The sequence below is a fragment of the Dromiciops gliroides genome, chromosome 3 (genome assembly GCF_019393635.1).
Source record: "Dromiciops gliroides isolate mDroGli1 chromosome 3, mDroGli1.pri, whole genome shotgun sequence".
Taxonomy (NCBI): domain Eukaryota; kingdom Metazoa; phylum Chordata; class Mammalia; order Microbiotheria; family Microbiotheriidae; genus Dromiciops; species Dromiciops gliroides.
The window spans coordinates 655,156,591-655,268,791 of NC_057863.1; the positions used below are offsets into that span (position 1 = coordinate 655,156,591).

The 112,201-nt window shown below is 39.4% G+C and overlaps 2 protein-coding genes across 7 annotated transcripts; both read right to left on the reverse strand.

Moving 5' to 3' along the window:
• Window positions 1–36,949: 36,949 nt before the first annotated feature.
• On the reverse strand, window positions 36,950–38,753 carry LOC122748329 (cytochrome c oxidase subunit 7C, mitochondrial-like). The gene is made up of 2 exons (XM_043993988.1): window positions 38,721–38,753; window positions 36,950–37,483 (listed from the first exon to the last, which is right to left on the reverse strand). Exons 1-2 carry the CDS (start codon window positions 38,751–38,753, stop codon window positions 37,163–37,165), a joined length of 354 nt encoding a protein of 117 aa, XP_043849923.1. The 3' UTR covers window positions 36,950–37,162.
• A 572-nt stretch (window positions 38,754–39,325) lies between these two features.
• LOC122746500 (probable small intestine urate exporter) lies at window positions 39,326–110,513 on the reverse strand. 6 transcript variants are annotated; one of them, XM_043992143.1, is made up of 13 exons: window positions 110,425–110,513; window positions 106,878–107,040; window positions 94,416–94,591; window positions 74,494–74,727; window positions 74,317–74,404; window positions 73,734–73,820; window positions 68,492–68,610; window positions 63,811–63,888; window positions 60,246–60,407; window positions 56,262–56,394; window positions 55,915–55,999; window positions 42,207–42,297; window positions 39,326–40,752 (listed from the first exon to the last, which is right to left on the reverse strand). In XM_043992143.1, exons 2-13 carry the CDS (start codon window positions 106,969–106,971, stop codon window positions 40,618–40,620), a joined length of 1,482 nt encoding a protein of 493 aa, XP_043848078.1. In that variant the 5' UTR covers window positions 106,972–107,040; window positions 110,425–110,513; the 3' UTR covers window positions 39,326–40,617. The 6 variants fall into 6 exon arrangements, with proteins under 6 accessions (XP_043848078.1, XP_043848080.1, XP_043848077.1 ...); XM_043992145.1 differs by having other exon boundaries at window positions 42,207–42,247; window positions 55,915–56,056; XM_043992142.1 differs by having other exon boundaries at window positions 55,915–56,056.
• Between the last annotated feature and the right edge of the window lie 1,688 nt (window positions 110,514–112,201).

Below are 112,201 nucleotides of genomic sequence, written 5' to 3' on the forward strand. Positions count from 1 at the left end.
TGTCTCTCTGTCTCTCTGTCTGTCTGTCTGTCTGTTTCTCTCAGTCTCTGTCTCTCGCTTCCTCCCTCCGCCGCTCTCTCTTCTGCTCCCTCTCTCTGACCCTCCAAATGCCTGAAAGTGACAAGAGCTTTCACTCTTACCAAAGGCCAGGGATGACGTTCAAATGACGGGAGCCTGAACTTCGAGGGTTCCTCGACGACCGGGCTTGCAGAATCAGCTTGCTTCCCGAGCGCTCTTTGTGGCAGAGGGAACTGCTTTCACCTCCATCTCTCTCCTTTTATAGGCAACCCTGTTTCCCCGCCCACTTGGCCAAACCCAATCCGATTAACTGGCTTCCTCTAAACTCCTCCTCCAGCCCCTGCTAATGACCATCCATACCCCCTCCTTGGCCCCAGCCAACACCCAACTGCCTAGCCATTATGCCCATATATGGGCACGCTTGTATCCCTGAATGAATCAATGGATGGCGAAATACTCTTTCTGTGTGTGTGTGTGTGTGTGTGTGTGTGTGTGTGTGTGTGTGCGTGTGTGTGTCTTTTCCGCTAGGAGTATGGATAGATACAAGGAAATGGGCTAATGGTTGCCCATAATGGTTATATACCAAATTACAGTAGGCACCTACGTTGCATGCCTGCTTGAAGTGTGTCTCTATTCCAGGCCTATTCCATTCCCACTCACAGATCCACAGCTTTCTACTAACCCCGATAATTCGACGTCCATAACTCTACTACTTCTAACTGCCAGGATCTGGCAGATGGCCAATTGTTATGGTGACCTCGTGAAGAAGGTCTACGACCAAGGGAGAAGTCAAATCAAGTGAGCTAGCTTTTGCGCTGCTCAAATAGGAACCCAGGACAAAGTCCCAGGCGGATGGCAGTGTCGCCACCAATTTTTGCAATGGGGGCTCCGTGAAACCTGGGCAACTGGAACATGGAGCTATGGGCAGTTCAGGACGCTGCTGGGAAATTGACTTGCTAGGTTCCCGGGAATCATTTGAAAGACACGTGAGATTTGCACCACGTGTCGCGGGGAAACAAACTCCTTTGGTGGTCTTCTTTCCCGTGGCATACATTCTCTGACTCTGGTCACTGTGCTCCATCCGTACTCGACGCAAATCTCATCGGCTATTTAGCATTCCATCAAAGTGAGGGACAAAACTTCGATCTGGGAGATGCCCGGACAGGTCCAGTCTCACGAATGTCTGACCTTTCTGACCTGGAACTATTGACTTGACCTCTTTTTGCCTTTGTATCCTGACCTGTAAAGGCAATCATCATTTTTAACAGATAACTCTATCTCTAGCACTATCTGTCTATCTGTCTACCTATCTATGTCTATCCTGTTCTGGCCAACTCTCTAATTATCGAGCTGTCTCTATCTGCTAAAAGTATAGGCTTTGGTTTAAATTTCATCTTTTCCTTCCTTAAAAACGTTTCACTGACTGGATTACCAGACAGGGTATATTTCAGCTCTTTATCCCTGCAGAACGTCCGATTGGCGAACCGCATCATTGGAATGAATTCCAGTTCATGGACCTGATCCAATTCTCTCCGGAGGATAAACAGAGACAGAGAAGGCTCTCATCCCCTCTCCAAAGCACAGGTCACAGCATATTTGCATGCGATGAGGACCTAGGATACACAAACGAATGTCGCTCAAAGTCACTAAGCTCACTTATAAATGTAGCTAGATTTAGGGTGACACTGAAGGAATCAGGACAGTGCCTATCACATTAGCTGGTTACGTGAGAAAAGAATCCTGAATCAGGAGTTTCGAGGAGAAACCCAGAAGTCTTAGTGGTGGCTACTCCCTCGACCTCCCTGGAAAGCGACGTGGGATGAGCCTTCTGCTTAAACAAAGGAATTCGGATTGACCTTTCTAAATAGCTGGGGGAAGAAGCACACCTGGATGATTGGAACTTGTTCTCTAAACCACCCCCAAGTCCTCTCGATTCATGGAGCCAAATGATGGTAACCAGTTATCTTAGATCAAAGTGTGCTGACCTGCCTCTACCAAAACTAGGACAGAAATCGCTGGGGAAAGGAGGAAGGCTCTCGCTCTCTCATTCTGTCCAGGGGACTCCCGGAGCCACTTTCTTTCTTTCTTATTTTTTTTTTTTTTAGTGAGGCAATTGGGGTTAAGTGACTTGCCCCGGGTCAAACAGCTAGTAAGTGTTAAGTGTCTGAGGTCGGATTTGAACCCAGGTACTCCTGACTCCAGGACCGGTGCTCTATCCACTGCGCCACCTAGCTGCCCCTCGGAGCCACTTTCTAATGCCAGCAGGCAACCTCAAGCAGCCAATGTGGACTCAGTTGCTAGAGCCAACCAGGGACACCAACATGCCTCTTGAGTGTCAAGTGTCTCAGGCCAGTTGTGAACTCAGGTCCTCCTGAAGGCAGGCCCATGCTTGATCCCCTGCGCCACCTAGCTGCCTGTCCCCTGCCCTCTCCCTCCTGGAGGCAGCTTGGAAAGCCAGGAGACCTTCTGGTCAAAGACAAGAAGCCCAGGGGCAGCTAGATGGCACGGTGGATAGAGCACTGACCCTGGAGTCAGGAGTACCTGAGTTCAAATTCGGCCTCAGACACTTAACACTTACTAGCTGTGTGACCCTGGGCAAGTCACTTAATCCCAATTGCCTCACCAAAAAAAAAAAAAAAAAACCAAAAAGGGGGGGGGCGATAGGTGGCCCAGTGGATAAAGCACCAGCCTTGGATTCAGGAGTACATGAGTTCAAACCCGGCCTCAGATACTTGACACTTATTAGCTGTGTGACCCTGGCAAGTCACTTAACCCCCATTGCCCTGCAAAAAAACAAAAACCAAAAAACAAACAAGCAAACAAAAACAAAGACAAGGAGCCCACCACGACTTGGGGAAAAAAAAAGCCTCCATCCCTCCCTCACACTACTGGACATTTCCCGCGTCCAGCCTCGCTGCTCCCGGCCTCGCCTCGAGTTCCCATCCCTCAGCAGGCCTCTCCCTGGCTGCCAGGCGATCTGGCCCGGCCCCTCGTCGCCCTGCCCACGTGGCCCGCTGGCTCTCTGAGCCTCTTGCAGGTGGACGGTCGCCCATCGCAAGGCCTGGGGCTTCTGAGTCCCAGGGGACTCTGCTGGGCTCCCAGCCAGCCCCTTTCCCTAGCCCACGTACGCCCAGGCCCAGGCACAGGCACAGCCCCTGGGCCTCGGCTCTCTGCTCCTCAGGGCAGAGCAGGGCCAAGGCCAGGAGCCCTCGTGCTCTTGCCGGGGGGGCCTCTAGCTTGAGGCCCTCGCGCGTCGCCCTGCCCCAAGCCGCGAGTCGCGAGCAGCCATGCGGATCCTGGAAGCCTTATGCGAGGAGCTGCTGGAAGCGCTGACGTCGCTCTTCGACGCAGGCTTCCTCAAGCTCTGTAGTCAGCTGGCCGAGCTCCAGCAGCAGTTGCCCGCCATGGCCACTCAGCTGCTGCACGACGCCTGGGTCTGGGAGGCCTGGCTGCGAGTGGGGGACGGCCCCCGCGCCCAGCAACTTCTGGTCAACCTCTGGGCCTCTGTCCTCGAGCTGGACTTTGAGCTGATGCACAGCTCTCTGGTCAGCCTGGGCGACAGCCTGACCCACGAGCTGCCAGTGGCCAGCGCCGACTCGGCGCTCTGCCTGCTGGACCAGGCTCGCAGCTGGCTGGCCCAGGCCCAGCCTGGGGCTCCTCTTCCGCCGGCTGCGGGAGCTCGACCACCAAAGGAACCTTGCTCCAGGCTCCCCCCTGCGAAGACGACGTCCTGGCCGCCCTGGATGCTGCGCCGCCGTCCTCGCCGACCAGCCACCTGGCCGCCTACCACAGCCTGGCCGACCTCTCCACCCTTGCCCAGCTCCTCCAGCTCATGGCCCAGCCAAACATCCACCAGCCTTTGTACTGCCGCAAGGCATTTTGGACGCGCTCCAGAACCCCCAGTGCTGGGCCATTGTACACAGCCAAGTGCTCCCCTCCCACTAGCCCCAGCAGGCCCCCAGGGCTCCCTCCATAGCCCCACAGGCAAACCCTCCAACACCTCTGCCTTGCTTTCCCCACCCTCATGACCTGCTTCAAGCCCAGGGGCTTCCTGACAAACGCCCTTCTGCCCAGCTCCCATTTCACTTCACCGCAGGCCTCAGCTCGCCACACACAACACAACTTCGGGGAAACGCAGCTGCCTCACACTGCCCTGCATAACCAGGGGCGCATCCTTCCAAACCCACGATTGCGCCTTTCCCAAACCCAGGCCCCCTCCCCCGCGCCAATCCCCACACCCGAGACCCCAAAGGAGTTTTCCTGGCACCACGACTGTGCGCGCACGCGCGCGCACACACACACGTATACGCATGAACGCACGCACACACGCAAACACGCAAACTCACTTGTACCCACGTACACAGGCACACAGGTACACAGGCACACACACACCACAGGCGACGCCTGTCGGCGCTCCCAAAGGCTCTCCCTCCCTTAGCTGCAGTGCCCTGATTTTGCTCATCCTCCACTAACTTGCCAAGGATTTCCGTAACCACGCAACACCCAAAGTCTTCTTCTCCAGCATCGCCCCTGCAGGACGGTTGACAAATTCCTCCCCCCAACGCTGACCACGACCCTTTTCAACACCTCCCAACCGCCATTCTTTTCCGTTCACCATCAACTTCTTGTCTATAGGGTCTTGAACTCTCTCTCTCTCTCTCTCTCTGTCTCTCTCTGTCTCTCTGTGTCTCTGTGTGTGTGTCCCTCTCTCTCTCTGATGTTGGTCCACGGGGACGAAGTCTACAAGGAGGTGGTAGTGGGCCATGGGGTCCATGCCCTGGATTTGGTAAGCCAGGAAGGGGAACATGGCACGGCCTTGCTTGGTGAGGATCATTTCGTTCTGCTGCCTATGAAAGGGCAGCCAGAAGGAATGGTTGGCGAGGACGACTTTCAGGTTTCCAGAGAAATCGGTGGCGTGGTGCTGGAGCAAGGGCATGGCGTGGCTCCTTGGCGAGGACAGGTTCGCCTCGCGGCTGGCCATGACTCGGGAATTCGCAACATCCGGCGCAGCCTCGGAGGCCGCAGCGCCCACACACCCGTTGCCCGGCTGGAAGCAGGCTGGCTGAGGGCACGCCCTGGGCCACCATGGCGATTCCCTACCAGGCCAAGCCCGCGGACCCGTCCAAGCTGCTGCTCCTCCCCTCCTGTCTCTCAGCTCCACCTGATTCCCTCTGGGGCTCCTCCAAATAGCCGCCTAGCACCTCCCTCCTCTGCCCTGCCATCTTCATCCTACCCACGCTGCCTAGCTACGGGCCTCTTCTCCACTCTCAAACTCCCAAACCCTGAGCCACTGGGACACACGCTGAACCCTACAAACTTCTCACGCACCTCACCTCACCTCTCGCAGCACTCTTGATCACCAGCGATTCATCACTTTGCTGAGGTCTCCACAGCCCAATTGCACTTCCGACCCTACCTTATTGGAAAATGTACCGCAGTCTGTCTGTCTGTCTGTCTGTCTGTCTGTCTGTCTGTCTGTCTCTGTGTCTCTCTCTGTCTCTCACTTCCTCCCTCCTCCGCTCTCTCTTCTACTCCCTCTCTCTGTCCTTCTAAATGCCTGAAAGTCCCAAGAGCTTTCACCCTTATCGAAGGCCAGGGATGACGCCCAAATGACTCAGAAGGAATCCCTCTGTATAGATCACTAGCGGCTATCTGTATAGGATTGCATGGCCTAGCACCCGAGACCTAAAGCGCCCCAAAGAAGACAATAGGGAAGATACTTCTGCTGTTTGGCCAGAAGAGCTCTGGGTGTAGGCCTCCATCAGTCGCCTATGACCATCGATCAGCGCCTTGAAGGGCCACAGGCCACAGTGTGGCTGTGCAGTCCGATAGGGGAGCCGCAGCTCCTGAGTGACTTCTAACCGATCACTGCCGCATCCCGTGTTGTATCGACCCCATGAGGAGTAGCTGGAGTGTCCTCTCCAGGGCACTGCCCTGGGCGGATCAACTGGAAAACAAGCTGTTGCCCATGCAGGAGGTTTTCCGTCTCTGCGACATTGATGGATCCAAAGGAGAGGCAGAGCCAATCCAGTTTGGCACCAGTGCCGCCGCAGGAGTTGCCGGAGGGACGTGATATCCAACATCCAACCGCCGAAGGGACTCCGACTCCGGATTTTTCCTCGGGGTTAACTCCCGAAGCCTTTTCCCATATATGGGTATAGCCTCAAGGCAGCGGAGGTTTCCAATCAGGGTTTCCTTCCCCTAGGCGGCTTGCCTGCCAAGGCTGACGAGCGCCACCTGCCCGAAGCGACTGGTTTGCAGGCGCCAGTCACTCGCCTTCGCCCCTTCTCCTGTTAGTGGAAACAGTTCCGCCACGAGAAGGCCAGGAGTTGGGCTTCGGTTGTCAGAGGCTATTTGAGACGCACGCTGCGGGAGCATTTGAGAGTGGGAGCTTATCCCCACTCCCACCCCGGCATGACAAACCTTTGGAACCGAAGAGGCCAGAAGAGCTCTATTTGGCCTTTATTGAAGTATCTGAATCAGTAGGCTCAGAAGCAAATGTATCTCCATCAGAGTCTCTACAGACATTTGGTGCCCAAAGGGCCCGTGAGTGAGTCCCAGCTGTTGGGACCTGATGCTCTAGGCACAATGCCTTGCGATTTCCAGGTCCTACTACAGCTCGAGGAACAGGTCCCTCTTGCCCAAGCAAGTGTATTAGTCAGCATACTCTCCCTACTGATGGACATGCCTCTTCACTGCCAAGCAAAATTATACAAATACTACTACGACTTCTATTTCCAACGACAATCATAATCATAAAAGTCACAAGACAACAAAACAAAAAGCAGAAAACCCAAATTAAAGAAAGAAAAAGACAAACCAAAAGAAAAAAGAAAAAGAAATGCAGTGCAGCATCGACACTGTGGAGGCATGAGCAGGCAGACGGCCAGCCAGCCTAGGCCTCGAGTCAGGTGTTGGGGATATGGGATGACTACATGATGAGCCTGCAGCCAGTGCCCACGGGCAGACTGGCATGGCGCCCTTCTCTTCAGCCCACTACTTGCTCAGATGATAGAAACATGCGATCCTAGGTCAAAGCCGGGAGGTGATCAGGCCAGCCTCCAGCTGGTTGCACCTGGCTCAGCACAGCAGCGTGAGAATTGGGCGTCGGGAGCTCGCTTTGCCATCAGGTAAGAGCCCCAGTTGACAAGGGAGCGTGCAGTTAGCATTGCATCTCAGAGGCAGCCTCGGGAATAGGCAGGTGGGACACATGCCCCTGGAAAGACCGGTCACTCGCTGGGGAGACTGGGCCGGCAGGATCTTACCCTGGGTGAGGCCAAGGTCGTCCTGTCGGCCTTTCTCCCAGATCGGGACGAGTCCAGCACCTGGAAGAGTTCAGGTATCACATCCCCTCTGAGCTTCTGCTCGTGGCATGTCTCTGCAATGCTGGATTCCTGCCTTAAGGATCCATCAGGCAACTCCCCCCGAATTCAACACTGCAAGCACTATCAGGTGCCGACCCGGAGCTTTGACCTCTAATGGCACGTCATTGCCAAGCAAAATTATACAAATAATACTAATAGTACTACTACTACTACTTCTAACAACGATAATAACAATAATAATAGTCATAAGACAACAAAACAAAAATCAGAAAACCCGAATTAAAGAAAGAACAAGAGAAAAAAAACCCCCAAAGAAATGCAGGGCAGCATCGAGACTGTGGAAGCATAGCCCATATTCCCATCCACTCCACAAACATTTCTTTTTTTTTTTTTTTTTTGAGATATTTTATTTTTTCCGTTACATGTAAAGATAGTTCTCAACTTTTGTTTATACATGCTTTACAATTTCAGATTTTTCTCCCTCCCTCCCCTCCCTCCCCCCCTCCCCTAGACAGCAGGTAATCTGATATAGGTTATATCTATATATATCTATACATATACATATAGATATATATATACACACATATATATATATACACATAATAACATTAATCCTATTTCTGCATTAATCCTGTTACAAGAGAAAGAATCAGAGCAGTGATGCAAAACCTCAAAATAGAAAAAAAAAACAACAGCACCCAAAACAAAAGAAATAATATGGTTCAATCAGCATCTATACTCCACAGTTCTTTCTTTCTTTTTTTTTCTTGGATTTGGAGATCCTCTTCTATCATGAGTTCCCTGGAACTCTTCTGTACCATTGCATTGGTGAGAAGAATACAGTCCATCACAGTAGGTCAACACTCAATGTTGATGATACTGTGTACAATGTTCTTCTGGTTCTGCTCATCTCACTCATCATCAGCTCACGTAAGACCCTCCAGGTTTCTCTGAACTCTTCCTGCTCATCATTTCTTACAGCACAATAGTATTCCATTGTATTCATATACCACAACTTGTCCATCCATTCCCCAATTGATGGGCACCCCCTCAACTTCCAATTCCTTGCTACCACGTAAAGAGCAGCTATAAATATTTTTGTACATGTGGGTCCCTTTCCCCCTTCCATGATTTCTTTGGGAAAAAGACCTAAAAGTGGGATTGCTGGGTCAAAGGGTATGCACAGCTTTATCGCCCTTTGGGCATAATTCCAAATTGCTCTCCAGAATGGTTGGATCAGCTCACAGCTCCACCAACAATGTATTAGTGTTCCAATTTTCCCACAGCCTCTCCAACATTTATTATCTTCCTTTATTGTCATTTTAGCCAATCTGATAGGTGTCAGGTGGTACCTCAGAATTGTTTTAATTTGCATCTCTCTAATCAATAGAGATTTAGAGCATTTTTTCATATGGGAATAGATAGCTTTGGTTTCTTCATCAGAAAACTGCCTGTTCATATCCTTTGACCATTTCTCAATTGGGGAATGACTTGGATTCTTATAAATTTGATTTAATTCCCTATATATTTTAGAGATGAGGCCTTTATCAGAAGCACTGGCCTCAAAAATTGTTTCCCAGCTTTCTGCCTCCCTTCTAATTTTGGATGCATTGCTTCTGTTCCCACAAACATTTCTAAAGCCCACCCTATGTTTCAGGTACTGTGCTTCAAGCAGAGAGAGAGATCAACGCAAAGAATGGAAGACTTTGTTTCTGTAGGAACCTGATTTCTCCCAGGAGGTAGGGCATGGACCCACCAAGTAGGGAACTACAAGCGTAAGCCAAATAAAGGCATGATCTGTAGCCAGGGGTGTGGGAGGGGGCTACCATGATTGACGGCAGGCATTCTTCTCCAGGCCGAATGTGTGCTTGAACGAGTCATTTCCCCTTTGTCCTTTAAAGTCTGTGCTGTCCACAACCCTGTTGGAAACACACCACGAGGCAGAGCCAAGGAAACCCAAAGGCGGAGGGGTGCTTCGGACCTGAGGAGGCTCAGCCTAGCAGCAAGTCTCAGAGACCTGGCCCTGGCCTGAATCTCTTTTGAACCTGATGCTGACTCATGGGCAAGTGAGGAGTAGGGGCAAAGGTAGGGGGAAGAGGCCTCCGCTGACCCCTCTGCTGCTGCTGCTGCTCCTGCTGCTGCTCCTGCTGCTGCTGATTCTCCAGTCTCTTCTTCTTCTTCTTCTTCTTCTTCTTCTTCTTCTTCTGCTGCTGCTGCTGCTGCTGCTGCTGCTGCTTGGATGCCTCCATTACTTTTCGGAATGTTGCCTTGTCCCACACGTGCACATGGGAGGCCATGGCCTTCACTCGAAGGGTCCGATCGTCAGTGAGCAGAACCATGCCTCGGGGAGGGAGCTGGCCTCGCTTCTTGTCCCAGGAAGGCACGCTCTTCTGGATCAGAGCTCTCTGGTAGTGGAGGCAGCAGGACAGGATGTGGTCATCGTTGTTTCCCTGCTGGTTGGGGACATAGTCCTCCTCCTGCTCCTCCTGGGCAATGGTGTCCAGCTCCTGTCCTTGTCTGCTCAGGGCTCTGAGGTGAGGGTTAGCAAGTGTAAACTGCTGCTCCAGGAAGTCGAGGGCCTTTTGGGCCCACTGCTGGGGCTCCCAGGAATGGGCCCCAGCCTTCAGCTCTCCCTGCTGCCCCTTGGCCAGGCCCTTGAGCTCCAAACCTCTGCTTACTATGATAGGCATAAAAGTAATGGATAAAATCCAGCATTCTGCCCAAGATATAACAACTTTATCCTGTGTAAATATGCTGTAATGAACACAACTGCACTGAGGAAGACACAACCCATTTCTTCACAAATATTTTATTTAAAATTAAAGATGTGGGCAGAGTCAAGATTGTGGAAGTAAGGCAGCGACTTGCCTGAACTTTCCCAAAGACCCTTCCAAATAATGCTGTAAAACAATTCCTGGAGCAACAGAACTCACAAAATAGGGTGAAATAATTTTTCAGCCAACGACATCTTACAAGATCACCAGGAAAGGTATTTCTCATTTGGATGAGAGTATAGTTCAGTTCAGCACAGGGCATGCCAGTTCAGATGCAGACCCAGCAAGCCAGGAGCAGGCCTTGGGAGCCACTGAATCATCATCAGCAGCAACTGTTCTGGAACTCAGCCCACAGAAGGTAGGGGGGGTCAAACAATTAGCCCAAAGGACATTATAGGAGTATATTTTCTAGCATTGAGGCAGGACTCTGTATTTTTGTCCAGATCACAGTCTTGGGTGATGGGCCCCAGACAGGGAGGAGCACTAGAAATCTGAGCCTTGCTTTGGGGGAAAGGTAGACCACCATACATCCTCAGAAAAAGAAGATAATAATAGGGTCAAAGCTCCAACATCCAAAGCTTCCAAGAAAAATATGAACTGGTCTCAGGCCATGGAAACTCTCAAAAGGGACTTTGAAGAGAAAGTAGGAGAGATAGAATGAAGATGTAGAGAAAGAGAGGAAGGAATGGAAAGAGAAATGAGAGCAATGCAGGAGAGTCATGAGAAAAAAGTCAACAGTTTGAAAAGCCAAATGGAAAAGGAGATTAAAAAACTGTCTGCTGAAAATAATTGCCTAAGAATTAGGATTGAACAAATGGAAGTTAGTGACCTTATGAGAAACCAAGACACAGTAAAGCAAATCCAATTGAATGAAAAAATAGAGGGCAATGTGAAATATCTCCTTGGAAAAACAGCTGACCTGGAAAATAAATCTAGGAGAGATAATTTGAAAATCATTGGACTACCTGAAAACCATGACCAAAACAAGAGCTTAGACACTGTGAGATTTAAAATTGGATATTAGATCATAAATCTCCCCTACTTAACCCTTCCCTTAATTTATCTCCCAGACTAGTAAATGGAAGAAGCTTCTGGTTTTCTAGATAGAGCCTTTATTGTATATAAGGTGTTGTTGATTAGAAGGATAGGAAAATAGAAATACAGTACAAATCGTCTTAAATCTAGGCTTAGTCTATATTCCTTATAAAAACTCACCAAACCGAAAAAGGCCACCTTTGGAGTGAGGGAGACCGTCTGTGCCACGCCGCCAGGAGTCCCGCCAAGCAGGCAAAAAGGCTCCTCTCCTTCTCTCCACCCCGGAAGTCAAAAAACCCGGCAGGCAGTCTGACATGCGCAGCAGGCGGACTGTTCATCTCCTCCCCAAAAGGGTGGTCCTTGAAAAACTGGCGTCTTTCAGTTATCCTAACCGACTGTTAAAAACTTTCATATTTTACCACAACACCATCCTCCAAGAGATTGTGAGGGAAAATTGCCCTGATATTCTAGAAGCAGAAGCTAAAATAGAAATTGAAAGAATCCACCGATCACCTCCTGAAAAAGATCCCAAAAGGAAAACCTCCAGGAATATTATAGCCAAATTCCAGAACTCCCAGGTCAAGGAGAAAATATTGCAAGCAGCTAGAAAAAAGGAATTTAAATACTGTGGAGCTCCAATAAGGATAAAGCAAGATCTAGCAGCTTCTACATTAAAGGACCGGAGGGCATGGAATATGATATTCCAGAGGACAAAGGAACTGGGACTACAGCCAAAAATCACGTACCCAGCAAAACTAAGCATCATCTTTCAGAGGCAAACATGGAACTTCAAGGAGAAAGAAGACTTTCAGGCATTTGTTATGAAAAGACCTGAACTGAATAGAAAATTTGACTTTCAAATACAAGACCCTGGAGAAGCATAAAAAGATAAACAGGAAAAAGGCTTCCTGAGGGATATTAAAAGATCAAACTATTTATATTCCTACATGGGAAGATAATACTTCAAACTCATAAGAACTATATCAGTAAGGATTTAATAGAGGACACAGGTCTGAACTGAATACAAAGGGATGTTATGTTTTGATCTTTGTGGGGTGTCTTATGCCTGGAGCCGGATTTGGGCTTGGGGCCTCCTGTGTCCAGGGCTGGTGCATTGTCCACTGTGCCACCTAAGTAACCCATAATGACATCTTTAAAATTGTGTTGAGGTGTAGGAGAAATAGACTGGGGGAAGGGGAAGGGGAGAGATGGTCTGGGGAGATGTTGTTCACATGAAGGAAACAAGAAAAAAGCTTATGGAGGGGAGGGGAAGAGGAGGAAGGAATTGGGGAGTGAGTGAACCTTAATATCAGAATTGACTCAAAGAAGAACTAACATACATACTCAAGTATGTATAGTAGGTATAGTAATATATTTTTGCCCTGAGGGAGGGGAGGGAGATGGGGGGGAGGAGGGAAGGGCAGATTTGGGGAGAGAGTAGTAAAAAGCAAAATACTTTCGAGGAAGGTAAAGATGGTCTGCATAACAGCACAAGTATGAAATATTGAATTGCTTGATTTCATAGGGAGGGTTGAGGAGAGAGGGAGGAAGAAAATTTGGAACATAGAATTAGCTCAAAGACCTTAAACTCATCAGAGTTGGCTCATGGAGAGAATAACATTCACACCCAGTTGGGAGGAGTAATCTATTTAACCCTAAAGGAAAGTATGAGGGGAAGAGGATAAAGAAGGAAAGGTGAAATCTGAGCCTTGTAGCCACAGTGGAGCAGGAAGCTCCTCATGGTTCCAGGGCAGAAAAATAGGCTTGTGATTGCTTGCAAACCAGAGCACATTCCAGGAGAGTAGTAAACATACCTCTTTTTAAATCAAACTACCTTGGAAGAACTGAAAACTTATAAATCCCTAGAAGTATCTCTGAAAATAGCCATACAAAACCCCTCAATCTTGGGACAAGCACCCTTCACCCTGGAAGTAGTTCCTCACTTTTTAAAAGAGTTAAAAGTCAAGAAAGAGGCTAGCAAAAAGAGAAAACAGAAAAATATTCTGACCATAGAAAGTTTCTATGGTGTGTGATGTTTAAAAATCTCACTGTGATATCTAAAAATCTAATGTGTGGTCACTGTAAATTGGATTCTTATAGCACCATTCTTTGGGCATTAATCATTTATTAAAATATATAGAATTTAACAAAAGAGAGAGGAAGAACATATGTAGTTCAGAAGGAAAGAGCCTAGCTCCCTGGACCTGCTGCTCCTACCATGACCTACAACCAAAAGAAAGATACCCTGTTCTCCTCGAGGAGAAGCCCCTTGTGGGACTTCCCTGGCATGGTCCCCACTCACAGCTCCAAGCTAATTGGCTGGTAGCATTGATTGACATGACTTACAGGTGGTTCAATGAATAGATGTAATGGTTCTATGAATAGATGTAACTTCCAGATGCTAGTCACATGCTTCTCCTCAGTGTGGCATTGTGCTGGTTCTCACAATGTCTTTTTTAGCAGGGGGGTGGCACTCTGATTCTCACAGGTGACAAGAAAGAAGATTCACCCTCCGAAGAAGATAACAAAATCAAAGCTCCTACATCTAAATCTTCCAAGAAAAATATGAATTGGTTTCAGGTCATAGAAGTACTCAAAAAGGACTTTGAAAATAAAGTAAGAGAGGTCAAGGAAAAATGGAGAAAGAAAGGAGAATGATGCAAGAAAATCATGAAGAAAAAGCCAACAACTTGGTAAAGGAGACACAAAAAATACTGAGGAAAATAACACCTTAAAAACAGATGAGGCTAAATGATAAAAGAGGTATAAAAAGCCAATAAGGAAAAGAATGCCTTGAAAAGCCAAACTGGCCAAATGGAAAAGGAGGTCGAAAAGCTCTCTGAAGAAAATAACTCCTTAAAATTAGGATTGAACAAAGCTAATGAGTTTATTAGAAATCAAGAAACAATAAAGAAAACCCAAAAGAAGGAGAAATAAAAGGTAACAGATATCTATTACTGCACCTATTTATTATGTTTTCTTTTGTATATTCCTGTAATTTCTTTTCTATTTGGGCTTTATTCCTGCTTCTGTCTTCCTTTCAGTTACTTTGCCACAAAAATATGAGACCATGGCCAAGATATAATTGAGACCTGAGGAATAACCTCTAGTTTTCTCTCTGATATCCATTTAATCAACTAACTTTCCAGTTCAGGAAACAAATAAACCAACCAAACCCAAATAGTCACTGCTTCCAGGGAACTCACAAAATAACAGGAGAGATGACAGTCTACATGCAAAGTATATATAGGAACAATTGGAGATAACAGAGGAAAAGCACTAGAATTAAGAGGTGTTAGGAAAGGCTTCCTATGGAAGGTGAGACTTTACTTGGGACTTGAGGAAAGTCAGGAAAGCCTTTAAACTGAGATAAGGAGGGAGAGCTCTACATACATGGAGAACAGCCAGGGCAAATACCTGAAGTTGGATGATAGAGTGCTGTGCTCAAGGAATAGCAAGGGGGCCATACCACTGCTGATATTTTTCTTATTGCCCTGTTATCTAGGAAATGTTTCCCCCCTGTTAGGATAATTAACCAAAAAGGAAGCTAGCAATTATGCTTTTAACATAAGATAAACAAGTTATTGGCACAGCTGTACATAAACATTAGTTATCATTAGCACAAATGTTATATCATGCCAGATTTGGGGTGTGAATTAAAAGAAATACAACAAGTAGCTGCCTTCCTCACTAACATTCAACTGTTGTCAATTTAAATCTCAATGTATTCATTGAAATTTAAATATATTTAGAAGGGCAGTACAGTAGAGTGGGAAAATGCATTGAATCTGGAGGGAGAAGACCTTGGCTTGGTTCTCTATCAGCTATGTGACCTTAGAGGAGTCATCTCTGTTCTCTCTTCTCACCTTCCTTTTCATAAAATGAAAGGGCTGAACCAGATTATCCCCCAACATTTCCAGAGCTGAAACCCAGGGCACCAGACAATCAACAGACAAATAGAATTCACTGCTGTTGAACCTGAGGGACTGCCTGCAGCCCAAAGAGTTTGGTCAGTTTTGCATCTAACATACTTGCAGGTACATTCCCTTCAGCTTTTGATTTCTCTTTTTCATGGCCTGCTTTGATAAGGCTTTTAGGTCATCAAGTTTTTGTTGTTCAGTTGTGTCTGACTCTTCATGACCCCATTTGGGGTTTTCTTGGCAAAGATACTTGTGTAGTTTGCCATTACCTTCTCCAGCTCATTTTTGAGATGAGGAAACCGAGGCAGATAGGGTGAAGTGACTTGCTCAGAGTCACACAGCTAGTAGGTGTCTGAGGCCAGATTTGAACTCAGGAAGATGAGTTTTCTTGACTTCAGGCCCAACACTCTATTTATTGTGCCACCTACCTACTCCAGGTAATGAAAAAGAGTCATTACCTGTTCGGATAGAATATCTCTGCTGTATTCCTCTTATTTTCTGTTATCAGGAGTATCTTCATTATGTAATGGCATGATGGCATTGGTTCTCAAGTCCCTTCGAGGCCATTGTTCCTCCTCTAATCTAAGTCATACATGTTCAAGTCCCCCTTCCAGCTAGTATGGTAGAATTTAAAAATAACTACCTGTGTTTTTGCTATTTTAAAAATAGTAAGATTTTTCCTATTAAACGCTTCATTGGTTTCCCTTGTGGAGACTCTAAGAGGTGGCTAGATCACAAGGTTATGCTTTATACTAATGGTTCCAGCAGACAAGTATATCAATATTTAACTTTTAAACAGAGAATAGTGACTTTTAAAACCAAGTACAGTATGGTTTCTAAACAATGATAGCAATCAGAACTTGCCAAGGTTGCTATGGGAAGGATTCCTTAGATAGATATTAGTAAATTATGCACCATCATTTCCGGTACAAAGTCATTCACTTTTCATCAGAGAAAAGAGACATAAAATAAGCTTTGAGCAGCTCTCCTGTCTCTCTTCTTTCTTATCCCATTGTGCAGGTGGGGGGTTTGGAGGAAGGGCTCCCTTTTCTCCTACCATAGATCCCAATTCCCTTTTTGTTATCCAGCTCCCCTCACCAGCCTCAGCTCATTTTAAGTGTTAGCAGTTCACCCTGGCCAGTGGAAGTCTGATCTAATCTCTGTTGAGGGTTGGTTCTTCTAATTTTTAAAGGATCCAGGAACCTAAATTTAATTTAATTGGATGCAGCTGATGGCACAATCGATACAGCACTAGACCTAGAGTTAGGAAGATCAGAGTTTAAATTTGGTATCAATCACTTACCAGCTGTGTGACCCTGGGCAAGTCACTCAACTCTGTTTGTCTCACTTACGTCCAAGTTTCCTCACTTAACCTCAGTAATCATCCTCATCACTGAAGTTTTCTCAAATGTAAAATGAGCTAGAGAAGGACATGGCAAACCACTCCATTATCTTTGCCAAGAAACCCCCAAATGGGGCCATAAAGAGTCAGATACAACTGAAAATGAACAGTAACAAAATGAGGAAAATAATAGCACCTATCTTGAAGGTTATTATAAGCATCAAGTGAGATAATAGTTATAAAAAGCATTTGGAACAGTAACTGACATATATAAATGCTTGTTCCCTTCTCTCACTCCCCCCTTCCTGTCTTGCCAATAGTCAGACAATTGATAAATATCTGGGCTCAAATGACATTATATTTGCAAAACTCTTTGAGACCTTAAAGTACCATGTAAATGCTAGATTATTTATTATTATTTAATTCAAAGCACATTCACTGTCCTCATTATGCACTTTGACTCTCTGGTATCCCACATGTCCACCAAGCTGTTTCTCCCAAATGTTGGCTGGCCATCAAAAAGACACTTCAGGGGCTTAGTTAGGTATCTACAAGATTAAAGTAATTCATTCCATGGGACTGGCATTTAGGAAGTAGAACTTACTTGTCAAAAGTAATCTTGAAGCTTTTAGGACATGTTCTGGAGATGTTTCTAAGCAAGAGGTCTGTGTGGTTTATAAACAACAGAGCTCCATGACAACAATCGTTCACTCCTCCTATTTTATTCCTTTATTTATTGTTTGAAGGGGTAAAATATGAGGAATCAGGGTTACAGCTACATAACACTTCTCTGTCACCTTTCAATAAAGGTCTTTACCAGAGAGGTTCAGTAAATTAGGTATTGCTTAGAGAAAGAGGATAGGGGAAAGTCTCATTAGTCCAAAATGGGCATTTTAATAATAAAATATTAAGGACAAACCTGAAGAACTGAATGCTCCTTCTTTCCTCACTGAGATGTTCTCACCATCCTACAGGATCTAGAAGACAAATAACTTTCATCATGTGACATCTTCAGTTTCATTAGATACTTTTGCTTTACTTTTTCAGATTAAAGTGTACTTTCTTTTCCAGTTTAATTTTTAACTGACCTTTTATTTTCTCAAGAAACAGCTTGATGGTTAACTGGATAGAGAAGATTATTGGGGTTAGGATGAGTGCTGTCAAAGAACTGCCTCTTTTTTACAGAGATAAATAGCTAAAGCATTTATCAGATGTTTTAATTGCTTACAGTATGTCAGATGCTCTACCTAATAGTGGGGCTACAAATGCAAGCAAGAGCTCTCTCTCTCTCTCTCTCTCTCTCTCTCTCTCTCTCTGTGAGTAACTGTTCTTTCTGCTTTAGATCACAGTGAGGTTCATGAGTCACCTATATGCACATAACTCCCCTCCCACTTTACATTTTTTTCCTCAGTCTATTTTGTGAGATAATATGTTCCATCTTCTCCCTCTCCTTTTCTTCCTCAGTATGTTCTTTTCCCTATTCTGTCTTCTAAGACCATTAAAACAGCACAAAATCACCCAGATCTTCTATCTCATTTAATTATTCTATAACACTTAAGTATATTAGGATCTTGAAAGAATATTTATTTCTTCTGCTCTAATAGGATATAAACACTTCATCACTGAATGTCCCCTTCCAAAGTTCAGATCTATTTACCTTTATAGTTTTGTCTTTCCTTATAATTTTATTTACATTTTAATAATTTCTAAATTATTAATAATTTAATTTTTTACATTTTATTTATCTTTTTTATTCATCAGTAATGCTTGAAAGTCAACTACTTTATTAAAGGGCCATTTTTACTCCAAAGAAAAATCATACTGTTTTACAGAGAAAGTTATTGGTCATAAGATTTTATCCATTCAATTTGGAATTTCATATTCCAAGATTTCCTCTCTGAAAGCTTTTATGACTTTTGTTATATTGAGTATGGTTTCTTACTAAGTAAGTATTGACTATTTACATAATTTTTTTCTTTGAACTAGAAGTTTGGGATTTTGACTATGGAATTCCTGGAAGTCTTTATTTTTTTCCTCAGGAGGTGGCCAATGGGTAATTTCTATTTGTCTTTTGCCCTCCATTTTAAATTGATCTAAATGGGTTTCATCTATCAAATCTTGAAATACGGTATCCATTATTTCAAAATTAATTTTTGGTATGATTTTCAGGTAGTCTGATGCTCCTGAGTCTTGTTTTTCAGGTAAGGTTTCTTTGTTTGCTGTTGTTATTTGCATTATATATTATTCTAAGATTAGGCCTCTTGGTTTTAAGAACACCATGACAAGTTTCCCCATAAGCAAGGCTGTAGTTTCTAGAATCTATTCATGCAAACAACTGTTTTAAGACTAGACTTGATCCAACCATACCAAAGCTTTAGCTCTACTGTAAAGTGGCAGTCATAAAAACCATTTGGTACTGGCTAAGAATTTGAGTGGTGGATCAGTGGAATAGGTTGGGCAGAGGAGACACAGTAGTAAATGACCATGGTTTCATAAACCCAAAGACTCTAGCTTCTAGGATAAGAACTCAATATTTGACAAAAATCTGCTGGGAAAACCAAAAGATTCTATGGCAGAAAATATGCATTGACCAACATCTTACACTATACCAAAATAAGTCCAAAATGGGTACAGGATTTAGACATAAAGGGTGATATTATAGGCAAATGAGGAGAAGACAGAATAGTTTACCTCTCAGATCTATGGAGAGGAGAATTTATGACCAAACAAGAGATAGAGACTATTATGAAATGCAATATGGATTATTTTAATTACATTAAATTTAAAAGGTTTTATATGAACAGAAGCAATGCAGCCAAAATTAGGAGGGAAGCAGAAAGCTGAGAAAAAATTTTTACAGCCAATGTTTCTGATAAAGGACTAATTTCTGACATATATAGGGGACTAAATCAAATTTATAAGAATGCAAATCATTCCCCAATTGAGTGATGGTCAAAGGATATGAATAGACAGTTTTCTGATGAAGAAATCAAAGCTCTCTATTGCCATATGAAAAAGTGCTCTAAATCACTATTGATTAGAGAAATGCAAATTAAAACAACTCTGAGGTACCACCTTACACCTCTCAGATTGACTAATATGACAAAAAAAGAAAATAATAAATGTTGGAGAAGCTGTGGAAACATTGGAACACTAATGCATTGTTAGTGGAGTTGCGAATTGATCCAGCCATTCTAAATAGCAATTTGGAACTATGACCAAAGAGCTATGGGGCTGTGCATACCCTTTTACCCACTAATACTACAACTCATTCTAAAAAACCTGAATCTCAAAATATTAAAAAAAATTTTTTTGTTATAAAAGTATTTTATTTTTTCCAGTTATATGTTGTGGTAAAATATGAAAGTTTTTAACAGTCGGTTAGGATAACTGAAAGACGCCAGTTTTTCAAGGACCACCCTTTTGGGGAGGAGATGAACAGTCCGCCTGCTGCGCATGTCAGACTGCCTGCCGGGTACAGTCCGCCTGCTGCGCATGTCAGACTGCCTGCCAGGTACAGTGCGCCTGCTGCGCATGTCAGACTGCCTGCCGGGTTTTTTGGACTTCCGGGGTGGAGGGAACGAGAGGAGCCCTTTTGCCTGCTTGGCGGGACTCCTGACGGCGCGGCACAGACTCTCTCTCCAAAGGTGGCCTTGTCGGTTTGGTGAGTTGTTATAAGGAATATAGACTAAGCTTAGACTTAAGACGATTTGTATTGTGTTTCTACTTTCCTATCCTTCTAACCAACATCACCTTGTGACTATCATAACTATAAATAAAAAGGTCTATCTAGAAAACCAAAACCTGCTTCCATTTACTAGTTTGGGAGATAAATTAAGGGAAAGGTTAAGTAGGGGAGATTTATGATCTAATATCCAATTTTAAATCTCACAATGTAAAGATAATTTTCAACATTTATTTTCATAAGATTTTTAGTTCCAAGTTTTTCTCCTTCCCTTCCTTCCATCTCCCCCAGAAAGGAATCTGATATAGGTTATATATGTACAATTCAACATTCAACATTTTTCTGAATTAATTATGTTATGAAAGAAGAATCAAACACAAGGGAAAAATGTTTGAAATGAAAAAAATAACCAACTAGAAACAATATGATTCAATCTACATTCAGAATCCACAGTTCTTTTTTTCTGGATGTTGAGAACATTTTCTATCATAAATTCTTTGAAAATGTTTTGGACCATTGTACTACTGAGAAAAGCCAAGTCTATGACAGTTGATCATCACACAATGTTGCTGTTACTGTGTACAATGTTCTCCTGGTTCTACTCACTTCAGTCAGCATCAGTTCACTTAAGTCTTTCCAAGTTTTTCTGAAATATGCCTGCTCATCTTTTCATTTTTTATAAAAGTATTTTATTATTTTCCAGTTACATGTGGTGATAGTTTTCAACATTTGTTTCCATAAGATTTCCAGTTTCAAACCTTTCTCCTTCCCTTCCCTCACTCTCCCTCCTCAAGATAGCAAGTAACCTGATATCGGTTATATATGTATAATCACATTAAACATATTTCTGCATTAGTCATGCTGTGAAAGAAGAATCAGAGCAAAAAGGAAAAGTCTCAAAATAGAAAAACAACAAAAAACAATAGAAATAGTATGGTTCAGCCTGAATCCAGATTCCACAGTTCTTTTTTTTCCCCTGGATTTGGAGATCATTTTCTATCATGAGTCCTTTGGAACTATCTTGGACCATTGTGTTGCTGAAAAAAGTCAAGTCTATCACAGTTGATCAACACATAATGTTGTTGATACTGTGTACAATGTTCTCCTGGTTCTGCTCCTCTCATTCAGCATCAGTTCACATAAGTCTTTCCAGGTTTCACTGAAATCCACCTGCTCATTGTTTGTTATTGCACAATGGTATGGCATTACATTAATATACCACAATTTGTTCAGCCATTCCTCAACTGATGGGCATCTCCTCAATGTCCAATTCCTTATCACCACAAAAAGAGCAGCTGTAAATATTTTTGTACATGTGGGTCCTTTTTCCCTTTCTATGTTCTCTTTGGGATACAGACCTAGCAGTGGTACCACTGGGTCAAAGGGTATGAACAATCCCATAACCCTTTGGGCATAGTTCCAAATTGCTCTCCAGAATAGTTGGATCAGTTCACAGCTCCACCAACAATGCATTAGTGTTCCATTTTTTTTTCTACAGCTTCTCCAAATTTATTATTTTCCCTTTTTATCATATTAGCCAATCTGGTAGGTGTCAGATGGCATCTCAGAGTTGTTTTAATTTGCATTTCTCTAATCAACAGTGATTTAGAGCATTTTTTCATATAGTAATAGATGGCTTTGATTTCTTCATCTGAAAACTGCCTTGCATATCCTTTGACCATTTCTCAATTGTGGAATGACTTGCATTCCTATAAATTGATTTAGTTCCCTATATATTTTATACATGAGGCCTTTATCAGAAACACTAGTGGTAAAAATTGAGAAACTCAAAATCTTATAAAAATAAATGTTGAAAACTATATTTACATGTAACCAGAAATAATAAAATACTATTAAGATTGAAAAATGTTTAAACATTTTAAAAAGACTAGGCCTGATGATCTTAAGACCACTATGACAGTGTCCCCTTGAGGGAGACTGTAAGCTTATAGAACTCCTTCATAGTAAAATACAATAACATTTTTAAAAATACAAACCTACAACAACAACAACAATAAAACAAAAATAAAGTTAATACAGCTATGTTCTTCAAATAATATTTTGTTTGCTATGAGCTTGCTTTTTATCCCTGATATGCAGCCCCCCAAAATAATATTTTGTCTTTCCCTCTGATATGCAATGTGGCCAAATCCAGGGAAGTCATCCAAAGTTACAGTGTAAGAACCCCACTTTCAGAAGGGTACTTTGGAGAACATCTTCCCCTCCAGCAGGAGTACACCTTCCTGCCACAATATCCCCTTTTTGCTGAATGGACTTGTGTCTGTGTTTCCTTGTTTCTCATTTATTTATTATTATTATTTTTTTTTTGGTGAGGCAATTGGGGTTAAGTGACTTGACCAGGGTCACACAGCTAGTAAGTGTCAAGTGTCTGAGGCTGGATTTGAACTCAGCTCCTCCTGAATCCAGGGCCGGTGCTCTATCCACTGTGCCACCTAGCTGCCCCATCTGTGGTTTCCTAACACAGTGGTGCCCTTATGTGACTTATACTCTATGTTAGTATGTATGCTTGAGTTGTACGTGTGGTTCCTTTTTCCTCTCTTCCCTTCTCTGTTTTCTCCCTTGCCTGCTATAAAGTTTTTCACTGAAATGGGTCTCATTGTTTTACATGTTATTCTGATCACCTGAACACATTAAGGGTTTTTCCCCTCTATGTCTATGGCTGGCCCAAGGGTCTTTCCTTAGACACAAACTGGGTAACTGGACAAAGGCAGTCACACCTACAGGGGGAGTATGATGCTGTGAACCCAGTTCTAGACAGCAAGGGTAAATAGGGGAACGCTACATCCTCCCTGGAAGAACTCTTTTATGTCAGACCCTATCTCAAAACAACTAGCACAGCCAGCAGGGTGCTAGAATAATATGGGCAAGGCAGGAAGTTCATTTGGACAAATAATTCTCAGTACTTTAAGTTATTAGGGTAAATTACATAGGAAGCCTCAAGAGAAATTTGAAAAAAAAAAATAGCAATCACCTGCACAGTATTATTTTGTTTGAAATGCATACTTTCTGCCTGGTTGTTTTTTTAGCCTGCATTTCAGCTTACAGTGTTCTAGCATAGACTCTAGGGTGCAGACTAGGGCAACAATTGAGAGTCACCTTCAAGGCCACACATTCTGGAGGACTTTTGTTTGTTTCAGGACCTCCAGAGCCTAGACATAACCTAGGGTGACATGTAAGAGTCATCTATGAGGACAAAAATTCTAGAGACCTGTGTGTTTTAGGACCATGGTTTCCCCATATGTTTAATGGATAGACTCTAGGATCCAGTGTCTCAGACCCCATGGATTGGGGATGCCTACTTCTTCTCAGAGAAACATTAATGACAAAATTCCTGTGTTTGGAGGAGTGTTTGAAGCAGTGGCTTCCCTTGACAAGGTTGCAACCTCAGTCACACCCACTGTAGGGGGACTGAGATAAAGTCCCTAACCTTACTTTCACTTTTCACCACAATGGCTAAAAGACAGAAAATAGACTCCATTTTTGCAAAGATGCAGGGGTAGAGTTTCAGTACTGAGAAGTTGATGTATTATAAAAATTTAAGGAGATTCCCATATTAAGCAGGACTAAAAAGAGCAAAAAACTATTAGTAGCCTGAAGCCAGAAGTATAATTTTTGTATGATATCCAGTAAGTCATTAGTATTGTCTGTATTTTGTGTCTTGGTAAATCCAACTGACTTTTTCATGTGTCCTGATCAACCAAAGGAAAAAGGGTATGAAGAATGAAAACTTTGGGGCAGCTAGATGGCACAGCAGATAGAGCACCAGCCCTGGAGTCAGGAGGACCTGAGTTCAAATTTGGCCTCAGACACTTAACACTTACTGGCTGTGTGACCCTGGGCAAGTCACTTAACCCCAATTGCCTCACAAAAAAAGAATGAAAACCTTGCTGTTGAATTTTTGAAAGCTTAAAAAAAAGATAGAGTCTCTCTTTGCCTTTATAACTCTGGCCAATTTAGGGAGGCAGACAAGACAGATAAGAAACAAAGTAATCTTTTCCCCCAGTATGCATAATCAACTCGATACAAAATTTGTGACTGAAATGTAATTTTTCTACTGTGAATTTCCAAATTGTGGTTTGACTATCTTAGTAGGTTTGGGGGTACCACTTTAGAATTGGTTTAAGCAAAAATAACAAGAAAACTTTGTGAAAGTTACACAACAATAGTATTTAGGCCATTTGTCTTTCATTTCATGGAGAGTGACAATTACTGTTTTAGTTCAAGATTGGAAGGCTATTTCCCTGACTAAAGAAAAAGAAAGGAACTGATATTACTTTCAAAGTATGCTGTGAGGTCCAAATGTGTTTTTAATGGGTTTTCAGTCTGCAGTTTAGATTTATTTGCTGCTTAAGAACCATCTCCTATTAACTCTTCTCTTGACTATGAAAAGAGAGAGGCTTGTTTATATCAAAGAGCAACTTGAAAGTTAGTAAAACTAATTTGGGAAAGTGTTTTACCTTGCCACTGTATTTTCTTCTCTGAATGATATAACAGAACTTAGCTGTTTAGGTAGACTAAAAGCAAAGTCAACTAAAGATTTTGGGACAGACAGTGCATTTGTAAGCTCCTAAGAACCCCAAGAGATTAGAGTATTGCACTTAATTGTTATTGTATAATAAAAACATGTTAAATTGAAAAGGAGAAATTCAGTGGAATGAAGATTAGTTTTATAGGTGGTCTGGGATATGAGTGGGAAATAGAGACTAGAGGAAATGAGAAAGTAGAAGAAAGGCAGTGAAATGTCTGATCTGAATATGAAAACAAGAAAGGGTCAGTTTCGTAAGGCTTCAATCTAAGTCAATTGGTGGAGATATAAAAAGAAAGGAAGAGATGAGAGAAGAATGGCTGGAAAATTAAAGAAAGCTGCAGTCTTTGCACTGGAATAATGTGAAAGGAGACTGGAAATAAAGGGTTTGGAATTTGGGAAAGAGAAGTTTGAGGGAGAGTTTAAGCTCATTGAGATAGGTGAGGGAATTAGAATAGCAAGTGGTAGTGGGAATTCAATTCTGGAGCTAGCTTAGTTCCATTTCTATTCAATTATGGATCTAGTCCAATTTCTGTCTTCTGAGAAAACTTTGTTCAGTTGCATTGCTCAAACCTATCCCTGTGTTGCTGGGAAGCTGGACCATCTCTACCTATTGCTTAGTTGCCATTAACTAAAGACCTAGGTTATCCTGACCAGAAACTCAATCAGATTCAAAGACTGATGCAAGAAGTTTTCCTCATAAGTATACATATCAAATAACCTATATGTATTATCTGAAAACTGGTCCCATACTGATCAACCAATTATTGATTCCATGTTCCTTTGATTGTTAATAAACACTTAGCAGAGGGAGTGGGACAACCCTTTCCGATTTTAGGGAATCACATGCATTTGCTCTCGTCTTCCCAAATTGGAAAGTCCCTAATCTTTCCTCCAATTAGAAATCAGATTACACAATTTTGTACCCTGGTTAGTTGTTTTCTTGTATTTAACTGGTCTTATTTAATTAAATGTTTTAATTCATACAAATCTGTCTTCCCCTGTATCTGGGGGCCACTGGCAAAGCTGAGAAACCTGATCCCAATTTGTTAGGCAATTTGGCATACATTGCTTCATAAATCAATATGCTTTGTAGCTAAAACCTTTGTTTCCTCAGTCATTTCATCTTTCACTCACCACATAAGACATGGAGAATCCTATTTGGTTATTCTTAATGATATTGAAAATGCTAAAATACATTTATGGCATGTAATTATTGGAGGATAGCATACCAAAAATCCACATCACAAAGTTAAATTTCCCAATGATACAATTGCATCATTTCCTTAAAAGCATTTCTTATACAATAGTTTCCCAAAATTCACAATAGGAGAAAATTTTAAAACACAATAGTAACATATACAACATTATGGATTTAAAACACAAAACAAATGCCAGTCAGACAACATCAATTCAGTTGAACGAATTTCCAAACTATCTTACAAAGAAAATCACTTCATTTGATAGCTTTTGGCATTCAATACTTATTCAATATAAGTATAGAGAAATTTTGATCCAATTATACTTTTAACAAAATTTATTTTTACAGTTCCTAAACAGATTGCCTTAATGTCAAAAATTAAGCATACTTTTTTTTCATTAAGACCTGAGAAAAGGTCAGAGATAAAAATTATCCTAACAGGAGAATAAAACTTACTGGAGGAGTATGACAATGTGAATCCACCTTACATTTTCTCCTGCTTTTTCAACTTTTAAATTTTGTTTTACTATTTCTTGTTGTCACACAGAGTAATTCCTTTCTGTTTGTTCCACTCTAATTTTCATAGTATTCATGTCTTGGATAAGGTTTATTACCTTCTATTCAAAACTATGAATTCTTCTTCCCATTCTTTTGCCCATTTTTTATTTTATTAAACCTTGCATTTTACAGTAGTTGCTTCATTTATTCTAGCTATTGTGGAAATTTATTTTGATTTGGGGACACTACCTTTAGGCTGAGATTGGAAAGCCTTAGGCCCTCAGGGTCTCCCCCCTCCTCCTCAGCTTCAGCTGAGTGAAAAAGCCCCGTGGGCTATACAAGATGCCAGGTCAGACAGCTGGGGGAAAAAAAGCCCCCAGCTCCCTCTGACCTGAGCGGATCCCGGATAGCCTGTGCTGAGGCACGTGAAACTTGGAGTGCACCCCCCCCCCCAAAACCAGCCGCAGCCCTGGCTGGCGGATTAGCTTGGTCTGTGGGGGCAAAGGAAGCCCCGAGATTTGAGTGGAGAGAAGAAAAGGTATATATAGACCTGGGAGTGAGACTAGGGGAGGAGATCGGCTGACTAGAACGGCTGATGAGAGCGAGGAAGGGGGACGGATGGAGGAGATGGACTAGAGGAAGGAGACTCGAGGAAGGAGACTCGAGGAAGGACTAGAAAAGGGCTGACTAGAGCAAGGAAGGAGACTAGAGGGAGACAGACTAGGAAAAGAAGACTCGAGGACGGACTAGAGGAGAGAGGCTGACTAGAGGGAAGTGCGGACAAGGACCGAGGAGAGTTCGGTTCGGAAAAGGAGAGACCGGGCTGACAAGGTTACAGGCCTTAATACAAACCAGGGAAAGTGTAACGTGCCCTGAGGCCGGAGGCGGCTAAGGCCCTTATTGTATTCAAGAAGTTTGAAGAGCAGCAGGTGAGAAAGAGAGATGAAAGAGACGCAAGAGAGGCAGTGGAAAGAGACCACAGGAAAGCAGTCAGGTTGTACACCTTATTTCCCTGTATTCCTAATTTTAAATAGTATCTCATAAATAAACTCTGCTTTGATTATTTGGTTAAGAGGCTTCTTAATCTTTAGTCTATCAGTTTGGGAGCAGTGTGGTGGAACTTTATAAATGACCCACATTAAATTAACGAAGTCAGATAGCCAGTTAGTCAAAAATCCCCAGACTAGTCCTCCAGTCAGATTAGCCCCCCAAAATTAGGCTAGTCAATTTAAAAATATTTCTACAGTATTCTTACACTCCTTGGGGTCATGTCACTCTTTTCTCCAGAGAGCTATTTGGACATGTGGTAAACTTAAAGTTTTCTTCCGGATTTATCTTTTGGACCTTCCTCAGTTCATAATATTTCTTCATTTTGATCAGCATTGTCTGTTCACTCGTAACTCTGGCCTCAGTTTCTGGATTCAGACTGTGTTTGGGTCAGATTCTGCTTCCTTTAGTACCCTTGGATGGTGTGGGAAAGTCTTCCTTTGTCCTGGATGTGGTGGCTAGTAACCTGCCTTCTGCAGGAAATTCCGAGATTTTGTCAGGAATGCTTAGTTTTGGAGTTTTGACTTAGCTTTTAATCTTACTTCTTCCTCTGTTTCCTTCTCCTTGCACAATTCCTTGTGTACTGTTGCTTCCATCTCTTGAAGTTATCCTGGTAATATTAGTTAGCATTTATCTGGCACTTTCAGGTTAGAAAAGCCCTTTACAAACATGATCTTGTTTTATCTTCATCACAACCCTGGGCAGTAGGTGCTTTTATTACCCCCATTGTACAGATGAAGAAATTGAGTCTGTGAGAGGTTAAGTGGTTTGTCCAGGGTCACACAGGTAGTAAGTATCTGAGGTAGGACTTCAGTTCAGGTTTTCCTCACTGCAATTCATCACCATCCATAGTATCACCTAATACAGTGAGAGCCCCTAACAAGATATTGTCAATTATACTGATATTAGACATCCTATGATACCCCAGCATTCAACTATGATCTATAATAACTCCACCCCTTTCTAACATGCCCTTCTCCTGGCCAAGGCAAATCCCTCTATATGCACAAGTGATCCTATTCATCCTATCTTCTCCAGCAGACTACCCCCTTCATCATCCCTACTTTCTCACTTTTATTTAATCTTTCCCTATCTACTGGTTGCTTCCTTAGTGCATAGAAACATTCCTACATCCCCTTCATCATCAAAACCCCCTCACTTGCTGTATCCATCCCCTCTTGCTATAATCCTGTGTTATGTAGTAAAAAGAAAGCTGGCACAAAAACACTTAACAGGGGCAGCTAGGTGGCACAGTGGATAGAGCACTGGCCCTGGATTCAGGAGTACTTGAGTTCAAATCTGGCCTCAGACACTTGACACTCACTAGCTGTGTGACCCTGGGCAAGTCACTTAACCCCCATTGCCAAACAAAACAAACAAACAAAAAACACTTAACAGAAGTTTGACAGTCTAGTGTCTTAGTCACTGAATATGTATGCAACCTCTCTTGCACTGGTATTTCAATAATTATGGAGTCGTATGAATTTAATGTAAACAAGCATTAAAATCTATTGAACCAGTCAGTGTAGGCTTTTATACTAAGTACAAAAATGTCCTTGATTAATAATACGACACGGGAAGTTGTGCTTTGATTGGCTGGGTAGACTCACCAATGCCCTCTGTGTTTGTTTTAAAGTAGCAGACCCATTTGGCATGCAGAGACCAGAAGGTATGGTAGCACCACAGAAAGGGTGGAGATCTCTTGATATCCACACAGATGGGGGGGGGGTGTAGAAGAAAAAGATGAAGAAAAAGTAGGACTGAGCTATGGCACGTAGCTGAATTACAATAGAGAGAGGCTGAGGAGAATCATTTAACTTAAGGGCATCTTGGAACAAAAGACTCAAATCATTGCCACCAATTATATCCCACTCCTCAAGGACTGAGGGGCATCACAATAAAAGTTTTGCTTTTTCTCCAACTTCCCACACTTGGTATCTGTCTATTAAAAGACACTAACATTCTTTGTTCACTTCTTTTCCTAAATATTTTTTGATAAACCTGAATTCTGCTTCAATCACCAAGAGGCAAGGATTTAGGCAATAATTTATCAAATACTTTCAATGTGCAAGACACTGGGCTTTACAATTTACAAATACTATCTCAGAACTGATTCTCTGTCATTTTTTTTGTCCTGGGCAATGAGGGTTAAGTGACTTGTCCATGGTCACACAGCTACTAACACCTGATTCTCACAACAACCCTTGAAAATAGGTGTTGCTATTATTCCCATAGTGCAGTTGAGCAAACTGAGGGAGACAGGAATTAGTGACTTGTTTAAGGTTGATGTTGTTTTTCAGTCATTTCAGTTGTATCTGATTTTTCATGACTCCATTTGGGGTTCTCTTGACAAAGATATGGGAGTGGTTTAGCATTTGCTTCTCTAGCTCATTTTACAGATAAATAAACTAGGGCTAACAAGGTTAAGTGACTTGCCCAGGGTCACACAGCTAGTAAGTGTCTGAGGCAAGATTTGGATTTGGGTATTTCTTACTCCAGACCTGCCACTCTATCCACTGAGCCAAATAGCTGCCCAAGGTAACATGTACAAGGTTACATAGCTACTAAGTATCTGAGGCAAGATTTTAACTCAGGTCTTCATAATTCCTGGGTTAGCACTCTATCCATTGTGCCACCTAGCTTGGTTGGATGGTTAGATATAGATAAATGTAAATGTAAACTAAGATTGAGAACTAAACCTCTGTCTGCATATGAGGAATTTTCCTAACTTGGAGGCCTGAGAAATGATAACTGGATTCTTCACTTTTCACTTAATATAAACTTCTTAAAGCAGCAGATGAGGGAACCACTTGGACCTGAGGGTTCATTTTTGCCTCTATGCTTAAAAGAAGCTAATTATTTCTGAAGGATATGATTTATAGCATCTACAAAATAAACGGAGATAGGGACCCTCTGCAGTGACATCAGAAGTTGGTAGTTTTGTTTTGTTTTGGTTTTTTAGTGAGGCAATTGGGGTTAAGTGACTTGCCCAAGGTCACACAGCTAGTAAGTGTTAAGTGTCTGAGGCCGGATTTGAACTCGGGTACTCCTGACTCCAGGGCCGGTGCTCTATCCACTGTGCCACCCAGCTGCCCCAGAAGTTGGTAGTTTTTACAAAGGCAAAGTAAAAGGTAAAGAAAATTACATGTAGATGTTGTAATTAGAGTCAGCTGGTTGTTCACATGTTCACAGTTGCTTAAACCATGTCACTCTGCTGACATGGTATTTCCATTTCTAATTGACATTGGCCCCTTTCAGACCTTCCAGATAATTCAAGAATTGAGTTTCATTTTTCAAAAGTATTTTCCTGTGCCTGACAGTGGAAAAATATGTCTCAGTATACTCATGGTCTTCCTTACCTTTGTCCCCACTTTCAGTTCAATGCCTTGTTTTTATATTTACTCATTTACTGAAATTGTTAAAGGTTTCACATAACCCCTAGTCACCTAATTCATGTTAGCCAATCATGATTTTACCTTCTTGAACCAATCAAAGAGGTTCTCCTCTCAGAATACCTTCTATCTACTCTGTATATATCTTGTATTTAACTAGTTATTTACATATCCCCTCTATTAGATTGTATGCTCCTTTAGGTCAGGAACTTTTTTTTCTTACCTTTTTTTTTTTCCTTTTGGCACATTGTAAGTAATCAATAAATGCTTGTTGAATGGTTGACAGTCTGACTGACTGACTGAATGAAGTAATTTCAAGGTATAGGACACTGAACCGAGAGTTAGGAAGACCTAAATTTGAATTTTGCCTTAGATACTTAACCACTATTTATTCTGGCTGATGCTTATTTTGTAAAATTCCCTTTATTTTTTTTCTGGAGGAACTGTATGAAAACCTAACCTAACAAATCAATGGCCCCTTATAGTAACAGACTGAAGCTGGCTGATATGCAAATAATCAGACATTCTAGAGAACAATAGATGGATAAATCAAGTAAGTTTCTCTTGAGTCTTCTGGAGACATTGTTTACTGTTTCAGTCCCCCCACAACTTTGAGTCAATTTGGGGTGGGGGGAGGACATGGATGTTATTTGTAAAAATCCCCAGAGACTTCCTGTTTCATATTCACATTGTTTGCTTTCAAGGAGTGAGGTATCAGACTGATTTGTATTGTACAAATGGAATTAAAAGAATTCTGTTGTAAACCCAGGAAGCAGGAAGTTCATCAATACTGACCTGGCTGATTCAGGGACTGTACTGGGAGGTTTCCCCTTCAGACTGCTTAAATATTCTTCTCTTCCATATCTCATTGGAATTTCTTGAGATTTCCCATGCAATTGCATGTAGCCCAGTTCCTGGGAATAAAAATGGGTGCCTGTTTTTATAACTGGGATTCACTCTGCTTGTATTTTTGTGGGGGACAGGTTTCTCTTTAACAAGGCCAAGCCATTTAACCATTTCTACATTTATAAAATGGAGATAACAACAGCACCTACTTCATAGTGTTGTGCGCATCAAATGTAAAATGCTTTGCAATCTTTAAAGTATTATATAAATGTTAGGTATTAGAAGTAATAGTAAATCCTTAATAAGTGACTTTTGATTGACCGACAGGAGAGCTACATATCCAGAAAAGGTAAAGAGGTACGACTTTTAGGATGTAGCCCACCAGTAGCAGAGACAAGGGCTTTGCCATTAACAATGTGTCATTTGGATATGAATTTCGTGAATACCCATGCCATGTAGAAACTATTTAATCTGAACCCATTCTCCCCAGAGCTAATACAGAAGACAGTGTACTCTTCTACTGTTGGGGTAGGGAGAGAATGTTTATACTCCTGTTCTTGCCATTGCTTTGAAGTAATTATCATTTTGTAAAAGCTATCTCCAATTGATGTTACTTGTTTAAATAGAATTGGAGTGTTCACTGGTGATTAATTACTGGTAGAATTATACCAGAATGGGGGCTTGAACCAATGGCATTACAATGGTATCCCAACCCCTCAATGGTGCCCTAAGAACCCTGGGGTAGGCACAGTGTAACTGGCCTCAGGCTGAGCTATATATTTATGTCTATCTATGTCAGCCCCAGGAAAGCTACATTGTCTCCTCAGGATTCAAAGGCTATATGCATCTATAACTATCACCTACAGGCCAGCTTCAGTATTATAATGCATATTCTCTCTTTCTCTCTCTCTCTCTGTCTGTCTCTCTGTCTCCCTCTCTATCTCTCTGTCTCACTCCCTGTCTCTGTCTCTCTCTGTCTCTCTTTCTCACTCACTTTCTCACTGTGTGTGTATATATACACACACATGTAGACACATATACATATGTTTCTATAACATATGTACTTTTCATTCTGTTAAGGCTAAAATTCTAGCTATACTGCCTAAAATATCTAATGAGTGGTTGCCAATAAAGTATAAGCTTTAGCAAGAGTTAGACTTTTAAGCATTTATTAAGGAGAATAAGAATTTGGTAAATAGAGAGAGAAAGGCCTATATTCATCTATCTATTAAAGGGAGAGTGCATTTCTAGCTCCCTTCTCCACTGGAGTACTCAGGAAAGAGAGCAAGTCAGAGCGCCAGCCTCCCCCTTCTTCCTTCCACAAGCAAATGTCATTTTCTGATGCCAAAGAAAAGGTGCATGGTCTTGCCCTCAGAGACCTTCACCTCATGGTGGAGCTTTTCTACAGTAAGTCTCCAGCAGGTGGCATCATTCCAATCGTTACATTTGTAAACATTATAGGGGGGCAGCTAGGTGGCACAGTGGATAAAGCACTGTCCCTGGATTCAGGAGGACCTGAGTTCAAATCCAGACTCCAACACTTGACACTTAGTAGCTGTGTGACCCTGGGCAAGTCACTTAACCCTCACTGCCTTGCAAACAAAAACAAACAAACAAAAAATTATACAACCTTATTAGTAGAATATTAGTTCATGGTATGGCTCATTTTCTTTCTTTTTTCTCTTTGAATACCCAAGGTGGTGGTTGTTGTTTTCTTACAAAAATAATAAAAATAAATTTTTATTAAGTTTAATAGAGAAGCATTGTATATCAAGAAAATTACTTCATTGTTGAGAACTACAAAGAATTATTAAAAAGAATCAATTTATCATTAAAATTTATTATTTCCTCACTAAGTGTACTCTGGGTATTATGCATAGTGCTATGGATAAAAAAATCACACAAAACAAACCAAAATAGAACACCAAAACAAAACAGAAATAAAATTGACTCTTGATCCCCACTTAGTCCCACCTGGTTTTGTTGACTTTATACTGAAAATATCTACATGTCATATTCCTTCACTCTTGGTTTTTGTCCCAGCTATGTTCTTATCTATCTTGCTGATCCAACACTTTGATACTCTTGCTTTCCTCTTCAGCTAGCTCTTTTTTTCAGAATACATCTTGTATTTATGGATTATGGAATCCTTATTACTATGAGTTTGACTGTCAGTGACAAGTCACTTCTGCCCTCAAGAGGTCCTGTGAGTTCAAAGTGATCTAGTGTACCCAAATTAAACTTTTAGACCTTTGGATAGGTAAAGTCAATTTATTACATTCTTTCTAGAACATATTGTTGGCTATGAGTTTCTAAAAATTTAGAGAAATAAGTAAAGTATAAGGAGGATTAAAAAAAAAGCCACAGAAACAAATAATGAAGAATTGGAAAAATACCTTTGAGAAAAGATGGAGAAGACTAGTAGATATGTGTTAATATTGGAAATGATTTTTATGAATATTATGGATTATTCAGATTATAAGTGGACTGTTTTGTGTGTCTGTGTGTGTCTGTGTGTTCACTGATAATCAAACAGATTTTAGTTTGCTCATATTGAAATTAGAGATGAGAATCTCAATCCCATGGAATAGAACCCCAGTGTGATGTGAATGACATGGAGGCAGAGTCAATAATCCTTGGTAACTAATTGGATGTGGGAACTGATGGAGACATATTGACATTTTGCCCCATTATCAGTATGTTGTAAGACTCCAGAACTATTCATCATTTTTCTATCTATTTCTTCCTATAACTCACTTAACTTCTCTGTTAAGGATTTGGATTCTATACCAGTTAATGCATATCTGTTTAGTACTGATATTGCTTTACTGTCTGTGGTCCCTCTTTATCATGATGTAGTTTTCTTCCTTACTTTTTAAAATTAGCTCTATTTCTGCCTTTGCTTTGTCTGAGATAAGGACTGTTACTCCTGCTTTTTTTTTTTTTTTACTTCAGCTGAAGCATAATATATTCTGCTCCAGCCTTTTACCTTTACTCTATGTGTTTCTCTGCTTCAAATGTGCTTCTTGTAAACAACACAATGTAGGATTCTGGATTTTAATCAACTCTGCTATTTTCTTCTGTATAGTTCATCTCATTCACATTCAGAATTATGATTCCTAACTGTGTATTTCCCTCCATCTTATTTCCCCCCTCTGTTTATACTTTTCTTTCTTCTTTAATCCCTTCCATCCTAGAGTTTTGTTTCTGATTACCCCCTCCCTCAATCTGTCCTCCCTTCTATTACCTTCCAAGAAGGCTTTTTGGGCTTGAGACCAATTCAATATTCCCCTTTGAGGCTTCACATGTAGTCATTTTGACATTGTACTCTTCTGAGTTTATACTTAGATCTTCCCTGTCACCATAGAAATTTTCTATGATCAGGATTTTTGTGGGGTTTTTTCCTGTTTTTTTCTTACTTTTTAAAAATCTATTTTGTGTGTATTAAAGTTGAGCTCTATTCTTGGTGTTCAGGGTGTACTATCCCAAGCTTCTTGCACTGGGGGCCAGGGGCCTGTTTACTGGTTTTCTATGCTGTGGCATCTGGGGTTCACAGCTTGCCCGCTTCATTATCAACCTGGCCTACTCACACTTGTGCCTGATTCCCAGGCTGGCAATTTGCCTTCTATGCTTGGGGCTGGAAGCCTCACAGCTGGCCTGCTGTGCCACTAGCCTTCTGAGGCAGGACCAAGGGACCTCAGTTGCTTATCTGTGCTGTGGCTTGACTCCCAATAGCTAGCCCAGACAACACCTGTGCTGGGCTGTGCTCCCCTTCCACCCAAGGGAAACAGACCTTTTCTGAAGTCCCTCTGAGTTATCTTGAATGGGGAAATTGTTTCACTCCATTTTTATGGGTCCTATCACTTGGGGATCTGTTTAGAGGCTTGATTTAACATTGTTTTTGAGGGAACCTGGGGAGAGCTCAGGCAACTTCCTAACTTCTCTCTGCCATCTTGGCTCCAACCCCTCACTGTTAATAATTTTAATTTCATCACTTTACATTATTAGCAAGGCTGGTAAGATCTTGGGACTCTACTTTTCAAAGATAAGGCCATCTTAAAAGATCTTTGGTAAATCAAATTTATGGAAAATTATTACCATTATCTATTATATTTCTGGGCAACTAGGTAGCACAGTGGATAGAGCACTAGGCCTGGATTCATAAAGATGAGTTAAAATCCAGCCTCAGACTTTTAGCTGTATGACCCTGGGCAAGTCATTTAACCCTGTTTGTCTCAGTTTCCTCATCTATAAAATGAACTGGAGAAGAAAATGGGAAACCACTCTGGTATCTTTGCCAAGCAAACCCCAAATGGGGTCACAAAGAATTGGACATGACTCAACCACCACCACCACCACCGCTGCACCTATTTCTTCTTTTTCTACTTTCTTTCTTTTCAGCTCTCATTTCTGGGTTTTTTTTTTATTTTTGTTTTTTTGGTGAGGCAGTTGGGGTTAAGTGACTTGCCCAGGGTCACACACCTAGTAAGTGTTAAGTGTCTGAGGCTGGATTTGAACTCAGGCCCTCCTGACTCCAGGGCCAGTGCTCTATCCACTGCACCACCTAGCTGCCCCATTTGCTTTTGTTGTTTTTGTTTTTGTTTTGCTTTTTTGGCGATTAGCTCTCATTTCTAACCCCACCACTGAACTGAAGGTACCTTCCAGATTTATGATTAATGAAAACACCTTCCCATTTCAAGCTTTTAAATGGCAAAATTTAGTTCTCATTAAAACTGCCCAGTTGGTACATTTTAGGAAGAACCTCAAGAGTCATACTTAGAACTTGATATTGTGTGTGAAGATGATCTTGGGGCTTAGGGGATTGCAAAATTCCATATGAGTAAACAGTGTTTTAGGGAATACCAAAAGGTAAATAGCACCCTGGGCCCCATTTCAAGAAGCATCACTTTGAGGAAAAATGAATAATAATAACAACAGTAACAAATAACTAGTATTTATTTAGTACTTCAAGGTTTTACTATTATTGGTCTTGTGGAGTCATTGGATTCTATTTGTTCCATGCAAATTTTTAGGAAGTTTGTCATTTGGGTAAAGTTTTGCACCTCTTGTGTCCCTTTACAATTCTTTCTTCCATAGCTTTCACTTCTTTTCCATGTTTCTCTAATATTCTCTTTTCATTGGCAAAAATATTTTCAGCTCTAAAAAACCCCCCAAAACCCCAAACCCCCAAACAAACAAAAAAAACACCTCTTGCTTCATCTCTTTCAGGAGTTCTAGTTGAATTTATGCCCAATATATCTTTTTTTTTCATTTAATAGGTTTATTTATAAAGACATCTACTATGGTAAATAGCTTGCTTACTCGATTCTTCTGAACTGCTTTTAAAGGTGGTTCTTTTTAAAAAAATTTATTTATTTATTTATTTATTTATTATTTTAGTGAGGCAATTGGGGTTAAGTGACTTGCCCAGGGTCACACAGCTAGTAAGTGTTAAGTGTCTGAGGCTGGATTTGAACTCAGGTACTCCTGACTCCAGGGCCGGTGCTCTATCCACTGCACCACCTAGCTGCCCCTAAAGGTGGTTCTTGTTCTTTAAGTCTGATTCCTGTATAGGAAAATCATATTTCTTAAGCATCTGATGTCTTAATATATGGAAAGGTGCAGCAAATCCTGATCCAAAGTACACAGTTACTGTTGCCAGCAACCGCCATTTGTTTTCTATTGAAAAGGGCAGGTTCTTCCCCAGGCTCTCATCATGGTGGCTCTTGTGAAGCAAAGAGGTGGAGAACCTGCAGAAGCTCTGCCCAAATATGATGCTGCTGAGGGCTCCGTGATGACCACAGAGGAGGCTGCGACAGAGGAGGAAGAAATGGCTGCCGAGTCGTTTTCCAAGCTATCTTTTTCACAGAGCCTTTGCTTGTAGATATTTTGGTGTCACTCTTTGTGTTTGTGTCTTTAGTATTCTTTCATTATAAAAGCTTTTCATGGTAGGATTCTGTTTTTGTTTGTTTGCTCATTATTCCAGCCTACTTCCTGACCAGGTTCTATAGAGAATGTCTGGGACTGTCCTGTTGCTGATTTTTTGAGGGTCTTATATTTTGTTGTTGTATAATATCAGGGACAGCTCAGGGTGGGAACTGACAAGCTTTCATTGCTCCCACATTGGTGTGATTCAGAGAAAAACCTTATTTCTATCCCTCTCATCTGAACTCAGCAAGTTTTTGGCCTCGGTTTGGGTCCAAACAATAGTAGACCGGTGCTGGACTCAGCAGTTCTTAGCCACCTGGGAAGCTCTGCAGTTTCAGAGTGGCAGAATTGCAGGCTTCTCTTTGATCTGGAATAGCCTGGTTATTCTTCTGTATTCTTTTTTTTTTCGTGAGGCAATTGGGGTTAAGTGACTTGCCCAGGGTCACACAGCTAGTAAGTGTTAAGTGTCTGAGGCCAGATTTGAACTCAGGTACTCCTGACTCCAGGGCCGGTGCTCTATCCACTGTGCCACCTAGCTGCCCCTTATTCTTCTGTATTCTTCAGCCTCAGCAGGATACTCTAAATAATAACCTGATTTGCTCTTGGTGTTTGAGGCACACTGCTTTTGCTTGCTTCTGAACTTGTTTCTTCTCGGTATGCTACCTAGGGCTTGAGACTGCTTGGGATGAGGTGAGCAGGAACTCTCCTTAGACTACCCCGAATGTGTGACTGGGAACTAGATAGTGGGCAACCAAGCTACCAGTTTATACCTGTCCCAAAATATTGGTGCTTTGGTATAGGTCTTGGGGTATCTTGTTTTGTTTTAGGCCCTCTTCTTGCCCCACTTCACAGTTTTCTAGGTGTACTGTCCAGGAAAGTGCTGGTCCTGATTTATCCTCCAGTGTCCACAGATCTCCTCATCTCCCTGTGATGAACTGGGCTGGAAAAGGATTTACTGTGACTTTTTTTTCTTGGATTTCCCCTTATGAATTATGCCTAATGTGTTTTCTAGGTCAGTTTGGGGATGGGGGAAAAGCTGCTCTTTACACTGTTTCCTGCTATTCTGCCAATACAGTTCCTTGAGTATTCCTTTTCATGAAAAGGTTGGACGAGATGGTCTCCAAGGTCCCTTTCAAATCTAATAGTTTATAATCCTGTGATACTTGTTTGTTCATCTCTTTGGGACATTTGGCCATAGTACAACATGTACAACATCATCAGAAAATATCCTTTGCTTAGGTTGACAACATCACTAAAGAATAGAGATGGAGCCAGAGCCAAGTCTTGTAGCTGAGGCACCAGCAGGTCAGGGAATAAAAAATTAAAACCAATCAACAAGCATGTATTAAGTTTCTACTCTGTGGGAGGCACTAGACTAAATGCTGGGGATATGAAGACAGAAGTAAAATACTTCCTACCCTCAAGGACCTCATATCCTAATGAATGAGATGACATGTACTCATGACTTTATACAGAATATGTACTGTCATGAGTCAATTTAATAAAGATCAACTGAGGAACAGGAAGTTAGGTGGTGCAATGGATAGAGTGCTGGGCCTGGAGTCAGGAAGACTTATCTCCCTGAGTTCAAATATCACTTCAGACATTTAATAGCTATGTGATCCTAGGCAGGTCACTTAACCCTGTTTGCCTTAATTTGCTCTTTATAAAATAAACTGATGAAGGAAATAGCAAATTACTTCACTATCATTGTCAAGAAAATCCCAAATATGGTCACAAAGAATCTGACATGACTGAAATAACTTAATTGAAAACTGACTTGCATACTCTGAGCAAAACCAATTTATTAACAGTGATAAGTGTAACTGTTAACAAAGTGAGTCAGGCTCACTACCTCAAGAAGGCCAGGTACCCCAAAGAGAAGGGGGAGACATTATTGACCCACAGGAAAAGAGGGGATCAGGTGAGTTGGGGGAGATTACATTTGGCTATAGTAAGAAAAGCATGTTAGCCTTAAGTCCTCTCTCTGACAATCATGGAATGTTGATTGCTTTATGGGACTTATTTGCCTCTTGTGATTTTTGCTAAGGGATCAGGTCTACTAGCTTTGCCATCTCATTGGAAGAGATCAAATCTCTAAATGCAGGTAGAGGTATAGACATATCTTTTTCGGAATGGTACTAGGTTAAGCTGGTTGGACCTTACTGACAACTAGCAGATGTTCTAGGGGTTAACAGTCCGAAGGATAACAATATTGCCTTTGAAATATACCTTTAAACCGACTCAGAGAGAAAACTGCATTCCTGAGCTTAACTCAGGCATGGAGAATTGTGGCTCGAGCATTTATTCAAAGTGAGTCAGCAATATAGGATAAGGTCAATTACAGAAAAAAATTCATTATTAAATGATACAGAATAACTTAAATTTCCTGAAAACAAAATTATTACTTTATTGGTATCTTTTGGAGGGGTGTCCCCCTAGTAGATAGGGAAGGAACCAGGAAAAGATTCATGGCACTTGAGCTGAATCTTGAAGAAAATCTGAGATTCCAAGAGGCAGAGGTGAAGAGAGAACACATTCCAGGTATGAAGGACAGTGAGTGCAGTCATGGATACTGGAGATGGAGAATGTCATATGTGCAACATAATGAGAAGGTAGACCAGGAGGTCTAGAATGCAATGCATGAAGAGGGGGATAATATGGATGAAGACCAAAAAATTAGGAATGCTAGGCTGAGAAAAGCTTTCCATTTCAAACAGAGGAGGCAACTGGGAGGTAGTGGAATTGGTTCATTAGAGGGGAGGAACTGTGCTTTGGCAAAATCATTTTGTAAGTTGTGTGGAGGATGCATTAGAGTGTAGAAGAGATGAGGCAAAAGATTATTACAATGGACTAAGCAAGAGGCAATAAGAACCTGAACTAGAGTGGTGCCTAAGTGAATGGAGAAGAGGAAACACATGCAAGACATGTTGTGCATGCTAAAAAGACAAGTTTGACATTGGAATAAGTTGGCTGAGAATTGAGAGGTCAAGGATGACACTCTAATTCCTTAAGGGTGTTTTTGGCAGAACCAATTTTCAACTTATTATTGAAGGGCACTCAGAAGCGGGTCAGTCTATGATCTTTGGCCCAGTCCTGGATGTCTGCCTGGCCAAAGATGAGGTAGAAAACCATTCCTAGCAGATTAATAGCAGATGAGAGAAAGAAAACATTCTTCCAGCCTGTTGCAGCATCCTGTGGGTGCAAAAATTGTCAGTTCAAGATTTAATATTGGTCCAAAAATGTTCTACGTTCCTCAATCTTCCCTTATGTTAGAAAACACTTGGAATTCTTCAAGTGAGAGAAAGTCTTCTATAGGATTATTATTTCTGGTCTTGATTAAAATGCCTTTCATTTTGTGAGTGGCAGTTAAATGAAGTTGCAACACATGATGAAGCAAAGGGTTTGAGAAGCACCGAGGTTTGCAGTGAGCAGAGTCTTGTACTTGGGTCAGGAAATGTTGTATTAAATGCAAACTCTGATATCTTGTGACCTATTTGGTCAGAATCTCCATTTCCTTATCTGTAAAGATATGGAGATAATGGCCTTGCACACCTTGCTTCACAGGCTGGTTGTGAGGAGAGTGATTTGTATACTTTAATCTCCATAGGAGAATCAGTGGTGAAGCACTGACTTCAGTGTCAATAAGTATTGGGTTCAAGACTCACTTCTGCCTCATACTAGGTCTGGTACTCTGGTCCAATCATTTGAGTTCTCAGTGACTCGGGCAACTCTAATACTTCAGGTCCCAGATCAGGGAGTGTCCTCACAGGGAGTTCTGTACATCAGTGATATTATGGGTTCACACACACACACACACACACACACACACACACACACATGTTTGCACAAAGATGGATTTGTTCTCCTTATTGAGGAATTTTAATGTGAACTTTGGGGATTCCTAGAAATAGACTGTAGTTCCCCATATTGCTGCAGCTGAGCATGTATGAGTGTGTGAGTGTGTCTGTCTTGGGTGGAGTGAGGAGGCCGGGAGAAGATAGTGGCTCTGGTTCCTCTTTTCTTCCCTGTTGTCTTTCCTGCCATTTCTCCACTTCCCTCAACCCCTACTCTCCATTTGGCCTTTTAGCACCTGGGTTTCCTTCCTACCAGCCTCCTAGTAGGGTGGTGCCAGACTATAGGATTTCTAAACCTTCTATCTTTAATATGAGGTAAGACTTAGGGGAGAAGGCACCCACAGAACTGAGCCTAATGAGAATTGTACCAAGGAGACATTGACTCTGACAGCAGAGGGTCATTTCTTAGGTACCCAGTAAAGAGGCCTATGGCTGTGTGGCCCCTCTTCTCCCTCCTTTCTGAAATAAAACCTGAAGCCCTATCTTTTCTCTTTCCTGTCTCTGGAAATCCACCTGAGGATTTTCCCTAAGCTGTGCCCTTTTCTCCTCAACCTTTGATCAAAGCCTGGTGGGTGGAAAGGATCTGGAGATTGGTTGTATAGGTCACAAACTCAGTCAGCCTCAGTTTCTTCCTTATAAAAGAGTTTGAATAGCTAATCTTTTAGGTCCCTTCCTGCTCTGCATTCTATAGTCCTTTGGATTCATTTTGTCTTCCTACTCTGTGTTTATTCTGTGTTCCATACAATGTTTGTTCTATATAGTTCAAATTATTTTTAAGCATAGATGCTTTACCTGTTTGATGAAGTATCCAGTTACAATGGGAGAAATCAGTGCTGAAATGGACATAAAAACAGTTTGTAGTCCCATGATAAAGCTAGCATATCTGTGGGAAGAAAGATTTTCTAGGTCAAACAGAATTTTCCTTTCTTCTTTTTTGTTCCCTATCTCCCTCTCTCCCTCCCTCCTTTCTTTCTTTCTTTCTTTCTTTCTTTCTTTCTTTCTTTCTTTCTTTCTTTCTTTCTTTCTTTCTTTCTTTCTTTCTTTCTTTCTCTCTCTCTCTCTCTCTCTCTCTCTCTCTCCTTCCTTCCTTCCTTCCTTCCTTCCTTCCTTCCTTCCTTCCTTCCTTCCTTCCTTCCTTCCTTCCTTCCTTCCTTCCTTCCTTCCTTCCTTCCTTCCTCCCTCCCTCCCTCCCTCCCTCCCTTCCTCCCTACCTACCAGAATTGGGAAGGACATTACAAGTACCAGTTCAAAAGAGTCTCCTGACTTTACCTGTAAGACCTTAAACAACCTTCCTGGGCCTAAGTTTCTTTATCTGTAAAATGAGGGGTTGAATGTAGTGAACTCTGAGGCCCCTTGCAGTTCTTGATAAAGGATTCTATTAATTTTCCCAACAAGTGGTTATTCAAGCTTATATGGAAGCCCACCTATGATGGAGAATGAGATCCTGAGTCAGGAGCTTTTGTCCACTTTTTGACAGCTCTAATTTCATACATCTTTCAGTGGATTGAAGCAAATCAATCTCTTGGCAACTCCTCTCCATCTTTTCTCCTCATTCCCCTCCTCCATTACTTTTAATTCTGATTTCTGTGGCCAAATAGAGCTACTCCTTATGACCATGACTGGAGAGAGATACTGCATAAATATTCAATCTATCTCTGGCAGAATTAAGAGGAATAACCATTATGCTAAACAATAGAGAATAAATGTATGACACATGTAAGAAAAAGCACTGGGAGGAAGGAGATCCTGTTACAAATTGGAGCTCCCAGAAGGCTTAATGGAGCAAGTGATATTTAACTTAGGTGTTAAAGGATGGGTAGGGATTCAACAAGTAACAAGGGGTTTGCAGGATAGTTTAGTCAAAGGGAACAGCTAAGCAAAGGAGGAAGGTTGGAAAGTACAGAGCCTGCAACATGGCAAAGAATAATCCAGTTTTCCTAGACCTGTTCTATGATTTAAAGCTGAACTACCTTGCTAAGAAGAAAAAGGGGGGCGGCGGAGCCAAGATGGCAGAGAGGAAGCAGCAAGCTGCCTGAGCTCTCCTTCTGTTCCCTCAAAACGAACATTAAATCAAGCCTCTGGACGGATTCTGAAACTACAGAACTTGCAAAGAGACAGAGAGACACAGTCCTCCAACCAGAGATAATTTAGAAGACTTCAGGAAAAGGTCGGTCTGACTCAGGCAAAAGGGAGGCCCAGCGCAGGGCAGCAACCCAGCGCCGAGGGGGTCGTGGCAAGTCAGCAAGAGCTGCGGGCCACAGCCGAACAACTGAGGCTCCCGGAACCTGGCTCAAAAATCTGGTGGCCAAGAAGGACAGTGGAAAAACCTACCTGCACCAGCCGAGAGGGCCACGAACGGCGGGATCAGACGCCGGGGTCTGGCGCCTGGCTGGCCGAGCACAATCAGACAGGAAGTGCAGGGCGGGGGATCTCCACACACCATAAAGGCCTCAGAGTAAAAGCCCGGTCACACAGCACCTATACACCTGCACAAGAAGCCCAAAACAGGGACCCTGGTGCCCCCAGAGCAGACCTCAACTTAAAGAATAAATAAATAAGCTGCAATAATGAGTAAGAAGCAAAAAAGAGCCCTCTCCATTGAGAGCTTCTGTATCAATAGGGAAGAAGCCAACACAAACTCAGATGAGGACAATAGCCTCACATTGTCTACATCTGAAGCCTCACAAGGGAAGGTGAATTGGTCGCAAGAACAATTGCAAGAGGTAGAAGAAAAAATGGGGAGAGAAATGAAAGCAAAACAAAAAAACTATGAAAAAAGAATCAGCTTGGAAAAGGAAGCTGAAGAAAACAAAGCCTTAAAAAATTCATTTGGCCAAATGGAAAAAAAGCTGCATAATCTCACTGAAGAAAACAGTACCTTAAAAAATTCACTTGGCCAAATGGAAAAAAAGGTGCATAATCTCACTGAAGAAAACAATGCCTTAAAAATTAAAGTGGGACAGTTGGAAGATAAGGAATCCATGAGACACCAAGAATCAGTCAAGCAGAATCGAAAGAATGAAAAAATAGAAGAAAATGTGAAATACCTCATTGGAAAGACAACTGATCTGGAAAACAGATCGAGGAGAGACAATTTGAGAATCATTGGACTGCCTGAAAGCCATGACCAGAAAAAGAATCTAGACACCATATTGCAGGAAATTATTAAGGAGAACTGCCCTGATATCATAGAATCAGAGGATAAAACCATCATTGAAAGAATCCACCGATCACCTCCTGAAAGAGACCCCAAAAGGAAAACTCCAAGGAATATTGTAGCCAAATTCCAGAATTATCAGGTGAAGGAGAAAATACTCCAAGCAGCCAGAAAGAAGCAATTTAAATATCATGGAGCCACAGTCAGGATTGCTCAGAACCTGGCAGCTTCAACATTAAAGGACCGCAAGGCCTGGAATATGATATTCCGGAAGGCAAAGGAGCTTGGATTGCAGCTGAGAATCTATTACCCAGCAAAAATGTGCATTTTCTTTCAGGGGAAAAGATGGACATTTAATGACATTGGGGACTTTCAATCTTTCCTGGTGAAAAGACCAGAACTGAATAGAAAATTCGATCTCAACATACAAGACTCAAGAGAAGTTTAAAAAGGTAAACAGAGGTAAACAGAGGGGGAAAAAAAGTTACCCTATTAGGTTAAACTGTTTATATCCCTACACAGGAAGATAATACTCATAACTCTTAAGAACGGTAAATGTATTTGGGCAGAGAGAAGGACTTTATATAGAGGGTATAAATATAAATTGTCTTTGATGTGATGATAGAAAAGAATTAAGGGGATAAAAAGGGAGTCTATGGGGAGGAGAGGAAAGGGGAGGTGGAATGGGATGAATTATATCATATGAAGAGATGGTTTCAACCCTATTCTCTAGATTTGACTCAAAGAGGGAATAACATATCCCTTCATTGGGATAAAGAAACTTAACTCATTCTTTAGGGAAACAAAAGGGGAAGGGAAAGGGGGGGACTGATAGAAGGGAGGACAAAAGCAAGGGAGAAAAGGGTAAAGAAAAGAGAGGGGGGTGATAAAAAGGGAGGGCAGATCGGGGGAGGCAGGGGTAAGAAGTAAAATGTCGGTGAGGAGGAATAGGGTGAAAGAAGGGGGGAAAAGTACAAAGGGGGTAAATAGAATGGAGGGGAATAGACAGTTAGTAATAATAACTGTGAACGTGAATGGGATGAACTCTGCTATAAAACGGAAGCGAATTGCAGAGTGGATTAAAAACCAGAACCCTACAATATGCTGTTTACAAGAAACACATCTGAAGCAGAGAGATACACACAGAGTAAAGGTAAAAGGCTGGAGCAGAATATATTATGCCTCAGCTAAAGTAAAAAAGGCAGGGGTAGCAATCCTTATCTCAGACAAAGTGCAGGCAAAAATAGATCTCATTAAAAGAGATAAGGAAGGAAATTACATCTTACTTAAAGGTACTATAGATAATGAAGTAATATCAATATTAAATATGTATGCACCAAGTGGTATAGCATCCAAATTCTTAGAGGAGAAGTTAAATGAGTTACAAGAGGAATTAGATAGTAATACTATACTAGTGGGGGATCTGAATCTCCCCCTCTCAGAATTAGATAAATCTAGCCAAAAAATAAATAAGAAAGAAGTGAAAGAGGTGAATAGATTACTAGAAAAGTTAGACATGATAGATGTCTGGAGAAAATTGAATGGGGATAGAAAGGAATATACCTTTTTCTCAGCAGTACATGGCACATTTTCAAAAATTGACCATGTATTAGGGCACAAAAACATCATAGTCAAATGTAGAAAGGCAGAAATAGTAAATGCATCCTTCTCAGATCATGATGCAATAAAAATTACATGTAAGAAAGAGCCAGGGAAAAGTAGAATGAAAATCAATTGGAAACTAAATAATTTCATTCTAAAGAATGAATGGGCCAAACAAGAAATCATAGAAACAATCAATAACTTTATCCAAGAGAATGACAATAAGGAGACAACATACCAAAATCTATGGGATGCAGCCAAAGCAGTGCTTAGGGGAAAATTTATAGCTCTAAATGCTTACATGAATAAAAAAGAGAAAGAGGAGATTAATGAATTGGGCATGCAACTTAAAAAGCTAGAAAAAGAACAAATTAGAAATCCCCAATTAGACACTAAATTAGAGATCCTGAAAATTAAAGGAGAAATTAATAAGATTGAAAGCAAAAAAACTATAGAATTAATGAATAAAACTAAGAGCTGGTTTTATGAAAAAACCAATAAAATAGATAAAATATTGGTTAATTTGATTAAAAAAAAGAAAGAAGAAAACCAAATTACCAGTATCAAAAATGAAAAGGGTGATGTTGCCACCAATGAAGTAGAAATTAAAGCAATAATTAGGAAATATTTTGCCCAACTGTATGCCAATAAATTTGACAATCTAAATGAAATGGATGAATATTTACAAAAATACAAACTGCCCAGGTTAACTGAAGAGGAAATAAAATCCTTAAATAAACCCATATTAGAAAAAGAAATTGAACAAGCTATTAATGAACTCCCTAAGAAAAAATCCCCAGGGGCAGATGGGTTTACGGGTGAATTTTACCAAACATTTAAAGAACAATTAATTCCAATATTATACAAATTATTTGGAAAAATAGGTGAAGAAGGAGTTCTACCAAATTCATTTTATGACACAAATATGGTGGTGATACCAAAACCAGGCAAAGCAAAAACAGAGAAAGAAAATTATAGACCAATTTCCCTAATGAATATTGATGCTAAAATCTTAAATAAGATATTAGCAAGGAGATTACAGCAAGTGATCACCAGGATAATACACTATGACCAGGTGTGATTTATACCAGGAATGCAGGGCTGGTTCAACATTAGAAAAACTATTAACATAATCAACCACATCAATAAGAAAACCAACCAAAATCATATGATTATCTCAATAGATGCAGAGAAAGCTTTTGACAAAGTACAGCACCCATTCCTAATGAAAACACTAGAGAGTTTAGGAATAGGGGGAGCTTTCCTTAGAATAATAAACAGTATCTACCTAAAGCCATCAGCAAGCATTATATGCAATGGAGATAAATTAGAGGCCTTCCCAATAAGATCAGGAGTGAAACAGGGATGTCCATTATCACCCCTATTATTTAATATTGTTCTAGAAATGTTAGCTTTAGCCATCAGAGAAGAGAAAGGAATTAAAGGAATTAGAATAGGCAAGGAGGAAACAAAACTATCACTCTTTGCAGATGATATGATGGTATACTTAAGGAATCCTCGAGAATCAAGTCAAAAATTACTTGAAACAATTAACAACTTTAGCAAAGTAGCAGGATATAAAATAAATCCACAGAAATCATCAGCATTTCTATACATGACCAACAAAGTCCAGCAGCAAGAGATAGAAAGAGAAATTCCATTTAAAGTAACGGTAGATAATATAAAATACTTGGGAGTCTACTTGCCAAGACAAACCCAGGAACTCTATGAACACAACTACCAAACACTCTTCACACAAATCAAATCAGATCTAAATAATTGGAAAGATATCAATTGCTCATGGATAAGCAGAGCTAATATAGTAAAAATGACAATACTGCCTAAATTAATTTACTTATTCAGTGCCATACCAATCAGACTACCTAAAAATTATTTTATACAACTAGAAAAAATAATAACAAAATTCATCTGGAAAAACAAAAAATCAAGAATATCCAGGGAAATAATGAAAAAAAATTCACAGGAAGGTGGGTTAGCGGTACCAAACCTGGAGCTTTACTATAAAGCGGCAGTCATCAAAACTATCTGGTACTGGCTAAAAAATAGAGTGGTAGATCAATGGAATAGGCTAGGCTCAGGAAATGCAGTAGTAAATGACACTAGTAATGTAGTGTTTGATAAACCCAAAGACTCCAGCTTCTGGGATAGGAACTCAGTATTTGACAAAAACTGCTGGGAAAACTGGAAGATAGTATGGCAGAAATTAGGCTTAGACCAACATCTTACACCTTATACTAAAATAAGGTCAAAATGGATACATGATTTAGACATAAGAGGTGATACCATAGGTAAATTAGGAGAGAAAGGAATAGTGTACCTATCAGATCTTTGGAAAGGAAAACAGTTTTTGACCAAACAAGAGATAGAGTATATTATAAAATGCAAAATGGATGATTTTGATTATATTAAATTAAAAAAATTTTGTACAAACAGAAGCAATGCATCCAAAATTGGAAGGGAGGCAGAAAGCTGGGAAACAATTTTTGAGGCCAGTGCTTCTGATAAAGGCCTCATCTCTAAAATATATAGGGAATTAAATCAAATTTATAAGAATCCAAGTCATTCCCCAATTGAGAAATGGTCAAAGGATATGAACAGGCAGTTTTCTGATGAAGAAACCAAAGCTATCTATTCCCATATGAAAAAATGCTCTAAATCTCTAATGATTAGAGAGATGCAAATTAAAACAACTCTGAGGTACCACCTGACACCTATCAGATTGGTTAAAATGACAAAAAAGGAAGATAATAAATGTTGGAGAGGCTGTGGGAAAATTGGAACACTAATGCATTGTTGGTGGAGCTGTGAGCTGATCCAACCATTCTGGAGAGCAATTTGGAATTATGCCCAAAGGGCGATAAAGCTGTGCATACCCTTTGACCCAGCAATCCCACTTTTAGGTCTTTTGCCCAAAGAAATCATGGAAGGGGGAAAGGGACCCACATGCACAAAAATATTTATAGCTGCTCTTTACGTGGTAGCAAGGAATTGGAAGTTGAGGGGGTGCGCATCCATTGGGGAATGGCTGGACAAGTTGTGGTATATGAATACAATGGAATACTATTGTGCTGTAAGAAATGATGAGCAGGAGGAATTCAGAGAAACCTGGAGGGTCTTACGTGAGCTGATGATGAGTGAGATGAGCAGAACCAGAAGAACATTGTACACAGTATCATCAACACTGAGTGTTGATCTACTGTGATGGACTATATTCTTCTCACCAATGCAATGGTACAGAAGAGTTCCAGGGAACTCATGATGGAAGAGAATCTCCAAATCCAAGAAAAAAAAAAAAGAACCATGGAGTATAGATGCTGATTGAACCATATTATTTCTTTTGTTTTGGGTGCTGTTGTTTTTTTTTTCTATTTTGAGGTTTTGCATCAATGCTCTGATTCTTTCTCTTGTAACAGGATTAATGCAGAAATAGGATTAATGTTATTATGTGTATATATATATATGTGTGTGTATATATCTATCTATATGTATATGGATATGATATATAGATATATAGATATAACCTATATCAGGTTACCTGCTGTCTAGGGGAGGGGGGAGGGAGGGGAGGGAGGGAGAAAAATCTGAAATTGTAAAGCATGTATAAACAAAAGTTGAGAACTATCTTTACATGTAACGGAAAAAATAAAATACCTCATACATTAAAAAATAAATAAATAAATGAGAAAAAAAAGAAGAAAAAGGGGGGATGTTGGATATGTGCTATTTCTCTTTTACCCTTGAATTTAATTTTTATTACTTTATATAAGTTTTAGCTTTCTTATTTGAGTTCATGTCATCTTCATCCAGTAGAATGAAAAAACCCAGATTGCAGGGATTTTCATGTTTGTCTCAGCACAGTACCTTAAATGCTTTGTTGGATCAAACTGAAATTTTCTTTGGTCAGCAATTGAGAGTCACTGAAGACTTTTTTGGTGGGGGAGAAGAAAAATAACCTGACCAGACCTATGCATAAGGAACGGTTATTTTGGGAACCATGCAAAGGGTGGATTAGAAGTGAGTCAGGAGGGGCAGCTAGGTGGCACAGTGGATAGAGCACTGGCCCTGGATTCAGGAGGACCTGAGTTCAAAGTCAGCCTCAGACACTTAACACTTAACTAGCTGTGTGACCCTGGGCAAGTCACTTAACCCCAATTGCCTCACCAAAAAAAAAAAAAAAGAAGTGAGTCAGGAGGGAAAAAAATCAATGTAGCTTATATTTAGGTAGCATTATTTTATTTTCAACATTATTTTTATTTCACTAAATTTCCCAATTACCAAAGAAAGTTATCTTTATACTAGAAAGGACAGGAAAGAATAGCCAATTGAGAGAGATACCAGGGTAAGTAAATAAATTATAAGAGAACCTAAAAATAATAATAGCTAGCATTTATATAATGTTTTAAGATTTGCAAAGCTCTTCTTTATATATATTAACTCACTAGAACTTCACAATAACCCTGTGAAGTAGATATTCTTATTCTAGTTTTACAGATGAAGGAAGTGAGGCACAGAAAGATTAAGTGACTTGCTTAGGACTACATCAAGTGAGTTTGAAAGGCAAGATTTGAAGTCATGTCTTCTGAACTCAAATTCCCATGCTGTTCCCTGAGTCACCTAGTCCTGAGGAGTTCAAATCATCTGTCCCAGATAAACTACGCCCTTGAGTGCAGAAAGAATAAGTACACGTTTGCTGAGCTACTGTGGTTGATCTTTGAAAGAACATTAAGAGGAGCCATAAATGTTTTGACAATTATTAAAAGGGAAGAGAATGCGGTCTGCAAACTATAGGTCAGCAAGTTTGATTGTAATTTCTGACCTAAATCTGGAATGCATTATTAAGGAGATTGCTGATGAGCATCAGAGAAGAAGAAGTAGTCATCACAAAGAGCCAGCATGGCCTCATCCAGAACAGGTCATACAAAACTGATTCATTTCCTTTTGGGACAGGATTATTAGACATGTAGATCAGGGAAATACTATAAATATAAAGCTTTGCCAATATTTTATAAAAGCACTTTGCAAAATCTTGCATACAATTCTTGTAGAGAAGATGGTGAGACCTGGGCTAGATAATAGAAGAAGTAGATGAACTTGAAAATAGTTGAATGATCAGCTACAAAAAATAGTAAGTAATGGTTGGACATCAAGTTGCAAAGAGGTCTTTGGTGGAATGTCTAAGAGATCTGTGTAATTAGCAGAAATGAAATCATAATCCCACTATTTTGTGGCCTGTTGACAATGTCACAATTAGTAGGTGGAAGATACAAAGGGATACATAAAAGTTGATGTAAGCAAAGGATTAATGAGCCTCAACAAAATCATACTCTGTAGGCTGATTGCAACACATGAGCGAGCTGGTTCTTGAAGGGTATGATATCATAGAGTAGTTTGCTAGGTTCTGCTATTCTCAAAAGGCTCTGGCTAAAGTCCTGGCAACAGATGGAGCTTGCTTCCTGAAGAACAGCACGTCTAAACATGGCAAGGCTCCTCTTTATTGAGGTATTTGTATGGGGATGGGTCCTTTGGTCACAGCACCCCCATGAAACAAAAAAAAATAGGAAATAGTCTTCACTTATGTGTAGCTTTTTTTTTGGTTTCAGCAATGATAGGGACAATGCAGCAGAAAAGGGAACTGAGAGGCTAAGAATCATACCACTTGTATACTGACCATGAAATTAACCTTTGGTGTTCTATATGTAGCTACTGCTCTATTTGTAACCATTAACAAACCAAGTATGTGTACTGTTAGAGGAATTGGACTATATCAGTCTTGAAATCCTCTTTGTAAATAAAGGCAGAAGATAGAAGTGAGTTGCAGCTGAACTGAAGGATGGTTTAAAGGTTCTCTTTGGATAAACAAATGAAGGAGACAGTGGAGCTCATTTTATATTACACGTAACTGCTACAAGAAACAGGTTTTCATGGGATATTTAGTAATCTAATATTGCAGTGCCCAGTTAAGTATTTGTACAAAATGAAGAAGAAGGGGGCAGCTAGATGGCGCAGTGGTTAAAGCACCGGCCCTGGATTCAGGAGTACCTGAGTTCAAAGTGGATAAACAAAGCCTTAATGTTCCAACTTACTCGCTGTGTGACCCTGGGCAAGTCACTTAACCCCCATTGCCTGCAAAAATAAAAACAAAAACAAAAAAACAAAATGAAGAAGAAGAAGAAGCAGAGGAAGCAGGAGGAGAAGCAGGAATAGCAGAAGAAGCAAAAGTAGCAAAAGAAGCAGAAGGAAGAAGAAGAAGAAGAAGAAGAAGAAGAAGAAGAAGAAGAAGAAGAAGAAGAAGAAGAAGAAGAAGGAGGAGGAGGAGGAGGAGGAGGAGGAGGAGGAGGAGGAGGAGGAGGAGGAGGAGAAGAAGAAGAAGAAGAAGAAGAAGAAGAAGAAAGAAAAGAAGAAAGAGAAGAAGAAGAAGGAGAAGAAGAAGAAGAAGGAGAAGGAGAAGGAGAAGAAGAAGGAGGGGGAGGAGGAGGAGAAGGAGAAGAGGAAGAAGAAGGAGGGGGAGGAGGAGGAGAAGGAGAAAGAGGAGACTACCACCACAAAAAAATGTAGTTTAAATACCAACTTTTGTTCAGAGGATGAAGTACAAAATCTATTCCATAAAGAAGTAGATAAGACTTTCCAAATGAATTCAACATACATCTCTATGTATGTATCTATCTATCTCAGGAATTTAGTGCAAAGATAAGCCCAGGAGAGAACAGTTAAAAGTATGTTGAGAAATGCTGATCAAGGAAATGCAATAAGAGAAGTCAGACTTGTTGATTGTAAAGCAACTCCATGGCCATGAATTATGAATACTGTTTTCAATTTAGTGCATTTCAACAGGTATTTTTGTATCTTGAACTTATATGAAGTTATACACCCTCCTCCACCTTGAATCCTACCTTCTCCAAGAAGTTTTTTTATGATTCCCTCTTTTTTTGCAATGAGGGTTAAGTGACTTGCACAGGGTCACACAGCTAGTAAGTGTCAAGTGTTTGAGGCCAGATTTGAACTTAGGTCCTCCTGAATCCAGGGCCAGTGCTTTATCCACTGTGCCACCTATCTGTCCCCTTTCCTATTCTTTAACTCCCCCCTCTACATCATTGACTTTCTTGTCCTTTGCTCCCATCTCTGATAATGATACTTCTCCTTGCCAAACCCAAGCCCTCTACTTCTGACTTTGATTCTCTCCCATTTTCTCTGGGAGAGTCTAATCATCAGTCTTGCCATCTCTATTGGTTCTTTCCTTCTGGCTAGTTACATAACCTAGGTTCCCATATTTTAAAATCATCCCAATTTTCCTGTCATTTCCTCACTTTTCTTTTTCTACCCACTTTTTTACACCTAAATGTCTAGAAAGGTTCAACTGCCCTCATTGCCTTCTCTTTTTTCTGACTTCTTATTCCCATCAAAACTAATTACATACTGGTTTCCACTACCATTTCTAATGGCCATGTCTTTTTAAGGTTAGCAATAATTTTTTAGCTGCAAATCCAGGGGATTTTTCTGAGTCCTAAACAAAGCCTTAATGCTAACCCTAACCTTAACTTGATTTCTCTATAGTTTTTGGACACTGTCAACCACTTCCTGTTCTTGGTTGCTATAGCTTAGTTTACTTTTCTGACCATTTCCTCAGTCTTCTTTCCTTTCCTGTCTCTACTCCCTGTCTTGACAGATCAGTCCCCATGGGTTCCATTATCTGTATTTTTAACATTGTCCAATTTTGATTTGTATCCTTTGTTATTTGCCCTTGCTTCCATCTTTTACATATGCCTTTAAGAAAATCTTCATTTATCTCATTATCTTTTTAAAAAGTTTTCTTAATCATCAAAATGTTTTTTAAAAATTATTTTCCAGTTGCATGTAGAGATCATTGTCAACATTTGTTTTTTTAAATAAGATTTCTAGTTCCAGGGGGCAGCTAGGTGGTGCAGTAGAGCACCAGCCCTGGAGTCAGGAGGACCTGAGTTCAAATCCGGCCTCAGACACTTAACACTTACTAGCTGTGTGACCCTGGCAAGTCACGTAACCCCAATTGTCCCACAAAAAAAAAAAAGATTTCTAGTTCCAAATTTTTCTCCCTCCATCCTTTCCCTCTGCCCTTCTCATGATGGTAAACAATCCATTTATCTCATTCTCTTAAGCCAATACTTGGTTTTCCTATTCACTGGATCTTTGATTTTTTAAAAAATGTCTTCAGAATTTAATTCTTCAGCTTTACATGGCTAAATTCTCCTATGGAATTTTAATACATAGTAACCTACTTATCCTACTTATGAATGCTTTGCATTCTGCTCTCCCCAAATCTAGGGTTCATCACAGACTACCCATATGTCTTTTAGTATATCATTTACTTTTCTATCATAAGATCTGAAGGAGGGGAGTCACTTCTGACCCAAAGAATCACTTCACTTCCATTTCATAATTCCATTCAATTATGAAAGCAGTTATTCTATATTTGTTATAATCAAATTGGGAATAGAATTTCCTATTACTATTTCCTCTACCTATTAAAGGAAGAAATTCTCATTAATGCGACATGAGAAATAATTAGCCATTCTGCCTTTTGTGGGGGCCAATTTTTAATTGGGGAGTGTTAGCTAAGCAGCTTGCCACAATATTGGGGCAAGGAAGGAGACTGGCAGCCTCCCTCAAAACAGAACAGGATTTATTTTAACAAGAACTAACTTTAAAAAAAAACACAAAGGGGCAGCTAGGTGGCAAAGTGGATAAAACACAGGCCCTGGATTCAGGAGGACCTGAGTTCAAATCTGGCCTCAGACACTTGACTAGTACAGCTAGTAAGAACTAGCTGTGTGACCCTGAGCAAGTCACTTAACCCTAACTGCCCCTCAAAAAAACCCAAACCAAACCCAAAAAACCAAACAAACCCACAAACAGGATCAGTAGGATCAAGGGAAAGGAAATAAAATGGGGAAAGAGAAATTATACAACCTGAAAAATACCACCGCCCAGGAATCAGCTGAGAGTACACAGCAGAGCTCCTGTCGCCTTCCGACTTCCAGCCAGAATGACAGAAAGAAAAAAAAAACTTCCTGCCTGCCTGCACACTCTACACAGCCACCAGATATTTGGATGGCTGCTCTGACAGTCACAAGGCTACCCTCACTAGGCTTCCAATCATTATAATTTTGCCAGGCCCATGTAGGTGTTGGTGAGTGGTGATGACATGAGGTACTAGTGCCATGGCAACGGTTACAACCAGTGGGTGGAGCACCGTGTGGTTTGCAGAGCCCCAGGTCAGTGTATGGCCGAGGCATAAAAACCTCAAATAACAATTAATTCTTTACACTTTGGCAAAAGGTAGAAATGTAGAAAGCCTAAGACTTTATATCTATAAGATGAAAGATTTGGATTAGATGACTTCTAAGATTTCATAAGTAAATTTATGATCTTATGACTTTATTATTTCGATAGGAATCTCTTGTATGCCCTTGATCTTAAGCTCTCCAAGACAGAACCTATGGATTTTCTACAAAATCTTATCCCTCTTCTTCACATCCCTATTTTTGTAAGCATATCATTATCCTTCCAGGTTTGGACATACAATTCACTCCTCACTCTCCTACACTTCAATCTGCCACATCTTATTGATTTGCCCTTCACCATTCCCAAGATCACACAGTGGGTTCTGGGGTTGGGATTTGTATCCAGCTTCTTTCCACTATTTCACAGTGTCTGAGGAAGAAGAGAGAAGACAAAGCACCTTACCTGGGAGCAATGTCTAGGGGATTAATCATGAATCCAGAGTAACACAGGTGGCTCAATGAATTTGCCAGTATCAGAAAGGTTATAGCTGTAATGGAGTTGACATATGGGATAGCTACAGTGAATAAAGATGGGAGAAGCATTCCTGGAGAGCAAAAGCACAAAAAAGGGCATGTAAATGTAGAATGTAAAGTTTGAGGACAGGGAGTGTCTTTTTGCTTGTTTTTGAATCTTGAGTACATGGTGCCATGCATAGTGAGTGTTTAATAAGTGATTGTTGACTCGACACATTCTTGAAATAAATGGAAAGAAATCTTTTTAAAGAGTGGAATATATGTCATTGCTCTTACCCAGGAATGTGAAGAGTTTCCGAACTCTGATGAGTCTGAGAATCTTCTTGGACAGGAGGAAATCAGCGATGTAACTTCCTAGAGTCATACTGACCCATGAAGAAATTAGAGGCAGTGCACTCAGAAACCCAGTCTATGGAGAGGAAATTGGGCAGAATTGAGTAAGGTGGACATGTGTTTAATTCATTCATTCATTCATTGCAGCAAGTTTCACTTTTATCTAGACTAGTCACAGAGACAGGTTTCTGGACAAAAGTAGTAGGCAAAATTTATCTTCACTTCATCCAGTCTTCCTCTTAAGTGTCTGTCTTTGCTTGTTGATGACACTCCCTTTATGCACTGAGAGTTCTGGTATATCTATCTTTGTCTTAGGTTCATAGATATACAGTCAGAAGGGACATCATATAATTCAACTCCCTCTTTTTATAGATGTAAAAACTGAGGCCCCAAAAGGTTAAGGGACTGGTCTGAGATCACATAGGCAATTGTTCATCTTTTTCTTTTTTTTTTCATCTATTATTTTCAAAGAAGACCAATGACTTCATGATATTGGGAATAATATAGTAGGTGATGGGTCATGTATTAACTTACATGTGAATTGGATTTAAGTGAAGCAGAATTGTAAAAACTCATCAGTTTCACTCTATCTTCCAGAGTCATTGAAGACCAATGGCCGTATCAAAGTCAAGATGACTGTCAATGACGTGGGATGCAATGAAAGAACCTGGCTTCTTTGATGACTGAGCTCTAAGCGCTCTCCAACACCTAATTCAGTTGCCTTCCTGACCTTTAGAACAAATTGTGCTCATGCAACCATGCCACTGGGGGAAGTCTTCACATAATTGGGGTAGACATACCTCTAACTAACCAATGGGTTCTAGGATCATCAGTTACCCTCAACCTGGTTTAGCCTATCTGCCAAGATGCTTTGACCAGAGTGTGACCACTATGAATGCTATAGTTTCTTGGAGCAACATATGAGAGATAGATGACAGGTTGATGCCAGAGGTGGATGAACAACAGCCCTGAAGAGGGCTCAGCAAGTTCTCACACCAAAGGTGTCAGTCCTTCCTTAACACCTCATGTGTTGCAACATTCCACATGTTGCAAAGTAGCACAGCAGGGGAGATAGAGCACTTACTTTAGAGTTAGAATACTATGATATGGTGGTTAAACTAATTGACTGGTAATTTTGGGGCAACTAGGTAGCAAAGAGGATAAAGTGCTGGGCCTGGAGTCAGAAAGACTAATATTCCTGAGTTCAAATCAAGCCTCAGACACTTATTATCTGACTTTGGGAAGTCCCTTAACCCTGTTTGCCCCAGTTCCTCATCTATAAAAAGAGCTGGAGAAGAAAATGGCAAACCACTCCAGTATTTTTGCCAAGAAACCCCATGAAATTTGTCCATGGGGTGACATAGAGTTGGACACAACAACAACAACAAACTATCAGGACATGAGCCATTGTTAATATGTAGCATTAAGTCACATTAAGGTTCCAATGACTAATAACCAAGTTAATAGCTTTTAATAACTTTTAAAGACATTATAGATGCTTATATTCAAAACATCTAAAGAAGTGATTCCTAAAACAGTATTTCAAGCACTCCAATAGTATGTAGAAGAGATAGTTTTGGGTAAAGGATGCCTTTGGTCCTCTTGCTGACTGCACTCTGAAATTCTTCATTGAAATGTTATGGAGTCCATGTATATCCTCCTTGGTTATAGTATAACCAATATATTTCAAGAGGGCTATGAGATGATGGTAAATGTATAACCAATATCAGATTGCCTGCTGTCTTGGGGAAGGGAAAGGAAGGGAGGAAGGGAAAAATATGGAACTCAAAATCCTATATCTTTACATGTAATTGGAAAAATAAAATACTATTAAGTGCAAAAAAGGGAAAGATCCAAGTGTCATACAAATAACTTGAAAACTTGAAGGAATAAAGATAACATTAGACCGGGAGTCGAAATCTCAGGGTTTAGTTGGTTCCTGGCTCTGCCATTAAATCACTAGGGAATCATGGATAAGTGTATCTCACCCCTCTGGCACTCCTGTTGTTTTTATTTTTCAGTGAAGATTTTGGACTAAATGCTAAATCAGATCTCTAGACTTAAAGTCTGTGTATTTAAAAAATATTTTGGTAATGATGTTAATAAAATTTGTTTTCTTTATAATCCTGTATCTATCAATCAACATTTATCAAGAACCTACTATGGGGTAGAGCACTGGCCCTGGAGTCAGGAGTACCTGAGTTCCAATCTGGCCTCAGACACTTAACACTTACTAGCTGTGTGACTCTGGGCAAGTCACTTAACCCCAATTTCCCTGCACAAAAAAAAGAACCTACTATGTGCCAGGAGTGCTGTATGTGTATTTTATACTTTTCAAAACATCATTCCAAGAAGGGGCCTATAGATTTCACCATACCAACTGCCCACAGGGTCATGATGACACTAAAGGGTTTAAGAGCTCCTGTACTGGATATACTAAGACCCCTTCTAGCTCTACTACTCTGCTATTTGTGGATTCAGAAAGAACAGGTATGTCACCTATATGGGAATTCACTGAGAATTTAAATAATCCTTGACCTCTTCAGCATTTGAAAATTAACCACCTGCTACTGGATACTCTCTCATCTCTGGTTTTCATGGTACTACTACTTCCTTTCCTCCTGCTTATAGATGGCTCCTTCTCAGTCTTGTTTACTGTTTTGTTTTCTATATCACAGCTTATAACTTAGGTATGACCCCAGGCTTTGTCCTGGGTGCTCCTCTCTTTATACTCAGCCATCTGGTGACCTAATTTGTTCTCATGGATTTAATCAGAATCTGTATGTCAACAGCTCCCAGATCCATTCATCCTACTTGAATTTCTCTCTCAAGATCTGGCTATGCATATTAAATTGTTGGACATATCTAACTTAGGCACCTAAAATTCAACACATCCAAAATAATACTTGTATTCTTTTCTCTCTAAAACCATCCTTCTCCTGAACTTCCCCATTTCTGTCTAGGGCACCATCATCATCCCAGTGACTCAGATTAGCAATCTTACATATACAATCACTTGCCCAATCTTAAAATTTGTACCCCTGGGGTGTATCTTGCAACCATTCACTTTTCCCTACTCAATGTGGCCACTATCATAATTCAAGCTCTAATCTCCTCTTTCCTTGGCTACTGCAATGGAAACAAAAACCTAGACAACTTCAGACTTTTGCCCCTGGATCCTGCCTGGTTCTCTTGCTGTTCCTAACAAAACTTCAATTGACCATCTCTGTAACTTTTCACTGGCTGTCTCCCCTATGCTGACCTTTCCTTACCTCATCTATGCCTTTTAGAATCCCTTATTTCCTTCAAACCTCTGCCTATGTGGTATTTTCTATATGAAGCCCTTTCTGATCCTCCATCTACTAGTCCCTTCCCTCCCAATTTCCCTTATGTATTTTTTCGAATTTATTTCATATATTCTTATTTATTTGTAAATTTTCTCCTCCACTAAAAATATGTCGCTTGAAGGCAGGAGTGTTTCATTTTTGTCTTTGAATCCTCAGTTTCCAACCAGTGCCTGGAACATAGTAAGTGCTTGCTTAATTGAAAAGTGCATTAGGGGGGCAGCTAGGTGGTATAGTAGATAAAGCACCAGCCCTGGATTTAGAAGGACCTGAGTTCAAATCTGACCTCAAACACTTGACACCTACTAGCTGTGTGACCCTGGACAAGTCACTTAACCCTTATTGCCCCACAAAAACAAACAAACACGGGCAGCTAGGTGGTGTAGTGGATAGAGCACCGGTCCTGGAGTCAGGAATACCTGAGTTAAAATCCGGCCTCAGACACTTAACACTTACTAGCTGTGTGACCCTAGGCAAGTCACTTAACCCCAATTGTCTCACCAAAAAAACAAACAAAAAACAAACAAACAAACAAAAAAAGTGCATTAGGTCAATGAACAGTACGCAGGAATTATGAACTCACCCTTTTGATGTTTAATTCAAACATATTATCTAACAGCGATGGCAATGATATTGTGAAGTTACTAATTAACCAGAATCGACAAAAGCTAGGGACTATGATGGCCCAAAATGCCAATGTCTTGATCATAGCTTTGAAGGGCAAAGACCAACTAGAAGAATTGTCCTAGAAGGAAAATCAAACTGTCAATATTATGGTCAGACTATCACAAGCATTTCTATTTTAAAAAAATGTTTTGATACTTTTCCTCTCCCCTTACCTCCCCCCAAACCTCACTCACTGTCTCTTTCTGACAGAGTTTTGCTGGCTCCATAGACTCCTCCCTTGTAGCAGAGAGGAGAAAAGCCAAGCATCCTGATACCATTCGCAGCCTTCACCATTTGTTGTTTATCTGCTTCTTTATCCAGCTTTATCCTTAAATCAAGATTGATGTTTGCACTAATTTCAACTCCAATACCTTTTTGGACTTTACATTATTGTCATCATTGTGTACATTGTTTTCTTTGCTTTGTTTGCTCTGCATCAGGTGATAACAAGTCTTTCCAAGTTTCTTAGAATTCTGAATAATTTCAAATATTTATGACAACAAAATATTCCATTTTGTTCATTTTTATAATTGTTTTGCCATTCTCCAAATGACAGGCAACTTTTTTCTAGGCTTTTGTTAGCATGAAAAAGTGGTTCTGTATGTGCATACCCTTTGACCCAGCAATACCACTTTTGGGTCTTTTTCCTAAAGAGATCATAAAAAAGGGAAAAGGACCCACACGTACAAAAATATTTATAGCTGCTCTTTTTGTGGTGGCAAGGAATTGGAAATTGAGGGGCTGTCCATCAATTGAGGAATGGCTGAACAAGTTGTGGTATATGAATGTAATGGAATTCTATTGTGCTGTAAGAAATGATGAACAGGCTGATTTCAGAGAAACATGGAAGGACTTGCGTGAACTGATGAGTGAGATGAGCAGAACCAGAAGAACATTGTACACAGTATCATCAATATTATGTGTTGATTATCTATGATAGACTTGATTCTTCTCACCAATACAATTGTACAAGAAGGTTCCAAAGGACTCATGATGGAAAAGGTTCTCCAAATCCAGAAAAAAAAAAAAAGAACTGTGGAATATGGAGGCTGATTGGACCATACTGTTTATTTTGGTTTTTTTTAGTGCTGTTGTTTTTCTTTTTTGAGGTTTTTCCTTTTTTCTCTGACTCTTCTCTTATAACATGACTAATGCAGAAATATGTTTAATGTTATTGTACATATATAACCTATATCAGATTACCTGCTGTCTTAGGGAGGGGGGAGGGAGGAGAGGAGGGAGAAAAATTTGTAATTAGAAATCTTATAAAAACATGTTGAAAACTATCTCTATATGTTACTGGAAAATAATAAAATACTTTTATAATTTAAAAATAAGCATGTTTTGATTAAAATATATAACCTATATCAGGTTATTTGCTGGATTTGGGAGAGGGGAGGGAAAGGAAGGAGCAAGAAAAATTTGGAACTCAAAATCTTACAAAAATGAATGTTGAAAACTATCTTTATATGTAATTGGAAAAAAATAAAATAAAATATTATTTTTTAAGTGGTGCTGTGAACATTTCACTTTCTGAAGGCTTTACTTCTGCCCTTGACATTTTTGGCACTTTCCCACTACAGTAATACTAGTTTAACAGTTATGAATATTTTCATCACTTTTCTCACATAATTCCAAATCATTTTCAAGAATAGTTGGACCAATTCAGAGCTCAACCAATACATGATGCATTTGTGTCTGTCTTTTTGCAGTTCTTCCAACATGGACTATTTTTATCCCTTATTTACTTAGTGAATTTTATGGGTAAGAGGCAAAAAAAACCCTTGGAATTGTGTTAATTTTCATTTCTCTGGTTATTAGAGATTCAGAGCACTTTTATTTTTTAAAATTTTATTTATTTTAGTTTTCAACATTTGTTTAGATAAGATTTCCAATTTCAAATTTTTCTCTCTCCCTCCCCTCCCTCCCCACTTCCCCTAGACATCAGGTAATCTTATATTTTTTATTATTTTTTTTTATTTCTTGTGGAGGACACATTGCATTCATTGCTTTCTTTTGAATATGTCAAACTCGTCATTATTCATTATTGTTATTTCATTATCTTGTTTTTAATTATACATATCATTGTATTGGAAAGTGCACTGGACTTTAAGTCAGAACTTTTTTCAGGGCTACAATGAAGATACAATGAACATCATAAAATAAATATGTTGTAGGGGCAGCTAGGTGGTACAGTGGATAAAGCACAAGCCCTGGATTCTGGAGGACCCGAGTTCAAATCCAGCCTCAGACACTTTACACTTACTAGCTGCATGACCCTGGGCAAGTCACTTAACCCCCATTACTCTGCCAAAATAAAATAAATACGTTGTAACTTTAAAGTGCAAATGAATTTGAATTATTTTTCTTAGAGCTATTTATGGTCATTCCCTTCTTATTACCTCTATTGGCAGAAAAAGAAACTGATGTGATATGAGGCTTCAAGGATGTTGGAGTTAATGTCTAAAGATGCAGATTTGAATTTCTATCTTTGTGATTCTTATTTATTTATTTATTTTGCAGGGCAATTGGGGTTAAGTGACTTGCCCAGGGTCACACAGCTAGTAAGTGTTAAGTGTCTGAGGCCGGATTTGAACTCAGGTCCTCCTGAATCCAGGGCCAGTGCTCTATCCACTGCGCCACCTAGCTGCCCTTATCTTTGTGATTCTTGAGCAAATAATTTAACCTTTCTGAACCTCAGTTAGGTAATTTCTAAAATAGGCTTGTTTATGTTGGTGTTAAGTCATCTCCATTGTACCTGATTCTTTGTGACCCAATTTGGGTTTTTCCCAGCAGAGACTGCCATTTCCCTCTCCAGCTCATTTTAGAGATGAGGAAACTGAGGCAGAGTGAAGTGGCTTGTCCCACAGCCAACAAGTATCTGACGATGGATTTGAACTCAGCTTCTCCTGACTCCAGAATTGTAACTCTTTCCACTGCACCACCTAGATACCCCAAGGGCTGTTAATACCTGTACCATTTACCTCACAGTGTTGTAGGGAGAGTGGCTTGTAAACCTTGCCATATTGGTTGATGTGTTGGGTTTGAGTCAGAGTACTTGGGTTCAAATTCTCACTCTTACTTAGTCTGTAAATGTCTTGAGCAAATAACTTAACTTCTCTGACTTCCATTTATCCTTTTTATAAAACAAGGATATTGGACTAGATGTTCCTTTCAGAACAAACTGTATAGTGTTTTGAACCTATGATCATGGGAAATCAATGTCAATGTAAGTTCTTGTTATATGACCTATCCAAAGTCATAGAGCTAGGAAGTGGTAGAAATGAGAATTAAAACTAGCTATTCTGTTGAATTGAATTAAACAGAATCTCCTCTTTCTGGGGAATGAGCAGAGCATTTTTCTTATAGCTTTTGATGTGCTAAGCACTTGTGAGAAATAGAGGTGTAAACTTAAGGAAAATCCACAAAGCCATTCAATGATGATGGTATGATGTCACCCAAAGAACATTGGAGATGATTACAGGAGACTTGGGCTCAAGACAGCTCAGTCCTTTACTAGCTGTGTGACTTGAGGTAAGTTGCTTCACTTTATCTGGAACCTGTAAAATGAGGATAGTAATGTTTTATTACTGCCCTCACCAGTTGTAAAGATATGTGTATATTTATTTTGTAAAGCATTAAAACTCTGTAGAAAACTTATCTAGTTTTCTTTTAAAAAATGATTTTTGTCACTATCTTTTATTTTTACATTGACTAAATTTCTTCCATATCTCTCTTCTTCTTCCTTTCCTGAGAGCCCTCTTATATTAAAAAAAAATTATTATTATTTTTTTGCAGGGTAAAGTGACTTCCCCAGGTCACATAGCTAGTAAGTGTCAAGTGTCTGAGAGCAGATTTGAACTCAGGTCCTCCTGAATCCAGGGCCAGTGCTTTATCCACTGCACCACTTGGCTACTCCCAAAAAGAATATTTTTAAAAAGAAAAATAGGATGATGAGAAAAAGAAATTTTAAAAAACCTGATCAACATATGGAAAAAGTCAGAAAATGTAATGTTCTTCAACCATATAAAGTTCTCATCTGTGCAGGTGATTAGAAGAATATTTCTTCACAATATCCTTTCTTTGGGCCATGCTTGGTTTTTACAATTATGCAAAATTCATTTTTCTTTTCTTTTACTTTTTTTCTTTTCATAAGATCAAAATAGGTCCTGTTTGTTTCACTAGTAGCTTTCAATAAAAAGTTAGAAAACAAAGAATGTATTAAGGTACAGAACATTTAAAAGACTACAATTTTATAAAATCAAAGGCATATTTTTAGTGGAACATCATAATATGCATGTCTCTAATATTAATTTTATACTCCCTTTAGATTAATTAATATTTTAGAGGAAAAGAAAGGCCCAGAAATTTATTTAGTTTCTTATTTGCCTGCAATCTTCTCTACGTATATGCATTTCTCTTCCCCCGTTGGTATTTTTATTATGTGGTGTTACACTAAGTCTAACACCACTGCTCATTCATTCATTGAATGAGGTAGAGAAATGATGGGGATTTTTAAAAAATAATTTAAAAAGACAACATTTATACAGAAACTTTTCATATGTTGAAATTTTGAAAATATTATAGTGCCTCTTAATACTGACTCTATTTGACTTAGGCTGAATTCTTAGAACTTTGGAATTCAGTGTGTTTAAGTCCAGAATTTTCCCAGCTTTCTAGGTTTACATTGCCACTTTTATTATTGCTGCCTCATATCTTACATGAGTTAGCCTTAGAGGTTAGCAGTGATATGTTGCAATTTCAAGTCCCAGATATGGATCTTCACTTATGTTTAGATTTTTTTTGTGAGGCAATTGGGGTTAAGTGACTTGCCCAGGGTCACACAGCTAGTAAGTGTTTAAGTGTCTGAGGCTGGATTTGAACTCAGGTACTCCTGCCTCCAGGGCCGGTGTTCTATCCACTGAGCCACCTAGCTGCCCCTTATGTTTAGCTTTTTATGTTTCTCTTGACTCTTATATTTGAAACTTTACATACAGCTCTGGTCTTTTCATCTTGAATACTCGGTGGTGTTCAGTCATCCAATCGTTTCCAATTATTTGTGACCCTATGGACCACAGCACACCCTTTTATCCTTCACTAACTCCCAAGTCTTCTTGGACTCATGTTTATTGTTTTCTTGACAGTATTTGCCTATCTTTTCCTCTGCCATTCCTCTTTCCTTTTGCCTTCAATCTTTCCCAATGTGAGGGTCCTTTCCAATGAGTCCCAATTTCTTGTTATGTGACCACAGTATTTAAGCATCACCTTCGGTATTTGACCTTCCAGTGAATAGAGTAAATTAATTTAAGTATTGACTGATTTGATTATACTGTTTTTCTGGGTAAATTTTTCTTGGTAGTATCTTTTGTCTTCTGTTAGGTAGTTTTCAAAGCCTTCTGCTGCTTATAAAGAGCTAAATGTTATGTGATTCTCACTGGATCCTTAGAACTTGAATTCTTTTTAGCTTTTTCCAGTATTTTTTCTCTAACTTGGAAGTCTTGGATTTTGCTTCAGTTCTTTCTAGGGGCTTTCTTTTTGTAGTTTCATTCAGTAGGTAACCATTGGATTTTTCATGTTAGCACTTTGCTCTTTGGTTTTAAGAGGTCAGGGCAGTTTTCTTATGAGATAAATGATTATTTTTCTCTTATATTACTAATCAGTTATTAAATTAGGATTAAGGTTCTTCCTATTTCCTCATCCAGAAAATAACACCCTATAGGTTATTCAGAAAATTTCTTAAGGGGGGCAGCTAGGTGGTGCAGTGGATGGAGCCCTGGATTCAGGAGGACCTGAGTTCAAATCTGACCTCAGACATTTGACACTTACTAGCTGTGTGGCCCTGGACAACTCACTTAACCCTCATTGCCCCACCAAAAAAGAAAGAAAGAAAGAAAGACAGAGAGAGAGAAGAAAGAAAGAAAGAAAGAAAGAAAGAAAGAAAGAAAGAAAGAAGGAAGGAAGGAAGGAAGGAAGGAAGGAAGGAAGGAAGGAAGGAAGGAAGGAAGGAAGGAAGGAAGGAAGGAAGGAAGGAAGGAAGGAAGGAAGGAAGGAAGGAAGGAAGGAAGGAAGGAAGGAAGGAAGAAAGAAAGAAAGAAAGAAAGAAAGAAAGAAAGAAAGAAAGAAAGAAAGAAAGAAAGAAAGAAAGAAAGAAAGAAAAGAAAAGAAAAGAAAAGAAAAGAAAAGAAAAGAAAAGAAAAGAAAAGAAAAGAAAATCTCTGAAGGACATGGCTGATAGATGAGATTGCCCAGATCTTCAGAGTACATGCTTTTTCTTCTTGGATGTGACTCCACCCAATTAGACAACCTTACAAATAGAATCTAGTTTAGGTGAGATCTTGCCCTTAGGATATAAGCCCCTGTCCTTGGAACCTTCCATTGGGATTTAGGGTAAGTCAGTTTATGAAAGGGAAAACCAGTCAGAGTAGTTTGGGTAGAGGTAGATTCTTTTATCTAGATTGATGGAGGCAGCTGAGTCTCATGATTGTGTTATGTTCTCAACAAGAGAGCTTTTTGCTCACCTCTTTATTAATATGTCCACACCTCCTTGATTGTTAACTAATCAGAGTTGATTTCCACCCTCAGGTATACCCACTTTACCAAAGCTTTTTAAGCATTAATTGTTCTCCAGGGGGTGTCTTTGGTTTCTGAGAGTACCATTGACCTGATTTTATTAATTATTAGTTAGCCATAATTAATAAATTGATTGTTAGATACCCAGAAACTATGTCTCTTGCACTTTTCATTCATCACACTTTTATGATTTCTTGAAACGGATGTCTAGGTTTGGTTTTTGGTCATAGTTTAAGGTAGTACAGAAATGCTTAAATTAAGTTTCCTCTATTTGTTTTTTAGGTTATTATTTTTTTTTTTGATGAGGCAATTGGTGTTAAGTGACTTGCTCAGGGTCAGACAACTAGTAAGTGTCAAGGGTCTGAGGCCAGATTTGAATTCAGGTCCTCCTGAATCCAGGGCTGGTGCTCTATCCACTGTGCCACCTAGCTGCCCCTAGGTTATTTATTTTTTTTTTATTTCACATTTCTTCCATTTTCTTGGTCCTCTGGATTTCTTTTAATGTTTCTTGTTGACTCATGTAGTCATCATCTTCCATTTGGAATCCATTTTAATTTTCAGGGACTTTGTTGTTCAGGTAAAATTTTGTATCTCTTGTTTCAAGCTGTTGGTTATCATTCCAATTGTTCTTCTCTAGTTCAACATTCACTTTCAGTTGTTTAGTAGTGGTTGTTCTTTCCATTTTCATTGTATTCATTGTGTATATTGTTTCCTTGGTTCTGCTGACTTCTCTATCAGTTCATGTAGCTCTTTTCATACTTCTCTGTGCTCATCACACATATAATTTCTCATGGCTCAGTCATATTCCATTACATTCATGTTCAATGATTTGTTTAGCTATTCCTCAATCCATGTACATTTCCTTTGTATCTACTTCTTTGCTACTACAAAAAGTAACTGTATAAATGCTTTGGTGTACATGACTCTTTTATTTTTATCATACACACACACACACACACACACATATGTATATACACTTATATAGTGAGGTATATGTCTAATGATGGAATCTTAGAGTCAAATGGTACTGACATTTTAGTCACTTTTTTGCATAGTTCTAAATTTCTGGTCAAAATAGTTGTACTGATTCACAGCTTAACCACTAATGTACCATTGTGCTTATCTTTTCACAACTTCTTCAGCCCTAACTATTCCCATTTTTTCTCATCCATGGTAATTTCTGGGTGTGAGGTAAAACTTCAGAATTGTTTTGATTTGTATTTTTTCTCATTAGTAATTTAGAGCATTTTCCATGGATATTAATAGTTTGTAATTTTTCTTTTGAGTACTGTTTGTTTACCATTTATCTTTTGGGAAATCACTTCTAATATTTTATATATTTGTTGTGCTTATTTATGGCTTGGATTCCAAATCATTATCTAAGAAATTTTGTATAGATTTCTTTTCCAAGTCAACTATAATTCTTTTATTTTTGGTGAGGCAATTGGGGTTAAGTGACTTGCCCAGGGTCACACAGCTAGTAAGTGTCAAGCATCTGAGGCTGGATTTGAACTCAGGAACTCCTGACTCCAGGGATGGTGCTCTATCCACTGCACCACCTAGCTGCCCCCTCGACTATCATTCTTAACACACCTGTCCAGTCACTGAAGAGATAATATATTCCTTTTCACTCTCATTTATAAATGGGTGATTCATGGGATCATCATAAACCAGAGAAAACCAGATAATACAGTATATACAGCCAATGCCTCCTAGGGAAAAGAGAAAAATGTTATTACTTTTAGATTTATGTCTTATTTGATATGAATCTGCCCCAAGTTGGGAGGCGTTTCACCCCCTATTGTAAAAACCATCAAGAATAGACTTCTACTAATTTTTGATGAGCCAATATTGGCCTTTTATTGTTTCATTTTACCTCCAAATCATTCAGCTTTCCAACTTACATCATTATTTTCAACTTCTCTAATTCTCTAAGTTTGTTTCTAGGAGCACCTCCAAATTCACAGACTTTTATTGTCAGTTAACTTGTTAAGTATCATAGGTGGCCATAGAAATTGGAATAATGTCTTCTTTACTATGTGTAAACTCAGCATACATAGTTCTGAGGACTGTTGTCAGGTTTAGAATCATCTATAAGATGGCCTATGGGAAATATCAGTCAAAGTTTTTTAATTGCTTAGAGTAAGTCATTTTAAAAAATATATATTTATGTGGCATATCAGGCTTTCAGACTTAGGGTACTGAAGTTTATTTTTATCCAAATGTTGGACCCCTGAGATAGCACTTATTCCCATGTACATGATGCTTGGTAAAGTTAAGAGGCAGTAACAAAATAATGGCTTGTTATATTCACTCTTGATGATAACCAAATATACTTAGAAGAAACAAAGATTATTCTGGGGGGCTCTAAAGCCACATAGAAGATGATTAGTGTATATAAAGGTTCATAAGCTGTCTTTTTTACATAAGAACAAAAGAGCACCACAGTTGCTTATCCTTTGTACATTGAAATATTTGTTTCTTGATAACTGTTAAATTTACAATGAAAATAAATTTAAAATATGTCTGCTGTTAAGTCAATGGACTTGAACCTTAGTCAGAAAATCAGAGGCTCCTTGTTAAGAATCTCAAGTAGAGGTTTCTAGAAGGCAGCTTATTCCCTGAGAACTGATAATCTTGGAGTGATTTCATGGGAACAGAAGCCATTGATATGGATATTGGCATTCACATTCATCATATGATATGATTATTGACTGGTGCTCAGAATTTCCCTTCACTAGTGAACACTTTTTAAATAGTTTCTGTTAAGAACATCCATTTACACTGTTTTGGCTTGAGTTAGTCAAGGCAACATGGAGCATAAGAGATCTCTCCATGAGAGCTTTTCTTTATAATTGGATAAATGGAATCTGGTTCAAAAACTATAAACATAATTTCCATGTTGATGAATTCTAACATTGCCTCATCTGATTGCAATCTATTGTCATTCTACCTCTCTCTCTGCTCTGCCAAACCCTATTCTTCATCTACACCCTGACCTCCTTTGACCTATCAGTTCTTTCCCAGACCATCACTCTTACACTGTTCTCCCCTGTCCATCTACTTCAATTCTACACTTCTCTTGAGTCTCTTGTCTTTTATCATATTGCTGACCTTGCCCTACAAAGCCTCAGTCTTTGATTGCTCTAACCATCTCCTGCTTACACTCATACATACTGATGAGTGAAGGTAGAGAAAAAGGTCACAGAACTCTGCTGATTGGTTACACTACAAATTTATATCACATAGCCTCAATACATTTATATTACAAAACTTCAACTGGGAATTCCCTAAGGCAACACAATTCTTTTACATATCTCTAATTAACTCACTATTCTACTTACCACAGTGGCTCTTCCAAACTTTTTCATTCCTCTTCAAATTCATGACTCTCTGACTTCCCAACCTCTGATCCGAAAACCTGGTCTCATATTTTACTTAAAAATATGTATATATCCACTGAGAGGCTCCCTCTTCTCCTCACCTCATTTCATATAACTCAGATGCCAACTACCAGTATCTCCTCCTTCACTCTTGTCTTCCCATCTGCACTCAAGGAGGCTGTCTCCATTAGATGCGTCAGCTGTTTTTCCTTTCACTGTCTGTAACTCCTTACATTCTGGGTTTATCATTCAACTGAAACTGTTCTCTCCAAAGTTACTAATAATCTCTTAATGGACAATTTTAATCAACTTTTTTTTTGGCAGCTAGATGGTGCAGTAGATAGCATACTGGGCTTGGAATTAGAAAGACTCATCTTCATTAATTCAAATCCAGCCTCAGACACTTACTAGCTATATGATCCCGGGCAAGTTTCTTGACCCTGTTTGCCTAAATTCTGTAAAATGAGCCAAAGAAGGAAATGGCAAAACAGTATCTCTGCTAAGAAAATCCCAAACTGGGCTCAAAAAGAGTCAGACGTGATTGAAATGACTCAAAAATAGCAATAACATTTTTACAATCCTCATCTTTCTTGTCCTTTCTGAGGCCTTTGACAAGGATGATCACCCTCTTTGAAACTATTCTTCATAGTTTTTGGTGACACTTTTCTTCGGTTTCTCCTTTTACCTACATGACCACTTCTTTTCAGTCTCCTTTGCTAGATATTCATCCAGGTGACTCCTTTTAACCCTGGGACCTATTATCTTCTCCCTTTATACTATTTGACTTAATAAGGTCTTATCTTAAAAGGTCAAGACAACCCACTATATCTGGGATTAAGATCATCTCCAATGAGCTTAATGTATGTTTTGCCACTGGACCCAGATGGCTCCAGAGGAGAGAGTAACTTTGCACAGCCCCTCCTCACTTAAATCCAATTCCGTGAAAGTCAAGGCTTCACTTCTCTGATGTCATTGTCATCTTTGAGAATGAAGGATCAGGGCAGCTAGGTGGTGCAGTGGATAAAGCACTGACGCTGAATTCAGGAGGACCTGAGTTCAAATCTGGCCTCAGACACTTGACACTTACTAGCTATGTGACCCTGGGCAAGTCACTAAACCCTCATTGCCCCACAAAAAAAGAGAGAATGAAGGATCAACAGCTTTCACTTGGAGATCTCATCAGCTTCCATGGACGAATTTATCTTCTCTATGCTGACGATTCTCAAATCTACTTAAGTAATCTTGAACTATCTGCTATCTTTCACTCTTGCATATGTAACTGCCTATTGGACATCTTGAATTGTATGTCCTATAGACATCTTAAGTTCAACATATCTAAAACTGAACGCATTATATCCCCCCAAACCCTTTTCTTCCTAACTTCCCTATTACTATGGACAGCACCACCATGTTCCCATCCTCCAGGCTCAATACCTAGTGCAATTCTAAACTCCTCACTCTGTCTTACCTTCTATATCCAATTTATTACTATGTCCTGTCAATTTTACCTTTAACACTTCTCTTCTGGCACTTATGTTATTGATAAGAATGAACCCCAAAGCCTAAAATGGTTTTAGAAAGAAATTTTATGGATTGTTTGGCACAGCAGAGAACTAGAACAATTTGTGGGTCCCTTCTGAATCTCTAACAATATTTATGTTTTATAGGGTACAGATAAGAGTACCAGCACAGGAACTTCAAGTATTCAGTTAATCAATTTTGCAGAGAGGATAGTTCCCAAGGAAGGTCTGTTGAGGTGTATGTCAATATTTGAAAGTCTCATTTTCTATTCAGTTCAAGTCTTTTCATCACAGATACCTGAAAGTCCTCTTTTTCAATGAATTCCCATTTTTTCACCTGAAATATTATACACAGTTTTTCTGGGTAGGTGACAGGTGTATATCAATAAACAATAACATCCAAATTTGGGGAACCCAAAAGACAAGCACTGCATGGACCTAAAATAACACCTGAGTGATATCTAAACACTTCCTGAAGCCATCCAGCTTTCTTGGAGTGTCTCTGAGTTCAAGCCTAACCATTACAGTAAGCTTTTGTATTAGAAAATTTCTAGCCACATAAAGTAAGGCTCAAACAATATAATAAAATAGTACCCCACAACCCCTTATCTTCTGAGACAACCATCATTCTGATGCAAACCTTTATCCCTTCACACCTAGACTTATAATAACCTATCAGTTGGTCATCTCACAAGTATCTCATCACTGCAATCCACCTACCACTGAGCTGTACTATGCCATCTGCATTCTCAATGAACTCCAGTAGTTCCATAACATTTTCATGCTCAAATTCTGTTTGGTTTTCAATGCCCATTGTAACCTGGTTCTCCTCTACTTTTTTTAGTCTTTTTGCATCTTGTACCACTTCGCCCCCACATCCCTCCCACATCTTCTGTGATAAAATGAACATTATTATTATTATTATTATTATTATTATTATTATTATAATGGTTCCCTTGCCATTCCTCACTCAAAACACTCTGTCTCCTGACCCTGGGCATTTGCATTGGTTGTCCCACATACTTTGAATACTTTCCCTCCTCATCTCTGCTTTTTGTTTTTGTTCAGCCATTTTTTAGTTGTGTCCCACTCTTTGTGATCTCATTTGGGTTTTTCTTGGCAAAGATACTCTAGTGCTTTGCTATTTCCTTCTCCTGCTAATTTTACAGACGAGGAAAGTGAGGCAAACAGGGTTAAGTGATTTTCCTATGGTCACACAGCTTCTAAGTATCTGGAATCTTATCTGAAGTCAGATTTTCCCAACTTTAGGCCTGGAACACTATCCACTGTGCCACATAGTTACCTCTGCCTTTTAGCTCTAGAAAAAAATCCCACCTTCTACAGGAAAGGTTTAAATTGCTCAAAATTCTAATGCCTTTCCCCTAAGATTATTTCTAGTTTAAACTGTCAATAGTTTGGTTTTTACACAGTTGTTAGCATGTCTCCCCATTAGATTGCAAGTGCCTTCAGAGCAAAGATTATTTTTTGCCTTTTTATTCCAAGCATTATTCTAGCATATTATATATATATATATATATATATATATATATATATATATATATATATATTGACTGAATGCATTTTTGCAAAACAGGCAAGTCAAGAATGTTTTGAACTTTTTTTTTTACTATTATTTTTAAAACCACCTGGGCTCCAGTGGCCAGAGCACTGGCCAATGATTGACGGGACCCTAGTCATATTGATTCAGCCACTAACTTCTTATGTGACTTTGAGAAGACTATTTCAACTTTCTGGGTATATTTTTTCTTATTGGATTAGAGGTTTGAATAAAAGTCCTTCTTTTGTCTTTTCTAAAGCTAATTAGTTATGGACTTTTTATTTGAGATCTACCTGGATATCATAAGGGATGCATATTTCCAGGAGTAAAACCCTGAAAAATGGAAGCAGTTGATTTTAGATGAAGTCACTTACCAGATATGTAGAACATACTTGGCCAGCCTGGAGACTCACAGAGGAATCCACCCACAAGGATAATAATGAAATTTCCCATTGTTAAACCTAAGTTGAAGATACAGAGTAAGTTTGGAGATAAAGCATTAGAACTTAAAGTTTCTGTGGCTCTCTGTAAACTATTAGAATTAAGGAAAATATGAAGAACTCACATTTTTTTTTTGCAGGGTATTGGGGCTTAAGTGACTTGCCCAAGGTCACACAGCTAGTAAGTGTCAAGTGTCTGAGGCCGGATTTGAACTCAGGAACTCCTGAATCCAGGGCCAGTGCTTTATCCACTGCACCACCTAGCCACCCCTCATATTTTTAATGTGCACAACATTTAAGGTTAAATAATAAAAGGGAACTGATGTATTGGGTCCCTAACATTCTAATTTTGTGCATGGATTGGATTATATGGCTATTGAGGGACTCTCTAGCTCTGAAGTTCTGTGATTCTGTTTTGTTTATGTTATTATCTTAAAGAATTCTTGTTCTGGTAACACTAACATGGTAGTGGGAATGAGATAGAAATGTAATACAATTGTAATAATTGAGTCCTTACCAGAAAAACCAATAGTACTTAGTTGAGTACGTTCCAGTGGTGGAGCCCATTTTGGCCAAAATGAAGGTAGAGCACCAAAGATTATCCCCTGAATTTAAGGTAATAAGAAATTTTGAACTGAGAATGAAATTGAGGCACAATCTATCCTACTCACCTACTTCAAAAGTGTGCTAGTACCTGAGCCATGCCTTGTACTATCCTTATGAGAAACAAGTAAGACAGTCCATAATCTGCTGCTAATGGTATCAAGATGCTGAGAACTGAGCAGATAAGCAATGATAATCCAGATAGTTTCTTTCCTCCAAGAACTCCAGCGAAATATCCACTTGGCATTGTAGTGATCAGTGTGCCACCGATCATAGCACTGAGAAGGAAACCCTGGATTTCTGAGCTCCACTCATATACTGGCACCTGCAAGATAGGGAAATGTCTTTTTAAAATGGTCACCTTGTAAGAAGTGAACTGTGCAGCTCCATCTGAGACTATAGTTCTGTAATTGGTTTTGTTTGTGTGTGAATGAGTGAGTGAGTGAGTGAGAGAAAGGTGTGGGGGATTGATCCTAGGATTATAGACTGAGAATTCAAAGGAACCTCAAAAGCCATCTAGTCCAACTTTAATTTTACAGATGAAAAAACTGAGGTTGAGAAGGGTTGGTTTCCACTTGGACAACCACTTGGTTTGCCCAAGATTACATAGCTTGAATCTTACCCCAAGCACAGTGCCTGGCACTGAGAGATGAGCCTTTTGCCTTAATTTGCCAGGAACCAGACCTCCATATTACTTCCTGCAACATTTTCATCATGCCCTCCCATTGCTTTCCAGCTTCCCTTAATATGAGTTATCTTCCCCACTTCCAGCAGAATATCAACTCCTTGAGAGTAGAGACAGATTTTTTACTTACCTTTGTATCCCCAATACTTTGCACTGTACTTGGTACATAAGGTGATAATTAACATTTGCTCTTTCATTGACTTTGTGATCCCCATCCTTCTGCTTACCATCTGTATGATTAGAATTAAATAACTCCAACTCTCTGGGTTTCAAGTTTTAAAATCTATGTTACAGATTTTCAAAGAGATTAATGACATTAGTGTCCATCTAGTCTGACCCGTATATGAAGAAAAAAAAACTCCACACCTGTGTCCATGAGGATCCCACTGCCTGCTTTGTGAAGACCTCTGGAAGGTAGAAACTCACCTTGCTCTCAGGCATCCTTTCCTTGCTGCTTTTGGAAATTTCTGATTCTTCAGGTGATTTTCCTCATACCAAAACTAAGTTGGCCTCTTAGAAATTTCCATCCACTGTTCCTAGACTCTTTTCTGTGCAGCAAAACAGAACAAGCCCAATCCTCCCTCCAGGTGACATCACTTAAAACTTGAAATACTTGACAAAAGTTATCATGCCACATTCCTCTTCCCCTACCCTTCTCTTTTCCAGGCTAACACTTCTCTTTCTTTCATCTGATCCTCATATTACATTGTCCTTTAACATTCTATGTGCCCTGCTCTGGATCATTTCTGTCAATCAACTAAGTATTTATTGAATGTGTCAGGCACTGTACTAAGCAGTGTCCTTTCTAAATGATGGGACCCACCATATCTGACCATAATTCCAGATGATATTAGTACAGAGGAAAGCAGAATTCTTACTGCACCATTCTTAGAAGCAATGTACCTCTTTTTGTAGTCCAAGATGCCGGTAACTTTTTAGCTACCATATACTGTGTTTCACCATAATGAACTTATAGTCCATTAAAACAGACCAAATATTTTCAGCAAAATTGTTACCTAATGTAAGCCTCATCTTGGCTTTGTGAGGTTGGATTTTTTAATCCAAATGGAAGATATTATATTTACCTTTTATTAAGTTTTATCTTGGAGTTTGGCTGAGGTGGCACAATTGGAATATTTATTGCTCTCCATTGCCACTTTCAAGTTCCATTTGAGATTTATGCTATACATATTTACCATGTAATAAAAATCCTGTTAGCTGTTGTTAAAATTGCTCCTCTTTCTTCTATAATGAGTTGGGTACATGGCTTCTAAGTTTTCCCTCCTTCCCAACTTCTGCCTTCATACCATGATTTCAACAAACATTGACTCAAACTCCTTAATCACTCAGTTCTTCAATCTACTCACTTCATCCCACCTCAACCAGTCAATCATCTCTGATTTATTATATATATATATATATACATATATATATCTTATTTGTAAATAGTTGTTAGCATGTTGTCTCACCTATTAGAATGTAAACTCCTTAAATCAGAGACTATCTTCTACTTTTCTTTATATTCCCAGTGTTTAGCAGAGTGCATGAGGTTCTTAGTAAATATTTCCTGTCTTACTGAGTATCGACTGATTTACAGATGGAAGAAAGTGGGGAGAGGCCAGGAAGGGCCTCTTTTAAAAGTTGGGGTTTGAACTGAATCTTGAAGGAAGCCAGGAAATCCAGAATGCAGAGATTAGGAGGGAGACTATTTAAGGTATAAGGGATACAAAATTTGAGGAACAACAAAAATTTCATTGTAACTAGATGTGAAGTGCACGGTGGGGAGGGTGAGAGTAAAGCCTCAGAAGATTTGGGAAGGTTGGAAGGAGACTTCAGACAGGGAAAAGGGTGAGAACCTGCACCAGGCTAAATGAATGGAGTGAAGGGGATGTATAGGACAGATGTTGTGAAGGTAAAAATGATGAGACTTTGGATCACGTTGGAGTAAATCTGGGTGAGAAGACAAGTATGACATCGTATGCCTGGTTGAGTGGGAAGACAAAAGGAATTCAACATGTACATGTTGTGGGGCAGCTAGGTGGTGCATTGGATAGAGCACTGGCCCTGGAGTCAGGAGTACCTGAGTTCAGATCCGGCCTCAGACACTTAACACTTACTGGCTGTGTGACTCTGGGCAAGTCACTTAACCCCAATTGCCTCACTAAAAAAAAACCCAAAAAACCAAAAAACCTGTACATGTTGTATATAGGCATATACAAAATGCATACAAGGTAATTTGTGGGGGAGGCTCTAACAGATAGGAGATGATCAGAAAAGGCCTCAAAGAAAGTAGTGCTAGAGTTGAGGCTTGAGAGTAAGTAAGGACTCAAAGAGGTAAGTATGAGGAAAGTATATTTCAGTCAATACAGATGTTCAGAGGTGGGGGATGGAATATTGTGTTGGAGGAACATGACTGAGATACATTTAGACACTTGTTGAAATTCCTGGGATAAGTAATAGAAAAACTCTCTGCAATGATATTAATAGTAATATAAAATACAATATACTGGGCAGCTAGGTAGCACCATAGTATAAAGAGTACCAACCCTAAAGTTAGGAGGATCTGAGTTCAAAAATCCCACCTCAGACACTTACTAGCTGTGTGACCCTGGGCAGGTCATTTAACCCTGTTCACTCCAGAATCTTTGCCAAGAAAACTCCAGATGGGCTCACAAAGAGTCAGATGTGACTGAAACAACAACAACAATGCTACTTAGATTCATGCACATTAAACTCCAAGACTCCTATGCCAGCCCATTATTGTTTGGGTTTTTAAGGGGCAATACTTTTAGAAAAATAGGAAAAATTTTCTTATCTTGAGCCTAAATCTATATTTTTGTAACTTCTACCTATTGCTTTAAGTTCTGTTTCCTGATTACAAAGAGAATAAGTCTTATCTCTCTAAAAATGAAAGTATTTCATTCATATACCTGAAGACATCTATCATGATTTACCTGTCTTCTCTTCTCCATGCTAAAAATCCCTGGTTCCTTCAGCTGATCTTTACCCCTTCAGCATTCTGGTTGCCCTCCTCGGTACATTTTCCACCTTATTTTTCTTGTTTAAAATGAAGACTCTTGATCCACCTACAATACTCTAGCTGTGATATGAGCAGAGTAGAATCCAGGGTGCTCTTACTTCTATAGTCCTGGATGCAATAAACTTTTCTTGGACCTTTTATACTTTAACCTCACTACTGATTCTGAGGGCCTCCCACCGCTAATGGATATGTGCTTGTATGGGAATTTATTGTGATTTGGGGACCCTGCCTTTGGGCTGAGATTAAAAAGCATTAGGCCCTCAGGGTCCTCTCTGTGTAAGAGAGGCTGGTGCCCCTCCCTGTCCACTTCATCGGAGTGGAGAAACCCATGAACCTTAGGGAACACTAGCTGGGGAAGCCCCAGCTCTCTACACCCTGAGGGGAGCTGCCCTGGAGATCCCAGGCTTGTCCTGTCAGGCCCTAGCACTGCCAGTGCAGAGGTTCCAGGCATGCAGCAGGGGGCATGGTCCCCTCGAGCCCTGGGTGTAGTGCAGCAGGACAGACTGAAGCCCCCTGCCACAGCCCTAGCTCTGCTGGTGGATTAGCTTGCCATGTGTGGGTGCCCAGGGAGCCCGAGGTTTGAGGGGAGAGAAGGAAGATATATACCAGAGTTAGACAATGAGGGAGGAGACGGAGAAAAGGCTAAGAGCAAGGCTAGAGGATGGACAGAAGGAGGATGCTGGAGGACTAAGAGAATGCAAGGATGGTGAGAGAAGGCTAGAGACACTGAGAGGTTGGTGAGAAAGGGATGCTAGAAACGCTGGGGTTGGGGGATGACTGACAGCACACAGACAGAGAAAGAATGGTATGGAGAAAAGGGGGTTTTTTAGTGAGTTAGATGTGGGACACCCAAGGACTAGGAAGATGCAAGGAGGTTGGTGAGAGAAGAAGCACTTGGGGCTTCGCTAAGGAGACTCAGGCTATGGTAGTGAGAGATAAGTTAAAAAGTGAAGGGGGCTTGGAGTTAGAAGAAAGGAGCTGAGCAGTGAAAGTGAAGCAGGGGAGCTGGAGTGAAGGAGAAAAAGAGTGAAAGTTGGAGAAATCTGGAGGAACTGATCCAAGCAGCATACCCTCAGGCAAGAGGCTGCAACAGTTCTTATTATATTAAAAGCAGACAGGTAGTATAATTTGCATTTCTTTTCCCTTATCTTTTATATTGATTTTTATAAAAAAAACTCTGCTTTGACTATTTAATTAAGAGGCTTCTTAATCCTTTGCTTATCAATTTGGGAGTGGAGCAGTGTGGAGAAATTTTTAAAAGGCCCTAACAGATTGTCTTAGGAAATTAATAGGAGTCAGACAGTCCAACAAGTCAAAAGTCCCCAGATTAGGCCCCCATTTAGATTAGACCCCAGTAAATCAGTAAAAATATTTTTATATTTGAATGGTGACCATGAAGGGACTTTTTGACCCAATTATAATTTTTCTAAACCTATAATTTTCCGTATAGTCATAGTTTTTCATATAAGTCCAATTATATAATTTTTCAGATTAGATAGTTATTTTTTTACACACTTGTAGCCTAAGATAGTGTTCTCCTTGTTCTTTCATCTTGTCATCTTCTCTTCTCCTCCTGATCTCATATGAGCATTCCTGATGAATCTTTACTTAGCTTTCTTCTGTTCTCTCCTTTGCCCCTAGTGAGCTCATCCATTCTCATTACTTATTACTGTTACTTCTATTCAGTTGACTCATAAATAAATAATAGTATACTGTGGTGCAAAGTGTACCAGCTTTAGAATTGAGGAGCCTGGGCTTGAATCTTGTCTTTGTCCCTCACTATCTGTGTGACATTATTTTTTAGAATATTGTTTATTTTTATCTTTTTGTAATTCAATTGTATTTGTAATTTTAATTTTTCTAAATTATACATAAAACATATTTTAACATTGATTATTAAAATTGTTCCAAAAAATAAAACTGTGTTTCAGATTTTTTTTCCTCCCTCCTTCCCCACCTCCTCTTAAGAACTCAATCAATTCAATAAAAGTTATACATGTTTAGTCATACAAAGTATTTCCACATTAGTCAGAAAACAGACAAAAAAACTTTAGAAAAGGGAACTAACACAAAATATGCTTCACTCTATATTCAGATACCATCAGTTCTTTTTCTGTAGATGGACTGCATTTTTCATAAGTCCTTCAGAATTATCTTGGATCATTGTGTTGCTGAAAATAACTAAATCATTCACAGCAGATCATCTTACAATATTGGTATTATTTTGTGCACAGTATATTTCACTTTGCATCACCTCATGTAAGTCCAGGTTTTTCTGACAGGTTTTTCTGCTCATCATTTCTTATAGCACAGTAGTGTTCCATCATAATCTCAACCCACAGTTTGTTCATCCATTCCCCAATTGATAGGCATCTCCCCAATTTTGAATTCAATGTTTAAACAAAAAAATCTCCTTTTGAACCGAAGCCCAACTCCTGGCCTTCTCATGGTAGAACTGTTTCCACTAACAGGAGAAGGGGTAAAGGTGAGTCACTGGCACCTTAAAACCAGTCACTTTGGGTAGGTGGTGCTCATTAGCCTTGGCAGACAACACACCTAGGGGAAAGGAAACCCTGATTTTAAACCTCTGCTGCCTTACGGCTATACTCATGTATGGGAAAGGCTTCAGGAGTTAACCCCAAGGAAAAATCGGGAGTCAGGAACTCATGACATGATCGCTCCAAAAAACATCCAAATAACACCATAGGAAAATGCCTGGAGCAGCAAAACTCACAAAAGAATGTGCTGAAATCATCTTCTAACCAAGAACAGCTTGGAAGGTCAGAAGGATGGAGCTGCTGTACTGATACAGGAGTTGAACCCATCCCCACAGTCACCCTGACACAGATCCAGTCCCAGGAAGGCCTCACCAGAGAAGCAGACCCCCAGAGCCTCTGAGTCAGCTGAAGTGCCAATGTCATCTGGAACTAAGCTCACAGTCTGGTGAGTGGGCTGAACCCTGGGCAGGGGGGAGACTACAGGGGTCTCTGCTGGTGCTGAGGCAGAACTTGGATTTTACACCCCTGCTGAGAACCAGGAGGTAGGCTTGAGTAGCAGTGGCCCAGGTGGGGGAGGGGCACAGCCTCATCGGAGCAAAAACTATGACACACAAAGCTGGTTGATTAGCAAGTTGGTCTGGGGTCATCTATGGACCAGGAAACAGGCCAGGCAAGTGAAGAACCTGATCCTCCTTAAATCATACCACCTGGGACTTCTTAAGCTTGGGATACTGCAGCCTGGAAACAGTGCCCCACTTTAAGGAGCTAAAAGTCAAGTAAAAGAAAGGCAAGATGAGCTGATAGAAAAAAGGTGAGGACCATAGAAAGTTTCTTCAGTAACAAGGAAGACCAAGGTGCACCCTCAGAGGAAGATGTAAACATCAGGGCCCCTATATCTAAAGCTTCCAAGAAAAATACGAATTGGTCTCAGGCCATAGAGGTGCTCAAAAAGGCACCTCTTTGAAGATAAAGTTAGAGAGGTAGAGGAAAAAAAGGAAAGAGAAATGAGGGTGATGCAGGAAAGACATGAGAAAAAAGTCAACAGCTTGAAAAATCAAATGGAAAAGGAGGTACAAAAGCTCTCTGATGAAAATAATTGCCTAAGAATTAGGATTGAACAAATAGAAGCCAGTGACTTTATGAGAAACCAAGACACAATAAAGCAAATCCAAATGAATCAAAAAATAGAGGGCAATGTGAAATATCTTCTGGGAAAAACTGCTGACCTGGAAAATAGGTCCAGGAGAGATCATTTGAAAATTATTGGTCTACCTGAAAACCATGATCAAGGAAAGAGCTTAGACACCATCTTCCAAGATATTCTTAGGGAAAATTGCCCTGAAATTCTAGAAGAAGAAGCTAAAATAGAAATTGAAAGAATCCACCGATCACCTCCAGAAAGAGATCCCAAAAGGAAAACTCCTAGGAATATTATAGCCAAATTCCAGAGCTCTCAGGTCAAGGAGAAAATATTGCAAGCTGCCAAAAAGAAAGAATTCAAATACTGTGGAGCCCCAGTCAGGATAGCACCAGATCTAGCAGCTTCTACATTAAAGGACCGGAGGGCATGGAATATGATATTCCATAGGGCAAAGGAAATGGGATTACAACCAAGAATCACCCACCCAGCAAAACTTATCATTATCTTTCAGCAGAAAAAATGGGACTTTAATGAAAAAGAAGACTTTCAGATATTTGTGATGAAAATACTTGAACTGAATGGCAAATTTGACTTTCAAATACAAGACCCTAGAGAACCATAAAAAAATTGGAGCTGGGGGACATACCTGGGGTTGTACAGTGGGCAAATGTCTTGTGTCTGAGGCCAGGTTTTGGCTGGGATCCCTCTGGGTCCAGGGGTGATGATTTATCCACTGTGTCACTTAGCTAGATTATAACATCTTTAGGGTTAAACTGAGGGGTGAAGGGAATTCACTGGGGGAGGGGGAAGGGCAGAAGTGAAATCCTACATGAAAGTAACAGGAAAAGGCTTATAGAGTGGGGGAAGAGATGGAAGAGGAGCAGGGCAGTAAATGAATTTTACACTCATCAGAAAAGGCTTGATGGACAGAGCCAAGATGGCGGAGAGGAATCAGCAAGCTGCCTGAGCTCTCCTTCTGTTCCCTCAAAAAGAACATTAAATCAAGCCTCTGGATGGATCCTGAAACTACAGGACCTGCAAAGAGACAGAGAGACACAGTCTTCCAACCAGAGATAATTTAGAAGATTTCAGGAAAAGGTTGGTCTGACTTGGGCAAAAGGGAGGCACAGCGCAGGGCAGCAGCCCAGCGCCAAGGGGGTCAGGGCAAGTCAGCAGGAAGCTGCAGGCCACAGCCAAACAACTGAGGCCCCTGGAACCTGGCTCAAAAATCTGGAGGCCTAGTAGGACAGTGGAAAAACCTACCTGCACCAGTCAAGAGGGCAAGTTGCCAGCTGAAGGGCCACGAACAGGACAGGCGCAACTAGGCAAACTGATATAGCACACTCAGACAGGAAGTGCAGGGGGGCGAACTGCACACACTATAAAGGCCTCAGAGTAAAAAGCCGGTCACACAGCACCTATACCTCTGCACAAGAAGCCCAAAACAGGGACCCTGGTGCCCCCAGAGCAGACCTCAACTTAAAAAATAAATAAATAAGCTGCAATAATGATTAAGAAGCAAAAAAAGAGCTCTCTTCATTGAGAGCTTCTGTATCAATAAGGAAGAAGCCAACACAAACTCAGATGAGGACAATACCCTCAAATTGCCTACATGTGAAGCCTCACGAGGGAAGGTGAATTGGTCTCAAGAACAAAAAGCCTTCCTGGAAGAGCTCAAAAAGGATTTTAAAAATCAATTGAGAGAGGTAGAAGAAAAAATTGGGAGAGAAGTGAAAGCAAAACAAGAAAACTATGAAAAAAGAATCAGCAGCTTGGAAAAGGCAGCACAAAGATTGACTGCCCAAATGGAAAAAAAAGTGCATAATTTCACTGAAGAAAACAATGCCTTAAAAAATTCATTTGGCCAAATGGAAAAAAAGGTGCATAATCTCATTGAAGAAAACAAAGCCTTAAAAATTAAAATTGGACAGTTGGAAGATAAGGAATCCATGAGACACCAGGAATCAGTCAAACAGAATCAAAAGAATGAAAAAATAGAAGAAAATGTGAAATACCTCACTGGAAAGACAACTGATCTGGAAAACAGATCCAGGAGAGACAATCTGAGAATCATTGGACTGCCTGAAAGCCATGACCAGAAAAAGGATCTAGACACCATATTCCAGGAAATTATTAAGGAGAACTGCCCTGATATCATAGAATCAGAGGATAAAATCATCATTGAAAGAATCCACCGATCACCTCCTGAAAGAGACCCCAAAAGGAAAACTCCAAGGAATATTGTAGCCAAATTCCAGAATTATCAGGTGAAGGAGAAAATACTCCAAGCAGCTAGAAAGAAGCAATTTAAATATCATGGAGCCACAGTCAGGATTGCCCAGGACCTGGCAGCTTCAACATTAAAAGACCGCAAGGCTTGGAATATGATATTCCAGAAGGCAAAGGAGCTTGGATTGCAGCTGAGAATCTATTACCCAGCAAAAATGTGCATTTTCTTTCAGGGGAAAAGATGGACATTTAATGACATTGGGGACTTTCAATCTTTCCCGGTGAAAAGACCAGAACTGAATAGAAAATTCGATCTCAACATACAAGACTCAAGAGAAGTTTAAAAAGGTAAACAGAGGGGGAAAAAAAAGGTTACCCTATTAGGTTAAACTGTTAATATCCTTACATGGAAAGATAATACTCATAACTCTTAAGAACTGTAAACGTATTTGGGCAGAGAGAAGGAGTGTACACAGAGGGTATAAATATAAATTGTCTTTGATGTGATGATACAAAGAAAATTAAGGGGTTAAAAAGGGAATCTATGGGGAAGAGAGGAAAGTGGGGGTGGAATGGGATGAATTATATCATATGAAGAGGTGAAAAAAACCTATTACATAGAGGGAAAGAAAGGAGGGGTGAACATTGTTTCAACCCTGCTCTCATTAGATTTGATTCAAAGAGGGAATAACATATACGTTCATTGGGATAAAGAAACTTAGCTCATTCTTTAGGGAAGTAAAAGGGGAAAGGAAAGGGGGGGACTGATAGAAGGGGGGACAAAAGCAAGGGGGAAAAGGGTAAAGAAAAGAGAGGGGGTGATAAAAAGGGAGGGCAGATTAGGGGAGGCAGGGGTAAGAAGTAAAACATCAGTGAGGAGGAATGGGGTGAAAGAAGGGGGAAAAAGTACAAAGGGGGTAAATAGAATGGAGGGGAATAGACAGTTAGTAATAATAACTGTGAACGTGAATGGGATGAACTCTGCTATAAAACGGAAGCGAATTGCAGAGTGGATTAAAAACCAGAATCCTACAATATGCTGTTTACAAGAAACACATTTGAAGCAGAGAGATACACACAGAGTAAAGGTAAAAGGCTGGAGCAGAATATATTATGCTTCAGCTAAAGTAAAAAAAGCAGGGGTAGCAATCCTTATCTCAGACAAAGTGCAGGCAAAAATAGATCTCATTAAAAGAGATAAGGAAGGAAACTACATCTTACTAAAAGGTACTATAGATAATGAAGTAATATCAATATTAAATATGTATGCACCAAGTGGTATAGCATCCAAATTCTTAGAGGAGAAGTTAAATGAGTTACAAGAGGAATTATACAGTAATACTATACTAGTGGGAGATCTGAATCTCCCCCTCTCAGAATTAGATAAATCTAGCTGAAAAATAAATAAGAAAGAAGTGAAAGAGGTGACTAGATTACTAGAAAGGTTAGACATGATAGATGTCTGGAGAAAATTGAATGGGGATAGAAAGGAATATACCTTTTTCTCAGCAGTACATGGCACATTTTCAAAAATTGACCATGTATTAGGGCACAAAAACATCAGTCAAATGTACAAAGGCAGAAATAGTGAATGCATCCTTCTCAGATCATGATGCAATAAAAATTACATGTAAGAAAGAGCCAGGGAAAAGTAGAATGAAAATCAATTGGAAACTAAATAATTTCATTCTGAAGAATGAATTGGCCAAACAACAAATCACAGAAACAATCAATAACTATATCCAAGAGAATGACAAAAATGAGACAACATACCAAAATCTATGGGATGCAGCCAAAGAAGTGTTTAGGGGAAGATTTATAGCTCTAAATGCTTACATGAATAAAAAAGAGAAAGAGGAGATTAATGAATTGGGCATGCAACTTAAAAGGCTAGAAAAAAGAACAAATTAGAAATCCCCAATTAGCTACTAAAGTAGAGATCCTGAAAATTAAAGGAGAAATTAATAAGATTGAAAGCAAAAAAAAATTATAGAATTGATCAATAAAACTAAGAGCTGGTTTTATGAAAAAACCAATAAAATAGATAAAATATTGGTTAATTTTATTAAAAAAAAGAAAGAAGAAGACCAAATTACCAGTATAAAAAATGAAAAGGGTGATGTTACCACCAATGAAGTGGAAATTAAATCAATAATTAGGAATTATTTTGCCCAACTGTATGCCAATAAATTTGACAACCTAAATGAAATGGATGAATATTTACAAAAATACAAACTGCCCAGGTTAACTGAAGAGGAAATAAAATCTTTAAATAAACCTATCTTAGAAAAAGAAATTGAACAAGCCATTAATGAACTCCCTAAGAAAAAATCCCCAGGGCCAGATGGGTTTACAGGTGAATTTTACCAAACATTTAAAGAACAATTAATTCCAATATTATACAAATTATTTGGAAAAATAGGTGAAGAAAGAGTTCTACAAAATTCGTTTTATGACACAAATATGGTGGCATTACCAAAACCAGGAAAGCAAAAACAGAGAAAGAAAATTATAGACCAATTTCCCTAATGAATATTGATGCTAAAATCTTAAATAAGATATTAGCAAGGAGATTACAGCAAGTGATCACCAGGATAATACACTATGACCAGGTGGGATTTATACCAGGAATGCAGGGCTTGTTCAACATTAGGAAAACTATCAATATAATCAACTACATCAATAAGAAAACTAATCAAAACCATATGATTTTCTCAACAGATGCAGAGAAAGCTTTTGACTAAATACAGCACCCATTCCTAATGAAAACACTAGAGACTTTAGGAATAGATGGAGCTTTCCTTAAAATAATAAACAGTATCTCCCTAAAACCATCAGCAAGCATTATATGCAATGGAGATAAATTAGAGGCCTTCCCAATAAGATCAGGGGTGAAACAGTGATGTCCATTATCACCCCTATTATTTAATATTGTACTAGAAATGTTAGCTTTAGCAATCAGAGAAGAAAAAGGAATTATAGGTATTAGAATAGGCAAGGAGGAAACAAAACTATCACTCTTTGCAGATGATATGATGGTATACTTAAAGAATCCTAGAGAATCAACTCAAAAATTACTTGAAACAATTAACAACTTTAGCAAAGTAGCAGGATATAAAATAAATCCACATAAATCATCAGCGTTTCTATACATGACCAATGAAGTCCAGCAGCAAGAGATAGAAAGAGAAATTCCTTTTAAAGTAATGGTAGATAGGGGCAGCTCGAAAGTGCAGTGGATAAAGCACCGGCGCTGGATTCAGGAGGACCCAAGTTCAAATCCGGTCTCAGACACTTGACACTAGCTGTGTGACCCTGGGCAAGTCACTGAACCCTCATTGCCCTACAAAACAAAACAAAACAAAACAAAACAAAACAAAACAAAACAAAACAAAGTAATGGTAGATAATATAAAATACTTGGGAGTCTACTTGCCAAGACAAACCCAGGAACTCTATGAACACAACTACCAAACACTCTTCACACAAATCATATCAGATCTGAATAATTGGAAAGATATCAATTGCTCATGGATAGGCAGAGCTAATATAGTAAAAATGACAATACTACCTAAATTAATTTACTTATTCAGTGCCATACCAATCAGACTACCTAAAAATTATTTTATAGAGCTAGAAAAAATAATAACAAAATTCATCTGGAAAAACAAAAAATCAAGAACATCCAGGGAAATAATGAAAAAAAATTCACAGGAAGGTAGGTTAGCACTACCAAACCTGGAGCTTTACTATAATGCAGCAGTCATCAAAACTATCTGGTACTGGCTAAGAAATAGAGTGGAGGATCAGTGGAATAGGCTAGGCACAGGAAACACAATAGTAATGTAGTGTTTGATAAACCCAAAGATTCCAGCTTCTGGGATAGGAACTCAGTATTTGACAAAAACTGCTGGGAAAACTGGAAGATAGTATGGCAGAAATTAGGCATAGACCAACATCTTACACCTTATACTAAAATAAAGTCAAAATGGATACATGATTTAGACATAAGAGGTGATACCATAGGTAAATTAGGAGAGAAAGGAATAGTGTACCTATCAGATCTTTGGAAAGGAGAACAGTTTTTGACCAAACATGAGATAGAGTATATTATAAAATGCAAAGTGGATGATTTTGATTATATTAAATTAAAAAATTTTTGTACAAACAGAAGCAATGCATCCAAAATTGGAAGGGAGGCAGAAAGCTGGGAAACAATTTTTGAGGCCAGTGCTTCTGATAAAGGCCTCATTTCTAAAATATATAGGGAACTAAATCAAATTTGTAAGAATCCAAGTCATTCCCCAATCGAGAAATGGTCAAAGGATATGAACAGGCAGTTTTCTGATGAAGAAACCAAAGCTATCTATGCCCATATGAAAAAATGCTCTAAATCTCTAATGATTAGAGAGATGCAAATTAAAACAACTCTGAGGTACCACCTGACACCTATCAGATTGGCTAAAATGACAAAAAAGGAAAATAATAAATGTTGGAGAAGCTGTGGAAAAAATGGAACACTAATCCATTGTTGGTGGAGCTGTGAACTGATCCAACCATTCTGGAGAGCAATTTCGAAATATGCCCAAAGGGCAATAAAGCTGTCCATACCCTTTGATCCAGCAATACCACTTTTGGGTCTTTTTCCCAAAGAAATTATGGAAAGGGGAAAGGGACCCACATGTACAAAAATATTTATAGCTGCTCTTTATGTGGTGGCAAGGAATTGGAAGTTGAGGGGATGCCCATCAATTGGGGAATGGCTGGACAAGTTATGGTATATGAATATAATACTATTGTTCTGTAAGAAACGATGAGCAGGAGGAGTTCAGAGAAACCTGGAGGGTCTTGTGTGGGCTGATGATGAGTGAGATCAGCAGAACCAGAAGAACATTGTACACAGTATCATCAACATTGAGTGTTGATCTACTGTGATGGACTATATTCTTCTCACCAATGCAATGGTACAGAAGAGTTCCAGGAAACTCATAATAGAAGAGGATCTCCAAACCCAGGAAAAAAAAGAACTGTGGAGTATAAATGCTGAATGAACCATACTATTTCTTTTGGTTTTGGTGCTGTTGTTTTTCTATTTTGAGGTTTTTTGTCATAGCTCTGGTTTTTCTCTTATAACATGACTAATGCAGAAATATGTTTAATGTTATTATGTATATATATAACCTATATCAGATTACCTGCTGTCTAGGGGAGGGGGGAGGGAGGGGAAGGGGGGAGAAACAAAAGTTGAGAACTATCTTTACATGTAACAGTAAAAAAAATACTTTATTAAAAAAAAAGAAAAAAGAAAAGGCTCAAAGATCTTAAACCCATCAGAGCCGCCTCAAGGAGGGACTAACACACACACCCAACTGGGTGGAGTAATCTATTTAATCTGGGCAGTAAATGAGCCTAACACTCACCAGAATTGCCTCAAAGACCTCAATCTCATTAGAATTGGCTCAAGGAGGGAATAATGTACACACTCAATTGGGTGGAGTAATCTCTCTAACCCTGCAGGAAAATAGGAGGGGAAGGGGATAAAGAGACTGGGGCAAAAGAAGGAAGGGCAGAGTGGGGGAGTACAAACAGAAGCAAATCCCTTTTGAAGAGTGATAGGATGAAAGAAGATGGATAATAGAATAAATATCATGGGGAAGGGAATAGGATAGAAGGGAAACAGTTAACAATAGTAATCATGAAAAAGAGAAAAGCGGGAAACATTGTACAAAAAATATTTATAGCAACTCTTGGTGGAGGCTAAGAATTGAGAATCAAGGGAATGTCCATCAATTGAGGAATGATAGAAAAAGCTGTGTTATATGATTGCAGTGGAATGGTCTTGTGCTACAGGAAATGACAAACAGGATGATCCCCGAAAAACCTTGGAAGACTAATGAACATCGATGTATAGTGAAGTGAGCAGAGCTGAGTGGACATTGTGCGTAGTGACAGCAGTATTGTTCAGTGAGCAATTGTGAATGACTTACCTACTCTCAGCTGTGCAATGATCCAAGACAATTCCAAGGAACTAATGAGGATGCTTACTATGTACCCCTATAGAAAGAACTGATAAAAAGAACACTTGTGGATTGTACATATATAACCTGATTGTGATCTTGTGGAGGGAGGAGGAAAGGGAGGGAGGGAGGGAGAAAAATTTGGAACTCTAAATCTTATAAAAATGAATGTTGAAAACTATCCTTACATGTAAATAGAAAATGAAATAAATGTTTGTTGCAAAAAAAAAAAATAAAATCTCCTTTTGGATACCAACCCAATAGTGGTATTACTAGGTCAAAGAATATATATGGTTTTATAGCCCTGTGGCCATGGTTAGAAATTGCTAGACAGACTATTTGAGTCAGTTTATAACTTTATGAAGAGTGTATTAATGTCTCATTTTCCCCATATCCTCTACTACATTTGTCACTTTCCTTTGCTGTCCTATTATCCAATCCAATAGGTATAAGGTAGTACCTGGAATTGCTTTGACCTGAATCTCTTCAATCAATTTTGTGACATTACTTAAATCACTTACCTGGTCTGGTCTTTAGCTTTTTCATTTACAAAAGTAAGGGATTAAACTAGATCATTCCTTTTCTTGCTTCGTGTTCCATTTGGTAATCTACCTTTGCCTAGGAACCTATTCTCAAAATCATGTTGTTAATGCATACTATAAAATGCATCCAATTGCAAAGGAAGCCAATTATGATGGAATACAATCATCAAAATATATTTTTTTAAAAACTAAATTCAAGTACTTCAGGCTAAGAAGTCCTAGTCTAGGTGAACTTTAAGGTCCCTTCCAGCTCTGAACCTATATTGGGTTCTGTGATACAATGCTTTACATCCCTTTCCATGACCTCCTCGTCCAACTGCAGCTCGACATTTCCATCTATTTTCTGGGTGACTTCAACAGCTCAAGATCAATCTTTCTAAAATGGAACTCACTATTTAAAATCTCCTGGCTCCTCTTTATCTTCTAATTTCTATCAACAGCGTGATCATTTCCCTAGTTACAAATAATTAAACATTCCCATAACTTTGTAGTGATTTGTGACTCTTTAATCTCCCTTCAGATATAATTCCCACTGGGTACATTGTTCTTTTGATTCTCTTCCTGAATTATTGCATATCTCCACCACCTTCTTTCCATTGGTACTGCCAGAATTGTAATTTAGACTCTGATTTCTTCCCAGGGACTTGCAATAACCTCTTTAAAAAAATAAACATTTTTATTAAAAGTTGTGTGTTCCAAATCCTATCCCTCCCTCCCTGCCTCCCTTCCTCCCTTCTCCCCTGCCTGAGGTGGTGAGAAATCAAATATAGTGTAAGGGCTAAAATGATAGCTATGCTGTCTAAAATATCTAATGAGTGGTCGCCAATAAACTATAAGCTTTAGCAAGAGTTAGACTTTTAAGGATTTATTAAGGAGAATAAGAGTTTGGTAAAGATCTATCTATTCATCTATCTATTAAAGGGAGAGCACATTTGTAGCTCTCTTCTCCACCAGAGTCCTCAGGAAAGAGAGCGAGAGAGTCCGCCTCTCTCCCTCTCCTTCCCACAAGCAAAAGTCACTTCCTGACACCAAAGAAAAGACACATGGTCCTGCCCTCAGAGGCCCTCTCCTCATGTTGGAGCTTTCCTACAGTATGTCTCCAGCAGGTAGCATCATTCCAATCATTACAATAGGTCGTAGAATTGTGTAAAGCATTTCCACATTAGTCATTTTGTATAAGACAACTCAAAGGAAAAAAGAGAAAGAAAGTGAAAAGTAGCATGCTTCAGTCTACATTCAATCTATATTGGTTCTTTCTATAGAGGTGGATACTATGCTTCATCATTAGTCCTTTAGGATTTTCTTGGATCATTTTATTTCTCATAATAGCTAAATTATTCACAGTTATTCATCAAACAATATTGCTGTTACTATGTACAATGTTCTCTTGGTTCTGTTTATTTCACTACATATCATTCATGTATGTCTTTCCAGGATTTTTCTGAAATCATCCTGCATGTCATTTCTTATAGTACAATAACATTCCATTACAACATATACCACAACTTGTTTAGCCACTCCCCAATTGATGTGCATCCCTTTGGTTTCCAGTTCTTAGCCACCACAAAAAGAGCTGCTATCCATATTATTATGCAAATAAGTCCTTTCTTCTTTTTTGTATGTTTTTGGGATATAAACCTAGAAGTGGTATTGCTGGATCAAAGGGTATTCATAGTTTTGTAGCCCTTTGGGAATAATTCCAAATTGCTCTCCAAAGTGGTTAGATCAGTTCACAACTCCACCAACAACATTAGTGTCTCAGTTTTCCCACATCCCCTTCAATATCCAACATTTTCTTTTTTGGTCATATTAGCCATTCTGATAGGTATGAAGTGGTATCTCAGAGTTATTTTAATTTGCATTTCTTAGATCACTAGTGATTTAGAGTATTTTTTCATATGACTATAGATAGCTTTGATTTCTTTGTCTGGAAACTTTCTGTTCATATCCTTTGACCACAGTAGCCTCTTAACTCTTCTAGTTTTTCTTATTTCCCCTTCCATTTCATCCAACATTCTCCATCTAGGTTATTCTTCATAAGATATAGCCGTAATTATGTAATTTTCACCACTCAATGATATATAATGGCTCCCTATTCTCTTCTGAATATTATTACTATTCCTTAGCCTGGCTTTCAGGACCCTCCAGAATCTTGTTCCAAGCTACATCTCCTGCCTTATATAATTGGTAGCATTTATAAACTTAGCTTAGGTTTTGCAAAGCCCTTTACAAATATTATCTCATTTGATTCTCCTAATAGCTCCAAGGTTTTATTATTATCTCGATTTATAGATGAGGAAACTGAGGCAGAAAGAGATTGGGTGATTTACACAAGGTCACACAGATATTTTCTGAGGCCAGATTTTTTTTTCCGCAGGGCAATGAGGGTTAAGTGACTTACCCAGGGACACACAGCTAGTAAGTGTCAAGTGTCTGAGGTCAGATTTGAACTCAGGTCCTCCTGAAATCAGGGCTTGTACTTTATCCACTACACCACCTAACTGTCCCTCCCACCCTGGCCAGATTTTAATTCAGGTCTTTCTGACTCTGTGTCCATTGCGTGCTATCCACTACATTATGTAGCTGCATCTACTACTCCCTTGTGTACTCTCTATTCCTGCCAAATTGAAGCACCTGACATCGCCTAAAATATTATGTGCTATCACGTACCCAGCAAAACTAAGCATCATCTTTCAGAGGCAAACATGGAACTTCAAGGAGAAAGAAGACTTTCAGGCATTTGTTATGAAAAGATCTGAACTGAATAGAAAATTTGACTTTCAAATACAAGACCCTGGAGAAGCATAAAAAGATAAAAAGGAAAAAGACTTCATAAGGGATATTAAAAGATCAAACTGTTAACATTCCTATATGGGAAGATAATACAGAGGACACAGGTCTGAACTGAATACGAAGGGATGTTATGTTTTGTTCTTTGTGGGGTGTCTTATGTATGGGGCCGGATTTGGGCTTGGGGCCTCCTGGGTCCAGGGCTGGTGCATTGTCCACTGTGCCACCTAACTAACCCATAATGACATCCTTAAAATAGGGTGGAGGTGTAGGAGAAATAGACTGGGGGAGGGGGAAGGGGAGAGATGGTCTGGGGAGAGGTTGTTCACATGAAGGAAACAAGAAAAAAAGCTTATGGAGGGGAGGGGAAGAGGGGGAAGGAATTGGGGAGTGAGTGAACCTTAATATCATCAGAATTGACTCAAAGAAGGACTAACATACATACTCAAGTGGGTATAGTAATATATTTTGCCCTGAGGGAGGGGAGGGAGATGGGGGGGGAAGAGGGGAAGGAGGGAAGGGCAGATTCTGGGAGAGAGTAGTAAAAAGCAAAATACTAAAAAAAATGAATAAAATAAAAATAAATAAAATAAAAAATAAATAAAAAAAAATTATGTGCTTCATGATTTTGTCCCTTTGCTTACAATGTTCCCTACACCAGAACTGACTCCTCCTAATATCAGTCCTTAGACATTCATGGTTCAACTTAAAAGGCACATCATCTATGAAGCTTGTCCCTTATCCAACCAGTGGTGATTTTTCCCCTTATCAGAGGATACAGTAATTTGAATTCTCACATATTCACATTCTGACTTGTATTTTATTTATTGAAATATGTTTAATCTCCCAGACTCAGATAACTGTAGATCTGAAAGAGATCTCAGTGTCCATTTTGTCCAACACATGCATATACACATATATTTTATCAATTAGATCAAAAGTTCTTGAATAGGAAGGACATTGTTTAATTAATTATTAGTGTACTGTCTATACCAATGTACGTATCTTATGTAGTAGGTTTAACAAATGTCTCTTATTTGAGTGAAAAATGTTCGATCTGCCATTGACTTACCCCTGTATCTGTAGTGGCACCAGGATATCCCTCTGTGGAAACATTGGATTGATTTGACTGGCCTGGGTGTTTCACCATGGCAATGATGGCAATGCTCAGACTGAAATTTTGTGCAGACACCACTAAATTACAGAGATGTATCATGATGGCCATGGCATATCTTACTGAACAGAACCCTTCAAGAGGGAAACAGAAAATAATAATGTAGTAGTTATATGAACAGACTATTTTTCTTTTAAACAAATAACAAATCACAAAGTCTTTCATTTGGATTATTCCCTTTTTTATTTAGATTCACATAGTCTTTGGTTGTCATTTGGACAGAGGAGTATTAAAGAGAAGAGAAAAGGAGTTGGGTGGTAGGTGACATATTGGCTTTGAAACATAGAATGTCAGAAGAAGGGGAGAATCATTTATATAAATAATGAAATCAGGATAAAACAAAGTAAATTTGAACATGTTGAGTTTGAGGTGCTATTGAGACATTCCAATGGGTGGAACTGTCCTATAGTTTCAGGTGTCCTATAGAGAGTTGAAGATGCATGTCCCTTTTTTTGTTCGTTTTGTTTTGTGGGACAATGAGTATTAAGTGACTTGCCCGGGATCACACAACTAGCAAGTGTCAAGTGTCTGAATCCAGATTTGAACTCAGGTCTTCCTGAATGCAAGGCTTTTGCTTTTACCCTGTTATGTTTTAAATCTATTTGGTATGACTAAAATCTAAAGTGTGGTCCCCTTAAATTAGAAGCTTTTAGGACAAGTCTTTGGGCATTAAGCATGTATTAAAGCATATTAGGGGTTAGTAAAGAGAACACATGGAGTTCACAAAGTTTAAGAAAAAGCATATCTCCCCTGGCCTGCTTCTTCTGTCACCCCAAGCTTGTCCCAGCAACCAAAGAGAGAGCTCCTCCATCTTCTGGAGTGAGCAGAAGCTCCTTTCAGGACCTCAGGAGGGGTGGTCCCCACACACAGCTCCAAGTTAATTGTCTGTTAGCATTGATTGACATGACTTACAGGCGGTTCTATGAATAGATGTAACTTCTGGACCCTAGTCACATGCTTTCTCCTCAGGGTGGTGCTGTGCTTGTTCTCACAATGTCTTTCTCAGCAGGGGGTGGCAACCTGATTTTCACAACCCACTGTGGTATCTAGCTGCCCCAAGATGCATGCCTGTTGCCCAGGATAAAGGTTAATGATAAAAATATACAATTGGGAATCATTTACTTATGGTTAAGTCCAAAGAAGGAAATGAAATTGGCAAAAGGACAAAGTATAAAAAGATAAGAGAGGATGATGGAAAGAAAATTGATATCAAGGGGTTAGTAAAAGTGGAGAATTCAACAAAAGATATGTATGTGGAGAAATCTAGTAGCCAGGATCAGGAAGCAGCATAGTTGACATTTGATAGAGCTAGAACTGATATTGTTATCTGAGTAGATACTACAAATTGCCTTGACATAAGGAGGGAATTTGAGGAATAAGTCATAAGCTTGGCCCAGAGGCAAGATATAAGTAAGTAGTCATAGGAGACTGATTATATGGCCATTTGATAGCATTCTCTTTCTGCTTGAACAGAGTTATTTTATTTTTTTACTAGCCTTAATAATAATTTCATCTTTCAAAATGTGGAGGAAACAATAAAGGGAAGTTCCATTCTGAAGTTTCTTTCACCACAAAAGTGGAACTGGTTGCTGCAGCAGTAATGGTAAGAACCTCAGAGTGGGGTAGGGTGGGAAGTAACCATAAGTTTTGGATTTGTGAGGAGGAGAGAATGAGATGAAAGGTGGGCACAGTATAGTAGGCACTCTATATTTAGGAATAGAATTTTTTTTAAGGGAAGAGAAAGGATACACGGGAGTCCATGGACAAAGATTTTAAAGGGGAAGGTAGCCTACGAGGGATGCTAGAACAAAATTCTGAAGATCCAAAGTGTTTTCAAATGAAGAAACAAAAGGGAAATTATCTAGATTAGGGGTTCTTCACCTTTTTGATATAATCTATTCCTTTGGCACCCTGGTGACATGAATGGATTCCTTCTCATGATGTTTTTAATTGCATGAAGTAAAATACATAGGATTACAAAGGAGGCTATTCATATTGAAAAAGAGTTATCAAGATATTTCAAAAAAACAAGTTAATGGACTCCAGATTAAGAACCCTTGATCTAGATCTTGATATGACTGGAATGGGAACTCTTCAGCTGATTTAGATTTTTAAAAGACTTGGACAGATAAATAGAGGAAAAGAGAAAACGTTTTTTTTTTTCATGGAAAACCATTCTACATTATCTAGGTTGTGAGAGAAAACAGATAAAAACAAAACTTCAGATTAAGGAATTGTCAAAAAAATATGTTTCAGTATGTTTTCAGATACCATCAGTTCTTTCTCTGTAGATGGACTGCAATTTTCATAAGTACTTCAGAGTTATATTGGATCATTGCCTTGATGAAAATATGCTGTTATTTTGTATACAGTACATTTCTCTCTGCTTCAGTAATGTGGGTCTTTCCAGGTTTTTCTGATAGCAATGGCCCTTCCAGATAATGCCATAAAACAATTTCTGGAGCAGCAGAACCCACAAAAGGACAGGGTAAAATAATTTTCCAGGCAAAGACATCTTAGAAGATCACCAAGAAAGGTCTTTCTTATTTGGATGAGAGTGTAGTTCGGTTCAGCACAGGGCATGCCAATTCAGACCCAGCCCCAGTAAAATAGGAGTAGGCCTTGGGAGCCACTGAATCAGCAGCAGTAGCAACTGTTCTGGAACTTAGCCTACAGAAGGTAAGTGGGGGAAGGGTCAAACAATAGACCAAAAGGAGATAATAAGGGTCATTTTGCTAGCACTGATGCAGGACTTTGATATTTTGTCCATACTCAGATCCAGGTCCCAGTCTTGGGTGGTGGGCCCAGGCCAGGGAGGAGCACTAGCACTCTGGACCTTGTAGCTATAGTGAAACAGGAGGCTCCTCATTGTTCCAGGGCAGAAAAACAGGCTTCTGGTTGCTTGCAAACCAGAGCACATTTGAGAAGAATAATAAACATACCTTTTTTTAGGTTTTTTGCTTTTTTTTTTGGTTTTGCAGGCAATGGGGGTTAAGTGACTTGCCCAGGGTCACACAGCTAGTAAGTGTCAAGTGTCTGAGGCCAGATTTGAACTCAGGTCCTCCTGAATCCAGGGCTGGTGCTTTAACCACTGTGCCATCTAGCTGCCCCAACATACCTCTTTTTAAATCAAACTACCTTGGAAGAACTGAAAACTTACAAATCCCTAGAAGTATCTCTGAAAATAGCTGTACAACCCTGAATCTTGGAACAGTGCACCCTTCACCCTGGAAGCAGTTCCCTAATTTTTCAAAGAGTTAAAAGTGCAGAAAGAGGCTGGGAAAATGAGCAAAAGGAAAATAGTCTGAACAAGAAAGAACAAAATACACTCAGAAGAAGATAACAAAATAAAAGTTCCTATATCCAAATCTTCCAAGAAAAATATGAATTGGTCTCAGGTCATAGAAGTGCTAAAAAGCACTTTGAAAATAAAATAAGAGAGGTCAAGGAAAAATGGAAAGAGAAAGGAGAATGATGCAAGAAAATCATGAGAAAGAAAAGCCAACAGCTTGGTAAAGGAGACACAAAAAATACTGAGGAAAATAATACCTTAAAAACAGACTAGGTCAGGGGCAGCTAGGTGGTGCCAATGGATAAACCACCAGCCCTGGATTCAGGAGGACCTGAGTTCAAATCTGGCCTCAGACACTTGACACTGACTAGCTGTGTGACCCTGGGCAAGTCACTTAACCCCAATTGCCTCACCAAAAAATAAAATAAATAAAAACAGACTAGGCCAAATGGTAAAAGAGGTATAAAAAGCCAGTGAAGAAAAGAATGCCTTGAAAAGCCAAATTGGCCAAATGGAAAAGGAGGTACAAAAGCTCTCTGAAGAAAATAACTCCTAAAAAATTAGGATTGAGCAAATGGAAACTAATGAGTCTATGAGAAATCAAGAAACAATAAAGCAAAACCAAAAGAAGGAAAAAATAGAAGGCAATGTGAAATATCTCATTGGAAAAATTGACCTGGAAAATATATCCAGGAGAGATAATTTGAAAATCATTGGACTACCAAAAAGACATGATAAAAAAAATAGCTTAGATATTGTACAGTTGCTATCTAGTTATATTGTCTAAGAATCTAATGAGTGGTTGCCAATAAATTAAAAGCATTAGCAAGAGTTTAGACTTTTAATTATTTATTAAAGAGCATTAAGATCTAATGATCAGAGAGAAAGGTAACAATCTAACTATTTCTAAGAGATCCCATCATCCGACCTGCCATGGCGAGGTCAGGAACAAACAGGACCCAACGCTTCCTTCTTCCTCCCAGAAACCTCTTGTCTCAACCAGAAACATCAAACATCACTTCCTGATGCCAAGGAACTGACTTCCCAAGCCACATGGCTTGCCTTCAGATGCCTTCTCCTCATGGCGGAGCTTTCCTACAGTAACACTCCAGCAGGTGGCATCACTCCAATTGTCACAATATCAACTTCCAAGAAATTGTCAGGGAAAATTGCCCTGATATTCTAGTACCAGAGGGTAAAACAGAAATTGAAAGAATCCTCTAATCACCTCCTGAAAGAGATCCAAAATAAAAATCTCCCCAGAATATTATAGCCAAATTCCATAGATCTGTGGTCAAGGAGAAAATATTGCAAACAGCCAGAAACAAGCAATTCAAGTGTGGTGCAGCCACAATCAGGATAGATTTAGCAGCTTCTACATTAAAAGACTGAAGAGCTTGGAATATGATATTCCAGAGGGCAAAGGAAATGGGAATACAACCAAGAATCATCTACCCCCCCCAAAAAAAAAAACCCTAAGTATAATCCTTCAGGGAAAAAATGGGGACTAAATGAAAAAGAAAACTTTCAGCCATTCTTAATGAAAAGACCTGAGCAGAATAGAAGGTCTGACTTTTAAGTAAAAGACTCAAGAGAAGCCTAAAAAGTTAAACAGGAGAAAGAAATAATAAGGGATATTAAAACATTAAACTGTTTACATTCCTATATGAGAAGATGATACTTGTAGTTCAGAAGAACTTTCACATTATTAAGGCAGCTGGATGGAGTTGACTTAGACAGAGGGCACAATTGTTAGTTGAATATGAAGGAATTATATCTTTAAAAAATAAAATTGGGGCATTTAGGTGGCGCGATGGGGGGCAGGTAGGTGGTGCAGTGGATAGAGCATCGGCCCTGGGTTCAGGAGGACCTGAGTTCAAATCCAGCCTCAGACACTTAACACGTACTAGCTGTGTGACCCTGGGCAAGTTACTTAACCCCAATTGCCTCATCCAAAAAATAAAATAAAATTAAGGGGTGAAAGAGGAATACATTGGGAGAAAAGGAAAGGGAGAGGTGGAATGGGGCAAAGTATCTCACATAAAAGAAGCAATAAAAAGCTTACACAGTAGAGGAGAACATGGTGGAGGTGTGGGGGACTGAGTGAACTTTGTTCTCATCAGAATTGTCTCAAAGACACATTAACATACAAACCTAATTGGATATAGAAATCTATCTTACCCTGTAGGAAAGTTGGAGAGAAAGGGGATAAGGGTGTGTGTGATAGAATCAAGAGCAAATTTCAGGTGGAGATAGAAGCAAAACACTTTTGAGGAGGGACAGGGTGAAAGGATAGAGAATAGAGTAAATTGCATGGGGAAGGAATAGGATGGAGGGAAATATCATTAGCAATAGTAACTGTGAAAAAAACTTAAAGCAAGATTGTTTGATAAAGGACTCATTTCTCAAACATATAGAGAACTGAGTCAAATGTATTGAATTAAGAGCCATTCCCCAATTGATAAATGATCAAAAGATATGAACAGTTTTCAAATGAAATAATCAAAGCTATCTATAGCCATATGTAAAATTGTCCTAATTCACTTTTGAGTAGAATGATGCAAATCAAAATAATTCTGGGGTACTACCTTAAGGACATATATGTACAAAAATATTCATGGCATCTCTTTTCTGGTGGCAAAGAATTCAAAATTGAGGGGATGCCCTTCAACTGGGGAATGGCTGAACATATTGTGTTAAGGGGGCAGCTAGGTAGCACAGTGAATAGAGCACCGGCCCTGGATTCAGGAGGACCTGATTTCAAATCCAGCCTCAGACACTTAGCAATTACTAGCTGGGGCGACTAGGTGGCACAGTGGATAAAGCACCAGCCCTGGATTCAGGAGTACCTGGGTTCAAATCCGGCCTCAGACACTTGACACTTACTAGCTGTGTGACCCTGGGCAAGTCACTTAATGCCCATTGCCTCAAAAAAAATTGTGGTATGTGCTTATGATGGAATGCTATTGTGTTATAAGAAATTATGAGCAGGATACTCTCAGAAAAACCTGGAAAAATTTATATGAGCTGATGCAAAGTGAAATGTACTATGTAGAAAGTAACAGCAACATTGTAATAGGATTAGCTGTGAATGACTTGGCTATTCTCAGCAATACAATACAGTGATTCAAGACAACTCTGAAGGACTTATGATAAAAAATGCTATCCAGAAAAATGCTATCCATCCCCAGAGAATGAAATGATGGTGTCTGAATACAGATTGAAGCATAATTTTATTTATTTTTCTTGAGTTTTTTTCTGTTTTTTTTTTTACAACCAGAATAATATGGAAATGTTTTGCATTACATATGTATAACATACTGAATTGCTTGCCTTCTTAATTGGGAAGGGAGTGGGGAGGGAAGAAGGAAGAAAATTTGGAACAAAAAGTTTTTAAAAGAGATGTTAAAAACTGTTTTTACATGTAATTATGGAAAATAAAATTCTAAATAAACAAAATTTTAAAAAATAGAGATGAACCCCACAAAGACTATAACAATTTCATAAGATGTACTTTCTAGTGTTATATGTTTTAATCAATCATTCAATCAGCAAGTATTTATTAAGTGTCCACTATGCTCTAGGCATTGTGCTAGGGACATAAGTTCAAAGAATGCAATAATCTCTACTTACAAAAAACTTCTATTCTGATGAGGAAAATAAAAAGTACATATATACATGTACACTGCAAAATGTAAAGTGAATAAATAAGTAAAATTAAATAAAGCTAAGGTAGATTTGGAAGGAGCATATTGATCTTGTGGGGGTCAGGAAAGGCTTCATAAAGAAGATGGTGCTTGAGGTGCATGTTAAAGGAACTGAGGAACTCTATGAGGTGGTAAGAAGGATGCAGAGCATTCCAGGAATATAGGATAGCCACTGCAAAAGCACAGGGGTGGGAGGAGTGTCTTGTGTGAAGAACACAGAGAAGTCAAATTTAGTTAGATCTTGGATCACAGAATAAGGGTAGAGAAGCAAACATTCAAATAGGATCAAGAGATAGGTTGGGAATAGATTATGAAGGGTTTTCAATGCTAAATAGAGAAGTTTATATTTTATCCTAGAGCCAAGGAAAAGCAACCATTATGGTGGGGGGCACAAGACAGTGTATTTATGGAACATTACTTTGACAGTAATGTGTAGGATAGACTGGAGTAGTGAGAGAGTTGAAGCATGGAGAACAGTTAGGAGGATCTTGTCTAATCTAAGTGAGTGGTGGTGAAGGCCTAAACCAAGTTGTTAGCTCTGTGAGGAGAAAAAAATGAGTGTAAGAAATATGAAGGTGGAAAAGATAAAATTTAGCAGCTGATTGGATATGTGGAGTGAGAAGTTTAAGGATCATTCTGAGGTTACAAATCTAGCAGATTTGCAGGATTGGTGGTTCCTTCAACAGAAAGAGGAAATGTTGGAATAAGGGAGAGCTTTGGGTAAAAGATAATGAATTCAGGTTTAGGCATGTTATTGTTTAAAATGTCCAAGGAGCATTCACTTTGAAATGTTCAGTAGGCAGTTGAGATGTGGGACTGAAGTTCAGGGGAGAAACAGGGGCTGGATTTAATAAATTATTACTTTGTACCTGGAACTGGACTTGGTATTTTTGGTGTATACAGAAGAAACTATCCAAGTCTAGTCAGATCAACTCAACATTTATTAAGCACCTACTATATGCCAATTACTTTGCCAAGTTCTGGGGATACTAAGAAAGATAGAGGATCAGTTTATGCTTTCAAGGAGCTCATAATCTAATGAGTGGGGAGGGCATGCAAACAACTATGTGCAAATAGGACTAAGACAGGATGAACTGGAAGTAATCTCAGAGGGAAGACACTAAGATTAAGGAGAACCAGGAAAGCCTTCTTACTGAAGGTGAGACTAGGTGAGAATCAAAGCAAGCCAAGGAAAGCAGGAAGAAGAGATAAGAAAGGAAAGGATTCCAGATGTAGAGGAAAGTCAAACAAAATGCTCAGAGATGGGAGATGGATCACTCTATTTCAGGAATAGCAAAGAACCCTGTGAGTTACTTGATCACAGAGTTTGTAGAGGAGAAGGCAAGAGTAAGTTTTAAGAAGAAAAGAAAGGTGTGAGGTGATGGGGCCAACACAAGGGTACTATCAGTGTTAGAGGAGAGAAGGACACATATGCAAGTGATGTTAGAAAGGTAAAATTCACAGCCTTGGCAACTGATTAGATATGTGGGGGTGGTGAGAGAGTAGAGAGTCAAGGAAACATCTAAGCTATGGGCTTAGGAGACTGGAAGGATGGTAGCAGCCTGGTCATTAATAGGTAAGTTAGAAAGAGGGAAGAGCTTGAGGGAAAAGATGAGTTTAGTTTGGGTCATGTTGAAGATATCCAGATCAAGGTGTCTAATAGGCAATTGGAGATGAAAACTGGAAGTTAGAACTGGATAGACCTGAAAATTATCTGCATAGTAATTGCCTCCTTGGGAGTTGATGAGATCAATGAAATAGTATAGAGAAGAGAAGAGGACATGGGACAAAGCCTTGGGGGCCACCTATGATTAGTGGTTATGACCTGGATGAAGATGCAGTAAACAATACTGAGAAGTTGTCAAACAGGTAGGAAGAGAACTGGGAAAGACAAGTGTCACATAAACCTAGAGAGAAGAAAATATAAAAGAGGTTATTGATAGTGTCAAAGCCTGAAGAGAAGTCAAAAAAGGATGAAGATTGTGAAAAGGCCATTCGATTTGAAAAATAAAAACACTGGTAACTCTAGAGAGAGAAGTTTTAGTTGAATGATGAGGTTTGAAGACAGACTGCAGATAGTTGAGAGTAAGAGGAAAGGACTTTAACCATAAAAGGAAGGAGAGAGAAAATAACAGCAGTGATTGATGAATTATTTTGGGGTTTTTTTTTTGATGATTTGAGATACAAGATGAGTATACAGAAGGAAAGAGATTTGTACTCATTAGGTAAACACCTAGCAGATTAGGAGGTATTGAAGAAAAGTGAGAGAATGGGGATGATAGAAAGGGCAATATCCCAGAGAAGATGAGATGGAAAGAAAATGCTTTTCTAGGGGCTTGCCTTAACAACGAGAAGGACAACCTTTTCAAGCGAGGCAGGGATAAAGAAGGAAATAGAGGGGGAAGGCATCTGAATGATGTGAGAGGAGGAGGGGAAAAAAGGGAATTCTTAGCAAATGGCCCAATTTTTATCACTTAAATATGAGGCAAGCTTCTTAGCTGAGGGTGTGGTCAAGGGGAGCCATAAGACAGCTCAGGAGGGATGAAAAGGTTTAGATAATCATCTGTGGTTAGAGGGCTAACAAAATTGTTCATTCTTTTTTCAAACAGTGCCCAAACACCTACTATTAGAGGGATGCTCAATGTCATTAAATTGTTACTACATACTCTCACCAGAGCTGGAGAAGTTGGAGAAATGAGCCCTGTTTGTTATACTAATAAAGAGGGTATGGCTAAGAGGTCCCTGGTCAAGGTTTCCAGTGTTAAAAGAGTAAGCCTTTATTCTTTCATTAAAAGGATCTAGTGAGAGAAGGTGCAAGCACACCCATCGACAGCACATTTTATACTTTGTTCCTAAATAATTATCTCTCTTCACAAAGTTCTGAGTTTATAGGGATAACATTAAATCTTGGGGATAGGAACTTCTCACAAATAAACTTTTCGTCCAGACCTGTGATTTCCTTTTCAGCTTGTTGAATTGACTGTGCCCTTCCTTACAAACTATTTCAGTGAAGAGTTCCATTTCAGAGTGTCCTTCCTTCTGTTTGTTTTTTTTTCTGGAATCTGTAGAATTAAGCCTAAGTAGACAAAAATGCCTCTGTGATGAGTTCACCTTCCTAATTACTTGGAGATGAATGAAAAACAATGATGAATTGGAGTTGTTAATTAACTTCATAATTAACCTTGTTATTAATTTACTTCATCAATAAGATCAATATATATCACTCTACTTGTCTGAGCATGTAATACATGTTCAAAACTAGATGGAACATTGGAGTGGATATAATAAAAAAGTTCTCCATTCATTGATCTGTCAAACCCCTGCTCATTTAAAGTGCTGAGTGGAGGTTGAGGAAGATAGGAAAAACAGCAAGATACCTTCTTGATACTTATTATCTATGTAAACCTGGGTAAATCACTTAAATTCTATTTGCCTTCATTTCTTCATCTGTAAAATGGGGATAATTATAACACCTTGAATTGTTGTGCAGGTTATTGTAAGAATCAAATAAGATAATACTTGTAAGGTGTTCAGCACAGTGTGCCTCTTACTGGGTACTATTTAAATGTTAGGTATATTTTTGTCTATTATTATTATATGATAATAACCAAGTTTGGGGTTTGGCGAGTGTGACTGTTGATAAGATTAGGGGACAAGGGATTTTAGAGTAGGTAGTGGTCTAAAAGTAAATTGATTCACCAAGATGTTGCCATAAGGAAGTTAGAAACAGTATGGTCAATGTAAGAGCAACATCCAAGGAAAGAACTGGGGCTGGAGCTTTTAGGGGTAATGGTGAGAAAAAGAAAACAGAATTACAGATAATAAGGCATCAGGAAAGATAGGATGACCAACAATGGTGATCAGATATAGATTTTTGGAATTCCTGAATGTAGAAATAGAATACTTATGGATAATCTAAGGAGTCCCCAAAGTACTTTCTTTGTACCTCTCTTCAGACATTTATAATAGGCCATAAGTTATATTTTTATGTGTAAGTGAATGAAGAAATGAATGGATGAGTGAAAAAGGCATTTATCAGGCACTTACTGTGCCAGATTCTGTTCTGAGGCTACCAGTACAGGCAAACAAGACAGAAGTTGCTTTGAAGGAACTTATATTCCAACACAGGAAGACAAGCCATATAAATAGCCAAAAGGAGTCTTTTGGAGTGTGAAATCAAGAGAGAATGGTGATTGGTGTAAAGGGCGGGTTGATCAACATGTTCTTGTCAGAAACGATAGTGTCAAATTGATTACTGTTTTCAGAAGTATAATGGGAATGCCAATGAGAAGGGGGTGGGAGTATGTGAACTATCCCAAGGCATGAAGATGGCCATGAACCTGAGAATAGGCCAGACAAGGAGTTTGCCAAACACAGGAGGGAGACCTTCAATTCAGGATTAAGAAGATGTTGGAAAGGATAGAAATGCCTGGAAAGTGGTGTGCGGGGTCATGTTTTATCTATTACTAGACCTATTTCTCTATTACTATCAATCTATACCTATTTATCTATTTATCATGTTTTCTTTTATATATTACTGTAATTCATTATCTAGCTTAGCTTTTCTTCCTGCTTCTGTTTGCCCTTCAGTCACTTTGCCAGGAAGATCTGAGACCATGGCTAAGATAATTGAGACCTGAGAAATAACCTCTAGTTTTCTCTCTGATACCCATTTAATCCACTAACTTTCTAGTTCAGGAAACCATAATCAAATTCTTACTGCCACTATTACTCTGAAGTCTGCATGCAAATCTATCACCCATGAATTTATTTAACTATCCCTTTTAGATGTGACAGCTAAGTGGTATAGTGAATAGAATGTTGGACTTAGAAGACCTGAGTTCCAATCTTTTCTCAAATAACTCTGTGACAACTGGGGAAGTCACTTAATCCCTTCAGCCCCTCATCTCTAAGATGGGAATAATAAACTTGCAGGACTGTGAGGATCAAAAGAAATAATATCTATGACATTATATAAAAACTAGCTATTACAATGATCATTTTCAAACCAAAATAACCCTTCCTGACCATTACTCCTCTTAATGTGTTGTCTTTGTCCAATACTATGTAAGTTCCTTGAAGGTAAGGACTGTTTTTGATATTGTATCTGTATCCCTAGCACTTAGCTCAATGCTTGGTACATAGTAAGCACTTAATAAATAGGATTTCATTCATTTATTCAATTGTAAGAATGAGGAATGTTTCTTACTCATATCTGTATCCTCCATAATCCCTAGCACAGATCTTTTCATCCAGTACGTAATCAATTTTTTGGACTGAATAAAATTGAATTCAAGAGCTCTTCAGGCAGTCATGCTTAAGGGGGGAGGATGGTAGGTTTTGGCATTGTTATGACCTTACTTTTCACTTTTGGGTGCTGCTCCTTGCTTCCTTCCCCTTCCTGTGGGTTGGTGCTCTCCCTCATCAAAGTGTTGGCAGTTTCCAAAGGATCCATAAGGCTGGTCTTTTCCCAAGGTTTGGCTTCCAGCTATTGAAAGAACAATGTCCACAGCCACCTGCAATTCTGAAATATAACTCTCATGAATCAGTCGGGTGTCTGGATAATTGTATCTAAATCATCATCACTGTTCACAATCTCTAAGAATGCTGGGCTTTAAAAAATCATATTTTCTACCCTGAAGATGCATTTTCATAGCCATGTAAATTATTGACAACTCTGTGAGGTTTGCTATCCTTGGTACATTTAAATATGTATAAATATCATTCCAGAGGCTTTTTGTTTTATCTTGGACACATTTCTTTTAACTATCATAAGTTGCCATTTCTAGATGTGCAAACGGTCAATTAATCAATAATCATTAATTAAGTGCCTACTGTGTGTGGGTTTACTGGGCTTATGAAGAAAGGCCAGTCTCCCAAAAAACAAATAAACCAACCAAACCCAAATAGTCACTGCTTTCAGGGAACTCACAAAATAACAGGAGAGATGACAGTCTACATGCAAAGTATATATAGGATCAATTGGAGATAACAGAGGAAAAGCACTAGAATTAAGAGGGGTTAGGAAAGGCTTCCTATGGAAGGTGAGACTTTACTTGGGACTTGAAGAGTCAGGAAAGCCTTTAAGCTGAGATAAGGAGGGAGAGTTCTACGTATATGGAGAACAGCCAGGGCAAATACCTGAAGCTGGAAGATAGAGTGCTGTGCTCAAGGAATAGCAAGGGGGCCATACCACTGCTGATATTTTTCTTATTGCCCTGTTATCTAGGAAATGTTTCCCCCTGTTAGGATAATTAACCAAAAAGGAAGCTAGCAATTATGCTTTTAACATAAGATAAACAAGTTATTGGCACAGCTGTACATAAACATTAGTTGTCACTAGCACAAATGTTATATCATGCCAGATTTGGGGTGTGAATTAAAAGAAATACAACAAGTAGCTGCCTTCCTCACTAACATTCAACTGTTGTCAATTTAAATCTCAATGTATTCATTTAAATTTAAATGTATTTAGAAGGGCAGTACAGTAGAGTGGGAAAGTGCATTGGATCTGGAGGGAGAAGACCTTGGCTTGGTTCTCTATCAGCTATGTGACCTTAGAGGAGTCATCTCTGTTCTCTCTTCTCACCTTCCTTTTCATAAAATGAAAGGGCTGAACCAGATTATCCCCCAACATTTCCAGAGCTGAAACCCAGGGCACCAGACAATCAACAGACAAATAGAATTCACTGCTGTTGAACCTGAGGGACTGCCTGCAGCTCAAAGAGTTTGGTCAGTTTTGCATCTAACATACTTGCAGGTACATTCCCTTCAGCTTTTGATTTCTCTTTTTCATGGCCTGCTTTGATAAGGCTTTTAGGTCATCAAGTTTCTGTTGTTCAGTTGTGTCTGACTCTTCATGACCCCATTTGGGGTTTTCTTGGCAAAGATACTTGTGTAGTTTGCCATTACCTTCTCCAGCTCATTTTTGAGATGAGGAAACTGAGGCAGATAGGGTGAAGTGACTTGCTCAGAGTCACATAGCTAGTAGGTGTTTGAGGCCAGATTTGAACTCAGGAAGATGATTTTTCCTGACTTCAGGCCCAACACTCTATTTATTGTGCTACCTCCCTGCTCCAGGTAATGAAAAAGAGTCATTACCTGTTCGGATAGAATATCTCTGCTGTATTCCTCTTATTTTCTGTTATCAGGAGTATCTTCATTATGTAATGGCATGATGGCATTGGTTCTCAAGTCCCTTCAAGGCCACTGTTCCTCCTCCAATCTAAGTCATCTGTGTTCAAGTCCCCTTTCCAGCTAGTATGGTAGAATTTTAAAATAACTACCTGTGTTTTTGCTATTTTAAAAATAGTAAGATTTTTCCTATTAAACGCTTCATTGGTTTCCCTTGTGGAGGCTCTAAGAGGTGTCTAGATCACAAGGTTATGCTTTATACTAATGGTTCCAGCAGACAAGTATATCAATATTTAACTTTTGAACAGAGAATAGTGACTTTTAAAACCGAGTACAGTACGGTTTCTAAACAATGATAGGGATCAGAACTTGCCAAGGCTGCTACTGGAGGGATTCCTTAGTTAGATATTAGTAAATATTGCACCATCATTTCCAGTACAAAGTCATTCACTTTTCATCAGAGAAAAGAGACATAAAATAAGCTTTGAGCAGCTCTCCTGTCTCTCTTCTTTCTTATCCCATTGTGCAGGTGTGGGGTTTGGAGGAAGGGCTCCCTTTTCTCCTACCATAGATCCCAATTCCCTTTTTGTTATCCAGCTCCCCTCACCAGCCTCAGTTCATTTTAAGGGTTAGCAGTTCACCCTGGCCAGTGGAAGTCTGATCTAATCTCTGTTGAAGGTTGATTCTTCTAACTTTTAAAGGATCCAGGAACCTAAATTTAATTTAATTGGATGCAGCTGATGGTACAATGGATACAGCACTAGACCTAGTATTAGGAAGATCAGAGTTCAAATTTGGTTTCAAACACTTACCAGCTGTGTGATCCTGGCAAGTCACTTAACTCTGTTTGCCTCACTTAACTCCAAGTTTCCTCACTTAACCTCAGTAATTATTCTCAAGTCACTTAAGTTTTCTCAAATGTAAAATGAGCTAGAGAAGAACATGGGAAACCATTGCATTAACTTTGCTAAGAAACTCCCAAATACAGTCATAAAGAGTCAGACACAACTGAAAACGAACAGTAAAAAAATGAGGCTAATAGTAGCACCTATCTTGAAGGGTTATTATAAGGATCAAATGAGATATTTTAAGAAGCACTTAACACAGTACCTGGCATATATAAATGCTTACTCCCCTCTCTCACTTCCCCCTTCCTGTGTTGCTAATAGTTACACAATGAACAAATATCTGGGCTCAGATGAGATTATATTTATAAAACTCTTTAAGACCTTTAATGTAAATGCTAGAGTTCGTCTTATTATTATTTATTCAACTCAAAGCACATTCACTGTCCTCATTCTGCACTTTGACTCTCTGGTATCCCACATCTCCACCAAGCTTTTTCTCCCAGATCTTGGCTGACCATCAAAAAGACACTTCCTCAGTGGCTTAGTTAGCTGTCTAAAAAGATTAAAGTAATTCATCCCAGGAGACTTTGGCATTTTGGAAGTAGAACTTATTAGTCAAAAGTAATTTTGAAGCTTTAGGACATGTTCTGCAGATGTTTCTAAGCCAGAGATCTGTGTAGTTTATAAACCACTGAGCTCCATGACAACAATTGTTCACTCCTCCTATTTTATCCCTTTATCTATTGTTCGAGGGGGTAAAATATAAGGAATCAGGGTCACAGCTACATAGCATTCCCCTCTCACCTTTAAATAAAGGCCTTTCCCAGAGAGGTTCAATAAATTAGGTATTGCTTAGAGAAAGAGGATAGGGGAAAGTCTCATTAGTCCAAAATGGGCATTTTAATAAGAAAATATTAAGGACAAACCTGAGGAAGAACTGAATGCTCCTTCTTTCCTCACTGAGATGTTCTCACCATCCTACAGGATGTAGAAGGCAAATAGCTTTCATCATATGACATCTTCAGTTTCATTAGAGATACTTTGGCTTTACTTTTTCAGATTAAAGTTTACTTTCTTTTTCAGTTTAATTTTTAACTGACCTTTTATTTTCTCAAGAAACAGCTTGATGGTTAACTGGACAGAGAAGATTATTGGGGTTAGGATGAGTGCTGTCAAAGAACTGACTCTTTTTTACAGAGATAAATAGCCAAAGAATTTGTCAGGTGTTTTAATTGCTTACAGTATGTCAGACACTATACCTAATAGTGGGGCTACAAATGCCAGTAAAAATTCTGTGTGTGTGTGTGTGTGTGTAACTGTTCTTTCTGGTTTAGATGAGAGTAAGGTTCATGGGTCACCTGTATCCACAGAACTCTCCTCCCATTTTACATATTTCTTCTCTCAAAGCCTATTTTGTGAGATACTATGTTCCATCTTCTTCCTCTCCTTTTCTTCCTCGGTATTTTCTTTTCCCAATTCTGTCTTCTAAGACCATTAAAACAGGACAACATCACCCAGACCTTCCATCTCATTTACTTCCTTCTATAACACTTAAATATATATATTAGGATCTTGAAAGAATATTTATTCCTTCTGCTATAATAGAATACAAACACTTCATCATTGTGTGCCCCCTTCCAGTGTTTGAAAGTCAACTACTTTATTAACGGATGATTTTTCCTCCAAAGAAAAATCACACTGTTTTACAGAGAAAGTTATTGGTCATAAGGTTTTAGCCATTCAATTTGGAATTTCATATTCCAAGATCTCCTCTCTGAAAGCTGCCATATCTTGTGTTATATGGACTCTGGTTGCTTACTACTTAAATTCTCTCTTTCTGGCTATTTGCAATATTTTTTTTCTTTGAACTTGAAGTTGGGGATTTTGACTATGGAATTCCTGGAAGTCTTTATTTTTTTTCCTCAGGAGGTGGCAAATGGGTTATTTCTATCTGTCTTTTGCCCTCTGTTTTTAATTGATCTGAATGGGTTTCATTTATCAATTCTTGAAGTAGGGTATCCAATATTTCAAAATAATTTTTTGTTATGATTTTCAGGTAGTCTGATGCTCCTGAGTCCTGTTTTCTCAGTAAGGTTTGTTTGTCATTATTTGCATTATATACTATTCTAAGATTGGACCTCATTGTTTTAAGAACACCATGGCAAGTTTCCCCATAAGTGAGGCTGTAGTTTCTAGAATCTATTCATGCAAACAACTGTTTTAAGACTAGGTTTGATGTAGCCATACCAAAATTAAAGCTATACTATAAAGTGGCAGTCATAAAAACTATTTGGTACTGGCTAAGAAATAGAATGGTGGAACAGTGGAATAGGTTGGGCAGAGGAGACACAGTAGTGAATGACCATGGTAATCAACTGTCTGATAAACCCAAAGACTCCAGCTTCTGGGATAAGAACTCAATATTTGTCAAAAAAAAAAACTATTGGGAAAACTGTGAGAATTGGAATGATATTCCCTCCTGGAGAGATATTACAGGGAAGCTCTGCCATGAGGAGAAACCATGTGATAAAGAAACCATGTGACTTTAGCATCCAGAAGTTATGTGGCATCTGGAATTTACATCTATAGAACTGCCTGTTAGTTGTGTCAATCAGTGTTACCAGCCAACTAGCTTGGATCTGTGTGTGTGGACGGCCCTGTTTCCTGTTTTGCAGGAGGCTTTGGGAAGAATGCCCTGAGGGG

Excerpts from the sequence above, each read along its gene's own strand:
- LOC122748329 (XM_043993988.1), bottom strand. The coding sequence starts at position 38,753 with ATGGCCAAATGTCCCAAAGAGATGAACAAACAA. Across the intron at positions 37,484-38,720 it reads CCAAAGAGATGAACAAACAA|CTTGGAAAACGACTCGGCAG; the intron begins GTATCACAGGAT and ends TGAAAAAGATAG.
- LOC122746500 (XM_043992142.1), bottom strand. The coding sequence starts at position 106,971 with ATGGATCCTTTGGAAACTGCCAACACTTTGATGAGGGAGAGCACCAAC. Across the intron at positions 74,405-74,493 it reads TAGTACAAGGCATGGCTCAG|GGGATAATCTTTGGTGCTCT; the intron begins GTACTAGCACAC and ends CCTTAAATTCAG. Across the intron at positions 56,057-56,261 it reads GAAACTCTTCACATTCCTGG|GAATGCTTCTCCCATCTTTA; the intron begins GTAAGAGCAATG and ends TTTGCTCTCCAG.